Source organism: Cupressus sempervirens, chromosome 10, assembly GCF_028749045.1.
Source record: "Cupressus sempervirens isolate cs-2001-9-10 chromosome 10, ASM2874904v1, whole genome shotgun sequence".
Lineage (NCBI taxonomy): Eukaryota > Viridiplantae > Streptophyta > Pinopsida > Cupressales > Cupressaceae > Cupressus > Cupressus sempervirens.
In genome coordinates this window covers 365,963,040-366,080,642 of record NC_143127.1, presented here as the reverse complement: position 1 = coordinate 366,080,642, position 117,603 = coordinate 365,963,040, and the positions used below count along the sequence as shown (strand labels likewise).

Here is a 117,603-nt window from a genome sequence, read left to right as displayed (position 1 = left end):
TGAAATTAAGATTGGTTTCAAGTAAGAAATCGATAGCTTTAACTTCTTGCATCATAAACATAAGGACAGAGCTAAAAGAGTTTAACAGATGTTTGATAATAAATTTCCTGTCAAAGGATTCAAGGCCCCTAACATTCCATGATATGCAATTCAATGGGAAAAATTGGAGGAGGTAGGACATGAATCATTGATAGAGGTAAGAGCCTTATTTGCACAATCCCCTGTTTTCTTACCAAAGGGCTTGTTTTTAGATCTTGGCAGCCTCCCCTTTCTTTTTGCAGTGAGTCCATTAGATTTTAGATCGTCTTCATATTCAGAGTGAGAATCTATGTCCATAGTGGGCAAGTTTGGGGAAGTATCAAAAGAAGGAAGAGCAGGGATAATTTCAAACGAGAAATCATCGCCAATTTCCTTGAACACTTTTGGAGGGAGTTTCTGTGAGATAGAGCCAGATTTATTATTATCTATACCAAGGGTATTGATATTTAAAGTTTCAACCACAGGATTGATCAAAAGGGGAGTTTGGGGAAGGGGATTCTTGATAGGAGGAATCCTGGGCTGAGGATTACCATTACCTTTATGTTTCTTCTTATTACAAACCACCATAAAACCATCATCAGCATCTACAGCTGTGCTAGGAGGTGGATAGGATTGATGAACGGGAGGGGGAGCATAAGAGGTTGAAACAGAAGCACTTGAAGGCTTAGGAGAGGAATTTTTGAGAGGGACCAAGTCACACGAATGAAGAATAGGGTTAGTCAAAATAGGTGAGCTGGAAGATGGATTAGGGTTAGATTGATAAGGGTTCTTAGTAAAAGCCTTCTTAATAATAGGGCAATCTTTCCTAAGATGACCCTCTTTTCGACAAAGGAAACAAGCATTTAGTCATCCCAAATTTTCAATAGGACAAACGAAAGTTTCATTTAAGACATTAATAGAAATATCCATAGGGATTTCTTTTCCTAGAAGGAGGGAAATGAGAATTCTGACATCCATGTGAGGCACCAACCTGACAATATCATCCATTCAGATGGTTTTGCCTAAAGGATCGAGCAATTGGGTTAGGAAATGCCATAAAAATGGGGGGATATTCTTAACCAGAATCCATCTAGAGGTTGAGAAGGCCAACACTTCTTCATGAATGGCCTCAGGAGTCCATGCTAGAGCACGGAAGGAGGTTGGCCCAACAGTCCAGTACTGTTTTTTAAGAACTTCTTTTTGAGATTCCTGATTAACAAAAAAATGACAAATAGACCTTTCTAAATCTACTGGCAAAAGGATATATGGAACCCCAACTTGATATCCCAATAGTTATGAAACCAATCGTCGAGGAATTTGTGGGGAGACACTTATCTATTTCAACCGTAGAAAAGAAAACAACTGTATTTTTAAACCTATTTTTTTCCTTAACTATTTCTGCTAGCATTTCAGGATTAGGAGCTATAGAAAAGGGATTCGAAGGAGCCAAGAGATTTTTATTGTTGATGGCGGCTTCATGGGTATTGGAGCCTGTAATATCAAACCTTTCCTTCTCATCAATAGCTTCAACCGATCGAGCCACAACTTCCAAAAATGTCTTAACTTTAGAGGTTGAGTTAGAATGAGCAGGAGGGTCGCCATTAATATTGGTATTGTTTGGCTTGCTTTTAGCAGGGGGTGGGTACAACAATTTTTGAATTGCAAGTAGAGGAGGAATTAATTCCTACCATGCCATTCAAATTAAAGAGGGGCAAAGGAAAGATTACACCTAGAACTGAAGTATGCATAGGGACCTCCAGTTGTCTCTTGTCGCCATAAACATGGTCGCTAGAAGATGCCACCTTGGAAGCAACTTCCAGCCCGTGAATGTCAAAAAATAATTCCAATAAGGGTTGATGTGCCATTTATATAGGAATGCCTATAGATCCAAGACAAAGATTTTGGAGTGAGTTTCATGGAAGTTGGAGAGCATCCGCACCATCGAGCACAACGAAATCTGCCCAGCTTTCACACTTTACACTGGAAACTTTTCATTCTTTGGTGATTGAAAAACCAATGGTCAAGGCAGAAGAATTTTCAAAAATCGAAAGCCAAAGATTTGCGGCCTTAAGTTTGGCTGCTAAAAATAATTAGCAGAGTTTGCAGCCCTTCCTCTGGATCTCAAAACATCAGGATTTCTAGACTACAAATCGTCTAACTTCTAAAGCTGCATTTTTGGATGGCCAATATCCACTTTTTCAGTTTCATTGTGTTCGCATTCACATTCTGCCTGCGCTTGTTTGCATTTTCAATGCATTTGAATTATGCCTACCCTAAATCATTATAATTTCTCTCTTTTAATTTGATTTAATCATAACTAAAAATCACAATAGACCCACAAACCAAATACAAAAACTCAAATGAAAAACAAAGAACATAATGAAACTCCAGGGTTAAAATCACAAATTTATGTCACTTGACGAATTTAGACGGGTAAACAACTCAAATACCTATCCTACTTTCTAAGACAATTGGCTTAGGTTAGGATTTGGACTCAAGAGTTATCTCCCCACTTTTATCATTGAGATACTACAATAGGGCACACTCATCCCAGCAATTCAGAGAAGTCAATGCCTAGTACTTGCAATCTACATAAAATTTGAGCGTGTACATATACATATATTCTAAACTAAACAAGCAATGGCAAGGAGTGGTACATCGTGTAGATCCTGACTAGCAGGTGACTATGACTCCCTCCCTCAACCACATCAGAAATGTCAATCATAAAGTAAAGTAGACAAGTACACCATACACATGCAAGTATGGGGTAAGTAACCATAGAACTGCATGTAAATCATTCATCTAATTAATCATCATGAGATAACTAAAATCATCGTATGAACATACATATATCATCATCGAAAGAATAATCATGAACAAATGAAATAACTAAGTAACTCAAGTAGCTCATCAAATATATCAACTGCGTATGAAATAACATTTAAAGAAATCTAGTAACCAAGTACCGCTAATCATAAAAACATAATCATAAAACTGGCCAAAAAGAATTCGACAGTACAACATAAAAAATCAACTAGGGGTAGACATTACACTAAGTCATTCATCTATTTTTGTGTTAGTCAATTATGTTTCTTAGAATGTGTGTGTTCAAAAACACTTCAATTAGGCTCATAGGTGGATGCATTGCATGGCTATGACAAAATGTGTATCGTCACCCACTTGAGTTTTTTGCATTCATAATCAAAACATTGCCATGACCACCATTGAGCTGAAAAACATAATAATGGGTAGTGGTATGATGAATATTTTCAAATCTTAACAAATGTGTTGATCATGCCAACAAAATAAATGGACTATCAAAAGTTCAGTTATAGAGTGTACTTGTGTGGAAGGTTGCTAGGCCTTCCTTGGTAGTCCTAGATGAGAGAAAACTTCTTCCCTTCTTCTACATTTGTAGCTCTGACATAGTGAATTCTATTTTGTTTTGAAACATATTTTCTATGCACGTGAATGAGCCTTGTGTGAACTCAACATCAATCTTTGTATACTTTGTGTTGTAGAACAATGATGCATTCAATAAATATCCTACAACATGAACTTTCCCAAAAACAACACAAGTAGCAACATTGTCTGTAATAAATTGAACCAAATTTTGTGGTTCCACATCTAAGTATCGAGTGATACATCTTGAACAATGCACTTGCATTTTCAAACAAACTACGAGGACAAACAAAACCCTAAAAAGAAAAGACGAAAGAAAAGCAAGAGAAAGGAGTATAGTATTTTGGGGTTTTGGGGGTAGTAGTGTTATGAATATAGGCGTGGTTGGCACTGGATATGTTGGTTATGTGTTGTATTGATGTCTAGTTTTGTCATTGATGACAACGTATGTTAGTAAGTTCATGATCGACAAAGATTATGCACATCACACAAGACTATTGGAACAATGAAGTTAGTATAGAACAAGTTAAGCTATGTGAGCTTATTATTATGCTCACAGATGAGTATAGTTGCTACGTCTATGTCTGCATATGTTTCTGTTGAGCATTGTCTAAGTTATAGTTCATTTGGTGAAGACAAGTAGCGAATCAATGTGCAAGAAATATTGTCAGAGACGTGTTGGGAAATTGGCTATATCTTATCAATGAGGTGGAATTAAGGATAGGAAGTTTGGATCATAGTTGAAGACATGTTCATAGAGCTATATTTGTGTTAGTAAGTCTTAGAGATAATTCTGGAGAGGTCATTGAAGTGAAACATGTGATATGTTTTACTAGCAGTTGATTGTATTGATGTAAAATGTTGATCCTTATTGAAGATTGTGTTAATTGTATTGTAATTTGTGAGAAACTCATTATAATAATTGTATTGATGCTTAGTGTATGCCTTAATGGGGTCATATGTAATAAATTCTACATGATGGGAGCCTTAACAAATCGACCTAATTAGTTATTTGAGAAGGGTATAAAGGAAAAATGTTTTCCTTGGTTAGAAGATATCACATGGACTATATTTCATGGATGTGGTTAGAGCATGCAAGTTTAAAGATTGGATAATCAAAGTAGAGTGGAGATTGGTTTGGTACATGGTGATGAGCTTCAAAGGAACTGTATTGGAAATTGACTTGCAGTATTAGCTAGTTCACTATATTGGACTTGTTATCTTGAAAATTTACTCTTTGTTGTTGTTGAAGTTTTCCTTTAATAGGGATCGTCATACATATTGCATTGTATTTGGATCCTAATAGTGTTACATTATTTCATAAAGAATTTACATATTAGTACACTACCTTGTGGGTACAATCCTCAACAGGGCTTTCCCTAGACAACAAATCATTATGTCACTATACATGGTCTATCTCTTGTTATGTTTCATTGGTTTAGTTATTGAAGTTGGATTTAAGTTTAATTAGGTCACAATTGATTCACCCCCCACAACCCCTCTCACCCTATATCCCCATCCCACTCTCAGTTGTGTTTGGACTTTTTAACACGTGAATTTTAAAACTTTGAAGTTTGACAAAGGGGAAAAACAAAGAAAGCAAAAAAGGATGAACTTATAGACCTTTTGGGGTTTTGAAGATCTGGGAACCTTCAAAACATTGAAAGGTTGAAAAGAATACAAAAGCAAGAAGCTAAGGAAAAATAATAAGAAAATAAAATAAAATAAAAAACACATCAGGACCTAAAGACCAAAAAGATTTAGGGAGGCCACTAGAAAGATACCTAAGTATCAGGAGCACCTAACAAATGCCCATAATCTCACTTAAAGAGTGTCTGATCAAGTGAGATCTCAAAGACTCAAAACCACAAAAAAAAAACCTAAAAGACCCAATAAAAGGGGGTCCCCTTTTCAAGCATGTGCTTGAAATGGGGTGTGTTTTGTGGAACCACAACAAATAGCCCAAACAAAAGGAAGAAATGACCAAGGCATTTTTTTATCAACAAATATCATCCAGACTTTGTCTTGCAATAAGGAAAACACATGCGTCTTTCATAGAAATGGTTTGTCACTGATTCTCAAATTTAAAACCCTTTGTTGTCATGTCCATTGTGTGTGTGCTTGTGTATTTATTCATTTAATACTCAAACGAAGATTACTTGGATAAGCAACATTTGGAGCTAACTTTAGCTTATTGAGACAAATTTCCACAAACTCAGTCTAACCTTGCTCTACTTCCAGTTAGGCGTTCATAGATTCAATAGAGGTTTCTAGAGTTGCCCTCCTCTATCTTTTGACAAGATGTGAGACTCTTTTTGTTAATCGAAGGGTTCTTTTAGAGTGAACATTATTTGCATGGAAGACAACTTGTTTGAGCCATTGTGTTCTAAATATGTCACTACTTAAGTTATCTTTATTTCATCACTTTTCATATGCTTAGGCTATGCTACCTTTGCATTTTCATTTTTTATTTGGAAACCTAGGTAGCGATTAGATTGTGCCACCTAGGCATTTGAGCTCTAATTTTTTTCATCGACCTTGTATTTATGAGTTCTTCTTAATTATTTCTTCAAGCCAAGAAAGCAGATAGAGAAGAGTTTTGAGATTTGGGGTCACCCATAACAACAAGGTCCAATTGACTTCAATTAATACTCACCCAAGCCACCAACACTTGAAGTGTGGAATGTGTTGAGGATGGTTGAATTTGAACTTTGACCTAGCTATAAATGAAAAAAATTATCATTCTCGATTTATGTGTATAGCCTCTTGCAAGTCAAATCCTTTCCAACATTTAGACTAAGAAATACTTCTATCTTCCATCAAAGACTAGTTGAGATGCATTATTTGTCGACCATAGCACTGACAAACACACAAACCTTCTGATACACAAAAACAAAATGAAAAATAACTATTATGATAAATGGGTAAAACTTTCACTATTTGGGATCCAAAATAACATTTGAGGAATTTCCCATAGATGGGCAATGGAACCAACTCTTTATCTAAGGAACTCATCATAAAAGAGTTATCTCCCAATAATTTTGCAATCAGATACATGCAAATCCACAACCATTGAAACCAATATGTCTACCTGGATTTTCTTTTGCCTTATCCCACACAAGGACTAAGTCAAAAGTCCTAAAAGCTTTGACAATAGCTCCCTTGTCAAACCAACACTTGACGATAGCTTGATACTTAGACACATTCTCCAAGGCCATTATTTTTTTCACATCTAGATCAAGAAGATTCATCAACCTAACTCACACCCTATCCTTGTCTTTGACATAACCTTTCATGAATTTCAACACAAGAATTTTTAAGTTCATTGGGAAGGTAGGTTCTTGATTATAAACCAACATTTAAGGAGAGACACCCAAGGCATTTTTAATCCTCGCCCTATCAGTCCACAGTGTATATTTCAATTGGGAATGTCAATCTTTGGGGTTCTAGTCAAGTAGACATTTTGTCGTAGTGATCAAGTTCTTATTAGTAGATTTAACTACGCTATTTCCTTGTGGGTTTGAATTAGAGAACTTAACTATTAACTACTTTTCAAAAGCCCATTGCATAAGTACAACTAAAGAAGAAGTAGTTTCATCGTCATATACCAAAAAAATGGGTATTTTGAACCTCATGATGATACGTTATTCAAGGAACCCGATGACAATCTAAGTAGTGTAACTGCAATAAGCATACCTTTTCCATCTAGTGCAATAATCACTAGTCATAAGGATGTACATATGTCCCACTAATGATGGTGGATTAATAGGTCTTATAAAATCTAACCCCCACTTAGCGAAGGGATGTGCTTCATACACTGGTTGTAAAGACAGTTGGATTTCTTTCTTTTGTAGCACTCATTTAGTATATATGATAAGAATGTGTTCACTCTTGTGTATCTTTGAACAAAGTAGGCCAGTTGCATTGATCTTAGTATCTGATGGGTCATTCCTTCCATAGACCCACATTTGATTCCTTAGTTGTTGTGAAGCTCTTTGAACACATTCTTGGCTTCATCATGACTCAAATACTTGAGATATAATCCTTTATAGTTATGTTTGTAAAGTTTTCCATTTTTTTAACATTTAGGAACCACATTTCATCTTTAATGCATGTCTTTGCGAAATGTTCAAATCCTCATTTGATATATTTTACAAGTAATAGACTATGTCCTTATACTTGATATTCAAAATGACTCCTTTGTTAGTGTACTTCATCGTCTACATTCAACTTCTCAAACCTTGTTCTCAGACCATTTTCATTGGCTAAATTTCTAGATCAAATTCTTGGAGTATGGCCATCCACTACCCCTCCTTTCTGCTAACTCATTTTGCATCAACAAAATTTTTACAACATGATCCAACACGATGACGAGGACTTTACTCCTTAAGATATAATGTCCAAATTTCTTAACAGACTTGAACAAAGAAAATGATTATTTTCCAAATTTAGATAATTGAGCCAACATTCTTCAAAGGGTAGCTTATGAACACTACCAGTCTTTCATCCTTGTCATTCTTCTTCTATGTTAATATTGTTGCAGGAGTAGACTTTTAATGAAAACACATTATCCAAACTGACTAGCAGCGATATAGTAGTAACTATTGTCTTGGCTTCTTTGAAATCTTTTTTCATCGGGGCATTCCACTCAATCTTTACATCTTTCTTCAATTTGTCATTTAGAGGATGAACTATCTCTACAAAGCCACTTATGAGTTTTCAGCCAAAGTTTATCTTCCCAAAGTAAGACTTCCAACTCCTTCCAACTATTGGGTGGTAACAATTTCAAGATAGCCTCAACTCATTTCAAATCAATTAAAATTCTTGTTTTGGATATGATATGACCCAAGATTTTTACCTTAAGAATCCCAAAAGAACACTTCTTCAAATTTAAAGATATATCATATTTTTTGGCATTTGTTCAAGACTTGACATAAGTCATCAATATAATTGGCCTAAATTTTGGCAAACACTGTGAGATCATCCATATAGATCAATATATTTGAATGTTGAATGCTCTGAAACTATGTTAGACAAAACATAAATGCAGAAGCATAACACAATTCAGAGACATAAAACACGTTTTGCTGAAACAGAGACTATGCCATTGAAACATGGGAAGAGAGAAATGTATTCAAGCTATTCATTATATGATACAACAACATAATTGTATGATTACATATGATTCATCTTCATTACAATCTATCTCACTCCTTGCATTGCAAAGATACATTTGATATATATAAAATAGGTTAATAAACATGAGCGCCAAAACTCCATTTCAAATTACAAAAATGGGCGCCTAAAACTTGAAACTTCTTTTCTCTTAACATTCAAAATTCCCGCATGGTTAACATGCACGACAGTTATTGTTGGATTCATAATTACTTCTAACACTCCCCCTTAATTTTGGCTCCGTGAATGCTATTGTATTTTCAAATTTTTTGCTTCTTTGAAACTCTGTCAATCCATATTTCTACCTTATTTTGCTGAGAAAGATTTCCCTCCATTTGAAGGTTATGTTGTAGTATTTTTTTTTACTCTGTAGGGTAAACATGACTTGTTTACCATATCCTTTCTTTACAATTTTCTTTTGTCAATGCAAGGTAGAATGCGACTGGTTCTCCTTTTGTGTCTGTGGGGTAGAACATGACTGGTTCTCCCAAATCTACTTGCTTCCATAGGGTGGAACGTGTCTAGTTCACCCAAAAAACCTCTTTCTTTTGTCTTTACAGGGAGCAAACACGACTGGTTTTCCCTCTGTTAGCATTTTCTTTCTCTCAACCATTCAACAAACATATTTTTTATTCCTTTTTTTGTCATCATTAGCAATAGCATCTTCTTGCAGTCTTTCACTTTCACTCAGCCATTCAACGCTCTTGTCATTGTATTCTTTAAATCTTTTACTCAACATTGCTTCTTTTCCTTCATTTCAATTTTTCTTCTTTCTTTCTCCTTGTTTGTTTCTATCATATCCTACTGCTACACTTTTTCTTCTTCTGTATTTTCTCTCTTTCATTCTTTTTATCCATGCTCTTTTACTCATCATTCTTTTATCCATGTTTTCTTATCTGCAGTCCTACATCTTTTTACACTTCCACTTGCACTTATCAAACAGCCATTCAACGCTCTTGTCATTGTATTCTTTAAATCTTTTACTCAACATTGCTTCTTTTCCTTCATTTCAATTTTTCTTCTTTCTTTCTCCTTGTTTGTTTCTATCATATCCTACTGCTACACTTTTTCTTCTTCTGTATTTTCTCTCTTTCATTCTTTTTATCCATGCTCTTTTACTCATCATTCTTTTCTCCATGTTTTCTTATCTGCAGTCCTACATCTTTTTACACTTCCACTTGCACTTATCAAACAGCCATTCAACGCTCTTGTCATTGTATTCTTTAAATCTTTTACTCAACATTGCTTCTTTTCCTTCATTTCAATTTTTCTTCTTTCTTTCTCCTTGTTTGTTTCTATCATATCCTACTGCTACACTTTTTCTTCTTCTGTATTTTCTCTCTTTCATTCTTTTTATCCATGCTCTTTTACTCATCATTCTTTTCTCCATGTTTTCTTATCTGCAGTCCTACATCTTTTTACACTTCCACTTGCACTTATCAAACACAACCAACACTTTTCTACTTCTCCTTTTTTGGGCAAGCACAATGGTGCCTTCACATTCTTCATTGCTCTTGCTCTCTTTACTTGTCATCATGTTGTTGCATTTCCTTTCTATCCTTCCTTTTTGTTTCTTTTACTCTCACTCGTCATTTTTCTTCATCATCTTTTGCACTACACTTCTCTTTCTTCTTCTTCAGTTTCTTTTTTTCTTTTTAAATCCACATTCTTCTTTCAAACACATGTAGCTTATTAAATCTTTAACCTCACTTTTCACAAAGATTCCTATTGCCTTTTTATTTGCATATTTACAATTTCTTCATTTCTTACTCAACCATTAGCACACAAACTTCTTTATTTGCTTATGATATATCTTCACTTTCTGTTATCTTTTCTCCTTTTAAAACATCTGATCTTCCAATAGTTGTAGCTGGCCTTCATCCATTTTATAATTGCTAATATTTTTCACACATGAAAGTTTATACTTCCTTTTAAAATTTTCTGTAAACCTTTTCCAGCTACACTCATCAATCCATCCACAATCCATTCTTACACACTCTGTCATTGGTTCTTTCTTCCATTCTCTATTCCAACACATCTTTTTAGAATGATTTTTCAGCCCACAAATCTTGCATGGATGCAAGTCCTAACACTTCTCTTTGTTGTGACCTTCTTTATCACAATGAGCACATTTATTATCTTCCTTTGTTTGTGTTGATTTCTTCACACACACACATCATACTGAACATTATTATCACAATTATCATATCCGAGACCTACATTCTTTGGTCTCCAAATGGCATCAATTGGCTCTTTCATTCCTTGTTCATTATTTCCTAATCCTCTTCCTTCATAACCCATCTTTTTCATTATTTTCAAGCCAACACTATTATTATCATAACAAACAAAGTTTTCAAATTCCTTGTCATTTTCTTGCTTGCACTTTTCATCACAAACACTTTCAGCTTTAACATAATCACATTTTCCATTCACGTAATCACACAATTCATTTGTGCCACATGATACATCATACAAAGGTGGATTAGACTTCAAATTTCTACTCTCTTGTTTCAAATTAAACAATTCCATCTCTAGAATAATGTTTTCCCCTTCCAATTTCTTCATCTTTTCTTCTAAAACTTTTTTCTTTTTCTCAACATCATCAAATACTTTTAACTTTTCCTCTAATTTTTCATTCTTCTTTTTGAAATCATCACATAGTTTTAACATTTCTTCTAATTTGTCATTTTTCTCTTTAACTTTGATCAATTCCTTTTCTAAGTCTTGAACTTGACACAAATACTCATAGTTTTGTTTTCCAAATTTTTTGAACCCTTTTATCAAATTTGAATTTAACTCTTTAACCTTCATCAATTCTTCTTCCAAACTATTTTTTTCCTTCTTTACTCTTTTTCCAGCTTTCCCCATTAAAACAAAAGTGATTAAACACACTTTTATCATTTTTCAACAACTTACTATTGTATCCTTTCAAGATTTCTTTATGAACTTCTTCAAAGCTTTTGTCACAAATAAATATTTACCCCTTTCAGCAATTAAAACACAAAACTTCATTCATTTATTTTTTGCAAACTAGTATAATAACACATCTGAAACAAATCAAGTCATGCATTTTCCTCTTCATAGAAGTATAACTTTAAACAACCATTCATTTTCAGCCTTATCTATATTTCCATTTTCTATCTTAACTTCTCAACACAAAATATTAACAAAGCTTCATACAAGCTCAAATCTTACCAGCATTTTTCAGCTTCACACAATCTCAAGTATCTTAGCGTCTTACTTCTTGCAATACCAAACTTTCATCAAACACCATTCCACAAGATTTACTATTGCAACCATGTCTTCTCATTATTTTCAGTCTCAGCTCTCCAGGATCTTCAACAATGAGCTTTGTATCTTTCTCTGATTACTCCAACAATTTCCAATGATTAGCTTTGCTCACTTTCTCTGCAGCAAATCCTCACTGGTACAAATCTTTAACTTGATTCAACATTCAGATCTCTTTTGTCATTGGCTCCAATCTACCATCAGCACTAAACTCTCCATCTCTCCAAGATTCTTAACCATGGGCTTTGACTCTTCTTCTGCTGGTTTCTTCAACACTCTTCAACCATTGATCTTGTAGTCTTCAACTCTCCAAGAGTTTGATCCTTGTGCTCTAAAATCTTTATCTTTCCATGATCTTTAACCTTGGGCTTTGATACCATATTAGAAATGTTGAATGCTCTAAAACTATGTTAGACAAAACATAAATGCGGAAGCATAACACAATTCAGAGACATAAAACACATTCTGCTGAAACATAGACTATGCCGTTGAAATAGGAGAAGAGAGAAATGTATTCAAGTTGTTCATTATATGATACAACAACATAACTGTATGATTACATATGATTCATCTTCATAAAAATCTCTCTCACTCCTTGCATTACAAAGATACATTTGACGTATATAAAATAGGTTAACAAACATGGGTGCCAAAACTCCATTTCAAATTACAAAAACAGGCGCCTAAATCTGGAAACTTCTCTTTGCTTAATGTTCAAAATTCCTGCATGGTTAACACACAAGTTAACACGCACAATAGTTGTTGTTGGAGTCATAATTACTTTTGACACGATATGCATTTTTTCAACAATCCTTACACGACATTCATTTCTCTTTGGAAGGTAGCATCGACATTGATCAACACAAATGGCATGCGCCTACAAGAAAATGTACCCCACTTTGTTGGGAAAGTTGTCTTGAGACGATCTTCTTCCTGAACAATCACTTGATTATACGATGAATAACCATCTACGAAAGACATCATCTTAGACCTGTCAACACTTTGCAACACTTCATCAATTGATAGCAATGGGTAACTATCTTTCTGTGAAGACTTATTTAGGTTACAAGAATCAACACAAAGTCTGATTTCTCCATTTTTGTTTCATATCGACACCAAATTAGTAACCCATGTATGTCGTATAAGGAATATGATCTTGGCATCTAATAAATTTTGTACTTTCTTTTGTATCAATGGTTGAATGACTAGATTTACCAGTGTTTCTCTGACAAAATGGCTTAGCATTCAATTTAAGAGGTATATTATGTCTGATGACTATTGGGTTTGGTGTCTTGAGATCTTCGTAACTCCCAAGATCTAATGTCTTAAAGTAACTGGATCATACAATTCTTTTCTTCATTACTACAGACATTCCCAGTCTTGAGATACCTAGGCTCCTCTCAGTGCCTAAGTTATAAGTTTCACAATTATCTCTTCATCAAGAAAACTATAGTGAAAAACAACATCTTTGGGCTCTGCACCTTCCACTAGTGTCACCAGGCTCCACGACCATCATAATTACAAAGTTTCCACTTGCCCAAAATTCTATCAGATTCTCCAACATTTATAACTCTACATTCTTGCCATGAACGAACTCTTTGTCTTCTTTTCTTACTACTATGGAGACGTGCAGATCACATCAAAATACTTCACCATAGTCACAAAATGAATAACAACTTTATTTGCAAAAAGAGTGCTCACAATAATCGTAGCACGAAACGCACACCATAAAGATTTCTTGAACTTGTATACCTTGAGCAATGCTTAGATAGATACACTCGATATATAACATCATCCAAAATACTTTTAGTGACTTGAACTGTAATAATCACAACATGTCACCCAATAATGACTTATAGAAAGCAAAATTATGCCAAAAGAACACCCGATAAAGATTTTTAGAAAAAATTAAAAAAAAATCTAAAACAAACACAATGATAACAACATCCCGCAAATGCCAAGCGATAATCTTAGATGTCCAATGAATGATCACACACTTCGAAGAAAATAGACTGAGAATGAAAAAATGTCAACAGAATGCACAAAGATACTTCACCCACGCCAAAACAAATGACACACATTCACTTTGTCTTGCATAACCGAAGAGACATGACATTGTAAGTTCAAAAGGATGACAATACAAAAAGACTCTTCCACTCCAGAATGATGACACCTTATAGACTTGGCCCTGACACAACAAGTACTAGCAACTCTTAATTTTCCCATGTCCATGTTAGAATTAGGCCCTTCATTTTTTTGAATTCTAACATACATGAACAAGGATGATGAAAACATGACTATCGTGGTACATGAGTTATTGGGGTTGCTGTTAATTTTCTCATAACTCAGTTATACATCAATTGCACAATAAATTCATAGAAAGAGTCTCTATTTGGATTTATAACAATTAATAGTCTGGGTTAATTAATTGAAATTAAATAAGCGGAAGCAAAAATAATAGAAGCCAATCACATATAGACAACCAACTTATTCTTCTCGAATACAATAAAATCCAATTCAATACAGGTTTGCTACTATAATCTTACATATATAGAGCCAAGTTGCTTTACTTAGCTTGCAAGAGTGTTTCATTTTATTTTTTGGCTTTAAATCATATATAAACTACTTTTTTTTCCCCAGATCCATCTCGTTTTCTATTGGATTTCTTTCAGCGGAAAAATGATCCCTAGTTTTTGCCTCCTTGATGGCTCCTATGTTGCTTTGTTTCTTTTGTTTCTTGCTTGCTCTTTCCTAGACACCGTTTGTTGTCTTGTTGTCCGATGCTTCTTTGGTTGAATGCTCTTAGTCTCTTAAACCCTTGGTGGTCTTTAGTTGGACATTAATAGATTTATCTTATCTTATCTCAAACTCGTAAACTTAGAAATATTCTTTTAAAGAATAAAAAATAAAGTTGTTGCTAAACATCCAACACAAGTTGCTTTAAAGAAACTCTGCTCCAGCTTCCAAGCTAAACAACAAAAAGCTAACCCTCCCTCTTAGCGAGCAAGATGTTCTGCACAAAACCTAACTTATCCTTGAAGAATACAAACTTATTCTTTACCAAAGCCTTGTCAAGAAATATCTTCTATCTGTTTGTCAATAGGAAAGTACTGGAGTTGCGCTATCCAATTCTCCACTCAATCTCTAATGAAGAAAACCTGCAACTGCACCTTCTATCCACCTTCAAGAGTGATAATAGACTACAAGATTGCCACAATAGTTATACAAAAATAACTTCAGTCTCACAATCTCCTCTTTGCTAAGAAAACAACTCTCACTGAATGTGTACATAAAAACTTGTGCTTAAAAAATTGTCTTTAGAAGATTTTAAAAACTCACACAGAAAGTATAGCAATTTTTATCTACAAGACTTATTGCATTTGCTTCCCTCACTGAAATTTTATTTCCCCTTCTTGAATTTCTCTTGGAAATCTCTTTCTCATAGTATGTCTAGGAAATCTCTTCCTCTCAACATATCAAAGAAATCTCTTCCTCTCAATATATTGGGGAAATCTATTCCTCAATGTATCCATGCAACTCATCCTTGCTCCTTGGATATGCACCATGCAAACCCTATGCCAGAGAATGATCACCGTAGCTACCCTACAACCTATCCTTACTTGAACGCTAGTTGTCATGGCTACAAAAGAGATTGGAGACATTTTTTCCTGAAATCTATGTCATAAATCTTGGCTCTATTTTCCTCTACTCGATGAAACCATGCTAATATCTTCCTCTTCTTTGATAACATGTTAATTTCCCCCTCTACTCTAATACCATGTTAATTTCCTCTTCTGCTATGGTACCATGTTAATTTCTTCCTCTGCTATGATACCATGTTAAGTTTCTCATAGCCCAATTATAGATTAATTACAATATAAATTTACAAAAAGAAACTCTATCTTATTTATAACAATTAATACTCTCTGCTCACATGATATTCACCATGAACCAAGTTAGAGGGTGGATCCACCATAGCTGCTCCTAAAGGGTGGAATAAGGTTTTTCACCACAAAATTCTCTCTCACATAGAAGAATGTATTACAAGGAATTTCACCTCGAACTTCTCCCTCTCAATCTGTAGACTTTTTCAATCCAAGGTTGCTTCTGAGATAATGTTTGACTCGCTCTGAAACTGATATCAACCTTATGAGCTCCTCATACAAGGTTGTCTTTGATGAAGTGTTAGACTCCCTCTGAATCTGATATCATCCTTCTAATCTCCTGGCAACATGTCGTGTCATGCTTCCCTAGTTCAACAAGTATCATAATAGCATAAGGCCTTCCAACCTACATACATGAACTTTATCCCATGAATCATAGTCCTTTGATTGCTATAGTTTCTAATCACCGAAGAATCCATCTCGGCATGATCTAATTCATCTAAATCAATACGATCAAGATCATCAAAATTTTGACTAAGGCATATCTTATATATGCTCCCTCTTGATATAGAAGATTCTCAAGAGCCTCACTTCAAGTTTAGATGATCATCAAAAGACTAATGAATCCTAGATCAAAACTTCTTTTGAGCTACTATCATCAGATTGAATCCTACACAATAATTGGTAGCATGCGCAATGTACCAATCTCCTTTTCCTGAAGAACATCCCTACACATCCTTGATGGTGTCTCTTCTCTGACATATCCACTCTAAGGATAGTTCATATGGAAATGAAATATTGTTTATTGTTCGCCACCATAATGTAACATTCCCACTCTTATATCATCAAACAATTTTGCATCACAACAAATAGGAAAACTTCTTCTTTTCAAAGAATCGTCCCTGGGACTTAAGGAAAAGAACAAGATCATAATAAAGAAAATAATTCTTATATTACATGCATGGATATAGATAAGTGACTAACTAAAAAATAAAACATTGTACTCAAGAGAGAGTACTTATCTCACTAATTTGGAGCACATAGTCAACAACGTTTTTTTTTTTAATGTATTTGAAAGAATTTTGTAGCAACTCAACTCAATGTTATGCAAAAGATAGTTGACATTTGAAATCCGCACCACTTGACCCTCTTGGGAATCCCCAAAGAAATGAGTACTCCAATCTTACTAACCCTCTTCAATTGTTGCATGATTCCATAAATCCCTCAACAAATGCTCGCAAATAAGAAGTTGTCACTCTCACCAACTTATTAATCCCAAAAGGAGTACAACCTCCAATGTTCCAAAAGAAATTACGTCATTGTGGGGTAGTCTCCTTATAGAAATGGATGTCAAAAGAATCAAAGTTGCAATGTGAATTCAGATCTTGTCCAACTTTAGAAGAGTCTAATTCAATATGGCTCCATATCTTTCTCATGACAATTATCGAACTAGTTCCTCCCACAACTTTGTATTATCACAATATAGTATCATAATCAAATAGGTGCGCACATACAAATGAGTTCTTTAATCTCTCGATGCATATCTTTGACTCAAACCACATTTTCTCTTTAGAAATTAAATTTTTGTGCCCCATAGTATTTTGATGATGATAGTACTCAATATTGATAGGAATGGCAATCATTGCAAAAATTGTCCTTCTAAATAATATTTAATATCTCATACATCTGTAATGTCTCCAATATTTAATCTCTTATTATTTGGGACTATCTCCAATAACAAGAGACTTCTTCAAAAAAAACCTTGTAAATACAAGTTGTTATGCCAAAATTTTATTTTCTACAATGATGATTTGTTCACATTTTGCAATCTAATGATTAAGATGCATTCTCAGTAGGTCTCATCTTTTCTATAAGAACCTTAGCTTATACCACATTAAGTTCATAACAAGAATACTATTCCTATCCTCAAAATAATATGGTATATTAGATGTCTTTCTAATGCTAAGTGTGATGATTATAGCAATTCATAGTTCCAATTATAGTGATCCCATCCTTTCACTAAATACTTCCTTCATGGTTAGTGTCTAATAATTATTATCCAAATATTGTGCTACGATAATGTATATGTTTTATTTTGGGGCAGGCTAATGTCCGGATAAAATGTACTAAAGACAAAACATAGTCAAACTTTTTTTTCCAAATTCACAAAAACGTAGTGATTTTTTTCAAATTTTTTGTTGATTTCGACTACAAACTATGCAGATCATGAAGATCAAGTGCTGAAATTTTCAGAAAAATCCATAATGTTTCGATATTTTAAAAAGTAGTCAGCTGTACAATTTGTAAGAAGGATAATCACGTCCTTTTATTTTCATGTCATATCTTCCAATTATGTTAGCAGTATGAATAATAATATTGATTGTATGTATTGCATCCATCTCAACGTGATATGTATTAGCGCCAACCCCTAGTCCATGAATATATTGAACTTCATATTTTCCATTGTTGTTAGATTACTAATGAAATCAACTGGTATTGACTTCTCGTTATGTCCTCCATTAGCCATTTTAGATATCCTTAATGCTTACTATATGTCGTGCCCTTTTTTTGGCATTCTTTGTTGAACAAATTTGAATATATTTGTTGTTGTTTTAAAATGTTAACATAAGTCTTTGAACCCAACTCTAACCAAGGCTAATAATATGGTTATTATATTTGCTCCTTTGCTGATGACTTGATATGGTTCGATTCAATGTTTTACATAAATTTGGCAAATATTTATGTACGACAGTTTGTCTTCCTTCATTCACGTAGCAACAATGAAGGTTTTTCTCCTGCAGATCCCTTTCATTGTCTTTGTAAGTCCCTATTTGTGATCAGTTTCTCTTCTACTTATTTCTCATTTGTATGTTACAACAACGACACCCTTCCTTATTATTCTTTTCTTTGGTTGCTTTATCCGCATTGGTTGTTTAATTTCTGCACCTTATCCATACATGGTACCCATGAGAAAAAGATACTTTGTTGTGCAATTACAATAAAGTGACAACTTTTCCCAAGTGCTTTGAAGACGCTACAGTTGTAGATTTGATCACACTTTGAGGGCACCCAAAAGGCTAGTCTTGTTACAGACTAGAAAATCTTTGCCTATCGGATATGGGGCAACTAGTGGAGCTTCTGAGTTTCAAAGGTCTATCAAAATTTGATTGTGCTTGAAATTGGCAAGTGTGGCATAAGGGAGCCACCGCATTTTGTATCATGATGGAGGACCTTACAAAACTTAGTAAGGTTCCCATTTTTTTATTACTCAATACTCATAAAGTTGAAGAAATTAAATTTATTCAATTTGCAGTATGGTTCGAGATCTTTCTGATATTAGTGGTTGTCATCATTGACAATTATTTTATCTGCAACACAACAGTGATATGAAAGGACTTCCAAAGATGGATGCTTGTGTACAATTAGAGGAAGTTCGGCATTGTCTACATAGCAACATATTTGCATCTTAGTAAAAAATATGTTGCTAACAAAAAATAGTGTGTTAATATATATGTTTGATAATTGTAAGTGTTTGTAAATGTCTAACATATATTAATAAAATTAGCTGACATATATGTTAACACACTATTATTTGTTAGCAACATATTTTTTAGTAAGGTGCAAATATGTTGTTGCGTAGACAGTGCAAGTTCCGTTGCCACTCAATTGTAGACCTTTAGAGCCCCAGCCATTACATTTCTTGTAAAACACAAATTTAAACATCGGAAAAAATAGAATTCAAATCCAATTTTATTTATATTCTACTTTTTCTTAAACCCACTCAAAAACCATGTAAAGGTTTTAGATTAGGAATGAAAATAAGAAGCAAAGCAAAATAAATGAAGAGTAAGACAAATGATTGTCCTAGGCAAACCCTCCACTCCAACTTGAGGGAAAATCCACATGATAAAATCTATTTTTTGAATAATAATAAGAATTTGAAATACAATTCCCCCCAACTCACAGTTCAAACTAAAGCAATGATTAGACACTATGTGAGCATTTTCAAGACATATATATGCTTGACTTGACCCTTCATCATCTTGATAATGAAGGGTCAAGCAGTTACAACAAAGAGCGACCTTTCAAGTTTACAAGTTGAAATGAAGAGACACATAAAAAGATAACTCACAATAACATTTTGATCAACACAATACTAAAAGGCACTTTGAAGGCAGGCATTCATTATTTTTGACATTTCCAAGGCATGATGTGTTTAAAATTGGCCAAAGACTAGGCTAGAGACAAATTTTAATGGATGATAAAAATTTAAATCAACTCATACAAAATTAAGTGTCTTACTTTGAACCAAATATAATTATTAGAGAATAACTTGCAAAAATATAATAACTTTCTAAGAGAGAATGTTAATTTGAAAAATGGATAAGGAATACCATGTTTTGAATAAGAAGCAGAGATCCAAACAAAGAATGTAATGTTGCAAACTAGGATGATTATAGACTAACTCATTAGATAATATAACTTGCCAGAAGAAGATGCTCTTTAAATAGAGGACTTCAACAACATCAACAACTAAGCATCGAGGATGCTACTTGTTTGAAGGAGGCATTTAGAACCTTACACTTTTGAATGCATTTATTATGAAGTGATCAACTAATGATGGATATATCCTTTCACTTGAACGTGTAATAGTTCTAGATTTTGTAGTTACAACTATTATTGGCATAATTGAGATTATAAAATCATCATAACCTATTTATATCATATATAAAAGATTTGATTTGGTCCATTAATATCATGTTGCAATTTTTTCCTCAAGACTCCTAAATGTCACCCTCTCAAAATAGCAGTCTAATATCTAGTTAGCTTCTTGTTTTTCAATTGACCATTTGAGTTTAATCTACTACATTCTTAGTAATACATTAATTTAGTGATTTTGTTCTTGCAAACTTGTGGATTTGTGATCTTTTATGGTAGTGACACCTTTAAGATATAATAATTTTTATTACAATCCATCATTATGCCTTGTCTTTGAAATACAGTGAAACATGCACCAGATTATGGTCTCCTACGCATCATCATTATAAAAAAAAATTAGGTAGGGATCGAGTGCAACCATATTAAGAAGCCATGATAACCCATATTGTATATAAGCACTGCCTAAGTGTTTTTCCCAACATTTTCTCAAATGTGATAGCATATTATATTATTGAGTTTTTATATTTTTGAATAGAACACCTACACATAGAGCAATACATATACTTTTGAATAGAACGCCTACATATAGAGCAATTCCGTGTGTATATCATGCTGAAAATAATTGTCCTTTTAAAATGTCTTACAAGAGTTCCATGCACTTGTTTTCCATATTATGTATCAATTGTCACTCGCCTCCCATTTTTATGGTGTCCCTCAAGATAAATTATGGTTAATTACTGATAAAGCACAATAATCTTGACAACTGTATTATAAAGTTAATTCAAATTTAACGTGTAAATTAGCTCCACTTCATAAATTCACGGACAGTACACTTCAGCATAACATTAAGAATTTGCAATATAGACGTGGAGCTAATTGGTTGTAAGAATGTAAATGCTGCATCGATCTTTCTTGCAATTGAAGTCGATTAGCGGCTAATAAGCTTGATAGTTAACGTCAGGATGCATTCTATAATGGCAGCAAAGGCTGGCATAAAGTGAGTATTAAAAAAAACTCCTACCCGTCAGACATAAAATTGACGGTTTTACACATCAAAACAGTATCAAAATTACTCCAAAGTCATATCTTTCATTATTGTTAAGATAGATGTATTTAAGATATCTCCATTAGTATTTACTTCAAACAGTAGAAGAACTATGAAGGGCATAATATTGATCTTTTTGTATTTATGAAAACCAAATTGAACTCTGATGAATTGCAATTGCATATAAAAAGGGAAGCTATGCGTCGCCAGAATTCAGTCCCTATGAATTTGGGAAGCATATTTGTTGACCAGAAATGCACCAATCAAATATTCTTTTATATCATATACCATGGCGTCTAATCTTTTGATGTTATCAGCACTTCTCATTCCACATGTCCTTTGTTGTCTTACTGAAACTTTACTATTACAACCTGTAGTTGCCACATACATTTTGTTTGCATGGTAAGATCTTAATTACGCCTTACATGTGTCAACAGTCTTCCACTCATTTGCTTTAACAAGATTTGCTATCTAAAGGCCCTGGACGGTCAGAGGCATTATTGTTATTTGCCTCATCATGTGTACCTAAAGTTTATGGTACAACAGTAGCAAACTATAAACTTGTAGCATGCATGGCACAATCTTGACCCTGGTTTTGGTACCATTGAACTATATCATTGTAAAGTGGTCTGTAGTATAACATTTGGATCCTCCTCGTCTGAATCAAACTCAACCTGTCAACATATATAAACACAAAGCACATCAACCTTGATTCTTTATTTAGAAATAATCAGTTGAGTACCTAGATATTCACATATCCTCCTCAACAAAACTAGAAGGGCAAGAAATGTCTAATGTAAATCAATATTCATTCTTATTTAGCAATAATCAGTTTCGGATGCCAAAGATTCTGCATATACTCCTAAAAAGACAATGGGCAAGAAAACATGAGATTATAAAATCTCATACCAGTACGTTTTACAAGGATTCAGAATTAATTTACGGACTACGAAAACTTCTACAAATACATTACAATAATATTTGTACAATATGAAACTACCTAACTACTCTACCAACTCTTTTATAACTGCCATAATCTGTGTTACACAGGGATGCGTTTCCTGTCCCCAAAGGACTCGTTTCAATCCCAAAACATTTCAGGAACAATGGGATGAAAAGCGGATGTATCCCGGCCATCCCCAATTTCAAATAAACTGCAGGAAACGTCCCTTGACATTTGGGAATGGCCATCCATCCACAAAACACCTAGGGGGCGCTTGAAACTTTCCCGATCTGTGCCAAAAATGAAAAAGTGTCCCCTATTTTTTGGCATAAAAATGCACAAAAAACACCTAGGGGGCGCTTGAAACTTTCCCGATCTGTGCCAAAAATGAAGAAGTGTCCCCTATTATTTGGCATAAAAATGCACAAAAAGTACTGTTTTTTAAAAATTATTTTTGCCGAAGCGGCAATGTAGGGGGCTCACAAAGATTTGAATTTGTGTCCGCAAAAAATTAAAGAGGTGTAACCAGGATTGGTCAGGCTACCATTGGATGATCCACTTCTGCCAGAGGGAGACAGTAGCTTGAATGATTCTGAGTCTTTGGATATTGATCGCTAAAATGAGGCTTAGTTTCATATGTTGTGCCTGTAGCTTGTTATATTTTGATGCTTGAGACATTTTGATTTGGTTATTTATATATTTTTTCGATTAATTTAAAAACAGGTTTTAAAGGGACCTTGAAACCCTTTACAACTTCTCAACAAAGAAGATATTCAACTAAGCCTAACCAACAAGACCAGCTGCCAAGAGTATTGCAGCAATCTGAAATATATCAATTTTTGACATATATCTCTCTTCCTCTCTCTACCTATAATATCTTAATATATCTTGAAATTTCACACACAAGCACGAGTGGGCACACATATATGATGTCATCCCCTATTTTTGGCTCTTTAGGAAGCATCCTGGAAATGTGTCCCCTGCCCTCCACCGTCTCTGAAACGCCATGGAACATAGGCCATAATTGAATATATTATTATACTCCATTGTATTGCAATGGTAGGACAGCAGAGGTATTAGCACTTATTTGTTCTCCAGCATAGTTGAAAAGTACAAAACTTTAGTCCTTGTGAACCATTTAGGATTGAAGTTACTTGGCAAATGACTCAAATTATTGGCAAGTTCTGTTTTTGGCAAAAAAATCACAAAAGCAGTTGCCAACAACTCATCAAAATCTTGGACGTAGCTGCTTATGTCAGTTCTGAAAAACAAAAAAAACCTGTTTTTTTCAAGGTTCAAGCTGTTCCTTTTTTCAAGCATGTGCCAATCAGGTTCAAATCATATGATCTCAACGGCCTTAATTTTGGTTTAGCAGTGGCTGTTCTGACCCTCAACCAAACCCTATTTTGGAAAAGGACAAACATCCCTCAACCATACAAGGAAGCTGGAAAAAACACCCATAATATATGTCCTTGGCATAAAAATTTAAAATACGATCCTGGTAGCATGAGCAGAATAATTACAACAGAATAATGAGCAACATGGAAGCCTACACTATCACAGTTTTATACATATATTGGTTCTTGAGTCTTAACATAACATTGGCATACTAACACTAATTATATTGCCTCTAAAATGTAATGTTGCAACACCAGTATTGCCTCTTTAACAATTTTAATATGTACATAAAAACTATTTGCATACCATATTGTAAAGTACTGTTAGTTAAATTTTTTAATTAATAATATATTTACCAGTGTTCCACGGGGATGCATCCCCTATGGTTTTAGAGTTGTACCCGTACCGAGGATGAAACGGGAACGGATTTTGGCCGTCCCCTAAGTCGTCCCCTTTTTGGCAAATTCGGAAACGTCTCCAAAGTGGCCAATTTTTTTTGGCAAGAAACTTGGGGATGACCAGCAGTACCGGAGACGATTTTGCCATCCCCTATCCATTCCCAAAACTACTGGTCGTCCCCTTTTTTCCAGCCAATCTGTTAAAGGCAAAATGCCCCCAAAATTTTTATTTTTTTTTCTAATTTTTGCTGTCCGCACAGCCCCTAGTTGTCTTAAAGACATAATAAAAATAAAGACATGATAAAAATATGCAACCCATATTTGGTCCATTAAAATACTAACTCTTCTAATCATTTTTAGATTTAACATACTTGCTAAGAGGAAGGAAAAAAACATAAGAACAATAGCAGCAGTGAGGAAAGCTTGCGTTCAGTATCTACCACTGTAACCCAGGTGCGCGCACTCGGGTTAAAAGCCCTGCGCACCTGGTGCGGGTGCGTCACGCACCCAAGCACCTCCGCCCGCGGCTTTTTCACCGCCGCACCGGTCGAGCACCGGGTGCTTGGGTGCTTCCCGGGTGCGAGGGTGCGCGGGTGCGCCACGGGTGCTCGCGGGGTGCTTCTCGAGTGCGCGCGGGGTGCATCGAGAAGAGGCCCGATTTTTAAAAAAAAAACAATACTTTTTGCTTTTTTTTTTTGTTTTTGTTTTTGGAGTATACCCTAATTTGGTGTGGGTCCCATGTAGTCTATTTGAAAGCTTAATAAGACCAATAGATCTCTTATTCATTTCATCATTTCATTTCACTATTTTGGAGCAGCAAGGAGCTAAGTGAGAAAGAGTGTTTGGAGGAGCTTGTGAGAGATTAGTGGGTGGTTTTGCAAGGGATTGCAAAATCAAGAAGAGCAAGAGAAGCAAGAAAGTTTGATTTGGCAAGTGTCTTCTCAAGTTCGAGCCTTCAAGGTAGGGTTTTTTTAATTTTACTTTGTTTTTTTGGTTTTAAAAATCAATTTATAATTTTTAAATTTAGTATTTAGTATTTAGTTTTACTAAGTTACTTTCAAGTTTCAAGTTTCATTCTTGAATCTTGTTGATAGTTGAATCTTCTTAGTTCTATGATTTTTTATTTTATTATTTATATTAATTTTTAGTTTTTTTCATTGTTCTTAAAATAAAGATATGGCAATATGGCATATGCTGAAACGTATTTAGTAAAATACATTTCAGCATATGCCATATTGCCATATCTTTATTTTAAGAACAATGAAAAAATTTAAAAACTAAAAATTAATATAAATAATAAAATAAAAAATCATAGAACTAAGAAGATTCAACTATCAACAAGATTCAAGAATAAAAAATAAAACTTGAAACTTGAGAGTAACTTACTTAGTAAAACGTTTCAGCATATGCCATATTGCCATATTTTTATTTAATATTTTCTTTTAGTATTTTACTATTTAGTTTCATTTTTTAGTACTTTAAATTTTTAAATAGTAAATGCTAAAATTAAATAGTAAAGTTTTAAGTTTTAAATTATTTTTACTTGGGCTGAAATGTATCATGATTATTTTTATAATTTTACTTTCATTTTGTGAAATGCAGTTTTATAAATGGCTTCTAGATCCAGCCAAAGTGCAGAAGACATGGAAATTAATGAGCCAAGTGCATTTGATTATGAGCCTGAACTTGAGCCTGAAGGAAGTGATCATGGGGCTGATGTAGGTGGTCAATCTGAGCCTGCGGAAGAGCCTCCTTATGTTGCACCAGGGGTGCCTTCTACTGATTGCCCTTCAAAGATTTTGAGGAAGTATGCTAGGGGTCCTTATGACCCAAAGTCCCCTCTTAAACAGTTTGCTACAAAAATTACACGCCCTACACCTTCAGGGGGTGGCACACGCAAATGGAAGTGCAATATATGTGGAGCAGAATGGTTTGGCAGCATTACAAGAGTTAATTCACACCTCCTTTTTTGGAGTGGCTATGGTGTGAACCCATGCATGTTCTTATCAAATCCTGAGAATGTCAGATACAGAATTGAAGTAAATAAACTATGGGGCATTCCTGATAATAGTGTTGTTCCAGTGCCTAGATCTTTGTCTGCTAGGCAACAGGTACAGCATATACAGCAGTTACAGGGGCAGCGAGATACATCTACTCGTATCTTGCATCAGAGAGCAGGGACTATGTCACCTACACCATCATTCTCCTCACCTACACATAGTTCAGCTACGGACAGCAATAGGGGGAAACGAAAAGCAACTTCAAGTGGTACTGATAGTAACCCCATTGCACATTTATTTAACATGCATGCAAGGGACCGGTTAGATGATGCTGTTGGTGATTTCTTCTTTGCCAATGGCATCTCTACACATGTGGCTCGATCTCCCTATTTTGTGAGGATGATTACCATGGCAGTGAATGAGGGAGAGCCATCATATGTGCCACCAGGTGACCACAAGCTGAGGACTACAGTGTTGGATAGAGCCTATGACAAGGTTGGGATCTTGATGGAGCAAATGAAAGCATGTTGGATGGACTCAGGTTGCAGCGTTATCATGGATGGGTGGACGGACATTAGTCATCGTCCACTCATCAACATTATGGTTACATGCACGGAGGGCCCATATTTTTTGAAGGCAGTTGATTGTTCAGGGCATCGTAAAGATGCTGATTTTCAGTTTCATGTGCTTAGGGAAGCCATTGAGGAGGTTGGACCACAAAATGTGGTCCAAGTTGTGACAGATGCAGCACATGTGTGCAAAGCTGCAGGGAGGCTTGTTGAGGCAGCTTATAGGCATATTTGGTGGACTCCATGTTGTGTGCATGCCATGAACAATGCACTCAAAGACATGGGGAAAATAGAGTGGATTAAAAACGTGGTTAATGATGGGAGAGAGGTGCAGATGTTTATCTGCAATCACCATACATCACATGCACTTTTCAGGAGCTTCGCAAAGAAGCAATTCTTGAAACCAGTTGAGACCAGGTATGCATCATATTATATTCTCTTGGAAAGAATGATTGAGTTGCAAGAGCCATTGCAACTCATGGTTATGACACAAGAATGGAATCGATGGCCTGAGTCCAGAACAGAGCAGAGGAAGAGGGTAAAGGAGATAGTGAAGAGTGATCAGTTTTGGAGTGATGCAAAATACATAGTCTCCATCATTACTCCAATGTTTCAGGTGATCAGATATGGAGATGCAGATTCACCTAGCCTTGGAGAGGTTTATGAGTGAATTGATTCCATGCTTGGGCAGATGAGGGCTGTTGTGCGTGAGAGAGACCCCACTCTAGCATTCGATACGGAGCACATTGAGCCTATCATTCACCGCAAGTGGGAGAAGTTGAACACTCCTTTGCACATGGCTGCCTATGCATTGAACCCGAAGTGGTACATACCTAGGCCTGGTAGAGTCACACCACTTCAGGATGATGAGGTGAAGAATGGGTTCTTTCGATGCATTGCCAAAATGTATGATACTGAGACTGCTAGTGAGATCCGTACCGAGTGGTCCGAATTTGCTAGTCTTTCAGGTAATCCTTAAATCTTGATTCAGTGCTCTAAACTCTTTACAATTATAAGTTCTTTTAATAATTAATTGTTACTTATAAGTTATAACTTTATTTAAGTTATTTATAATTTTAATATTATGTTGTAAACTTTAAAACTTGTAACTTGTAGGATACTCGGATATTGCAAAGGTGGATCTCAAAACCATGGCACAAAAGAATCCCATTTTGTGGTGGAAATGTCATGGGTCACAAAAGTTAAAGATCACCTCACTAGCCATTCGACTGCTTTTTCAGGTTTGTAATACTAATAACTAATTCCAGCCCTTTACAATCTTAACTTGAAGAGTTTTACCTTGCTGATTTTAATTTATGATTCATTGATTCAATAATTATTAATCATCGATTTACCATTTATCATTTGTTACAAATTGTATGCACATTTGTTTGTAACTTGTAAATTGTAACTTTCAACTTTGTTATCTCAGGTGTCTAGCTCCTCAGCTGCAGAGAGGAATTGGTCCACCTATAGCTTCATTCACTCTGTTAAGAGGAATAGACTTACCTCTAAGAGAGCGGAGAAGCTGGTTGCTGTACATGGTCACTTGCGGCTCAAAGATCGCAAGACACGCGAGTACAAGGAGAGCCCTGCAGCACGATGGGATGTGGAGCCAGAGGATCCAGCTCAGATTGATGAGGATGCCGATGCAGAAGCCAATGTAGGGCTAGTTGGTGTTCCTTTAGAGGATCAGGATCTTACCCAGGAGGAGTCTAGTAGTTCCAGTGATGAGGACTTTGGCATAGGGGATGATTAGAGAGCACTTGAGAATCATCCATTCTCATTATTGGCATTTTGTCATTTTGTTGATTATACTCACTTTGATATGGCTATGATACATTATTATTATTTCACTCTTTCATGCTATTCAGCTCATTGTCATCATGAGCATCTTTACGATATATGATATTCATAAAATCATATTTGAACAATGAATTTTGAATCTTGCATCTTGAACTAAGTTAATTTGTCAAATGGTCATTAGTAATAGTAATGGTTATGAAATTTCAAGTTTCAAGTTTCAACTTATGGTTTCTGAATCACATTTTAATTTTCTCTATTCATTGTAGTCAACTATATTTGATATGTTAATGTTACATTGTTATATAATATATTGAAGTATCATTTCATAATTAGCATTTTCAATCATATATATTAATAATATTATATATATACTATGCAACCCCCTCCCCCCACTCTCTCTCCTCCCCCCCTCCCTTGAAACCCCCCCTCCGCTCCCCCGCTGCACCCTTGCCGTCCCCAAATTGAGGCTATTTTTTCCTGCACCCAAAACTTGTCCCGCCGCCCCCCCGCACCGCCGCACCCCTGCACTGGGGTAACACTAGTATCTACTAAATATTTTAGTTGCACTTCTCTTTATTTCATTCTGATTTTAGCATGATACTTGGAGCCTTTAGGCATTTTGATTTTTTCTATATATGTATGTGATATTGTTATAATGGAAGTACTTAGTATTTGTCATTTGATAATATTCCATGTATTGATCTTCTAAAATGTCTATGGTGAATGGTTTATCAATGTTATGATATGCATATTTGAATTCTGTCTCTATATATAAAAAAATCCCCTATGTTTTTAATTGCCATCCCCTTAGGTCACATCCTCTAAATTTTGGCTTCGACCCATAACTGTACCGGAAACACATCCCCATCCCCTAAAACGTCCCCATCCCGGAAACTCCGTGGAGCATAGATATTTACTATTATTAAATTACATTATAATTTTATTAATATTGTATAGATTTCATAAATATCTTTCTGCATTAAAAATATTAGGAGATCTGTACATTGCCTCTAATATTTTGGTTTTAGACTGCATAGAAATATATATGTTTTTTATATGGATGCACCCAAAAGAAACCCAAGCCCTTTTTTTGACTAAATTTCCAAGCTGAACTAGTGCACCTGAACTAGGATCCATGATTCCATTACATTTCTTATGACCTTGCAAATTAAGCTGTAAGCATGTTTTTAAAGATTATTTTACAAATTTTCTGAGTCCGAGTTTTTGAATATGTTTTGGTCCTCAGAGTTTTTGCTAAGCCCAAGTTTTTCAACTATGGTTGAATCAGCAGTTAAAAGGACCATACTTCATGTCCACCCTTTTAACTTAACTACCCTCCAATCCTCCTATTATTACCTCTTCTAGCTTTCATTGTCTTTCTCACCCATCCTCTTCCTCCAATTGATTCTTGTGGTGATAACATGCTTGCAAGCAGGAAAAAAACCCACTCTTTGCATTGAAAAACTGTAACCCTCAGCTCTAAACAAACATCCATACAAGTCAGCCAATTAAACATCTTAAGGTGTTGACCTACAAGGAAATTAAGAATCGCCAACCAATGTCAGTCTGAATACAGAGGAAACTGTTAATGCATAAAAACTAAAGGTTAAGATTCTAAGCTTATTCCCTAATTTTCGAGAACATAAACCCATATACTACAATATAAAGTTACACCATCATTGACATGAAAGGTTTGAAAATGGCATTGACATGCACACAAGGTGTATTGGTCAAATATAATGTAATGGCATAATCGCAGAACTCCATGTGCATTTTGCGAGAGAATTCAGTAGTACTCTACTGTAATTGCACCGTTCACAGACAAATGACAACACGAACTATTGCACTCTAAACAGAATTTAACATTGTGTATCAGATTTTGCAGAGAAACCAATGACTACTTTATTTCAGGTTATTGATTGTAGTATGTACGATCCAAATGTTGGCCAGGGAGGATCTTGTTCTGAATCAGACAATTTCCTCTGACTGAAAAGCATATTAATACCTGATGGTTGCTAAGCATAGCACAACCTTCAACAACCAGTAACAATGAACTCCTAACAACCACCGTCAAGCCAACAAGTAATTAATACATAGCTGGATACAAATGTATTAGAGAAACATTACAAAGTTGCTTTCTACCAAATCAGATTTCTGGCAGACAAGCAGAGAACAAAAATAATTAAATCACTGAACCTTAGGGCAGAAGACATCCCAGGAAATGTTGATGCTTAGCTGGACGGAGCTGTTAGTTGCCTTGATTCATTCCCATCTGGTTCTAAGAGTGGGCTATAAAACTGTAAACCCTTGATCCACCTAACTCATGCCATGCTACATAAAGGCGGTTTCCAATTTTTTTGGTTTTTCTGTAAACAATGTGGATTCTATTGGAATATTACATTGATAGTTAGATTAAAGGATAGATAATAATATATAAAATAGAATTGGTGCAGGAGCACCCACATAAAGTATCTAGGTCAAGTTTTATGCACGTGCCGACTCAAGAAATTTATTCCAATTTTGTCATTAGGATAAAATCTTGTCTTGGAATTTGTTTAGATCATTGTGGGGTCATTCTTCCCCATTCTATATCAATCTAGAGTATTCTATAGATTGTTTTACCTATTTTGTAATAATCTAGAATTTTCCGTAAACCGTCTTAGCAAATATAAAGAGTTTTAGGTTTCGGTTTAGGTTGAGGGCAAGTCTTTGGAATATGAAATTATAGGAGAAGAAATCTGTAGGATAGCAAATGTATTTACTATTCATTTGAAGAACTAATTAAGAAGAAATTTCAATATATATTTCTTGCTAGTGCTGGTTCCTTTTTGATATTGCTTCCGTTGAATTTATCTCTGCATCATTTTTGGTATCAGAGCTTGGGGAAAGCTCCTGAGGCAATTAGATTTTATGTCTGGATTGGAGTAAGAAGTTGAAACATCAAACATGGTCACCAATGCTGAACTGGCAAAGAAGATGCAAGAACAGGAGAAAATCAATAAGTGGTTATTAGATGAATTTGAGAAGATGAAGGGCCGGATGGAAAAAAAAGCAAAGGTTTCCTCAAAGCAAGAGGAAGAAGGGGAAGAAGAGGATATCCCTGAGCAGGAGGTGGTTAACTTACCTGCAGACCAGAGATACTTTATAGAAGCCCTTGAAAGAGTTGGTAAGAAGGATGCCAAAGGTGACCTACCCATCTTCTCAGGAAAGATGGATGCTGATGTTGTTGTGGATTGGATAGAAGCCTTGAACAAAAATTTTGAATGTGAAAATATAGCAGAGAAGGGGATAAGGTAAAAATTGCCAAGTCAAAGTTGAAAGGACCAGCCCTCACTTGGTGGAATTTCATTCAAGGAGAAAGGGTCAAAGAAGGTAAGAACATGATAACTTCGTGGGAAAGGATGTGTGCCAAGGTGAGAGAAACATACTTACCTGAGGATTATGAAATCCAACTTCATCGAAGGAGACAAAGTTTAAGACAAAAGGAGCTAGATGTCACTGCCTATACTGAAGAATTCCAAAAACTAAGCCTGAGGGCAAAGCAGAGTGAATGTGAAAGTGTAAAAGTTGCTAGATATCTCAATGGATTGAGGTTGAACATTCAAGAACTTAATTTATTATGTCCAAATACAGTACAAAAATGTTATCAACTAGCATTGAAGGTGGAAGCCAAATTGAAAAGAAGGCAAGAACAAAATAGCAGAGGAAGAGGAAGAAATCAAAGGGGAAGAGGAAATTTCCAATGAAGAGGACAAAACCAGGAAGGTCATAAGGAGATAAAACAAGAAATGAGTCAAAGCGAAGGAAATTTTAGAAGTAACTTCAAAGGCAGAAGAGGCAATTCAAGAGGTGGATTTGGTGGCAGAAGGGTGAGTCCAATTGTTTGTTTCAATTGCAATAAAGAGAGACATTATGCATCTAAGTGTCCAGATAGAGCTAGTTCAAGTTCACAAGGTGAAAGAAGAAACATTTGGTACAAGATGATGAATACCAAGAGAAGGAGATGGCTGACTCAGATAATGTACCTGAAAGAGGAGAAAGTTTAATGATGAGAAGAACACTTTTGAAAGTGCCTACTACCATGGAACCACCACAAAGAAAAACTATCTTTAGGACTGCTTGCAACTTTGGAGGTAAGGTATGTAAAGTCATTATTGATTCAGGATCTCCTCAGAATTTAGTTTCTCTTGAGATGGTTGAGAAGTTAAAACTTAGGAGAATACCTCATCCTTTTCCTTATAAGGTCTCACGGCTAACAAAGGGTCAACAAACTCTTGTAAATGAGCAAGCATGGGTTGATTTTCAGATTGGAAAGTATAAGGACAGAATTTTGTGTGATATAGTTGACATGGATGCATGCCACCTATTATTTGGTAAGCCCTGGCAGTATGATTTGCAGACACAACATGATGGAAAACTCAATATATACACCATCAAGAAGGATGGAAAGGTGATTAGATTGATTCCATTTGCTAATCAATAGGAAGTGGAAGAAAATAAAGAGAGGGAAGCCAAAATTATGATGGTTGATAAAAAGGAATTCTTACGAGACATGAAGGATGAACCTAAGCCTTGTTTTCTTTTGATGCCTAACCCACAACCACAAGAACCCGTTGGAAATGACAAAAAGGAGACTGAAACAAAGAAGAAAGGAGGCTGAAACAAAGAAGGCAATTCCTAATGAAGTGAAAGAACTTTTGGATAAATATGAAGGTTTGATTTTAGAAGGTATGCCAAAATCTTTACCACCTATACGAGACATTAGTCATTGTATTGATTTCATTCCTGGAGCTACTTTACCCAATAAGGCTGCATACAAGATGACACTACAACAAAATGAAGAGACTGCTAGACAAGTAAAGGAGTTACTCGATTCTGGCTTGATTACGAAAGGCTTAAGCCCATGTGCTGTACCTGCTGTTTTGGCACCAAAGAAGGAAGGAACCTGGAGGTTGTACATTGATTCTAGAGCCATTAATAAGATTACAATCAGATATAGGTTTCCAATGCCAAGAATTGAAGATTTGCTTGATTGTTTGGGAGGTGCAAAGTATTTCTCCAAGATTGACTTAGAAAGTGGGTACCATCAAATAAGGATAAGAGCTGGAGATGAGTGGAAGATAGCATTCAAAACCAATGATGGATTGCATGAATGGAAGGTAATGCCATTTGGACTCTCTAATGCTCCTAGTACCTTCATGAGACTTATGAATGAAATACTCAAAGACTTCAATGGCAAGTTCATCACAGTATATTTAGATGACATATTAATTTTCAGCAAGACAAAGGAAAAACACCTAAAGCACATTGACATGGTTTTGAGAAGACTTCATGAGGAGAAATTAGTAATAAATTTGGAAAAGTGTTTGTTTATGCAAGAGGAGCTCACATATCTAGGTTTTGTGATCTCCCAAGGTAGCTTGAAGATGGATAAAGAAAAGGTAAGTGCTATACTATCCTGGCCACCCCAGAGAACAATTGGAGATGTTAGAAGCTTTCATGGTCTTGCTACATTTTATAGGAAATTCATAAGAAATTTCAGTCATATATGTGCTCCTATGTTAGAAACTATTAAAGGAGGAAGGAAGTGTAAGTTTGCATGGAGTCAATCAGCAAATAAAGCTTTTGAATTACTTAAGAAAAAAGTTTGTGAGCAGCCAATTCTTTCTTTACCTGATTTTAACAAAGTTTTCCAAGTAGAATGTGATGTTAGCAAGGTTGTTATAGGAGCAGTTCTTTGTCAAGAAGGAAAACTAGTGGCTTTCTCAAGTGAAAAACTCAATGAAGCCAAGCAGAAATATTCTTCCTATGACCTAGAAATGTATGCATCGGTTCAAGCTCTCAAAAGGTGGAGACACTACTTGTTGCCAAAGGAGTTTGTTGTGTATACTAATAACCAAGCACTTAGTTTTTTGAATAGCCAAGACAAATTAAGTCATAGGCACATGAAATGGATGGAGTATTTACAGGCATATACCTTCACCATCAAGCATAAGAAGGGCATATCAAACAAGGTTGCTGATGCTCTTAGTAGAAGGAATCTGACTGTCTCTCAGATACAGTTAGAAAGTGTGGAAATTGAAGCACTCAAGGACATGTATGTAGCAGATCCAGATTTTGGCGACATCTACAAGGTATGTATGGAGTTTGGTGAAAGGTACCATGCTGATTTTCCTAATTTTTTGATATAAGACAGACTTCTTTTCAAAGGAGGACAACTATGTGTACCCAAGTGCTCTATGAGAACAAACATTATCAAATAGAAGCATAGTGGAACAATGGGTGGACATTTTGGTTTGGATAAAACCTTAGAATTGGTTAGAAGGTACTACTATTGGCCTAAACTTTAGACTGATGTTAGAAACTTTGTGGAAACATGCATGATTTGTCAAAGGGCCAAAGGAAGGACTACAAATGCAAGGCTTTATCAACCTTTGCCAATACCATCTAGACCCTGGGAAAGCATAACGATGGATTTTGTAATGGGGCTGCCACGAACACAAATGGGGCATGATAGTGTATTTGTTGTAGTAGATAGGTTCAGCAAAATGGCTCACTTCTTACCATGTAAATCGACCAATGATGCTTCTCATATAGCAGATCTCTTTTTCAAGGAAGTCATAAGGATTCACAGGCTACCTCTCAACATAGTTTCAGACAGGGATGTGAAGTTTGTAGAACACTGTTGGAGAACTTTATGGAGGAAACTTGGAACCAATTTATCATTCTCATTAGCCTACCACCCTCAAACTGATGGCCAAACAGAGGTAGTTAATAGAACTTTGGGCAATTTGTTAAGAACACTCACAAGGCAACATGCAACAAAATGGGATGTAATCCTTCCCCAAGCTGAATTTGCATATGACTCCATCAATCGAAGTACAGGAAAGTCACCATTTCAAGTGGTATATAGAATTCATCCTAGAGGGATTTTTGAGTTAAGAGATATGAGTTCACAGCAACAAGTTAGTGCCCAAGGAGAAGAATTTGCTACTGCCATAAAAGAAATCCACGATGAAGTCAAAGCACAACTTCAACAAACCTTTGACAAGTCTAAGAAGCATGCAGATCAGAAACGAAGACACTTAGAATTTGAAGTGGGAGATTTAGTATGGGCAAATCTCAAGAAGGAGAGGCTACCAAAAGGTAAATCTACCAAACTTATGTTGACAAAACTAGGTCCTTGTCAAGTATTAAAGAAGTTTGGACCAAATGCTTATGAGATTCAATTGCCACTTGAGATTGGCCTTTCTCCCATCTTCAACATAGCAGAGCTCACACCATTCAAAGCACCCATTGAAGAAATTGATACAGAAGACATTCAACATTTACCATTTAAGCAGACACCACAACTAGAAAGGATACTTGACACCAAAGTCATTAAGCAGAGAAGAGGAAAGGAGTCCAAGCAGTATTTGATAAAACTCAAAGGTTATTCGGATGTAGATGTTGTGTGGATGACCGAACAAGATATCAAGAAGCAAGGTACCACTCTACAAGAGCTCATCTCAAGTGGGCTTGAGATCAAATTTCCTAGGGAGTATGGTGCAGGAGCACCCACATAAAGTATTTAGGTCAAGTTTTATGCACGTGCCAACGTGCCGACTCAAGAAATTTATTCCGATTTTGTCATTAGGATAAGATCTTTTCTTGGAATTTGTTCAGATCATTGTGGGGTCATTCTTCCCCATTCTATACCAATCTAGAGTATTCTATAGATTGTTTTACCTATTTTGTAATAATCTAGAACTTTCCGTAGACCGTCTTAGCAAATATAAATAGAGTTTTAGGTTTAGGTTTAAGTTGAGGACAAGTCTTTGGAATATGAAATTACAAGAGAAGAAATCTGTAGGAGAGCAAATATACTTACTATTCATTTGAAGAACTAATTAAGAATAAATTTCAATATATATTTCTTGCTGGTGCTGGTTCCTTTTTGATATTGCTTCCGTTGAATGTATCTCTGCATCAAGAATGCTAGTAGATAATAGATAAATATAAAATGTTTGTAATTAGTGAAGAGAATAATAGTTAGTTTTGTAAGATTTCAACCCATGAATGCAATTGAATGAAGGAAAGCAAAACAAGAAATCAGGAATAAGCTAAATAAACTATATTCAACTCAAGAGAATGCAAAGCATATAATGAAAAATGGGAATGGTAAAAATGTACAAATGGCCTTGTTTATAAAGCCAAGAGTAGATTGGTAGAATGAACATGATTGATACAATTGTCTAACCCTGGAGGAGTGAGTCCAAATGGGACTCAACAATATCCTCTTGGAGGAAATGAGTTCAAGTAGGACTCTACATTATCCAACAAATTAGTCACCTAAGAGAACTTAAGTAAGAAGTAAACAGAAAGAACAGTTTACTCCAAATCCCCCCTTTAAGTGCAACTTGGGGAGTAGAACAACATAGTCAAGATGCTATATGGGTTCTAGCAGCAAGGCCTAATGAGGTACCGATTTGGAAAGAATCCCCTCAGTAGAAAAGGAAGGAGAAAACCCAGTGAAAAAAGCTTGCCCCCCCACCCCTGAGAAGGTAAACCGAGAAGGGCTAAGCGAACCCCCAAGATGTGTCTTGCACCAAAGATGGACATACTTGATCTTAGTGAAGAGTTCAGTAAAGATATATGCAACTGGCTCCGTTGAAGGACGGTAACACAAGTCAATGACAATCTCTTGAATCAGCTCCTAGAAATAGTGCATGTGGAGCTCGTGCTTGGTCCACTCATGTTGGACATGGAGGGTTTTCTGATTTTTTCCCACAAAAAAATCAGGGTTTGGTTGCATCAAAATTTCCACAATTGTTTGTTTTCATGGGATCTTTCTCTGCTGGAGGCTTTTCTATTTTTTCCACAAAAAAATTGAAAAAGCACATTTGCCGATGTTGTGTGGGTTTTATTAAAAAAATTCTCAAAAACTATATCTCAGTTTTGCCTGATTTTTCTCCTAAAAATCATGGGATCTTTCTCTGCGAGGGTGTTTCTTATGTTTTTCCACAAAAAATTATTAACGATATTTCAGTTTCTAGGACTTTCTATTTTCTCCTTATAAGTCATTTCTAGAGTTTGATCTATTTTTCACCTTAAAATTTATGCATGGTTTGGATCTATTTTATGATGTATCTCTGTTTTCATTATTGAATATACAATTACTGTTAGAAGAAACTTGTTACATGAGTACAACTATGATCCAAACCCTAATCTTCACACAATACTAGTCGTCCATCATCCAATCCATCTAAGCCTTTGATTTCCCCTTTGGAAATCTCACAAATTAGAGATTAGAGGCCTCTCCTCCCATTTGAGCAATCTTCTCATTCTATTGCTATGTTGTTGCATTTGCTCTCAAATTCAATTAATCTTCATCATTTACTTATGCTATGCATTCGACCTCTCATCATCTCAATTTTATTATCAAGTTGTTGCCACGCGTAACCACATTCCATACATCAAAATTTAAAAGGATATTGCTTTGAAATATTCTTAGTACACTTTTTATTTCTTGTTTTCATTCTTCTATTGAACAAGTTGCTTTATTCCTAATCATATCATTTCATGACCTTGGCATCACGAAAGTAAGAAACAAGACAAAACATTCTATATAGATCATTTTGGGCAGCATAGATCTCTTGTATTGGAGAATGTTTCTAATATTTTTTAGATTTTCAAGGACATATTGAAGTTGCTATAGTCCATATTTCAGAGAGATTGTAGCATAATTAAGCATATTATCACAGATTTAGGGTTTCCACCTAAGTCACAGAGTTCGGCGAATTTCAGCCATCAGGTTCGAAATTCCGCGAACTTCAAAACAGCACAAAAAATTCATTAAAGTTCACCTAATGTTCGTACAGATATTTCAAGCAGTCTTTAATAAAACGTCTTCAAGGGTTTTCGCCATTTTTTTACCTACACGTAGAGGCATTAATCCGTGTTTTTTCCGTCCGTGTTTTTATCATCTCTTAGAGCTTTACTCAAAGGTCTATGTCTGTGTTTTTATCGTCTCTGAGATTGCCATTACGCAAAGGTTTCGCGTTAAAGTCATGGATGAAAAGCAGAACACATTAATTGTCATCAGCTTCAAACATGATCAGATAAAGTCGAGATTTAAATAGGATGCGCGAACGATCTTACTCCAAATTATTTATCTGTAATATATTTTTATATATTATTTTGTATGTTAATATTATTTTTATTATTTGTATAATAATAATTGTAATGCCACTCGGGTACATCTTTAATTTATAATGTTATAAAGTCTATATATCTGAAGTCGAATTAAAATATAATTATAAGCGGTAAATATTATTTATTTATATTATAGTTTTATATGCTTAGATAATATTATTATACTGTGATATTTTAGTTTTTAAATTTTTTTATGTTATCAGCATCATTATTATTATTATAATTTATATAGTGTTTTTTGTATTTAGATAATATTACTATTTTATGTGATAAATAGTAGATATAATTTATCAATTTAAAATACAATATTGTTCTGTATAATATTTATATAAATATAAATTTTTATTATTTATAGTTTTTAAAAATTAATTTATATAGGCGAATTTAATGTCGAATTTTTTCGGACTTTTTGAGGTCTCGAATTTTATCCGAATTTCATAGTTGCCGAATTCGAATTCAAACTCGAACCTTGTGACATAGGTTTCCACCATTTTCACTCCTAAGACTACAATTTAGTCAATCTCTTCCTAATTTTTGGTGGTTGAACTAGAAATAGCGATATATCTACAGTTCTAATTTAAAGATATTTAAATTGTAGTCTGAATAAGTCGCTGCAAAATTAGTGTTTCCACCAAATTCACTCTCAAAGCCACAAATAGCCCCTATAAGATATTCAATATTGAGAATAAGCGGGAAAAAATATGAAGAAAGAAAACAAGAACAAGAAGTAGAAGAACAAGAGAAAAAGCAAAAACAAGAGCAAGAGAGAGAAATAACAAGAAAAAGGAGCTCCAATAGAAGAAGAAGAAAAAGCAAATGAAGAGGAAACACAAGAAGAAGAAGATGAACAAAAAAATTAAAGATGAAGATTTTGTGTAGAAGTATAGATAATTAATTAGCAATTTTACGAGAAGACTCGTATCCCTCCTAGGAGACGCATCTCGAATACTTTTTGCGTCTCTAGAGACCTCAAAAAAGATTGGAAACTTCATGACAAAGTCTCTCGGAGTCTGCAAGTCTCCGATTCCAAAAAGTGAAGTCTCCCTGGAGTCTCTTGATAAAAAAATTAATGTAAAATATAATATTAAAATATTGTATGTATTTTAATTTTTGACCCTCATTTTAATATTTTTTAATGCAAAAATTAAAACCAATGACAGTTTAAATGATTTAATCATTTAAATATTTTATTTAATAACTTAGAAAACATTAGAAACGCTTTTTATTTTTTATTTTTTATTCCAAAATCCAACCCGACCAACAGCAATTAGAAATATTTAAAATTTTATCTAGATAATAAAATTGAATCCAACATGAAGAGTGATGATTTTTTGGAGAGCATGATAGCTAAAGACCTTGAGATGGATGATCACAACCTTTTGGAGTAGATGATAGTATTATCCTCATACTAGATACTAGATAGATTTCTATTTTTGTTTACAATACTAAGTTTTTTCATTTTTGTTTGCATATCGACGATTTAGTGTCAAACCTATATGTTTTTGAATTTAAAATTTGAAGATGTAACAATAATATCAGTGATCATTAATCTGATATGTTGACAATTTTACGCGATGTTCAAAAATCAGATAAGACTATGAGATACAGTAATGTGATTATGTGAGTTTTGAACTATTTGACTCTATATTAATGTGGCATTACTATTAGTATGTACTTTAGTCTTTTAGTTTTGCAGTTTTACTATTTTGTATTTAGTATTAGACTCTTTAAATTATTAAAAAATAATGTCGTCTCCAAATACCCTCATCTCTTATTTTTGAAAAATAGCCATACTGGTACCAATACGAGTACTAGAGACCTCCAAGTCTCCCCATCTCCCAGTAACTTTGTGTTTAGGTCAACACATTTGTGGGTGAGGACTAACCTTATGTGTATCAGGTTATGTGTCTCTAGCTTAATTCTTAAAGAAGTTATTTATTTATTATTAAAATCATATATATAGTTAGTTAGGTTATAATTAAGTATCTAGTATTACGATAATAGATAATCGTCTATTATTAGTTAATTAATCTATTGTAAATATCTAGCTAGCTTTAGTTAGCTGTAGCTTTTTTCGCTTTCTCAGCTAGAATAGAATGTTTATATTCTTTACGACTGTTTCCTAAGGAAATATCGTTCCATTCTTTTGTATATAAAGACCTCTCAGGCCCTGTTAATAATAAGCAAGATATTTGCCAATTAGTTTGTAATATGGTATCAGAGCCTATTTCTTAAATTTTTTTGAAAAGCATAATTTCTTCTTCGAGATTATCAGACCCATTTTCGAAATTATTTTTCTGTGATCCTTGCTTTGTCATATCAAAATCCTTTGATTTTCGAGCAAGGGTTTTGTTTGAGGGTTTGTTGAAGATCTCTTGCAAAACTGCGACTTTTTTCCTACCTCTCAACTGAAAACTTGTAACTATTTTTTTTCTAGCTCATTACTGGAAAATAGTCTGCACCTTGCGATTTCGTTGTCACTCGGAAAATTGTGACTTCAAATTCGTGCTTTTCCTGTGCATTCGAGTCTCTCCCAACCGCAATTTAGTACCCTATTTTTGTATTTTTCAAGGGCTTGTTCCGACTACAAATCATGGCACAAATCATGCCTTTTTCTCCAAATCGCACGCATCTGAAGCAGCTCGCGTCCATATTTTTTTTAGGCTCATTTGACAAGAAAATTGCAACCCATTTTACCTGCAAAAGGGCAATTCTTCAACTAGCGATTTCCTTGGCTTGTCATTGGAAAATTGTTGCACCAATCTAACATTTTTTCATAAACTTGTCACAATCTCAGACAACAGATATTGCCTGTGGTATCCACCATTTGTTCTAGTTTAGTTCTACAATTGTTTTGTCTAAATCCACCATTATTTGGAGTTTTTTTTGCAGCTGGCTAGGGCTTTGCTCGAAACCCTAATTTTTCGTACCATATCCAAAATATTTTTACATATTCTTGTTGGGTTTTTCAAGAGCTCAACTAGGTTGTCAGATTTTTTTGGGTGCCTCAATTTTTGAGCTAGCGAATCCAAAAACCGATAACATATTCCTTCTGGGTTTTTTGAGCTCTCTTTTAGGCCACTTTCCAAAATTTTTGGGTCTTCCATTTTTTGCCTCGAAGAACGTGCTTTCACAGATTTTCACATTTTTCATTGAAAAGCGTGCCATGGCATCTCTGACAAACATTTTGTTCTAGCACAACTCCAAATTCAATGGTAGAAATTATGGTACTTGGAAGCAGCAAATAATCGCAATTTTTGAATATCGGAACACCGATTAACTTGTTCTGAGTGTTACGAAGCATTTGACTGCTCTTGGTTCTGATCAAGATACATGGGATCTAAATAATCAAGAAGCAGTGATGCTTCTCAAATTATCCATGGCTTTCTCAGATTCCATTCGACAAGACAGCTGCCAAGATCCGGACACATCTCAAAGTTCTTCATGAGACTTCTGACAAAAGCAGAGCTTTCTTCTTGAAGAACACTCTATTTTCTATTATCATGGATGAGCGTACCTCGCTCCAAGCACACCTAAATAAGATTCAGGAAATCCGTGATCAGTTACTTGCCATCGATCGCAAGATGGAGGAAGAGGATATTGTGGTTATCACTCTTCGGAGTTTACCAAAGTCTTATGAGCATTTTATCTAAACTCTCAACATCGCATCTTCTAGTGTTGATCTGAAGTTCACTAATCTCTACACACTTCTGCTTCAGCAAGATTGGTGGAAACAACAATTCGGCAGCAACTCTGCCTCCACCTCCACAGAGTAAGCCTTTGCTGCAAAATCCTTTCAAAAGGATAAAGGCAAGTGTTAGCAGCCATCTCAGTAGAAGTCTTCTGCTCCAGCATCAAATAGTTCCTGAAAGAAGAACATTCAATGCAACTACTACCACAATTTTGGACAAATGAAGGTTGAATGTCAAAAACAATTAGTTGCACAATCTAAGCAATCAGGTTTGCAGCCCAAAGTGAGCAGTGCAGAGCACACTGAGCAGATAGAGTCTGCCTTCATGGCTAAAAGACCTGCAAATCATGTGAAGTCGTCTGCCTGGTACATTGATTCAGGTGCCTATCGTCATTTCAGTCATCGTAGAGACTGTTTTACTACCAACCTTACATAGATTTTGTTATTTTTGGTGGCGGAGAAGAGTACACTGTTGTCGGCAAATGTAACATTCAGATTCGGTCTACTAGGAGAAATCTCATTTTTCTCAATGTGTACTATGTTCTAGGGATGAAACTAAATCTACTCCCTAGGGATGAAACTAAATCTACTCTCAGTCAGTTAGTTGCTGCGACATTCTCCACACTTGGATGTCACCTTCAGTTCACATCAGTGCACCATCACTAATTGGGTAACTCTGTTTACTATTGCAGTGGGTCTTGAGGATCATGGTCTTTTCAGACTTACTGATTCTGGTGATTCTCGAGACTTAGCTATGGCTGCTCGGCAATCTTCTGTTAGCACACTTTGGCATCAGCAATATGGGCACTTAAATGTGCATTATCTCTCACAGCTTGCTCGAAATGACCTTGTTCTTGGATTGCCAGAGATTCAGACTCAACAACTTGGAGTTTGTGATGCATGTCAGGCTGGGAAGCAACATCGCACACCTTTCACTAGTGGCGATTCATGTTGAGCTTCCCAAGTACTTCAGCTTATTCATGCCGATATTTGCGGCCCTACGGCCACTCCTACTGTTCTTGGGTTCAGGTATTTTTTGTTGTTTGTTGATCATTTTCGTAAAAAAATGTGGGTGTATTTCCTTAAAAAAAATCAGATGCATTTCCTGTATTTTAGAAGTTTAAACCTTTAGTTGAAAAAGAGTCTAGGAAATCTATTATTACTATTAGATCAGACAATGGGGGGGAATTTTGTTCTAATGCTTTCTCTAGCTTCTTGGATACTCATGGCATCGAACGCCAATTAACAACACCCCACACACAACAACTAAACAGTGTAGTTGAATGTTAGAACAAAACAATCACAGAGATGGCTCGATCCATGCTCGAACACAGACATGTTCCGAAGAAGTTTTGGGCAGAAGCAGTTAACACTGTAGTTTATCTATTGAACCGGTCACCCACAACGGCAGTTAAAGGTAAAACTCCAGAAGAGGTTTGATTAGGTCGCAAGCCCAGAATCAATCACCTGAAGGTTTTTGGCTCCCTTGCTTTTGTTTGGATCCCTGATGCGTCACTCACCAAGTTGGATACCAAGAGTCAAAAACTCGTGCTTGTTGGATACAATAGTCTTCACAAAGCCTACCGCCTAATCGATGTTGAGACATCTCATCTCATCTACCTTCATGATGTAGTCTATGATAAGCAGCAAGGACCTTTCATTTTTGTTTCTCCCATTCCTGATCCAACTGACCAGCCTATGAAGGCTCATGATTTGAGAGTTTGGCTTCCACTAGGTCCACCTAGGTCCTCCTAATGGGAGGGCTCCAGTAGCTCCTACAACTCTAGTTATACCAGTGATTCCTAGGTCCACCTAATGGGAGGGCTCCAATAGCTCCTACAGCTCCAGTTATACCAGTGATCCCTGTACAAACACCTCCAGCTTATCCTGCAGGATCACTTTGATTTGTAGATGCTTCGTCTGAGTTTGATCTCGATTCTTCTGATGAGGAACTTGATCACCAAGTATCTCCCAATACTAATGTTGGTCGTTTTCCTCTCTAGCCTAAATGGTGGGCTAAGCCACTTGCTGATCTTTGTGATGATGAGCTCATTGATGGGAGAACTACTCGGAAAAAGAGCAAACCTACAGAGTTTGTTAACTTTGCTCTCATGGCCAACATTCACAATGTGTTTGAACCTCAAACATATTCCATGGCTAAAGGAATTTCAAAGTGAGAACAGGCCATGACATCTGAACACCATAACTTGCTAAAGAAAAACACCTGGGTCCCTTCTGATCTTCCTCTAGGAAAGAAACCTATTGGCTACAAATGGGTTTACAAAATCAAATACAAATCTGATGGTACTTTGGATAAGTACAAAGCTCGTTTAGTTGCGAAGGGCTTTTCTCAACATCAGGGCATTGATTATGAGAAGACCTTTGCTCCTACTACAAAGATGAGCACCATCAAATTAGACCTAGCCATGGCAACACAGTTTAGCTAGAAGGTCCATCAGATGGACGTCAAGAGTGCTTTCCTGAATAGTGATCTCCATGAAGAGGTCTACATGACGTAGCCTCCTAGTTTCAAGGTAACTGGTAAAGACCATCAGGTTCTCAGATTGGTAAAAGCTCTCTATGGCTCAAAGCAGGCCCCTCAGGCATGGTACATAAAAATTGATAAGTACCTCAATGATCAAGGCTTCAAGAGGAGTTCTTCAAACTCAAATCCGTACATTAAAACTACTGACCGTGACATCATCCTTCTAGTTATTTATGTGGATGATTTGATCATCACTGGCAATTTGGCATCTTTGATTCAAGGAATCAAACATAATTTATGCCACTCTTTTGATATGACTGACCTTGGGCTCATGCATTATTGCCTAGGTGTTGAGGTTTGGCAAGAGTCTTCTGGTATGTTCATCTCTCAATCCAAATATGCCAAGGCTCTGTTGGACAAATTTTTTATGCAGGATTGCAAGCTTGCATCTACACCTATGAAGAAAGGTCTCAAGTTATCAGCAAAGTCTGATTCTCCTTCTGTTGATAATACTACATACAGGCAACTAGTAGGCAGCCTCATCTACCTCTCTGCTACTAGGCCTGCTATTAGCTTCGCAATCAACTATATCTCACGCTTTATGATAGCTCCTAAGGCTGATCATTGGATGGCAGCAAAGCGTGTGCTTCATTATGTGAAGGGCACTTCCGATTATTGACTTTGGTACTCTCGAAGTTCTAATCCTAAACTCAGTAGGTTCACAGATTCAGATTGGGTAGGCTCTGTTGATGATAAAAAGTCAACTTCTAGATATGTGTTCAATTTGGGATCCGGTGCAGTCACATGATCTAGTAAGAAGCAATAGGCAGTTTCTATCTCCTCTACAGAGGTCGAATACATAAGGACTGTTAAGGTAGGATGTGAAGTTGTTTGGCTTTGTTGGATGCTTGTGGATATGCAGAGGTCACCAACAGGACCGACTACTTTATTTGTTGATAACCAAAGCGTTATCAAGTTAGCACGAAATCTAGTCTTCCATGAATGAACCAAGCATGTGGATGTTCACTGTCACTACATAAGACAACTGGTTGAAGATAGGACAATAGATCTGCAGTATGTTCCTACCACAGATCAGACTGCAGACATCCTCACCAAGCCTCTTGGTCCTGATAAGTTTGTCAAATTCAAAAGACAGCTTGGTGTTCTAGATAGATTAACCATTAAGGGAGGGTATTACAATAATAGATAATTCTCTATTATTAGTCAATGGTAATCTATCATAAATATCTAGTTAGCTTTAGTTAGCTGTAGCTTTTTTCGCTTTCTCAACTAGAATAGAATGTTTCTATTCTTTACAATCATTTCCTAAGGAAACATCATTCCATTCTTTTGTATATAATGACCTCTCGGTCTCTGTTAATAATAAGCAAGATTTTTACCAATCACTTTGTAATATCCAGGTTGGCTTTGGTGTAATCCAAGGCATGAGTATGGTATATATAGGAGGTATAAGTTTGTTACTATGATCATGTTGAGTGTTGTGTTGTTATTGAAGACTATTGGAGGTATCCCCCTTGAAGTGGGTTACGAGGTTGTCCCCCACAGCGGTACATTATTATCAAAAAACTTGCAGTATTACAAAGTTCCCCCACAGTGGTACATTATTATCAAGAACTTGCAGCATATTTCATATTATTATTTATATTCTTCTATTGTGCACATCATTTCATTACAAGAGGTATCAAAGCATCTTCTATTGTTCAATTTGATTCATTAAAAAAAGACTTTCTTCAAACCTAACTTGCTGGAGGTATTTAGAGTCTTAATCATATATGGTAGATATCTTGATTAGGGCTCTTAACACAATTAACTACAGTTTCAAATCCATACCAAATAATAGTCTACCCCACATCTATTAAGGATCAGCTATATGAAACATAAAGAATAACACAATCAAAATAGCAAAACTGTTCGTACCAGATGAACTCAATTTACAAAGATGCTTGTCTAGTACACATGTATACTATTACCAAAATTCTTGGTATAATTGTTATCATATTGTATTGTATTAACTATTAAGTAAATCACACGACACTATTCCATGGGAAGAAAAGGTAAAACTATGCATCAATACCATTTGGGTTCAGAGACAAGAAACAAAGTCAGCATATAAAGAGCGTGAGAATGCACTTACATTTTCCTCTCTGAACCAGCCTCCTTTACCATCACGGCGCCAGCCTGCTGCTCTGAATTTGAGCTCCCTATCCCTCTGTTCCTGAAAATTCAACTTCTGTTCATGGACTGCAGTACTGACTACATTAGAATTACTCTGCATAAAATAAGTCATTCTGGAATTTACATCTTTGTTGGCCTCAGTGTGACAGACAGCAGAATCAGTTTTCTGATCAAGTCTGTTTACATTTTTGACATTGAATGATCCAAAAAAAGGCTTTTTACCATTAGTCAAAGTACGATCAAATTTTGGATTTGATATGTTGCATGATGCATTCTTTTCATTAGCAAGTACATCTGCAGCTCCCTTTCTTGTTTTTTCTAATAAAGGACATTTGAAAGAGCCAGAGCAATTGTCTAAAGAATTATTGTAAGTAGTCGAAGTTTCAGACAAAGCTATCCTTTTTGTTATCTCTTCCTGCTTGCTGACTTCCTTTTCTTTTAGTTTGGAAGCTGCAGCCTGATGCCTTGCCCCTTGGTTGTGCATCTGCATGGCCGAGAAAAGGAAATCAAATAATGCTTAAGCAAACAGCTCACAAACATTCTTATTTGTTATTAGATGTCAAAAGTAATGAAGTGAAAATAAGTCATCTTTTATTTTGAACATATTGAACATATCATTGTCGAAGATGATCTGGTTTAGACCTTGTTATTTAAGTACTATCTACCAGAAAACACATTTGTTTGAGCAAAAGCAAACTATCCAAAAACATTGTTAGAAAGATAGGTTCCAATCTCAAGCATTATCTAGTCAAAGGGAATGTGTGTTATAAGTTGAATGCCCGTGTGATGTGTAATTATGCTTATTTTAGTACATATGCACATCACTCTAATTTAAGAATAACTCAACAAGCTAAAGACTAACAGTCACAGTAGTCTTAGTGACGGAAGAAAAATTCAGAAAGTAAACGGTTGATTTTGATTTTTTTTCTATTGAGTATAATATATAAACAAAGGTACATCTGCAACTGTTAAGCTTTAAACACGACCATGTTCAGCCTTTAGCTGGGATGCACATAGACTCCTATTACAACTTTTCAGCTTAACAACTATGCAGGAATATATGTGGAGTTTTTACAAAATTGATATACAATCAGAGAGTTCATAGAAAAAGTGAACAGACTTTATAATTAAAACTGCAAAATTAAAGTTACTATTTCTTAGTCTAAGACAGCAGCTCTAGAAACCACTATGGCCCATCCTTGCGGGCCTGTATTACAGACTGTGATCATGGAAGGTGGCATGACAGCAATCGGGATTGTATTGACTATAGGGCCCCTGCAGTCTCTCATCATCTCGTGAGTTCTCCTCAACACTTGATCAAAGGTACGTGGGGGATCAGCATTTTCTTCTGTTATGTAACCAAATGAGATCTCTCTTTTCAGTCTGACTGTTGCTCCCTCCTGTAACAGCTTCTTGAATTTCCTCTCATTCACTTTCATGAACAAAGTGACCTGCACGGATATGTAAGCATATACGAGTCTCCTGAGAGACCCAGCAAGATTCCTAGCAATACCAGAAAATATATTATCATTTCTCTTCTTCCACAAAAGCCATAGGATTTCAACTGAGATAATAGACCAAAACAGATTGCAACAAATCTTCCCTGTAATGATATTAAAAAAAGCTGAAAGTTTGATGTAACTGAAGTGAAAACCAAACAAGTTCCACAATTCCTTGGCAAAGAAACATTCAAAAAAGATATGAAAAATGGATTCGGGTTTCTTGCAGCAGGAACAGATGTTAATGTCACCATCAGGTTTAAAGATAGGGAGTTTGTGCAAAAGGAGGAGCCATAGGAAGCAAAGTTTTTTCAGTTCCAAAGGTCTGTGCCACAGGTTGTCAAGAATAGATTTCCACTCCTCACAGTTAAGAGAAATATTCCAGCAATGGTTAAGGTGGCAAAAGATGTCATTATTGGTAGTGAGGAGATTATAAATGATCTTGGCTTTGTTAAGAGGCAGGGGAGTCCCATCCAACCAACATTATGTCTGTGTTCTGTTCATATTGGCAAGAAGGATTTTGGGGAGGTCCAAAGGTTCACATGCCTTCTTAATAAGAAAATAGGTAGTTTTTTGGGTGAGTGCCAGGTTGAAAGCTTGGCTAAGTGAGTCCCAACTAGCTAGATGTCCATCAATCAGAATATTATCAGAAGAACTGATTCCCAGAAAGTCTCACTTATTAGCAGAGCATCCTTGAGTGAGTGCAAGTGGTTTTTCCCCATTATTGAGGTTCCACTAGATGGATTTTTCACCACAGATTTCCAGATCATTGCTGAGAGTTACATTATTACTAATAAATTGTCTAAGAACATTAGAGCCTTTAACTCTAACAGAAAAATTGCCTGATAAGAGGTCACTGATGTTTAAATTTTTCCAGTATGAGGCTTCCTTTTGCAATATTGTTCCTAATTAGAACTTTCCATGGTTCATTTCCATCTGTGTCCTTTGCAATCCATTTCACCGCTAGTGAAATACCTTGAAGTCTGAGGTCTTCCAAACCCATTCCCCCCAGGGCTTTAGTCATTGTACACCATTTCCAATTTACAACATGATGTTTTTTATTGCCCTTGCCATTGGACCATAAGAAGTCCCTTAACAGTTTCTGAAAATAATTAATCTGACTTTGATTGAAAATCCATGCTAAAGAATAGTAAATGTTGTAAGGAGATAGGATTTTTTGGCAGACTTGCATCCTACCTGCAAGTGATAGGAACCTGTTGTTCCATTTGTTATATCTTTATCCAATTTACTTTTTACCCAATTCCACATCTCTCCAAGATTAGGGCTACTGAAAAGGTACTCCAAGATATTTAACTATATGGTTAGGTCCACCCAAGCCGATCCAAATTGAGCACACCATATAGGAGGATTATCTTGCCAACCCAACATAATGGATTTAGGGAGAAAGACTTTACTACCTGAGGGTTTGCAAAAAATATCCAGTTTAACCATTAGATTCCGCACATTGTTTTCTTCCATTATAAGATAGATAGCAATATCATGTGCGAATTGAATGTTTGAAATTTCTTCACCATTGGGCAGAGAAATGCCAATAACTCTAGGTGAGATGCTATTGTCCTTCAGAAAATATCCAAGAGCATCAGCAACTATTACAAATATCGCTGGTGCCAAGGGGCAACCTTGTCTGATGGATCTAGAGAGCAAGAATGAATTAGATCTACTGCCATTAATTTCAATACATGAATTGGCATCATTAAACATAGTATAGACCATGTTACAATAAAATTCTGGAAATCCCAATTGCCTCATCATCATAAAAATGAAACTCCATTCAATTCTATCGTACACCTTCTCGTAATCCAATAAAATCACACATGCTTGTTGATTGGATTCTTTGGCCCAGTCTAATGCTTCCCAACTGGTAATAAGATTTTCTAGTATATACCTGCCTTTGGCAAATCCTGTTTGGGTTGAGTTAATGATTTTTGGAAGGATATTCTCCAATCTAATTGCTAGAATTTTCGCAAGAATTTTATAGGATACATTAAGGAGAGTGATTGGTGTCCAGTTTCTAATTAAATTCTTATCCCCCTCTTTCGGTATCAATTTTGTTTGGTGGATATTTTGCAACCGACAGTTTTGTTATAATCCAACTGCAAAAAGGGAGACCAGCCACAACATATGAGACAAAGTCTCTCTACCTTTAAGAGAAGGCTCCTCCTTTTCGCTGTTCCTTGGATCAACTCAAGGTAAGCAAGAAGTTGAGAGATTTTGAAAGGGTATTACCAATACTCTTCCTTCTTAACTTTCAACAAAGAATCCACTTACCTGCGAAGCGAGTAATGGGCAAGATGAAATCTCTAACTACACTTCTATCTAGTCGCTAGAAATAGTGATACCGATAGACCAACACCAACTCAAAGGTTGATTGAAAGCATATTGGTTTAGCTCTAAGTCTTGTTTTGATCTATTCTACAAGAATAACCTCTACCATTAGGGTGCAAAGGCTTCCAGAAGTAGGGAATTTTAACTATTTTTGTGAATTGAGACAACAATACAAGAGACAATCAAAGCTTCTAGTCTGTAATGGGCAAGATGAATCTCTAACTACACTTCTATCTAGTAGCTAGAAACAGTGATACCGATAGACCAACACCAACTCAAAGGTTGATTGAAAGCATACTAGTTTTTCTTTAAGTCCTGTTTTAATCTATTCTATAAGTATAAACCTCTACCATTGGGGTGCAAAGACTTCCAAAAGTCGGGAATTTTAACTATTTTTGTGAATTGAGATGGCAATACAAGAGACAGTCAAAGCCTCTAGTCTATGTATTACCACAACCACTCATAGTCAAAGCTTCGGTTTTGATTGCTTCTTAACTCACTATGATCTATGATATACTTGAGAATGCAATCCCGAATGATCACAGGATCGGGAGTTCCTGTATTTCGTGCCACTGCATTCACTTTGGTAATCATGGTGTTGCGTCTTTTAATAGCCTCTGACTCTCTTTGATGAATTGCCTGATGTCATTTGAAAACTTGATGTGACCAAGCTTTTTCTCATTCGAGTTGTCATGAACTTTCCTTTGTAGATTGGCACATTTTGGAGTCTCTGATACTTTGAAAACCTTCTCAATGGTATCTGGATGTAATCTCGAAACAACTTTCTATCAGCACCTTTAACTCTCTTTTTTTTGAAACAACATGCGTGGCGCATTCCCACACAAACTCGAGTTCTCGGACAGCCATTGGGAAAATGGAGATCAAATGAATTACTACTTCTAAGAATCAAACCATATCTTCTCGACCGGATGTCTTTGTTCTTTGAAGAAGTTCTGACATATCTTGAAGAGTGTGCCACAACATGAAGATGAAAGCATCTTTTAATGGGATTAGATCAATGAAAACTTTGGGATTTGAGTTACAATGATGAATCCATGAGGGATGAGTGTTCGAAGTATGGATTAGATACTTATGGAACACATATGATGGATGGAAATGAACCGGAAGCATATGTATTTTGATGGAAACTGCCCGGAATGCAAGTTGGTATGCATATGGATGCTTGCAAATGGTGACTTTGGTGTTTGAAAGTGTGACCTTTTACCAAAATTGGGTTCTCTACATGTAATTACATGCAAAGTGATTTACATGTAATTATTACTTGATGTAAACATGTAATTCGGTTCGGAAGATGGAATTACATGTAAGTGGGTATGGAGGATAGGTTTGTATGTAGATGCATATGAAGGATGAGATTACATGTAAATGTAGATGGAGGATGGAATTACACATAAATGCTCTTGGAATCTAATTGCATATATTGGGGAATGGACGTAATATGCTTTGACATGTGTTGGTGAAATATGGAAAGATGTGATGCATTTGCATAGGAAGGTGGAAAGTGAAAAGGTGTGATATGCTCTTGTATTCTTGGGAAAGAATCCTTAACCTTTCCGAAAAATGGAAATCAAAACAACAAGCAAAAATATGCACAAAACAAAAACATACTTTTGGTTTTTGACTCAAACATGACAAAATATCAAGTTGCTCTCAATTTGGGAAAATTCCAAGTATTTGAAAATAGAAGCTTCCATCTTATTTAAAGGAAATTTGCAAAATACATAGCATATCTTTGAACAAGTGTACAATGATAAGCCAAAATATACAACAAAATAGTAAAGACTTAAAAACTTCAACTTACTTGGAGATCAAAGAGCCAAATGTGGAAGATTGATAGGTTTGAAAGAATGTTTCTCCTCCAATTTCGAATTTCAAACAACTCCCTTGACCTTTTCAAAACTTGCAAATGTAAAACGATATGCTCAAACACTTGGTCTTTTTTGCATGTAATGGGCAAAATACACATCACAAATCCTCCAAAATGCAAAACGTTTTTACATGGAATGTGTTCATGAGGCATTTTAAATAAAGAACATGCCTTCTTTTTGCTCATACATGGGTCATTTTTGCAGAAATAGAGTAAAAACTTGATTCTCCAATGTTAAAATAAGATTTGAAAAGCAAAAATGTGCCCTTGCTGTTGTATTATTTGAACTGGAAATACAGACATTTGATTGTTTTCAACAAAAACGTGGCCATGAAATGCATTTACATGGGCCGTTTTTGACTTAAGAATGCAAAAATGTGAATCCCAAATGCATATTCATCCCATTAAAATGCAAAAACGTGGCCCTTCTAATGCAAAAATGTGGATAAAAGTCCAATTTTATGGGCATTTTTTGCAAAAAGCATGGCCAAAAAATGGAGGTATTTGAGACGTTTTTGACTTAGGAATGCAAAAACATGTTCCTCAAATGCATTTGCATGTGTTGGAATGCAAAATCGGGGTCTATGGAAGCATTTACATGTTTAAAATGTATTCATATGATGGCTGGAAGTGCAAATCACACTCTCCATGGGCAAATGCATGTAAATGGAGTTGGAGATGTAAATTGCACTCTCCCAACCTTATTACATGTTCTAAATGCTAGATCGCACTCTATTGGAGGATTTGCATATTTTAAAATGCATGTCTTTTGGACTTCTATGCAAATCGCACTCTCCATGTGCTTTCACATGTTTTAAAAACTTGGTTTTAATTGTTGAGAGAACAAATCGCACTCTCTAGGCCCTTTTGCATGTTTTAAAATATGCAATATGTAATATGCATTGAGCAATTTTGGCCTTGGGAAGCAAAATCACATTCTCCCAATGTATTTACATGTGACACTTAACATGTAAAAGACCAAGTCCACAAAAATCGCATTCTTGGAGGCCTATTACATGTTTTAAAAACATGTTTTAAGTGTTTAAAAGTGTCTATCTAGTGCAAATTGCACTCTTGGAGGCCCTTTACATGTAAACATGTAAATGGGTTGAAAGTTACATTTGCACAACTGAAGTGATCAATTAAGCACATGTATAATTGATGTTTGAGGAAATATCACTTAATTGGGTCAAAAAATGACATTTACACTATATAATTAATACATGATGTGTAAATATTATATCAAAAAGCAATATTTAACTTAGATGTTTTCTAAAATATTTAAAGTAACTCAAAAATAAATCAAACTATATAGTTAATAAAGTCACTTAAGTGAAAATTTTAAAAAGCAACTCAACATGAAAATATAACATAAAGTGCTATATAGTCACTTAAGTGATAAAGTAACTTAAAAAACATAACATAAGGTGAATTTCTGTTAGATTTTTCAAAAAGTGAATGTCAACATTAAAATATAACATGATATTTTAAATTATGCAATTGCATATGGAGAGTCCACCTTTTGGGCACTTAAATGGTCAAATCGAAGGGAAAACTGAAAGAAAGGGATCGAACAAAACCAAAAGACCAAAAGAAAACAAACACACACTCAAAAACATGAAAAGGGACATTGAAGGCTTCAAAAATCAAGCATAGGCTTAATAAAATGATAAACAAAAAGGACTTGACAAAAGCCTTTGATAAAAGGGTTCATTATACAAATTGGGGTCGATTAATTGATTAATGTTAGCCAATTAAATAATGAACTATTAAATAATGAACTATCTCAGAGAAATGTGAAACTAAGTTGAAAAACTTTCATATTGTTACTGTTGTGGTTTCACAACGCACGCCCCATTTCCTATAGAAATGGGGACCCCCTAGTAATTTTTTTGGTCTCCTATACCCCTAGTCTGGGGCCTGGGTCATTTTGGGACTCCTCCTGGAGTCTGCATCCATCCTTTGTTTCTAACTAAGATGTTCGAAGTGTCGAAAACTGAGAAAATTTGGAGAAAAGGAGTTTATTTAGTGCAAATGAGCGCACATGCGCACCTATCCTAGGTGCACAAGTGCACTAAATGCACATGTGCGCAACATTTTTCTTTGAATATGCGCACCTCCAAAGGGTGTGCACTAGCCCGGGCCTATAAAAGTCCAGGACCCCATCCCCCTTCCTCACTTCTCTCTGCGCATTCCACTTTCCTGCCCCCTTGCACCCTTCAAGGTGCGCTTCAAACTGCACAACACACAACACAAACATGTTAGATATCAAAAGGTGCACATATGTGCAACTTTATTCGCAAAAACCTAAAAACAAGCTGAAGGAAACTGAAAACACTTAAGTGTTGAAAGGTTTGCACATGCACACCTATTCAAGGTGTGCATGTGCGCACTTTTTCCTTTTGAAAACTTAAACCAATGCATCGTTAAAGTGCCTTACACTAAGTATATAAGGGTGCGCACCCCATTAAGGTGTGCATGTGTGCACCCTTAACAAAGCAATGAAAGGGAACTTAAGTCCCCCCTCAAAATGCACTGCCACAGTGCATGTGCACAGTTGCGCACATGCGTATGTGCGCACCTCACCACGGTGCGCACGTGCGCAATTGCGCTAAAGTAGTCCAGTTCAAACTATTTAGCATACTTAGCACACCTGTAAGGGTGTGCTAGGTGCGCTAAATTGCATATCAAGGCCTTAAGGGGGGATTTTAAGCTTTTTTTCACTGTTTGGTGTTTTGGGTTAGGTTTTCTGACAATTAGGGTTTGTTTTGAGTTAGATTTTTTTGACTTGTCAAACTAATATCTTTCTTTTGTGCAGATAAAATGGCATCCTCATCATCCTCGCTCGCGGAAAAGATTGCTCCAAAGCCTGTAGTTCAAATTCCAAGGTACACCAAAGAAATCTCGTTTCCAAGATGGACACTCCGAGATTAGAGACACTGAACTTGGTCATATCGATTGGAAAGTATTCCTCATAATCTGCAACAAGCCTAAAGAGAGGTCTGTGATGGTGTCAGCACTTATCAGATCAGGGTTAGCGAATGCGACATCACATCCCACATCTATGCAGTTTTCTAAACTTATCATGGCATTGGCAAAGAACTATGTACTTGAAGAGAAGGTTGTCAAGAGCATTACAAGGGAGATAATCTTGGACCTCAAACCTAGGAATATTGAGAAAGTATTCCATCTCCGGAGAGCCAATCAGTATGTAAAGATGACCTATGATTGGGCAGAAAGATGGTATCAAGAGAATGAAAAGGAAACCACAGAGATCATACAATCATCATTTTTTATTTATAGAACACCAATGGGACGCAGAGCTGGAAAGGTAGACATGACTCGAGGATATATAAAGGATGACATTGAATACGCTATTATGCTTTTGAGCAAAGTCGTGGGCTTACCAGCAGCTGGATATCTTAATATTTGGATAGTCCATTTCATTGACACAATCAAAATGGCCAAAATGCCAATAGACTGGGATACTTTCCTCAGCGATAACTTGCATGAGCAACTCATAGCAGTAAAAGCTGATCCAAGATTCTATATGACATCATATATGGTGTATTTACTAGTGACTAGAATGACTGACTACCTAGGACTCAAGAAGGGGAGCATACAAGATGCCAATGCCTGGCCCTATGCAGTATCTCCTCAGCTGGTGAAAAAGAAGCTCTCAGATCAGAGCAAGGAATATCAAATAGTGAATGATGGATAGAAGGTGAATATGCTAAAAGGATGTCAGCATAGGCAGTAGCAAGGATCACAAAGATCGGTGCCTACTACTTCCAGTAAAAAACATTCACTTACCTAAGGGTAGCTAGTACTATGGTAAATCCAAAGAAACTCCCAAGATATCCATCAGATAGGTTTATCTTATTGGAGATTGCCAAGCAACTCACATCTACATACGATAGAGTGAGAAAGCATCATAGGAAGACATGGGTATGGCCTATTATTATAGGTGCATTTGAGGTCAAGCAGAAACAAGATATTATGACCTTTGATTCAGAATGGGATCAATATCCCTTGAAAGAGTACAACTCCCCTCGCCCATACTTTGATAATATTGGGATGGTCCAGCATCTAGTAGGGAACAATAATAAATATTTATTACACTGAAAATACGATACAAGAATGCCAATGACAATCCAACAAACCAAGCATGATCTCATCCTTTGATTATGTATATGTACAAGCTTTGAGAAATTAACAAGGCAGCTCAAAGTTTAAAGGTCAAAGTAGTTGACTGAACGGACCTATAGGCACAATGCTTCCACTACATGGATGCATTAGCATGTTCCCATTTATTGTTCTAGCCATCAAATTTACAATTGGCAGTGCTACAGTATCGTCTATGATTTTTAAAGTCAATTGCATTTCTAACAAAAATTTAAAAATGCAATTGACTCGGAAAACTTGAGACTGTACGGTATGCTGCAGACAAGATTGAAAGTTAAAATAATGCAGTTGTTTGTGAGGTAGATTTGCAAGGCCTGGTTTCTTCAAAGTTTGAAGATTAAATGAAGAGGCAATTTGATAAGAACCATGGTTGTGTGAGTTTATATTTATTTACTTATGGCTCTGCGATACCAATATAGTATTGCAGTTTTTCTTCGGCTTACACCCACTCTTTCTTTTTATAATTACCGACATATCACTTTATTTCGCAGATTTGCTTCAAAATATGATTCCATTCACCCAATTCTTCTACATGATTAGCTGCATGTCAACTTTCAATTGGAAAACCTGTGCATATAAGGCTGGGTTCCCATGGGCACCCACTTCCTTACAAATAGAGGAGGCGTCGCTGACAATTTTTAAGAATATCTAAGAGGAAGTGGTCCCATGAATTTTATTTATGAATTAGTTTTAAAAAATCAACTCCTAAATTCAAGGAAGCTTGTGGTGTTGTAAATTTTAAACATAAAAATTTAATTTCTTCATAAATTTGTGTGGAATTATATCATTTTGGTGGGAAAATGAATAGTAGGTTTTGACAAGTAGTAGATTTCTTCCTCAAGCTGGTGGGGCTATTTTCAGCCCCACCCCATTTTTACCCCTTCAAATTAAGGGGGCTAAAAAGTCGGAGCTCCTAATTTATAGGAGTAGATTCCAAATAAACCTGTAGCCTCCCTTTAAAAATATTCATGGGGCCACCTGCTCCACAAAAATAGAGCCCCAGCCCCTCCCATGGGACCCCTGCCTAATAGTCCAGTCTTGGAGGCCAGTATCACTCCCCCACAGCATGCCCTTAACAGCATTGTCTGTTATCATAAATAGAATGCCAAATTGAAAATGCTTAATTAAAAAGGAGAAAACAAATTTCCAAGACGCCCGGCACCCCATGCACCTAACTCTACTTAGTTTTCAATAAAGCTCGCAACATATATAACCCAACACAACTAGCAATGCTCAAACTACAGAATTGAACATACCCTACCCCTTTGGGATCCATTCCAGCATCATCATCCTAAGATTTAAGAAGTCTTCAACCGGCCCTAAAATAGAAGTAAAACCACCACTTGACATGATATTTGTGGGTCAATTGTGATGAATTGCATTGCGTATATAAACAGATTGAGAGGAGAAAAACACATAATATTCACTAAGAGACGTGAAGAGGGGAAACAGAGAGATGTTTACCGTGAGCATGGAGACAGTGTCGAGAACTGGGCGATTTGAGCAGACAAGGCAGACGTACTTGCCATTGGGTATCTTGCGAGAATGAGATTTGTCAAGATGATCAGAAATAAGATCATCAATTCTACGCTTCCTGCGATAAGCATCAGGTGCCCAGCTGTCACCGCCGTATACACTCATATCTTGGTATACAAAAAAACCGCAAACAAGCCTCTACGTTTTCCCTTCACTTCCAGTTCTTAGCTTTATAGCAGTTGTTTTTCCAAGAGAAGATTATACCTGTTGGCACGAATCCTATGGGTAATCAAAAACAGGATTTGGGGAAGTAATTCTTACCTGTTCAAATTTGATAATTTTCGAACTCAAATTTGATAATTTTCGAACTCTGGGAGAGAGAAATCAGTTTGATAAAGCTTCATCCAAAAGAAGTGCCAGGTTGACCTCTTGATCCATTGCTTAGGCTGGGGTCCCATGGGTACTTGCTTAAAAATAGAACGGTGCCGCTGAGCTTTTTAAAAAACATTTAAAAAGGAGCGGTCTCATGGCATTATATATAAATCTGTTTTAAAAAATTAGATCTTAAATTGAAGGAAATATTAAAAATATAAATTATTGTTTTTAAAATTTTTTGATAGGATGATTTCAATTTAGAGGGAAAATGAAGGGTAGGTTCTTGCAAGTGGCAGAATTCTTCCCTAAACGGTAGGGGCTATTTCCAACGCCCCCCACACCCCACCCTTTGCATCCGCTCAACTAAAAAGTAGGGGCTCCTAGTTACTAGGAAAAGATTCCAAATTAAGCTTTGCCCTCCTAAATTAAGCATGAATACTATTGCTTCTGTAACCAATTAGAATTAAGAATTTTTATATTTATAAAGTTTGTTATAAAGTTTATGACATTTTACTTATTTTTAAAATTGATAAAAGGTATTTTTCTAAGTTTTTATTGGTCATCAGTAAAAAAGTTAAGGGGGGAAAATATTTTTTCGCAAAAATTAAGAAAAATGCGATGTGGCCCTTCTTCGAAGTTAATTTGTATTAAATATATTGTACTTTTTCTTTTCGATGGAATACTATAGAGAGCACTTTTAATAGTGGTGGTGAAGTTTTAGATATTTTTCGTACCATTGGGGTGCCCAATTTCTTGTTCACAATGTCAAACGAAAACTTTTGATTATAGGTATAGTTTACATTTTTAATATCCAAAATATTTGACATTTGCTATCGTGTCCTATATTGGCCATGTATAGTTGTGCCAATTTATTTTTGCTCTGAAATTATAATTAAAAATATTTCAAATTTTATATTAATATCTTTCTTATGTCCTATCTATGTCGCTTTCAAAAAATTATGCCCTCTAAAAATTATATTCAAACAATTTTGTATTTCACATTAAAAAGTAAAATATTAATTTATTTATTTTAAATTATATATTCATTAGATTTTTTAATTTTTTTCCAACATCAAAAGTAAAATATTGTTTTATTTAGTTTTACTTTATATATTCATTACAAAGAGTTATCCTTGAATTGAACTTTTTGGGATACAATATTAAAAATAGTATCATATCATTTTCAATAAATTATAGTTAAAAATTATTTATATATATTTTATACATAATTATTTTAATAAATATATTTTTAGATTTAGTTTTTATTTAATTAACATTTATACTATTAAAATATCACAAAATTAGTTATTTCAATAAATTAAAAAAATTACTATATTTAATTGCATAAATAAAAGTTCTAAAATTCAAATGTTTCTTAGGGATATTTATGTAGATGGGTGGTTTTACTTTTCTACATTGTAAATTAATTACAAAATACAAACTGTTTATAATTTAACTTAAGATTTTCTAAGACTTTTAAATCTATAATTTTTTACTCAAATTAGCAATCTTCATACCTATACACCAAGATGAATTATAGAAATTGAGTAAAGTGTTGTATAATAAGAAAACACATAAATATAAATGTAATTCTAAATTTTTAAATCTATTTTCCTCTATTTTATCTCAATTCTAACTTATATTTGTGATCCCTTTCCTCAACATCTTGTGGGTTTTGGTTGCACACAAATATAACTATAACCAAAAAAATCTTGTTCATCCACCTACAAAAATCATAGGAGATCACTATTTCCATCTTTGTGTGCATTATTCAAAGATTTTTTATTTTCAAATTCTTGAAAATAAGTAAATTTAATTCTATTCTAATTTTAGATAGTTTCATCTCATTACAAGTGGTTTGTGAAGCATTATTATTATTATTCCTTCTCACCCCTTCTTTCATTCCATTTTCATTATTATTATTATTTATTATCGGCAGAAACGACGCTTTACATTAGTTGTTTTGGTGGTATCTAATTTTCACACAGATTTCAAGGTCTAGAAATAAGTTTCTCTTAAAAGTATTAAATTGTTCAAACCTATTCTTTTTTAGTTCTCATTGTAGGCATAGAATTATAGGCATCAACATAAATTAAGTACATATTAATAATTAAGTTTTTAGCGAATCAAGTTCAAGATATTTTTATATTTCAATTTTTTAACATTTTAATCAAAGTATAGTTGCAATTTGTTTAACAAGATTTATTTACAAACTTAGTTTTCTACAATATGATTGGATTAAAAAAATTAGCGATATGGACGCTTTTTCTGAATTACACATAATGTTAAAATGAAGTATTTATCTTTATTGCATCTCTTTCGTCTTTCAATTAAAATTAATAATTTAAAATATTTTACCTTCTAACTATGAAAGTTAATGCTTACATTTTAATTTATTTTATATTCTTTCTATGTAAACATTTAATAATGTGTTCATTCACAAATCTCATTTTTAATTTTTTATAGATGTATAACTTTTGATATATAAAATTATATTATATAGATAAAATTAAATAGCAATTTATGATAATAAAAATTAAAAATTAAAATTTAATCATAAAATGTTATTTTGTTAAGAAAATGTTTTGATTTAGGCAAAAGCTTACAACACAACGGCAACTTGTGCACCTCTAATGTGAGAGGTCTTGGGTTCGAATCTACCCTCGCTTAACATATAATAATAATTAATTATAACAAATAATAATTAATCTAGGCTTCGGCCATTTACCAATCCAACAAAAAATTGTTTTGATTTATTTGTTTATTTTTTCATTTATTAAGTTTCTTTTAAATATAGTAAGATAAACATATAATAAAACATATTTTAACATCTAAGTGTTAAAATTGACATGTGATAAATAGTTTAAGAATTATGGAACAATATATATATTAATGAAATCATAAAAATGTGTCGTCCTTAACATTCCATTTTTGTTGTTTAACTCAAAAATATAAGAGATAATTCATTTAATGAATACTTGCTTAGCTCAATAATTACAATTTACTGCTTTACATAGTGAACACAAAATAATTCGATATACCCTAGTAGATGAGAGCTGACATGCTTACAAAGGCATATACATCTTTTCATATATGTTTTTCTTTTCACAAGTATTGTTTGCATTACACCCTAACTAATAGTTTTCTCACTACTACTAATATAATCTAATCAATTGTATCGTGCCTTCTCTTTGCTTGACTCATGCATGCATTTTATTTGTAGGTATGTAAGACAAAGTGCACAATGCTTACTAAGTTAAAGTTATGACCCTGTAAATTGCAATTGGATTATAAGGAGATAGAGAAAGGCATCTATATAAAGAAAGTTCACTATGTTACATTTTTCTCTTTTTTAAAGGCCATATTTGTTGAAAACTCATGAGGGAAAGAATTGTTTTAGTGATGAAGATCTTGAGGTTGTATAAACTTGAATAATATTTAAGATATGCTTATATTTTTGTTGATATTTTGAAAATCTTTCAATATATGTTCACTATATAATAAAGTTGTGTAAGAAATTTATATAGGAGATCCTATGTAAATAATCTTCTCTTATATCTCACTTCAATATGGAATGTTTCTTTACACCAACCATACAAGTGTAAGAATTTGCCTTAGGGAAAAATCACCCAAGATCAAAAAACTCAAGCACAAGCACAACAGTAGACCAACGTATGATCAAAATAACAATATGGTATTCAATTGATGCACATACACACTAGGAGTGCCTGAATATAAAGGCCTCTAGAATGCTTCTAGAATGTCTAAGAGTCAGCACACTGATAAGTCTTACAACCAGACACATGTCCACCAGGAGTGGATTATCCTCCATTAAGCACAGGAGTAAGTGTGATGATGAGAGGATAAGCTTACAAAGGTGTAGTACGCAAAATTATGTTGTAGACACCATGTGCTAAATTAAGAGTGTGAATAACTATGTTGTTTACATGACAACTCAATTAATTATGCAAACTCCAGTGTTGTAGACACCATGTGCTAAATTGGAGTTGCTTGCTCCAGTGTTGTCAACATGATAACTCATAAGAGTACGCAAACTCGTAAGTGTCTCACCTAAAAAATAATAAAATAATACATTGACCTAAGTAAACTTAAGTAAAGTGTAATAAGTAAATACTTATTTACACCAACACCCCCCCTTAAGTGCAACTTAGGGGAATGCACTTAAGCTTACAAAAGCTAGGATGAAAATGCATGATGGGTCTCAGCTACTAGGCCATGTTAGGTACCCATGTACATGATGCAATGCAATCTCTCATAAAGTGGAGAAAGAGGCTAAACCTCATGAGAAAAACCCTCCCCAAAAAAGAGAGATGAAAAAACAAGATGCATGGATGGATGGAGTAATCAAGACCCCCCCATTACGACATACATCAAGTATATACAAAAGAGAAGTATGAGAAGGACAAAACCCCATAAGAGGAAAAAGTTCCCCCCATAAAAGAGAACAAGAAGGAGACAAAGTAGTTCCTCTCCCCAGATGTAGAATCTCGATTTGTGATAGCTGCTCCAATGTAGAAGTTGACCCATGACTGCTGAATAATGTTCCTTCCTTTGGGGAGAAACGATGGCAAAGGTACAGGTGAGACGCTTCCCCTATGTGTAGAAAGAATCCCAATGACGAATGGTGTCTTGGAAACATACTCAACTATCCCTGTGTCGATGTTGATGGTCGCTCCTTCCAATATTGCTGAAAAGAACAAGTGCAGATCTAGCAAGGATAGATGTAGAACATGTCCCAAAGAACCAATTGTCTCGTCAAATGATAAAGAGACCTCTTGCAACTATTGTACATAAGGATCCACAATCATATCAACCTGTAAAGATCGATCATGTAGAGAATGGACAAGAGGGTCAAAATGATCCCTTGATACAACTGAAGAAGATTCTACTTCATCAAAGAGAAGATGTAGATCATCAAAGATGTCTCCCAAATATGTTATCTGTGACTCCACAAACAAACCTAAAATATATGACAAGAAGTCATCCACTAATGTTGGAGCTCGAAGACTAGGTGTACCCTATTATGTGGGACCTATCACTGTGGCAATGGATGAAATATTTGCCTCAACAAAAAGAAGACGAATAGCATCGATGATGTTTCCCATATCTTCAATGTGAGACTCCACAAACAAATCTGAAATATCTATTAAGAAGCCATCCATTGATGTTGGAGTAGGAGGACATAGTGTTTCCTACTGCACTAAATTAGAAGCATCTTTGGCTAGAACCGGATCAGTAGTAACAACAAGAGCATCATGAGGCGTGATCTCATCTGGAGAGGATGCAACTACAATTGGAGGTAAAAGATATTTTAGGAATGGAGGAATGTGTGGATCTCCATACATCTCCCAAAGATAGATCCAAATATCATAAAAATTAGTTGACGTCATGTCATCAAGTGAATCCATAACCTCCATATCCATATATAGAAAGAGTGCATGACAAATGATTGAAACAATGTCACCATTGTATGAAAGTCCTTTGACATATGGCAATGCATTATGCTCACTGAGATAAGTGAGAACCAATTCACTCCATTTCTAATAGTTTTATGTTGTCAATGTAATTAAATCTTCCTCATCCATGATGTAATAATCAATGTACCCCCCAAAATGCAAAAAAAACAATCAACCCCCCCTATTGTATGATTTGGTGCTTTACATATAGTGCATGTACAATAGGCCACTTGTCAATAATGTACAAAGTGGACTTTTGATTTTGTTGTTTACAACTACCTCTTAAGGTTCAAATTTGTCACTAAGCACCATAGCTCAGATGTACAACAATTTTGACAAGTAATCAAAGCAATACAATGGAGAAAAGGCCCTAAGTCAAAGTGATATTTATGTCCACACAACCCTATAATCTGATTGCAGATCTGGAAAGTAGACAAAAAATTAAGCACTTTCAAAAAAATGTAACCTAAAATGGAGTCCAAATTAGCCCGTACAAAGCATTTTAAGTTGCAAAATGTAGGATTGGATAGGCATAGTCACCAAAAAATGCAATTTTTGACAAATCCTTGCACCAAAACCAGAAAAGAACAACACCAGTGAAAAATTTAGGAAATTCTACCCAAAATCAAAAAACATTGCACCTAATTTGGAATTTGGATGACTGAGTTATGGCCTCCCAAAGTCGGACTGTCAAATCAAAATTGAATTTGGAGAGGGGTCTAGGCAGAAAAACATGAGGTTAAATTTGGCAGTCAAATGGTTGTCATAGCAATTCAATATTGCTTGGAAATGATGGTTAGATAGCCATCAAATTTAGCATAATAAAATGTTGATGTCAGCAAAAAAGGTTGCCTTGATGACGTGGCAGGTATGGTTGTTGATGTGGCAGGTACAACCATACAAAATTGTATGGAAAAATTATAGAGGCACAGTATAGTTTCTGATGTGTCGTGATGGTGCGTGTCCTATGTGTCAAGGTGACTCAACAATGAGCTAGCACAGACTATAGTACGATAGGGTGCACGTTGGTTTTCATGTGTCTGACACTAATTGGGCACCTCTAACTGTGATGTTGACAGGATTGCCGCTAAGGTGGATCTGCAGAGGATGTGGACAAGCTATAATCGCCACACAGAGAGGTTTGTAGTCGAGCATGTGTCGCTCTACTGGATGTCAGAGTTGCTGCCAGAGTTTTGCTAGAGAAGTGATGCCCGGGAGTAGTGTTATCATTGGGTAGGTTGCAACGTCCGCTAGGAGCCTTTGTTAGGCCAGAGAATGTAGTCGCGAAATCTGTTGCTGTCAACGAGAGTCAGAGATTGTGTTCTAATCACCAAGAAATTGTGAGATATATCCCACATGCAGTGGATATGCAGACTATGGGTGGTTTAAAAAGAAGAGCTTGCAACTTATGAAACAAAGGCTACCATGAGTTGGGGCTGGCTGGGATGAGGTAGGCATTGGTTTATGGCTTAGCCGCTAGAGGATAAGAATGGAATTTTTTGCCAAATAATATGCCAATGTTGATGGAATATTCTTATAATTACAAGGAATATTCCCTATGGGGGCAGGTGTTTCACCACCCAATTCCTACAAAAAAAAATTCTCTGCAGGCCGAGTAAACCAATATTTTTTTGAAAAATTGCTCTAAATTTGCAGAGAAAAAATAAAATACCAATCTGAAACAAATTAAATTGCAAATCTAATAGGTCATACTGGATTTGCAAATCAAGCCTTTGGGTGCCGATTTGCAAAAAAAATTTTGCCTCAAATTCAACTATGGCCTAGGGTAGGTGAATTTATAGTCGATTTTCACCAAATTAACGTTCCAGATGCAATGGCAAGGTCCGCTTTGGCTCTAGACTCTCCCAATGACTACTCTGGATCTGGGTCAAGGTGTCCTCAAAGAGGTGAAGCAAGAAAATGGTCTCAAACATTTATGTGAAGAGAAATTCCCTTAGCTCTCATACCATGTAAGAATTTTCCTTATGGAAAAATCACCCAAGATCAATGAACTCAAGCACAAGCACAATAGTAGACCAACATATGATCAGAATAACAATATGATATTCAATTGATGCACATACACACCAGGAGTGTTTGAATATAAAGGCCTCTAGAATGCTTCTAGAATATCTAGGAGTCAGCACACTGATAAGTCTTACAACCAGGCACATGTCCACTAGGAGTGGATTATCCTCCATTAAGCATAGGAGTAAGTGCGATGATGAAAGGATAAGCCTACAAAGGTGTAGCACACAAAATTATGTTGTAGACACCATGTGCTAAATTAAGAGTGCAAAAAACTATGTTGTCTACATGACAACTTAGTTAATTATGCAAACTCCAGTGTTGTAGACACCATGTGCTGAATTAGAGTTGCTCACTCCACTGTTGTCAACATGACAACTCATAAGAGTACACAAACTCCTAAGTGTCTCACCTAAGAAATAATAAAATAATGCATTGACCTAAGTAAACTTAAGTAAATTGTAATAAGTAAATACTTATTTATACCAACAACAAGTTGACCTTGAGAAATAATTTTAAAATAAAAACATTACATCATTTGAATAAATATAGTTTAAAGTTTAGTTTGTGGGAATATTTAAAAGCTATATCAAATATTGAATAAAAAATATTAAAGGTTTTAATTATAATGTTTTCTTGATTTGGTCACAAGATAAAAGCACAAATCATCCCTTTTATTTCTTGTTAAGTTAAAATATCTTTAACAATACTTTTAGCAGGAACTTCGTTGCTTTGCAACCTTGTTATATTTGATGAGTTTCTAAGATTTTTTTCAAAAGGTGGACCTTACCTTATACCTAAAAACATATGTGGATATTTGGAGATGCATGTGGTATTTATTTACACATAATATCACATATATTAATTTATTAAATCTTTGCTATGATATTAAGGCAATGTCTATTTAAGCAAAGAATGTTTCTAGAGTTTGAGGCAAAATGTTTCTAGAGTTTGAGGCAAAATCTTTAGTTCTCCTAGATAAAGAAGTTAGTTGGATAATGAAGAGTAATAGAAAATGTGTGATGAAAATGCCAACTAAATCTAATTAGCCTACATTCCAACTCTAACATTGTGTGAAAAAAAATGAACCAAATCTTGTTGGTGTGTTTAATTGTTGCAACTAGTAAGGTATTCTCCTAGGTACTTGTATGTGGTGAAATATGGTTATCAATTGTAGATTCCCACTTCACCACTACACATTCAAAAAAAGAAGACAAGGGATCTCAAAATGTAAACCCTATTTAGGTCAAACTGAATCAACACAATCCAAATAGATGTTGAGGTGCTAATGTAAGATCCACGCCTGAGAGAAATTGTTAAGTCTATGATTTCTTTGTCTAAGGGGAACTATTTTCCATTTAATGCACGTAGATGTACAAGGAAAGTAAAGAAAACACTTATGTAACAAGATGATCTAGGAGCATCCTAGGGTAGTTGGCAATCCTATAGGGTGAAGTGGTTTTGGCCTTGGAGTTAGAGAATTCGCTTGTAGAAGGAGTGGTGCTTGGTCATTATTGGGTATAGTGTTAGATGAGGTGCTCAGTGATTGAAGGGGCTCGATCACTGAAGGTTTGCTTGACATATACACTATATTTATCAGCACCTACTATGTTACTTGGCAATGCTTGTAGGAGCTCGACAATGCTTATGGTTTTTTACTACGCTCGACAGTGTGGCTGGCGCGATGGAGTTCTCATGGATTTATTCGAATGAATTGGTGCATTTATTACATGGGGATTGAGATCATGACATGGATTGATTTTTGGAGTTTTTGTGGACCTATTTTGGTCTTGGTTAATTGTTCTTGATGTATTTAAAGTGTGTTAAGCCTTTTACGGCATTTGGTATTTAATATATGTTGGAGGTCGACTTGTGGCTCAACATGTATTTAATATAAGGGTTTATTTAATTTGTAGCTTATTAGGCTGACTTATGGCTTAGTTGGATATAAGTAGGGGGTCTTGTGGATTCTTTAGTCATAATCATCTAGATTGGAGAAGGGGATGTGGTAGAGGAGCAAACGTTAAAGAGCTCATAACTGAGGCTTGGGAAAGAAGGAGATTGCTTGGTGGGCTTGCAAGAACAAGTTTAGATCTTCCTTGGAGGTTTCTACTAGAGTGTGGATCTGGACTAGCGAGGGTTTGGATTGGATCTTGAAGGATCTTACAAAACTATTACTTGCTTTGTATTTGGTCGTAACCAAGAAGGCCTTGCAGCCCGACACATTGCATGTAATCAATTATTTTATGAATAAAGAGTTGTGATTTGGTATCAGATCTTGTATCTTGTATTGTGTTTTCTATTGTGTATTTATTTGTTAGGGCTAGGACATCTCCTTTGGGGATTCTTCTTCCTTGCGTTGCATCAGATGGTATCAGAGTGAAGTTTTTCCTGAGTGTGTAAACAAATTGGTGAAGTTGAGGTAATTTACACCAAGATCTAGGGTGAAGTTTATCTGATCGAAGGTTGGATCTAGTTGATTTGTTGCGGAGGGTTTGCAAAAATCTTAGAAGATGCCTTCGACATAATTGGATCCTAGGAAAATTGAAGATCTCTGTGATGTTGTGGAAGCAAGGATCGCATAGAAGATTAAAGTAATAATTCAAATATGAGATGGCGTTGATGAAGAGTGATATGATGGCTAAGATTATAAGTGTTATAGGTGGTGCACCTCAGCATGTGGATACTAAAGATGGTTATGATGAAGTTGTTGAATGCTTTAAGGTTGTTGGATCGAATGGTGAGGACATAACTGATCATGTGGAGAGACCTATGGCGATAGGGTTGGTCAGTTTGCTAGACCTGGATCTCAGTTAAAGTTGAAGCATAAGATAAAGGTTTCTAATTTCTTGAGCACTTTGAATCTTGAAGACCTGAGTGATTGGATTGGTGAATTGGAAGACTACTTTGAGTTAGAGGATATTGATGATCCACTCATAGTGAGGTTGACACTAACTAAGTTGAAGGGGCATGATACTCTTTGGTGGAAGGAATTAAAGAGAGATAGAGAAGAGGAAGGAGAAATGAAGATCAGTAGATGGAGATTGATGGTGACTAAACTGAAGGCTAAGTTCATTCCTATGGATTACGAACTTGATTTGTTTAAGAAGTTACAAAATATTAAATAGGAGGATATGACAATGAAATATTACACAGAGGAGTTTTACAAGTTGACTATTCAGTTTGGGCATAGAGAATTGTCTAAAGAGAAAGTGGCTTGATACATTAATGGTTTGAGATTCAATATTCAGGATGAGGTTGGTATGTTGAATATTGATTCAATTGAGGAAGCTTATCAGTATGCTTTGAGAGGAGAAGATAAGTTGAAGAGGAGAAATCAAGGTAGTTCCCAAGGGAAGGAAAAGCATGACTACTTGACAAAGGCTAAATTGAGTGCAAAAGATGAATCAAAACCTATTGATTAGAAGAGAAGGATAGGTAGAGGTGAGTTTAAGGGTACTTGTTTTAAATGTCATGAAGTACATAGAGCTTATGAATGTCCTAAGGCTAGTGACATAAGAGTCACTGTTGTGAATGAGGCTAAAAACCATATCAGTGAACCTGAGAAAGGAGAGGATTTATTGGCTTAGCGAGTACTGGTTGGTCAGAGTACATTGGAATCTTGTTAGAGGAATAATTTTTTCAGGACTCATTGTAAGTCTGTTGGTAAAGTTTGCAATGTGATTGTGGATAGTGGTAGTACTGGCAACCTTGTTGCTGAGGAGATGGTTCAGAAACTAGGTTTGAGAAGAATGAGACATCCTTGTCATGTAGGATTGGCTCATTGCAAGATGAACATGCTTTGAAAGTGAGGGAGAAATGTCTTGTTTATTTCCAGATTGGGCAGTATAAAGATCAAGTGTTGTGTGATATTGTGGACATGAGTATTTGTCACATATTACTTGGTATACCTTGGTAGTATGATTGTAGGACTATGCATGATTGTGTCAAGAATATGATTACTATTGAGAATGGTGGCAGGAAGCATTCCTTGATGCCTTTTTAGAATGAAGAACTTGGTAGGATGAACCTAAGTATTAGCAGCTGAGTTGAGCTTAAGGTTTCTGAAAGGGTTAGAGATTAGTTGATGCAGGAGCATCTTGCATGGGAAAATTATTGAAAAAAAATATAAATTGAAAAAAAAAATTGGAAAAAAAAAAAAAATTGGAGAAGAGAGAAAAGTGATGAAAATTAGAGGTGAAATAATAAAAAATAAAAAAGGGGAAAAGAAAGGAAAAGGGGATTTTTATTTTCGAGGTGCATAGGTGGCATAAATAGAAAAATAAGAAAAATAGTTGTCATTACATTAATCGAGGTGTGTAGGTGGCATCTTAGAAGCTTGTGGAAAGTTTCTTAAATCTTGCATTTAATATTTGTTGTGATCCATAAAGGAAATGTAATTTTCTAATTGGGCCACATGGTGTTGCTTAGTTGTAATTCTAGAAGGTTATGGAAGTTGTAGAAGGTTGTGGAGGAATTCTAGAAGGTTGTGAATAATTCATGCATGGGGTGGCAAGTGCCTATTTAAGCAAGGCATATGAGCAATTCTAATTAAGCTCAAGGGGAAGCTTGAGGAGTAGAAGCTCAAGGAGAAGCTTGAGGAGTAGAAGCTCAAGGAGAAGCTCAAGGAGAAGCTTGAGGAGTAGAAGCTCAAGGAGAAGCTCGAGGAGTAGAAGCTTTGGAAGGAAAGCTTGGAAAGGTGAAAGTTGTGGAAGGTGAAGCTTGGAAAACTTGGAAGGCTTCAAGGTGTGAAAGAGAAGGAGGAAGTGAAGAGTGAGTTTTCTTGAGTCTGTGGACAGAGCGCCAAATGTGAGGTAGTTTACAGCAGGATTGTGATGGAGTTGTGAGTGTGTAGACAGAGCGTCGAACGTGAGGTAGTTTACACTTGGATCTTGGATAAGGTTGGAGAAGAGCTAGTGGCTGTGGTTTAGAAACAAGGAGGTTGCTTGGTGGCTTGCGAGCACAAGTTGAGATCTTAGAGGTTTCTACCAGAGTGTGGATCTGAGCTAGCTTGGGTTTTGGATTGGATATTGAGAGATCTTGTTGCATTCTTTGTCATGAGTTGGTAAGGGTGGTGTGGCCCTTTGTCAGTGGTATCAGAGTGTACCTTCGTCAGTGGTATCAGAGCGTATCTACATTAGTGGTATAAGAGTAGGAGTTCCTGAGTATACAAGCAGATCGTCGAAGTGTGAGGCAGTTTGTACCAGGACCTTGGTTGGGTGGAGTTTATCAGAGTAGGAGTTCCTGAGTGTACAAGCAGATCGTCAAAGAGTGAGACAGTTTGTACCAGGACCTTGGTTGGGTAAAGTTTATCAGAGTAGGATTTCCTGAGTGTACAAGCAGATCGTCGAAGTGTGAGGCAGTTTGTACTAGGACCTTGGTTGGGTGAAGTTTATTAGAGTAGGAGTTCTTGAGAGTACAAGAAGATCACCGAAGAGTGAGGCAATTTGTACCAAGACCTTGGTTGGGTGAAGTTTATTAGAGTGGGAGTTCTTGAGTGTGTAAACAGATCGCCGAAGCTGAGGCAGTTTGCACTAGGACCTTGGGAGGACATGCAGATCGATAGATTGATGTAGAGATGGAAGACTGAACTTGTTGAGGCATGATTGTGGAGAGCTGGTGGATTGCAAATCCATTGTCCTAGACTTGTGATGTGGTTCCTGATTGTTCGTGCGAGGTGGCAGGTTGCGATCTGACTTGCAAACAATTTGGTTATCACAAGGAGCGTGGGAAGGATTTGTTGCAGAGGGTTTACGAAGATCTTAGGAAATGGATCCAAGAGGATTGGACCCTAGGATGATTGCGAAAATCCATGATATAGTGGAGAGGAATTTTTCTAAGATGTTTGCTCGGTTGGACGCTAGATTGGCTAATCAAGCTAAGAAGGTCAAGGTGGAAGAGGATGGTTTTGTTGATCAGATTGTGGAGTCTGATGCAAAACCTGCAGAGCAACTAGAGGTTGTTGCTAAAGATATTCCTAATGTTGTTGATGTTGGGATAGATGTTGGTTTTCATGGTCAGTTGGTTGAGTCTGACATGGAGATTGTGGAGCACTCGATCGTGAATGATCCGATTGTTGGAGGTGAGTTATGTATTGCAGAGCATCTTGTTGTGAGCAATGAGGTTGCTGGTGTTGAGAGTTTGGCATGTGTTGATGGAGATCTACATGTGGTTGTTGATGTGGGGTTTGTTGCTATGGGTGTGAACTCACTATTTTCTGATGTGGATGAGAGTTTTCTATTCAAGCATTATGTTCAATTTGTTCCTGGGAATGAGCATGTTGATTGGATGGTTGAGATGCTAGTGTGGAGGATTTGCATGGTGGTTTTGTTGTCCCTATTGAGGTGGAAACCTATGGTGAAGATGAAGATGGTTGTAGACCTTTCTTTTTGGCGTCAAAGTGTGGGACGCACTTTTCTATCTACCGGGGGAGTCTGATGCAGGAGCATCTTGCATGGGAAAATTATTGAAAAAAAAAAAATTGAAAAAAAAAATGGAAAAAAAAAAAAAAAAATTGGAGAAGAGAGAAAAGTGACGAAAATTAGAGGAGAAATAATAAAAAATAAAAAAGGGAAAAAGGGGAAAAGAAAGGAAAAGGGGGATTTTTATTTTCGAGGTGCATAGGTGGCATAAATAGAAAAATAAGAAAAATAGTTGTCATTACATTAATCGAGGTGTGTAGGTGGCATCTTAGAAGCTTGTGGAAAGTTTCTTAAATCTTGCATTTAATATTTGTTGTGATCCATAAAGGAAATGTAATTTTCTAATTGGGCCACATGGTTTTGCTTAGTTGTAATTCTAGAAGGTTATGGAAGTTGTAGAAGGTTGTGGAGGAATTCTAGAAGGTTGTGGATAATTCATGCATGGGGTGGTAAGTGCCTATTTAAGCAAGGCATATGAGAAATTCTAATCAAGCTCAAGGGAAAGCTTGAGGAGTAGAAGCTCAAGGAGAAGCTCGAGGAGAAGCTTGAGGAGTAGAAGCTCGAGGAGAAGCTCGAGGAGTAGAAGCTTTGGAAGGAAAGCTTTGAAAGGTGAAAGTTGTGGAAGGTGAAGCTTGGAAAACTTGGAAGGCTTCAAGGTGTGAAAGAGAAGGAGGAAGTGAAGAGTGAGTTTTCTTGAGTCTGTGGACAGAGCGTCGAATGTGAGGCAATTTACAGCAGGATTGTGATAGAGTTGTGAGTGTGTAGACAAAGCGCCAAATGTGAGGCAATTTACACTTGGATCTTGGATAAGGTTGGAGAAGAGCTAGTGGTTGTGGTTTAGAAACAAGGAGGTTGCTTGGTGGCTTGCAAGCACAAGTTGAGATCTCAGAGGTTTCTACCAGAGTGTGGATCTGGGCTAGCTTGGGTTTTGGATTGGATCTTGAGAGATCTTGTTGCATTCTTTGTCATGAGTTGGTAAGGGTGGTGTGGCCCTTTATCAGTGGTATCAGAGCATATCTACATTATTAGTATGGACACCAAACATATGGAACACGAAGGGTGGATGTGAAGAAGCAAAAGTGGAACAAGGGAATTAATGTGCAAGTTGAAGACTTGGAAAATATGTATGTGAAGAACAAGTTTGGGATTTATGTGTTGAATCCCATAAGATGTTATTCCAACTATTGAGAACATATTTTTGTACCTGGGGTGTCTAATGCAGGAGCATCCTAAGGTTTGGTAATCCTACAGGGTGAAGTGGTTTTGGCATTAGAGTTCGAGAATTCACTTGTAGGAGTGGTGCTCGGTCATTATTGAGTATAGTTTTGGCTAAGGTGCTCAATCACTAAAGGGGCTTGGTCACTGAAGGCTTGCTTGGCATTTGTACTATGTTTCTTCGCACCCACTATGTTACTCGACAATACTTGTAGGAGCTCGGGGATGCTTGTAGTTTTTGCTGACGCTTGACAATGTGGCTTGTGGGATGGAGTTATCATGGATTTGTTCGAATGACTTGGTGCATTTATTGCATGAGGATTGAGATCATGACATGAATCGGTCATTGGAGTTTGCATGGACCTATTTTGGTCTTGATTAATTGTACTTGATGTATTTAAAGTATGGTAATTCTTTTAAGGTATTTGGTATTTAATTTCTATTGAAGATAAACTTGTGGCTCAACATGTATTTAATGTAAGGGTTTATTTATTTTTTAGCTTACTAGGCTAACTTGTGGCTTAGTTGGGTATAATTATGGGGTCTTGTGGAGTCTTTAGTCATAATCATCCAATTTGGACAAGGGGATGTGGCAGAGGAGTGAACGTTGAAGAGCTAGTAGCTAAGGCTTGGGAAACAAGGATATTTCTTGGTGGGCTTGTGAGAAAAAGTTTAGATCTTCCTTGGAGGTTTCTACCAGAGTGTGGATCTAGACTAGCTAGGTTTTGGATTAGATCTTGAAGGATCTTGCAGAACTATTACTTGTTTTGTATTTGGCCATAACCAGGAAGACTTTACGGCCCAGTACATTGCATGTAATCAGTTATTTTATAAATAAAGAGTTGTGATTTGGTATCAGATCTTGTATCTTGTATTGTGTTTTCTATTATGTGGTTATTTGTTGGGGGCTAGGACATCTCCTTTGAGGATTCCTGTGCCTTGACTACATAACAAGAAGATAGAAAATCTAGTGTACCAAAATAAGTGTTACAAAAGAGAGAGAAAGAGGTAGAACTCTCCTTGAGGGTTGGTAGAGGATGCAACTTCATATCTATAAAAACCCTATTAGAATGAACCAAAACTAGAAACATATTGAGATCTAGAAACCTTAGAGTTGCAACTTCTAATTGTGAAAATCTCAAGATTCCAATAGGTCAACTTGGGGTAGCCTATATCGATATAGGTCAACTCGAGGTGACCTATACCTAAGAGAGCTAAAAAAAGAGGACTCGAGACTATGATTGAAGTTGTATCTTCAGGTCTAGACTTTTGGATCTAAAATTTTGCAAAGATGCACCTATACACGAGAGAGGGAGATTTTTTTTTGGAAAGGGGATTACCTTGGTCAAGCCTCTATATAGGAATTAACCTTGAAATGAAATAAATAAAGTATTTAAACAAGATATATGTAACTATACCTTGTTTGTCAAACCCTTGTGGATGAATCTAGGTCTCTTACACCACAAAGATGTCCACTTTCTTGTATGCATGTTGTGTAAGTAAGCAAAGTCCACACCTCACAACTTCTTCTTTTTTGGGTGGGGGGGGGAGTGAATCAGTTATAGAAAACACAATTAATTACAAACTCACAAAATTGATAACTAACTAATAAGATAGAAACATACAATAAAAAGAAAGCTAGTACCATAACACAATGATTTTTGTTCTTGAGGAAAACTCTTGATTGGAGGAAAAAAAACCTAATGGAGATGATATCCGCTACATATTGTACTAATATATAAATTCCATATCAAAGGATTTGACCATGTTAGGAGTCAATTGCAATGTTATTAGCACAATTGTCCCTGCTAGAGGACATATCTATGTTAAAGGACCTTGAACCCATACTAATATATGAATTCCCTATTAAAGGATCTGACCTAGCTAGGAGTAAATTATAATGCATATAGTGCAATTATCCTATTAGAGGACAGATCTGTGTTAAACGACCTTGAACCCTTATTAGAAGGTTCATAACTCTATTACGAGTTGATGAGAATGAAAAGGCTCACTTCTCGAGCACACTTTCCAGAGGATGAAAGATAGATCTTTCTGGAGAAATAATCCAATAAGGTTGAACTAATTGAACAACAACACACTTGCCAATATAGTTCCTTTGAATTCCAATGGGGATGATAGATTCTACTCATACCTCTTCTGAAAGCATCTAACATTCTTTCAACTTTGCTCTAATAAACCATCATCAAGGCTCGCTTGTACAATTGTCTAATATCATTTCATGCCTTACAAATGAAGTATTTATATCAATTACAAATAAGTAATTAGGTCAATATGTTAGGACTTTCCCAGTGTACAATTAATTACATAGTACCACACTAAGGCATGCACACCTTATTAAATAATTATGCAACTATTCCATAAAAGTTATACACATGATAAGATCTATAATTAACTCTGGCCAATAAAGATATACACACTACATCATCCAATTGATTGCCAGTAAGACATATTGCATGTTACACATTGATGGCTATTTTAGCATGAACCAAATGATCCAAAAATCTAAACATACGTGAACAATAGTGTCTTCTACCATCTTATATGATAGCAAACATTAATTCTAACTCACCATCAAGTTACAACTAAAGTACTATGACTACCTCTAACATAATTTCCCGCTCTTTGGTTTGCAACTAGTGTTCACTAAAATATTTGTAACTCATCCAAAACATCACATAAGATACTAAGACCATATACATAATGTCTACACCCAACCTACAACACATAAGCATGCTCACATATTTAGGACTGCCAATCATTGTTTGTACTATACTAATCAATAACATGCAACATATAAAATGTGAGTCTGTCTACAACTACATGACATATGTTGACATTAATGACAAAACTTGTCATCAATACAACATGTTTTCCATCTCAACAACCTCAAGAATCTCCCCAAGTACCAACAATTTCCCACATTCTCAATAACCTCCCTCTTTGACATAATGAAAATATATGGTGAAAAACCATCAATCCAAAAAGTATCTTAAGCAAAAAGAAAATTAAAATCCTTAGAGTATACAACTTTCCAGCTTCCCATATGCATACCTTCCCAAATGCAAGTTCTTCACATGAAACTCTCCCCCTTTGACATTAATGAAAAAAGGTATCATGTTTTCAATTATTTCAAAAATAGGTTTTAAAGGGACCTGAAACCTTTACAATTGAATTACATTTAGATATCCAATATAATCACAGACCAAAGTGGAACAAAATCATGACATACATAATAGGAAAAGCAAAAAATTGCACTTCTAGCAGACCCAGTATTACCATAACAAAATAAACAAAAAATTGCATCACTAGAAGTTCCAACAAACACCTCAATCAATCTCGACCATCAAACATGACAAAAAAAAATAGAGTACAGGACATTAAATGAGTTTTTTCAAGATCTCCACAGATTGCATCTCGAGATCCTCCATCCTCTAAAAGGCTAGTTTGTTTCATTGATATCAATTTTGTCCATGATCTCCTATTCCTTAGTGTCAAATTTCTTCTTTAGATTGCCTCTGATTCTTTTCTTGGGACAAAGGGTGTCACATCAATGTCATGTATCTAAAATAATAATCTCCCCCACTAAGAAGATCTCTCCCCTTATCAAATTGATTTATTTCCTTAAGAAAGATATGCAATACCTCTAATGATAATAGTTTCTTGGATTAGACCAATTTACAACCAAAAAGGAAAATCAAGTACCAATAAATACTATTAACAAAAAACTAATTGAAAAGAGCTCTCAAACTTATCTCTTCTTAATGTGACCACTCCCCCTTAGGAGTAGTACCAACAATCATGTTTAGGTATATGAATGTGCTCTGATATTGATGCAGAAGCATCCCAAGGAAGTCAAAAATCATGCATGTAGGCGCTTTGTGCTCAAGTTTGTGGAGTTATTATTCACGCAGTTGAGGATTTGTTCAAGACATATTGGGGAACCTTTCCTTAAGTGCGTGTGATAGTTGGAGTTATCATCTAGGAGTTAGAGCCATTTTAGTGGTTGATGGTAGTGTATTCCTATTTTATTAGCAAGCTTTGGAGATTGTATTCGTGAGCTTCGATCCGAGGGAGTTGGTGTGTGCACTCTTGGATTTGGATAGTTGGTTGGCACATGGACCTATGTCTAAGTGTGTGTATTGTTATGTGGTCTTATGAATTAGTTATGCATTGTAAACTTGGGGCCTATCCTAAGTATTTAATTTATGCTATATATTTAATGTCTATTGCAAGTTGAATTGTGGTTTGACGGATATAATTAATGTGGGTGCATTTAATTAATGTAATTTGACTAGGCCAACCTATGGCTTGGTTTAATATAAGTAGAGGGTCTTTTGGAGTCTAGATTCATTGTCATTCAGCATGGAGAAGATGAGTAGCTAAGAGGAGTGAAGTTTGAGTAGAGCTAGAAGCTAAGTATGGGCTTGTGAAACAAGAAGGTTGCTTGGTTGCTTGCGAGATTGAGTTTAGACTCGTCTTGGAGTTCTCTACCAAGTTGCGGATTTGGGCTAGCTAGTGGTTTGGATCTTGTGAGATCTTGTTGAACTTTTATTGTAATTGTTCATGTATTTGGCTATAACCTGGAAGGCCTTACAACCAAGCCTGTTGGATGAAACTCTTATTATGAGAATTGGCATTGGGTGGAATTAAATCTCTATGTTATTGTGTATATTCCACTGTGTGGTTTTGCTAGGGGTTAGGACATCTCCTTTGGGGATTCTCTTGCCTTGTACTATGTCAAATATGTATTGGACTAGTGCATTCTTGCATTAATTATTCTTTGCAAGTTTGGTATCACCACAAGCATACCTCTAAGATACTTGAAGGTTTCCTTAGGCAAGGCTTAGTGAAAATGTCTACAAATTGCTCCTTATGCTTAGATATTTGAATCTTACTTCCTTCTTCGTAACTTTCTCTCTCAAAAAATAATATTTTATAGAAACATGCTTAGCCTTTGAATATAAAATAGGATTCTTTGAGATGTTTATTATACTTACATTATCAGAATGCATAATAATAGGTTTACTAAAGGATATACCAATATCCTCTAACACATGTTTCATTATCTAGGTACAATAATTTGTAGCAGCAACATACTCCGCTTCAATTTAGGTAGAGCTTGAGCCATGTAGAATCAAAGGTGCATTTCTACATCATGTGCTTTACCAATGAAATACAACAACTTTGGATGGAAACCCACTATTACAATTAATGAGGAAAAAATCAAAGCATAGAAGTAATACTTTGCAAACCTTTTCTCAAAATGCAATACTTTTATTTATCAAATTATGGTTTTGCTCCGCACAAGTCATCAAACTAGCTAGAAATGAATTGTGTTTTTTGAATTCAAAACATGTATGCATGTGTGTAATACAATAAAAGCATAAACAAGAAATAAGGTTATTCATTGCCTAAATGACTGGCTAATTTTTGGTTGGATCTTATGGTGGTGCTCCCTCTATCATGTGTCCTCATTTCCTTGAGTCCTGAAAAGTATACGGTTTACTGGTTTTTGATGAAAATCACATTAATATTTGGTGGGGAGCACATGGCATGATGGAATTTATGCAAAAAGACATAAGACCATGACGAAGGATAAAAAAAGTTTCCCTTGGGATTTGGCTTCAACAAAATTAGACATCGTGCTTTCCAAGGAGTGGGGCAAAAATAAAGGGATGAGAATTAAGCCCTTATGATAGAAATGATTCAAGAAAGGTGATGCAGTACAAGGCAAGAGAATCCCCAGAGGAGATGTCATAACCCCTATCAAATAACCAAACAACGAAAACACAACACAAGATGAGGAAAGACTTTTGAGAGATTTAAATAGACTGAATACTAGACCTATCTTTGAACTTTCTACTTAAAGTGAAAGACTTGATACTAATGTTGGATTGGATCTTTGAGGTTGAGAAGTATTTTGATTATGAAAGTATCCTCGATGATAGAAAAGCGAGGATAGCAAATACAAAGTTGGAAGGAAATGAGTCTCTTTGGTGGAAACACCTACAAACTAATAGAAAAAGAAGAGGAAAAGAAAAGATCAAGACTTGGGTAAAGATGGTTGAAAAGGAAATCCCTTCCTACTTATTATCAAGTTAGTTTGTTGAGAAGAATGCAAAACTTGAGATAGAAAGATATGACCGTGAAATACTACATTGAAGAATTCTACAAGTTGGATATTAGATCTAGACATATTGATGATGAAGTTGAGAAAGTTGCTAGATACTTGAATGTCTTAATGACTTCTATACAAGATGAGATTATCTTTGTAAAGATGAAAAGTGTTGAGGAATCATATTTGTATACTCTAATATTTGAAGAAATTTTGGCAAAGAAACACAAGAGTAAACAAAGAGTAGTAGGTGATTCATATGTCCTAGTACATGCTTAAAAGTCTGCCTCACACCCCTATGACCCTATACCCATGATTCGGAACAAAGTTACTTACTTAATCCCAAGTCCCACTGACCATTATCTTCAAAACATATCTAATGACAAGAGAAAAATAGAATGAAAAGAAGAAAGTGGAAGAAGAGGAAGAGGTAACTACACTAGAGTTAACTATACTAGTTACTCTAGGAGTAATAGAAATGGAAAGAGAGAAGATAGATATTGGTTTAAAGGAACTTGCTTTAAATGTGGTCAAGGAGAACATGAAGATTTTGAATGTAACTTTTTAAGCAAGAAAATGGTAAGTACTAGCATAAATTATTTGATTCAAGAAGAATCTGTGTATGTACCTAATGAACTTGAGAAAGGAGAAAACCTAATAATGAGAATAACCTCGTGGAATGAGAAGTTGGAAAATGAACCTATTTCGAGGCAAATTTTTTTATAAGATTGAAGATAAATGTTGCAAAATGATCATTGACATTGGAAGTTCTAAGAATTTGGCATCTAAGGAACTGGTGACTAGATTGAATGTGTAGAGGTTGGTGCACCCTAACCCTTATCACATTGCTTGGATCAAGGATGAACATAAATTACTAGTAAGTGAATAGTGTCCTATGAAATTTAAAATTGGGAATTACTTTGATGAAGTTTTGTGTGATATCATGCCTATGGATTGTTGTCATATACTTTTGGTAAGACCTTAGTAGTAGGATAGAAAATCTTTGCATGATGGTAGATTGAATCAATATACTATTTGGGCTAGCAAAAAGAAACAAGTATTATTTCCTTTGGTTGACAAATCTAAAGAAAATCAGTGTACTTCTATGAGATTTTTTTTGTTTGAAGAAAAAATAAGTTTGTGAAAGATATTAAGAAACAAAATGTTTGCTTTGGTTTGATCCCTAGAAAGACAGAAAAATAACATCAACTTGAGCAAGCATCAGAGCTTAGATCTTTATTGGATAAAGTTCGAAATATAATTTATGATAATGGTCCTAATGGATTACCCCCTGTGAGAAGTATAAGCCATTATATGGAGCTAATACCTGGAGCTAGTTTTTTCTAATAAAGCACTACATAGACTTATACCTACAAAAAATGTAGAGTTGACTAGACAAGTGCAAGAATTGCACTAGAAATGATTGACTAGAAATAATTTGATTCCTTGTGCAGTATATGTTGTATTGGCACTTAAGAAAAATGGAGAATGCAACATGTGTACGAATTCTAGAGATATAAACGAGATAATAGTGAATTATAGGTTTCCTTTGCTAGGATGGATGACGTTATGGACAAATTAAGTGAAGAAAAATATCTTACAAAAAATGATTTGAAAAATGGATATCATTAGATTAGAATTAGAGAAGGTGATGAATAGAAGATTTATTTTAAGACTAATAAAGGTTTGTATGAGTGCTTGGTTATGGCTTTTGGTTTAACTCATGCATCTAGTACTAATACGAGGCTGATGAATGAAGTTATAGAAAAATTATTTGGTAAGTTCATGATCATATACCTCGATGACATACTGATCTACAACAAGACTAAGGTGTTGATAAGTGGTGACTGATTAGGGAAGTATTGTATACTTTTTCATAAATTCTTTGGGGTTCAAGGCACTGTCTCAAATTTTTTTTTGGTTGACTTGTAAAGGATCTTTGAGTTGAATCGTCAACCATTTCCCAAGGTTGAATTGTCAAGGGTTTTTTAGGTTAGCTTGTCAAAATTATCTAGCCCTAATTTTTTAAGAGGCAAAAGATTGTATAAAATCGCTTGGGGTTAGGGATTTTCATTATGAGTGATGTAATAGTAGCTTCTTGTAGTGATATTGAGTTGTAAGGGATTACAGATTATAATTAGGTTTTAGTCACTGGATAATAAGAATATTGGACTTGTTTGGTGGACATAGCCCAAGGAGTGGGTGAATCACGTTAAATTTTTGTGCCTTGAATCCTCTTCTGTGTTCTTTTTTATTATTTTTTTATTGGTTATATTTGCATGTAATTGTTATTTCAGTCTCTTTAAATCATAACATAAGGAGGAATAACTTGATCATATAAGACAAATTTTACAAAGGTTAAAGGAAGAGAAGTTTTTAATAAATATGAAGAAATATTTTGTCATGAAGGAGGAGCTTGTGTATCTTGGCTTTGTGATTTCTAGTGATGGTTTGAAGTGTAATGCCCTGCCAAGGGATCCAAAAGAAATAACCTAAAGTTTGACTAAGTTTGATAGCTTTTTTTTTTTTTAAAAAGAAAGTATAACATACACATCAAACACAAAGTAGCGGAAGCAATAACATACATAACAGGTTGCATTCCTTAAAGATCCCATGACATTGAATCACATGTAAAAATCTAATCTAAAACCAAGTCCATCATTTAATACATCAATATGAAGGAATAATGAAAAGTCCAATGTTTGTAAAATATACAATTGTTCCGAATGCCTCTTGGCAAATTAATTCGGAATGCTCATTCATCCACTGTACATGTCACAGGGTATGAAAGGCTTAAAAGAATATACATAAACAAGATAAATATACATCATCCTCTTCGGATCCATGATACACATGCAATAAATAAATGAAATATTCATCATACATAATAAATCCATACATCAAGAGATATACATACATCATAAAATGATACTACATCCAACATATAATATAACCATCTATCATAATGATCCATGAACAGAATGAAGGTATATACCAACAGTAATACTCCAGCCACGGTGTCTCGGACAGATTTCAATGGTAAGAGTAAAAAGCACTACCACTCGACCACGTGGAACCTAAATGGTCCACTCCCACCGCGCTGAGGAGATAGTCTTAAGTCCCAAACAAGGCATCAAAACACGAAACACAAGTACTCTCTCAGTCTGGGAAATCCTAAAAGTATACTAAATCAAAGGTTCCAACATAGATAAACATCTAGACCCAGAGGCACCACATAGAAACGTAGGAAACCTGCTATGCAAGTGGGAAAGTGTCATCGCAAAAGTCATGTCGAAAGTTACCCGAGTAATCCCTTAGGAATCTCAGGTCCCCTGTGATCCTGCGGCCACTAGTATCCTCTCATACTGACGAGGCATACTACAGAATGCAACGTCACAACCAAGCATTCTCTCTACCCCATCCTAGTCTTTACTAGCACTCAAGGCATGGGAGAGAACATATAGTTATCTTATTAGATTCCTTTAAGTCAATATTTAGGTGAGATGTTTTCACTTATTAAAACAACTTACAATGAGTTACCCTAGCAGCCACTTAGGGCCCCGACCCCCATCGCAAGCCACTTCTCGACACTACACATAGATAACCTACCCTAGGCTCATGAAATCACAAATCAAAAATCACAAATATCACCTCAGCCCTATACAAGCAACTGAAAAACATCAAATGATAATCATAATGATCACAACAGTTCTCTATCAACAACTGAAGGCTTCAATAATAAGTCACAAAATCCAATGGTTCTCCAACGAGAAACCAACAAGTATCCCAATAATAGATCACAATACTGATCGAAGACTCCAAAATGGTCAAGTCAACACATGTCACAACGTGACATCACCAAGAACACTTCACTTAAAAACACCTCAGCTTCACACAAGGAAATTGGAAAGCAATAAAAACCAGTAAAGACATTCATAATAGAGCATAGCATCACATTACCAAAGTCAGGTATAAAGATCGAGAACAAATAATCATAACATCACAATCGCATAACGCCCAAGCCTCCGGTAATGTCCTAAACTGGTCAACACTAAGACAATCCCAAAACCCCAAATCATAGAAGCATAAAGAAAACAAAACAGTATAATCCAGTTCATAGTTTGGGTTTGTTTCCATAATACACACTAAGGTTTAAGTTGAAATTTTCAGTTTGAGTTTCAATGAACATTTTTAATGTAAAGGTTTCTCACTATTACCCTTATAATTTAACCCAATTATTTAATCTTCATTTAATAATAACTCTTTTACTATTTTTAGATATTACTCTAACCATATTTAATTAAATAAATTAATATTTTATTTAAATATAAAAAAAAATATTTATTATTATAAAATTATTAACAATTTTTAATAAATTAAAAATTTATTAAAGCAACTTTTATTATTTATATCTATTAACAAATTTATATTATTAAACATTGTTAAAATAAAATAAAATACAGTTATGTATGACATAACTGACGCCCCTTAAATAAAAGAGCCATGCAGCCCCGTCACAGGGTACCACAGGCTTTAAAAGCCGTGTGGTCCCCTGTTGACGCAGGTTGCCGCCGACGATTTCACATCGCTGGGGGGAAAAAAGGTAAGACCCCCCCCCCCCCCGCGTTTTATTTAATAAATATTTTATTTTTATTTATATCTATATATATATATATATATTTTAAAAAGAAACTTTTAAATTTAATTAAAATCATTTCTCAATTCTTTCCTATTCAAAATTTAATAAGATATGTTTATTATTATTATATAAATATTTTATAAATAATTTATTTATAATTTTTTTTTTTTTTTTTTTTTTTTTATAACATTCACAAATATACTCTGATAGAAAAAATAATATTAACCATTCAAATTTTAATCTACAATTTTCATTTATAAGTTTAGAATTTAACCCTTCCCCGATTAAATTCAGATTTCATTAATCTATCAAATAAGAATTCCTGATCACTCTTCTAATTTTTACGTATGCCGAATATATTGACAAGCATTTAATAATTTACAATATTGAAATATTTAAGCTTTCATCACAGAGAATTTGGATATACAATCCACAGGCACGAAGAAGACAGGAAAGGATAATTGCGTATTTAATCGATGATCAAAACACAAGACCCTACCTGATCCTGATGCTATTATGCAATCCCCAAGAACTATAAGAGAATTTGCTCCTATTCAATAACCTTCTTCCGAGAATCTTTATTTGAAATTAGCCTTCTGAAATTCGCTTCCAAAAGTTGTCTCCCCAAAAATTCCCGTCCAAATTCGTGCCCCCCCAAAAATGAACCCCAAAGTTGTGATAAGAAGTTTTCTCCTCAAATCGGGGCACTAATTGTGCGTTCACCCGAGAAGACTCTTTGCTCAACTGAGTTAACTCAAAATTAACTTTTATTAACTTTTATTTTATTTTGCATTCATCTTTTTATGCACATTAAGTTGAATTATTAATTAACTTTATTTAATATTCCACTTGACTTCTATTTTAAATTAATTTATTACTTTAATCTCATGTGCACTTTATGAAATTAAAATAACATTATTATTTTCACTTATTTTATCTTTTTAATTAATTTCTCATATTTAAACTCATGCTTAGATCATGCGATCTAGAAACCTTTAATAATTTAATATCTTTTCCACTTTTAATTTATTTAAGAAACTTTAATTGATAAAATATTTATTAATTCAATTAATAATAATATTTAGCATTTATTTAAAAATGAACTCTAAATATATTATTATTAAATTAAATAAATATTATCACATTCTAAAATTATACTTAAAACTTTTATCTCCTAATTCAGTTCTTTTTATTTAATTAATTAAATATAATTAAATACTAAAATATCATAATAATTTTCTATTAAATTAAATCATTAATTAATCTTTTTTTTAATTAGAATTAATTAATAGAAAACACATCAAGGACTCATAAGGTAACATACGAAAACCCATCATAGAAAAACACATACTAAATCAAACAAAAAGGGTTATAATCACGAAATTACATCATTTGATGCATTCGGAGGATACTTAACTCAGATACTTGTCCTAATTATCAATTAGGACAATTGGCTAAAGGGTTTAGGATTTGGACTTAAGAGTTTATCTCCCCTCTCTTACCATTGAGATAATGCGATAGGGTACGCTCATCCTGGCAATTCAAAGAAGTCGATACCCGGTACCTGCAACCTGTATAAAATCCACGCATGTGCAAACGCAATATTCTAAGCTAAACAGACAATGGCAAGAAGTGGTGCATCGTGTAGATCCTGACTAGCAGGTGACTACGACTCCCTTCCTTAACCACATCAGAAACACCATACATAAAGAAAACAAACACGCACACCATACACATGCAGTATGGGGTAAGTATCCATAAGAAAGCACATGTGATAATAAACCATCTAACTAATCATCATTGATAACTGAAAACATTGAATAATCATCATACATGCATGAAATATAGAGTACCGAGTAATCTCATCATATAATAAACTAAGTGTAAGACAACATCTAATAATCTCAAGATAATGCTACTAATTATCAAACATAAAACTTGGCCTAAAAGAGTTTGGCAATGATATTAGGAATGTAACTAGAAAAATGTAGACTAGGGGCAGGCACTACATGAAGATGGATCTTGAGAGGTAAAAGCTATTCTTTATTGGTCTAAACCTGAGAATGTTGGGGAAGTTAGATAATTTCATGGATTGGAATTTTTTTTATAGAAAGTTTATCATAAATTTCAGTTCCAATTGTAATGCTATGACTTAAACTATGATGGGAGATAGAAAGGATGTCAAGTGGACACATGGCACAAATAGAAGCTTTGAAACATTGAAGGTAAAGGTTACAAAATTGCCTATGCTTTCTTTTCCTAATTTTAACAAAGTTTTTCAAGTTGATTATGATGCTAATGGTAATGTCATTGACACTGTTTTGAGTCAAGAAGGTAATCCTATAGCTTTCTACAATGAGAAATTGAATGATGTTAACAGGAAATATTCATCCTATGATCAAGAACTTGATGCAATTATTTAAGCTTTGAAGAAATATAGACATTGTTTGATTCCTAGAGAATTTGTGCTATACATTGATCATAAGCTTTATAGTATTTGGGAAGTGAGAATAACTTGAATTAGAGAGGCATGAAATGGGTTGAGTATATTCATAATTTTTCTTTTGTGTTGAAACATACAATCTAATAAGATGATAGATGGTTTGAGTAGAAGAAGAAGTTTGTTGTCTGATATGAGAATTGAAGTGCTTGGCTTTGAGGATTTAAAGAACTTGTATGAAATTGACCTTGATTTTGCAAAACCTTAGAAAGCTTGTAAGAACCTTGTGACTGATGAACAAGATAAGTGGGTTGATTATTTAATTTAGGAAGACATGTTATTAAAGGGAGTTCAATTATGCATACCTAGAGGATCTATGAGAGTAAACATTATTAAAGAAAAATATAGTGGAGGACTTGCAGAACATTTTGGAATTGATAAGACAATAAAGATGCTTTTAGAAAGATACTTTTGGACACACACACACACACAAAAGGATATTCACAAGATAGTACGAAGTTGCAGAACATGTCAAGTTTCTAAAGGAAGTAGTCAAAATGTTGGTTTGTACACACCCTTACATATTCCTTGAAAACCTCAAAAAATATCAATCTAGACTTTGTTTTGGGATTGCCTAAAACTCGAAGAGCCAATGATTTTATCTTAGTGATTGACATATTTTCTAAAATGGAATATTTCATACCTCACAAGAAGACATCAAATGTAGTGCCCATAGTAGACTTATTTTTCAAAGAGATTATGAGACTTCATGGATTGCCTAAGACTATTATTTCAGAAAGAGATACAAATTTTATTGGTTATTTTTGGAGGACACTTTGGAGAAAGTTGAATATTGATCTTAAGTTTAGGTCTACATTTCCGAAGTTGTGAACAGAAGTTTGGGTAACCTTTTGAGATGTTTGACTTGTGACAGACCTATTAATTGGGATTTGATTTTAGCACAAGATGAGTTTTCATATAACAATTATGTGACTAGAAGTACTAAGAAGACTCCTTTTGAAATTGTGAATGAAATGAATCCTAGAGGAAGTGCATAATTAAGGAAATTGGGTGCTAAGATAAAAGAATAGTGTTGAAGCTAAGAATTTTGTGAATATTATGAATATTTTGCAAGAAGTTAAAAGTAATCTACATGAAGGTAATCAGGGGTATAAGGGCAAAGATGATAAGAGAAGATATGAGAAATCTTAAGTTGGAGATGAGTTAATGGTATACTTGAAGAAAAATAGATTTACAATTGGCACCTACAATAAGATGAAAAAGAAAAAGTTTGGTCCTTTCTAAATCTTGAAGGAACATGACATTGGTAATGCTTTTGAAGTAGAATTGTCTAAAGACGCGAATATTTCACCTATGCTTAATATTTAATAAATCTTTGAATACCATGAATCGAATGAGAAGGCAACTGATAAACCTGATTATCCCAAGAAGAAGATTTAAGGGATTGAAAGTATTTTGGATACCTAAATTAGTAAGAGCACCAAAGGAAAACACTACAAGGAATATTTGGTTTAGTCGAAGAGTAAGACTATTGAAGATAGTTCTTAGATCATAGAGGTTAAGTTGGATCTTTATGATACTTCTCAAAGAATCAGGGGTTCTTTATGTGGACATTAGGTCTTTTGTTACCCAAGGTGTCTAATGTAGGAGCATATTGGTTACTTTGGCAATCTTTCATCCCCAAAAAGATTTCCTTTCTTTTTCTCATGTTCATTGAGAATGGTTATTTTTGTTCATGGTTTCTCTTTTTGCGTGGTCATATATTTAATGTGTACCTATTATGGATCCTTGGTCTAAGAGTAGAGAACTTAATTTCTTCATTTGTGGAAGTCATTCCTTCTCTTGATTTCCTTACAATTTAGGTAGCATGTAGGTTTGGCTTTGACATAGTTTCATATGCCATCTTAACATTTTGCGCACTTGGGATTCTCTTCTTGGATCATGTGTAGACCTATCCTTGTCACCGCGGAAGTTAACTTTCTTGTTTGAAGGGCCTTTGATTTCCCTTTGGAGAAAGACCTATAATTTGTAATAATTTTCCTAACTAGCTGACTTGTGGTCTCATTGGATATAAAAATGGAGATCTAGGATTTGAAAAAGTAGAATGAAGTTAGATAGAAGGGAAATACAAAGATTTGGCTCTATAAGCCTAAGTTCTTAAGCTCACAAAATTTTAATTAGACTAATATGGTTGAAGCCAAGTAGGCCTTATGCCTAGCATGTTGAATGAAGATTATCTGATCATTGTTACATTGGTTCTTGTATCAATTGTGCGTTTTCTCTATTTGGTGGCTTATGTGTGGAATACTAAGCAAGGGTAGTTGGGAGGTGCTCTTTTACCCTCTAGCCTTGAATCAAGTGTGTACACAAATGTATCATAAAAAATGTCCATATCAAGTACAACATGCTAAATAAATAATCAAATGGCATAATAATGATCTCAACTCAGGGAAGATCCATCACCAATGCATATGTGCCATTAGTACCATGCATTACCATAGTTAATGGATCTATTTGCATCACATGAATCATACTATCCATATATATAACTAATTGAGTCGGAGGTGCTTGCAGTATAGGTGAAATAATTGTAATCAAGGTATGTATCATTGTGACAAATTGATCAAGCCTACTATTAATCTCTGAGACCTTACTCTCTAAGGTTTGCATTTCTTCTCTCATCTGAGGGATTTGATGCCATCTCGAGGTACTTGAGGTTGAAGCATTTGAACCTAGGGAATTTGTGGCTATGTAATCATTGTATTTATGGTTGAGAAATATGTACTTGTGGTTCTCCAATAGGAACCTTTTGAGGAGCATGTACCTATATCTATAGACCAAACAATCTTTGTCTCCTAACCCCCTACATAGGTAGCACAATTGTCCCTTCAACTCTCTTCCTACTCACTTGATGTAGGAGCATCTTGGGTCAATGAGAAATCTTGCATCACCCAAAAATATTTCTTATTTTCTGTACCTTTTTTTGTTCGCAATGTAGTCATTGCTACCTTGAGTTTGTGCTATGCACAATTAGCTTGTTGTTGAGGACCTATTTTAGTCCTTACCCTAAGAGCTCAAGTGTTGATTTGTCATATTTCTTGAGTTTTGTGTTGTTCTTTTATTTCTTATTGTTTGCATCCTACAAGGCATGCTATTTCTTTTGGCATAATTTCTTATGATGATGCGACGTCTTGCACAGTTGAGAGACAATCCTAACTTGTGTTTGGACCTATTCTTAAGAGCACGTGAATAATTGATGCTTATTACTTGGGTTATGGTTTACATCTCCAAGATTGGACTGGCTGACTTGTGGCTTAGCTAGCTATATAATCACTTGGATTTGATGTAGGAAAGTAAGTATAATAGTAGTATGAATATGGTCTGAGAAGTAAAAGACAAATAAAGACTTTTGGAATCTGATGTTACAATCCTTTGTATAAGGTTACAACCCAAAAGGCCTTACAGTTGAGCATGTTTGATATTGTTTATTAGTAATTTATGAACTCTTTGGTCTCTTTGATGCAATTCTATGTTTGGCTTCCGTGTGTACTCTAGGAAGGATGTTAGTAGGTTTAAGTTGAGTTTATTCCACTTAATCCTTCTGCCATTCCCTACATCAGGTGGTATCAGATCTTGAGTTATTTTTTTGTGGATTAGATTGTGGAGAACCTTAATTGGATTGGTTTTGGGGTGGAAGATTTGAAATCTTACCTATAACTTATAGAAGGTTATGATCTTGCAGGAACTATTGTCAAAATGGTTTGAGGTAGAGGAAATGTGGATAATGCTATAATGGACATGTTGAGGCAGATTGTAATGAGACTTGAAGCTATTGACAACCTAGAGAAGAGGTGTACATCTTGAGGATGTTAGTGATGATGAGGAAGCAATACCCAATCCTAACCCTAAACCTAAGGTGGAACAAGATGAGGAAAGGCTTCTAAGAGTTTTTTCTAGGGAAAACTCTAAATCTATTGTTGAAGTTTCTTGCTATGATGGATGACCTAAGACTAATGCAATTTTGGATTGGATCTATGAGATGAATAAGTGCTTTGAGTATGAAAGAACTCCTAATAACAAGAAGGTGAAGATAGCAATCACAAAGTTGAAGGGTCATGCTTCACTTTAGTGGGATCACTTGTAGATTGAAAGACAAAAAAGAGGAAATGAAAAGATCAGGACTTGGGAAAAGATAATTGGCAAAATGAAGAAGAAGTTCCTTCCTGTAGATTACCAAGTTAACACATTGCGAAGAATGAATAATCTAAGAAAAAAGGACATGAATGTGAAGGAATATATTAAGGAATTCTACAAATTAGATATAAGATCTAGACATGCGGATGATGAAGTTGAAAGGTAGCTAGATATCTGAATGGTTTGAGGACATCGATTCAAGATGAGATAATTATGTTAAGATGGATATTGTAGAAGAAGCATATTAGTATGCCTTGAAAGATGAAGAAAGGTTAGCAAAGACACACGATCATCAAAGACAAAGAGGTAGAGGTGGAAATCTTCAAAGAAGTAGTTGTAGAACCTATAGAGAAGGTAGCATATCTGACAATGCAATGCAAGATAAAGAAAAGACATAAAGGAAAGAACTTGCTAGAAAAAGAAGTAATTACACTAGAGGTAGCTATATTGGCTAGTCTAGGAATAATAATGATGGTAAGAGAGAAGAGAGATATGAGTTTAAGGGCACTTGTTTCAAGTGTGAAGAAGGAGGACATAAAGCTTTTGAATGCAGTAATTCTCATAAGAAGATTGGAGGAAGTAGTAGAAATACTTCGGCTTGTCAAGAAGTCATTAAAACATCTAATGAACCTAAGCATGACTAGAACCTGTTGATAATAAGAGTTTTGTGGAGTGAGGAAATTGAAGAAGAATTTGTTCTAAGAAGTAAATTTTCCAAGATCAAGTGTTAGAGAGTTGGAAAATGTTGCAATGTAATCATTAATAGTGGAAATTCTAATAATTTGGCATCTGAGAAGTTAGTTGACAAGTTATAGTTGCAAATATTGAGACATCCTAAATCTTACCATGTTACTTAGATCCAGAAGGAGCATAAATTACTTGTAAGTGAACAATACCTTGTTAAGTTCAAAATTGGAAATTATCATGATGAAGTCTTGTGTGATATTATGTCTATGGATTGTTGTCATATTCCGTTGGGTAGACCTTGGTAGGATGATAGACAAGCTTTGCATGATAGTAGATTAAATCAATATACTATTTGGGTTGATGGGAAGAAGAAAATTTTGTTATCTTTGGTAGAAAATTTTGATGAGAATCATTGTACCATAGTTAGAGTATGTCTAGTTGAAGGAAATTAGTTTGCTAAAGATGTGAAAGAAAAAAATGCTTGTTTTTCTTTGATTCCTAGTAAGATTGAGAAACAAAATGAACTGTAACATGTACCTAAGATCAAATCTTTGTTGTCAAAGTTTTAAGACATTATTTCTAATAATGTACTTGATGGTTTCCTCCTATTAGAAGTATTAGTCACTGTATGGATCTGATACCTAGAGCTAGTTTTCTTATAAAGCACCACATAGATTGACACCTATTGAAAATGTTGACTTGAACAAAAAAGTGCAAGAACTACTTGAAAAGGATTTGATTAGAGAAATTTTGAGTCCTTGTGCTATGCATGTTGTATTAGCACTGAAGAAGAATGAAGAATGGAGAATGTGCACTAATTCGAGAGCTATTAATAAGATCACAATAAAGTATAGGTTTCCCTTGCCTCAAATGGATGACATAATGGATTGTTTGAGTGGAGAAAAGTATTTTGCAAAGATTGATTTGAAAAGTGGCTATCATCAAATCAAAATTAGAGAAGGGGATGAATGGAAAACTTCTTTTAAGACAAATTAAGGTTTATATGATTGGTTGGTTATGCCTTTTTTTTTAACTAACACACTTAGTACTTTCATGTGGCTGATGAATGGAGTTTTCAAGAAATTCTTGGGTAAATTTGTGGTTGTATATATTGATAACATTTTGATATTTAGTAAGACTAAACAAGAACACTTTGAGCATATCAGACAAGTATTGTAAAGATTGAAGGAGGAGAAGTTGTTGATTAACTTGAAGAAATATTCTTTCATGAAAGAGGAGATTGTGTATCTTGGTTTTGTCATTTTAGCTAATGATTTGAAGATGGATCCTAAAAAGGTAAAAGTTATTCTTGAATCGCCCACACCTGAGAATGTTGGAGAAGTTAGACCATTTCATGGAGTGGCAAGTTTCTGTAAGAAGTTTATAAGGAATTTAGTTTAGTATGTAATGATATGACAACAACTATGAGGGGTGACAAAAAGGATTTCAAGTGGACACATGGAGAACATAAAAGTTTTGAAACACTGAAACCAAAAGTAGCAGAATTGCCTATACTTTCTTTTCTTGATTTCAATAAAGTTTTTCAAGTTGATTGTGATTCTAAGAGGTGTCATTGGAGTTTCTTTGAGTCAAGAAGGAAGACATTTAGCTTTCTATAGTGAGAAGTTGAATGATGCTAATAAAAGATATTTAGTTTATAATCAAAAATTCTGTAAGAATTTTCCTAAGGGAAAAATTCACCCAGGAACTAAGAACTCAAACACAAGCACAACTATAGACCAGAAAGAGAGAGTATGATTAGAATGACGATATATTCATTCAATATGCAATGTGAAAGTACACTAGGAGTGCCTGTATATAAAGGCCTTTGAGATACATCTAGAATGCCTCATAATCAGCTACATGATATGTCATACAACCAGGCACATGTCCACCAGATATGAGTTATCCTCCATTAAGCATGAAAGTAAGTGCAGTGATGAGAGGATAAGCCTACAAGGGTGTGACACGCAAATTAGTTTTGTAGACACCATGTGCTAAATAGAGTTGCATACTCCTGTGTTGTAAACATGACAACTCAAAAAGGTGTGCAAACTCCTAAGTGTCTCACAAAATAAAATAATAAAATAATGCATTAACCTAAGTAAACTTAAGTAAGTGTAAATAGTAAATACGTATTTACACCAACCCCCCCCCCCCCACCCACCTTAAGTGCAACTTAGGGGAATGCCCTTAAGCTTACAAAAACTAGGATGAAATGCAAGATGGGTCCTGACTTCTAGGCCATGTTAGGTACCCATGTACATAATGAAATGCAATCTCTCATAAAGCGAAGAAAGAGGGAAAACCTCATGGGAAAAACCCTCCCCCAAAAAAGAGAGATAAATAGGGATGCATGGATGGATGGAGTAATCAAGACCCCCCAATTACGACATACATCTAGTATATACAAAAGTGAAGAAGGAGAGAGACAAAACCTCATAAGAGGAAAAAGCACCCCCCATAAGAAAGAAGAGGAAGAGAGACAAGGTAGTCCCCCCCCCCTAAATGAAGAACGCCTGTCAGTGAAAGCTGCTCCGATGAAGAAGCTAGTCCAAGAATGCTAGATGACGTTCCTCCCCTTAGGAAAAAACAAAGGCAAAGGTACAATCTGGAAGATGTATGATGGCCCTGAAACCTACTCAAGTATCCCTATGCTGATGTTGATGCTCACCCCTTCCAATTGTGCTGAAAAGAATGAATGAAGATCTAGCAAGGATGTCGGTTGAACCTGTTCCAATGAACCATTTGTCTCCTCAACTGACAAAGAGACCTCCTCTAATTGTTGTACATAAGGATCCACAATCACGCCAACCTATGAAGATTGATCATGTAGAGAATGGATGTGAGGGTCAGAGTGAGCCCTCACAACAACTGTAGAAGGATCACCTTCATCAAAGAGAAGATGTAAGTCCTCAAGACTATCTCCCAAGTCAGCTAAAGTTGGAGCTAGAAAACTAGATGTACCATGATATGCTAGACCTTTCACTGTGGCAATGTAAGCATGTGGACTATACTGATGATCTAACATCTCGCTGCAACTGTCAATAGAAGCCCACGTGTTTGAATCTATTGAAGCACTATTGGTAGTGTCACTATCAGTTTCTATAGTGTATGATGTGCGGAGAGGATTAGAGGATAAGCTGGGTGAACTTTCCTCAAAGTGAACATCCTTCTCCCAAAAAATCTTGCGTGTCTCTGGATCCATAAGTCTATAAGCCTTTACATTGTCTTCATATTCGATGAAAGTACAAGGCCTAGGTACCAGTGCCTGCAACCCTTGGAAGATAGGTTTGCCCATATTGGACAACCAAAGACTCTCAAGTGACTCACAATTGGTTTTCTGTTGCACCATGCCTCAAAAGGAGTCTTCCTGTCTAAGGCATTATGAGGAGACCTATTAAGTATGTGGGTAGCACTGCTAATGGCTTCAACTTCTGATGTTGGATCAAGAGACTTGGCTTTGATCATGCAATTTTCCATGGTTTTGAGAGTCCTAATCCTCATTGCTGCAACATCTGTCTTGTGTAGACTAAATGTTGGTGGATTCTGAAGATCAATCCCCTCAAGTCTGCAAAAGTCTCTAAGTCTTCTGTCTACATATCTATTCTCATTGTCCACCCTTAGTACCTTGATGGCTTTTTGTGATTTGTGTTCAACACGAGTCTTAAAGTCTTGAAGCTTATGAACCACTTCACTCTTATGATGAAGGAAGTAGACCCAAGTGAATCTTGAAAAGTCGTCAACAAATGTAAGGATGTAGCAGCCTTGGCTAACTGAAGTCACTGCAAAGGGTCCTACTAAAACCATGTGAACTAACTGAAGAATAACTAGAGCTCTAGAAGACTTCCCTTTATCATACTTCTCCTTGAGATTCATATCCATTGAACATGACAAACACTCTCCCTTAGAAAAGTTGATATTAGGTAGACCTTTGACCATGTGTTTTGAGAAAATTTTTTGAAGAGAGTGAAAGTCAAGATGACCAAACTGCTCATGCCATAGGTTGATTTGTGAAGTAGAGTGAGTCAACAAGGCTTGAGAAGGAGACTTAGGTACAAAGTGGGAGAAGGAATAAAGCCTCTTGTCATCATTGACTTTCCCCACTATAACCAATGAATCATCTCTAAGACTTTGCACCATCACTAAATCTGGAAGGAACTCAACTTTATGACCATCTCCAAGGTGAGTGATTTGGTAAACTGATAGGAGATTGGAGCTAAGGTTTGGAACGTAGAGAACATCTTTGAATTCCCCATTTTCCATTTCCACATGTCCTTTCCCTTGAACTTCCATTTTAGTATCATCTCCCACGAAGATGTGTGGTACCTTTGACTGCTTCAATGAAGAAAAGTCTCCCTTTGAAGAACCCATATGGTAAGAGGCACCTGAGTCAAGTATCCATTCCGAAGAAGAACTTGTGTTTGTCATAACTGCTTGCCCTTTACCCTTTGAAGAGTTTGGCGTAGAATCCTTGGAAGTACTTGGCACTTGAATCTTGTTCTTCTTGAGTAGATTTTCTAACTCATTGATTCGTTTTGTCTTGCAATGATGCTCGTCATGATTTGGCTTTTTGCAGTATGCACAAAAAAGTTTGTCCTTCTTTTCACTACTTCCCTTCTTGTTGGAAGAAGAACCACCTTGTTGTGAGGAGGATTGTTGTGTCTCAGACTGTGTTTTCTGGTTCCACTGCTTGTTGTTGTTGTTGCTTTTCCCTCCTTGACATGATTGGTGCTCATTACTAGCCACCAAGGCTTTGGTCTTTGATGACTTCAGAAGTCCTAAATCCATCAAGTGAGATTGTTCAACAATCAACATCTCTGCAAATGCATCAAATGAAGCTTTCTGGTAAGCAGATCCCATGGTCAATCTGTGAGTATTAAAACTCGAAACAAACAAAGCATACTCAAAAGGTAGCCTCTTCAGGATGTGATGAATCAACTTTTCATCCTTCAAGGGATTTCCACAATCTTTAAGAAGTGCCCTATACTCATTGGCTTTGTTGATGTAATCCTGAATTGTGTCAAAATTCTTTGGATCCAAGAGAAGTAGATCATCCTCAATCTGAAATCCCTTTTCTTCATCCACCTTACCATACATTGATTTAAGTTTATCCCAAGCTGCTTTGGATTCTATACAATTGGAAATATGAAAGAAGAGATTTGTATGAACACAACTCCTGATAGCTCTTATAGCCTATTGGTCTTTTCTTTTCCATTCAATGAGTTCTTTAGCATCAGTAGGTTTGGTAATTGTACCATCAACATAAAGACCATATCCTTTTTCCATTAATCTACTCCAAGCAATATCTTTCCATGTAGAATAGTTGTGTGAAGTTAGAGGAGGACATTTAAAACCCATGATGCAGAAAATGAAAAGAGCACAAAAGAGAGACACAAGAACACAATACACACCCCCCCTTTTCACTCAATCAAAAGAACCCGCCAAAAAAGATGTTTTTGACACTTTATAAGTAGTGCATGTACAATGGGCCACTTGTCAAAATGAACAAAGTGGACTTTCTAATTTTGCTTTTTACAATTTTCTTTTGAGGCCCAAATCTGTCACTAAGCACTATAGCTCAGATATACAACAATTTTGAAAAGTAATCAAAGCTTTATAATGTAGAAAAAGCCCTAATTTTGAAAGTGAGAATTTTGTCCACACAACCCTAGAATCTGACTTCAGATCTGGAAAGTAGACCAAAAAAATGCACTTTCAAAAAAAAATGGAACTTTAAAAAGTGAACAGATGTCCTTGTACGGAGCATTTGAAGTTGCAAAAAGTAGGATTATGCAATATAGTCACCAAAAAATGTAATTTTTGCAAAAACCTTGCACCAAAACTAGAAAAAAACACCACCACTGGAAAATTCAAGAAATTCTACCCAATTTCAAAAAAATTGCACCTGAATCAAAGTTTGAATGTCCAAGTTATGGGATCACAAAGTCAGGTTGCCAAATTGAAAAGCAATCTAGAGAGGGGTCTGGCAAGAAATCTGTGTGATTAAATTTGACAATCAAACGACTGTCATAGCAGTTGAAAAAGACTAGGTATGACTGTTAGATGACTATCAAATTTAACCTAGTGATTGGCTGACATCAGTGAAAAAAGAGCCCCTGCTGACGTGTTAGGCTGACTGTACCGCCCATATTGTATGGACTGACAAGTGTTGTACGACAGTGGGCTAACATGTCAAATACAATAGGGAGAGCTGGCATCTTACATGGCTAAACAGGTGGCAAGTACAAAGGTCCACATAGGCACTAACTCGATCGAGCATTGATTTGTCAAAATATGCATGTGGCTGTTAGGGTCTAGTGGAGGACATGTGGCACCTATTTGTGCAAAGACATGGATGACAACTGTTAGGGGTGGGAGAATAAAAATCCACCACGTGGCTGCAGTTGTGTCCGTAGGGCTGGACGCATGTTCGGTCAAAAATGTGCACAGTGGTCGTCAAAATTTTGTGTGTGCCCAGAGTATGCTACAAGATCTGCCGAAAGTTTGAATGCAACTGTCGCCGATCACTGTCACAGGCCACAGAGTTAAAAAAATGCTGGTATATTCTTTGATGCACCACTGGGAGAAGATCCTGTGCTAGAACTTGTTTATCATCACTGGAGTTCTCAAAACTGAGGTCAGAAAGGTGGGGTTTATCCCACATGCATTGTGGGATGAACCACACTATTATATAAAAAGAACAGTGAGCAGTGATAAAACAAAAGCCACCGGTGTATGGTGTGGCCGAGCTTGGTTGCCAGTGGGGAGGAATTTTCCAAAATTTAACTCGTCGTTAACACTGTGTGGTGTCCGAGAATTCTAAGTGCCTGCTGCGATTAAAAATATTCAATGGTACGACTACTGCGATGTAATAAACATAGTTATATGCTCATAAAAATAAAAAGAATTTCTCTTGTGAACAAATAATAAATTCCTCCAAATGGTAGAGTCGAGGTGTCACTGCCTAGTTCTACTTAAAAAAATTCTCTGTTGGGTGCACAAAAACAATTTTCGAACAATACTGACGAAAAAAATGCAGAGATGAAAAAATACAAACCCAAAATAATCAATTAGATCTGCAAAAAAGACCATACTCGAATTGCAAATCGTGGCCTTTGGTTTTGATTTGCAAAAAAAATTTGCCTCACGGTCGATTTTGGGCCAAGGTAGCTAAGTTTATAGTTGATGTTCACTGAATCAGCTTTTCAGATGCAATGGTGAGGTCAGATTTGGCTCTAGATGCTCCCAATTTCTATAGTACTCCAAATTTGGGTTGAGGTGCTGAAGCAACAGTGGTCTCAAACAGCTATGTGATGAGAAAATCTCCAAGCTCTGATACCATGTAAGAATTTTCTTAAGGGAAAAATTCACCCAGGAACTAAGAACTCAAATAGAAGCACAACTATAGACCAGAAAGAGAGAGTATGATCAGAATGATAATATATTCATTCAATATGCAATGTGAAAGAATACTAGGAGTGCCTATATATAAAGGCCTCTGAGATACATCTAGAATGCCTTGTAATTAGCTACATGATATGTTATACAACCAGGCATATGTCCACCAGATATGGGTTATCCTCCATTAAGCATGGAAGTAAGTGCAGTGATGATAGGATAAGCGTACAAGGGTGTGACATGCAAATCAATGTTGTAGACACCATGTGCTAAAATAGAGTTGCGTACTCCTGTGTTGTCAACATGACAACTCAAAAAGGTGCACAAAATCCTAAGTGTCTCACAAAATAAAATAATAAAATAATGCATTAACCTAAGTAAACTTAAGTAAGTGTAAATAGTAAATACGTATTTACACCAACCAATTCTATGCTATTGTTCAAGCTTTGAAGAAGTGGAGACATTATTTAATGCCTAAATATTTTGTGTTGTTCACTAACCATAAAGCTTTGTAGTATTTGGGAAGTATAAAAAAGTTGAATTAGAGACATATGAAGTGGGTTGAGTACTTGTAAAATTTATCCTTTGTGTTGAAACATAAGAGTGGATAGTCAAATAAGGTTGTTGATGCTTTGAGCAGAAGAATAAACTTGCTAATAGAAATGAGAGTTAAGGTACTTGGTTTTGATAATTTGAAGCATTTGTATGAAATTGATCTTGATATTGTAGAAGCATGGAAGGCTTGTAAGAATCAATTGACGAGTGAGCATAATAAGTGGGCTGATGATTTCATTCAGGAAGACATGTTGTTTAAAGGAACTCAATTGTGCATATCAAGAGGATCTACGAGAGATAATATCATGAAGGAGAACCATAGTGGAGGACTTGCTGAAAATCTTGGGATTGATAAAACAATAAAGTGTATTTTTGATAGGTATTTTTGGCCTCAAATTTACAAGGATGTACAAAGGATGGTTAGAAGTTGCAAAAATTGTCAAACAATAAAGGGAGTTAGTTAGAAATTGGGATTGTATTCACCATTTCCTGTACCTAATAATCCATGGGAAGATACCAGTACAGATTTTGTTCTTGGTTTTCCTAGAGCTCAAAGAGGTAATAATTCTATTTTGGAAACAATGGGCAATTGTTTTTAAGATGACTTATTTCATACCTTGAAAGAAGACATTTGATGCAGTACATGTGGCTGAATTATTCTTCAAGGAGATAGTGAGATTGTATGGGTTACCTAGAACTATTGCTTCAGTTAGAGATACTAAGTTCACTAGTCATTTTTGGAGAACACTTTGGAAGAAAATATATACATAGTTGAAGTTCAGTTCTACATTTCATCTATAGATAGATGGATAGACTAAGGCAATGAATATAAGTTTGGGTAACTTATTGAGATGTTTGGTTGGGAACAAGCTGGGTAGTTGGGATTTGATATTAGCACAAGTAGAGTTCACATATAACAATTCTATGAATAGAAGCATCAAGAAGACAACTTTTGATATTGTTAATGGATTGAATCCCAAAGGAATCACTAAGTCAAGGGATTTGACTACTATGGTAAAGAGAAGTGTTGAAGTAGAGGAATTTGCAGATTTCATGAAGAATTTGCATGATGAAGTGAGAAAGAATCCAGAGGATAATAGCCTTGAATATAAATAAAGAGAAAACAAAGGGAGGAGACACAATATTTTAAGGTTGGTAATAAAGTGATGGTTCATTTGAAGAAGAATAGATTTCTAGTTGGTACTTACAACAAGCTAAAGAGAAAATTTTTTTGTCCTTGTAAAATTTTGAGGAAGTTTGACAGTGGAAATGCTTTTGAAGTTGAATTACCTAGAGACATGGATATTTCATCTATATTCAATATTGTAGACATCTTTCAGTACTTTAAAGCATATGAGGAATTAAAAGATAATTGAGATTATCCTAAGAAGAAGGATGATATCATTGAGAAGGTTTTGGATAGCAAAATAAGCAGGAGCACCAAAGGAAAAAACTGCATGGAATACCTTGTTCAGTGGAAAAATAAACCAGATGAAGAAAGTTCATGGATAACACAAGTTGAGTTGGATCTTTATTATTCATATTAGAGCATTAGGAATGCCTGATGTGGACATCAATTCTTTACTTACCCCAGGTGTCTGATGCCAGAGCATCTTGGGTCAATGAGAAATCTTGCATCACTCAAAAACATTTCTTGTTTTCTATACCTATTTTTTGTTTACGGAGTAGCCATTGCTACCTTGAATTTTATGCTATGCATAGTTAGCATGTTGATGAGGATCTATTTTTATTCCTTACCCTAAGAGAACAAGTGTTGATGTGTCATATTTCTTGAGTTTTGTGTCATTCTTTCCGGTCCCTATTTCCTACTTTTTGCATGATGTGAGGTGTGTTATTTCTTTTGGCGTAGTTTCCTATGATGACATGGCACCTTGTGCAGTTGGGAGTCAAATCCTAATTTGTGTTTGGACCTATTATTAAGAGTGCATGAAAAAGTGATGCCCATTGCTTGGGTTATGGTTTATATGTGGCTTAGTTGGCTATATATGTGCATGGATTTGATGTATGAAAGTAAGTATAATAGTAGTATGAATATAGTATGATAAGTAGAAGATATATCTAAAGGCTACACATTTGGAATATGATATTGTACTTCTTTGTATAAGACCACAACCTAGAAGGCCTCACAACTTGTAAGGCCTCATAGTCGGGCATGTTTGATGTTGTTTATCAGTAATCTATGAACTATTTGGTCTCTTTGCTGCAATTATGTGTTTGGCTTCCATGTGTACTCTAGGCAAGGTGTTAGTAGGTTTAAGTTGAGTTTATTCCACTTAATCCTTCTATTATCCCTTACGTCATCACCACCCCAGCACCCCTTATTTATACCCTCTCTCCTTGCATTTGTACTCCACCACGGGTCATGCTTGCTCCCCTAGTCCTAGAAATAGTAACTCCAATAGCTATAGTATCACTAAAACTCATTACTGAGGATGGACCTATCATTAATCCTTCACATCTTTGTAGCACACCAAGGATAACATCTTGGGCCAAAGGTATTGTTGGTGCAAGAGTTTCTTCTTTGCTAAGAGGGACCTATTTTCCACCTTCTCCAATAGCCCTACAACCTCTCCCTATTCTCTCCTCCTCCATCACCTGCCTCAACCCTTACTGCATTTTCCTCTTGCATCAGCTTTGACATTGTTGTCATCATCATCATGAGTAGAGAGTTCATCAATATCTAGGATCAACTTTGATGGATCTATGTATCTAGGGAAATGATGCTCTAAGAACCATTCACTATACCATGCATTCATCCCAACATCTATCACATATGCTCTAATATCCCATCAGTGTGGATGCATCAACATCTCCAAGAAGGAATCTCTGACAATGCCAAACTCAACTTGAGGTCTTGAGACCACTATGCCTGTACACATGCTTAATGTGCCTGACCCTATAGGATAACTTTTTGTCTCCCAAACTATCTCAAGGCTCTCATGAAATAGAATCTCTCAATCACTGAAGGAGTCTGACCAAGCAACCATCAAGGCATAAACATGTGCATTATCTCCTCATCCTTGTTCTCCTACTCCTCATAATCTTTGTAAGGATGCTAGCATAACTCATCAAAGTCATCTAACATATGTCTTCATAACTCTATCTTTCCCAGCCAAGACTGTATAATCACTCCCTCATAAAAAAATATATAGAGAAAGTTAGGTGGATGATGCCTAACCCTAATCAACCTCATAATGGGAAGGTGCTCCCATATCTAAATCTATAATAACATGACACTTTTTTACAACATTACAATGTGTCTATACATAACATGATGAAGATCTTAATAAATTATGCCAACACACAAGAACCCCATGAAAGTATTTGAGGTTGTGTGATCATATTCTCAAGAATGTGATCCTGACAAAAAACAACTGTGTTCTCTCATGTCTTGTAATAATAATCTACTGATCAAACCATCTGGTATAAAAAGGAGTGGATCATAAGATAACATATCTCTCCACTAAATGCTATCATCTCTAATGGATGGATCTTTGAAGACATGTTTGCATGTTGCACCATCATATGCCTGATCATAATATATGAGCTCTCCAATTTTCAATATCCTCAAAATGCGATACACTTCCTTAGGCATGATTGAGATCTCGCCCAATGATAAATGGAAAGTATTATGGTTTGAGTGCCAATACTCGACTACAACAATGAGTAAACCCATGTTCAGATAGAACTAGGGCATATCTAATAAGAATCCCAAGCCACATCATTCAATCACTTGTCAATCATGAGGTGATAATCAATCGACGAGCTTGAAACGACATGGATACAATCTGCAAGCATAAAATGTGTGACCTCAAATCTATTTTTTAATTGAGACACAATCAATCAATTGATATCATCTAAGAATTTATCACACAATCAATATAAGTGTTCTATCCTAATAAGTTACTCGCTCAACATTAGCACATCAATTTTTTTTAACTCTAAATCTCAAGGATAGAAAATCATCATTTTATCTATCTTATCAACCTATCAAATTGATCATATAAACAACACAAACATGATTAATACTAGCATCAACAACTTGGTTTCTAAATGCAATAAAAAATTGACTTAAGGTTTTTGACTTAAGTAGATTCATAATCGACTCACATCAACACAATTAGATACAAAATTAATATATTGATTACATAAGAAAATTGCACAATAAAAATCATGACAAAAAGTGTAAAAAAGGACTTAAATGCTATTGTAGACACAACTAGGTGCTATTTTCTTCTTAAGCTCTATTTGGTTAGTAAGCTCTATTCTAAACCTCATATGTGCTATTTCAACTTGCATACAAACTGAAATACTTCCAAATTTCAACTTGCATACACACTACAACACTTCCAAATGTAATTTTAATATAACATATACACTAAAAATATCATGTAACTTTAGCAAAAAAAAGGGAAGGAATCTTCAAAACATTATTTTCTACTTGGTTAGGTTCTACAAAGAAGTTTGGCACTATTACAACTTGACTAGGTGCTACATGATCATCTAAGCACTATTTCTACTTGGCTAGGTGCGGCAAAAAAATTCGATGCTATTACAAATTGACTAGGTGCTACAAAGGCTCTAGGAATTATTTCTTATTGGCTAAGTGCTATTTGACAACTAGGCCATCACTAATAAGCATTATTTTGTATTGTGGGTCTGTTGATTCTCATTGTAAAGGCGATAGTAGGCAATTCTAAGCACTATAACTCGTAGCCTAGTCACTTAAATTTTTTTTTTTTTTGTAAAAATGAAATTGAATCATGCCTAAAAATTGGAAAATTTGACTATAAATTGTAAAGTTGAAGGATGAAGAAGGATTTGACGATTGATTAGAGGTTTGTACTCAATTGGTCATTAAAATATGTGTCCTTGTTCAAATCAATGCTCACGAATCAAAACCAACATTTCAAAATAGCAATAGAGAGGCAAAGCTCAAGAGGTGAAACTAAGAAAGTAAAATGTGAAAATGACATAGGAAAAAACTTTTAAGGCCTTTTAAACCAACTTTTCCTTCAAAAGGGACACTTTGCATCACATTATTTTATCCCTATTCGCCTATGAATTGATCAATTTTTAAAATTGGGGCATCTTCTCTAATGATTTTTTTTGTCATTTTAATTTTTTTTTTTTTTTTGTGAAAAAGCATATATTGAAAATTAAATTGAAAATGCAAAAAAATTTGACTATCGTCATAAATAATTTCAATTTGATTTCTATGGGGCACACCATCATTATAACAATGAAAATAATGAAATTGAGTGAATTGGAGACTTTTAAAAAGTAGGGACATCGAATATTAAGGTTTCAAAATTATCACTTAGACATTTTAATCAATCAAATCAATCAAACAAGCGTCGTATCATAATTTTGTAATTGAACCATATCAAAGAATCAAACAACATACATTATTTTAATCATTGTGTTTCACACAACAATTCAAATATGGGCATTTGTAGACACCCTAAATTTGTGAAGCATAAATCAAAGTGATCAAACGAAATTAAATTAATCATTGTGAGCAAAAATTAAATTAATTGATATTTGAAGCTAAAGTGGATAATAAATCAAAATGATCAAATAATTATGCAATTGATTTCAATTAATTGTGTAGTTCAAATCAAGCATTTAATCCCAATTCCAATCCTTTGAAGGGGTACACTTTCCAAAATAAATCACTTAAGTCATTTATTAATTTCTTAATCTCTCTCACTTATCACATGGAAGAAATTAAATCAATCAATGAGAATTAAGAAAAGGGCTGACATGGATCACTAGGACTTTACTATCTCAACTTTTCAATTAGCCTTTTAAATCTCAACCACTCATTTTGTCATGTTGTAAAAAAATTTGAAACATGTCTTATCTTTTGATCTTACTATTTCAAACAATTTAAATGACTCTTACTCAACCTTCATTAACTCAACTCTACTCCAAGCTCTTGAGAAAATCTATAAATGCTAAGCCATTTTAGAGTAATTCACTCACTCTCTTGCATTGCATCCACACTATAGTCACATAGCATTCATAACTTTCTTAGAAGTAATCTAGCTTAATTTGTGCATTTAGCATAACTTCATTGATCAGTTTAGCCTTAAATCATGCATTAGCCTTTGCGTTTCTCATTCTAGGACTATAAATAGGATTGCTTAGAATCTGGTAGTAATTGTAACTTCCTAGTTAGAGAGAGATAAAATGGTAATAACCTTGCAATTTGATAGTTTAAGTTTGTCTTTTCATCTATTTTCATCAATTTGTTGTCTTTATTCTAATGTTCCATGAATGTACATTTAAGTATGTACGAGAATGATTGAGGATTAGTATGGTCCCATTTGGGAGACAATCGATAGGAGATGATAAAACCAACTTTACAAGCCCATCCATGCAGTAGCTTATTTCTTCAATTTGGCAATGCATTCCTACAATAACTTCAAGGTGGATGAAGAGGTTCTTAGTAACCTATATATTGGTACAAAAAATGTCTAGTGATGGTTCATCTACATTATACAAGATGGACACATATAATAATGCAACATTGATGATTTTCGCAAGAAAGATGTGCACAAACACTTGACAACATTAGAACTAGGTAGACCATGGAAATATATGTTAAGATTCTTAAGTTTATGGATTCTGCATTTTGACTTTATAATCTAGCCTTGATGTTGGAAATGAGACTATTTTTTTTTCTTTTCCTTGTTTTAGATGGATAGTGACAAATGTTTGAAACTACAATCTAAAACCTTTAAAAGTTTTCCATTTGTATATTGAGTTAGTCATGAAGTGCTTTTAGATGTGAGCTCAATTGGTCCATTTTCGAGAACATCCACTCGAAGAGACATAATAGATTGTCTGTGGAGAGGTTGAATGATCTTTCCTTTATTCATTGCAACCTTTGTTGTAGGACTAGACAAATTTTGGGCATTGACTCCTCTTTAATCACTCTAGCTGAGGTTGATCTAGAGCCTGAGTGAATCACCAAGTCTACCTATCATGTCTTCACTAATGTGGATCATGAGTGGGTTGATGAGGCAAACAAAGAGGCTGATGCTATGGTGATAACCGAGGATGATAGAGCACAATCAAACACATCTCATATTGATCAGAGTGGCACCTAACTGGAGTTGACTATAGTTGTTTAGTCATCCAGGGTCTACCTTAAACACCATTGTAGAGCCAAAGCCAAGGACCTATTTTTGTCTAGTACATGTGTTTGGGGACATTTTAAGTCATGGATTTCATGAATTTTGTATAAATTTGACAATATTTATAATTTTATATATCTATGTTTTCTATTTCATTCGACTAAAATTTATATGTGCACTTATGTGATAGATATATTTTTACGTAAGTGATCAAATTAACTTCTATTTGACGGTGTTATAGTGTCTTTAAGCTTTATCAGTAATTAGTGCATCAAATAAGTTTTAAATTGCTAAAAATGTCTAAATTTCAAGATTTTTTATTTTGTAGAGTCACAAGTCAAGTCGGCTTTTCCTAGTTCGAGTTTGAGAAACTTGGTTGTAACCATTTCTTAGTTTTCTATTGTCCACTATGTATACTTGTCAGATTTGTAGGTTATTCAAGTTGTGTATATGCGATGTATCCATGAGCTAGTCAAATTATGTGCATATAAATGTGCCTACTACCACAATATGTATATATGATTCATGTGTAATTAAATAGCATTATATATGTGTGTGTGAATTAATCACATAATGAATATGGAAATTGGTCGCATTGCATTTATATGATGCATACATGAGTTATTCATTATGTGTACCTATGACATATATGAGTGAGTCACATTGTGTTTATCTAACATGTGATTTAGCTAGCTACATAATGTATATATAATACATGGACAAGTTAATTACATTTTGTATGTATGTGTGTGGATTAGTCATGATGTGTATATATAATGCATTTATGAGCTCACCGTTGTGTGTATTTGTGACATCTATATGAGATAGTCACACTATGTACATTTCATGTATGCATGACTTAGTCACATTGTATTCCTATAAGACATGTGAATTAGTAAAGTGGTATGTATACGTGATGTCATCTAGCCACATTGTCCATGTGTTGTGTGCTTGAGCTAATCACTACATGAACACGTATTTGTAAGAGGTCCCTATGTTGTTTTATGCGTGTTCATACTATTGTATATGAATTGAATTGGAAGCATAAGCTCAGCTAATGTTATGATGAAAAAGTGGGGTCAGAGATATCTAACAAAAGAGATGATGAAGTCTCTCTATTATTAGTACATGAACTACACTACCTTTAATTTTCGGAAAGGAATATGCGAGCTAGGCCATTTAGAATGAACCCTTGAGGACCATAGCTTGAGGTCTATGGATAACCTTGATATTTGAGTGCTTACCATATTTAGTATTAGTATGCAAAATTGTGGCACAAAGAATACTTGATATATTAAAAATATTGCAATAGGAAAAATAAACAATAATATAAAAAGACAACATGACTTTATTTATTTATTTGTGATTAATTATTATTATTTATTAAGCTTGTTAGCTTGTGTAGAGTCAAACCCAAGACCTCTTATATAAGAGGCTCACAATTTACCATTGTGTTGTAGGCTCTTGCCTAACAACATGACTTTATTGATCAATAAAACAACAATTTTAATTATGGAAGATTAGCACCCATGATCTGAATTGCCTGTGAAGAAATAAAAACTTCCACAGTAAGCTTCAAAGTTCATCAAAGATACCCCGATGGCATAAACCATAAGAATATACTAAATCACTCATAACTATCAAAAAACACGAAATTATTAAGCTTGATTCCTTGTGAACTACAAAATCATATTAAGTGAATCAAGACCACCTACCTAACATAGAGTTCTAGGGGGTGGTTTTTAATTATGGGAAAAATAGGTTTTAAAGGGACCCGAAATCCTTTACAGATTTCTAGAGGGTGGTATTGTCTTGAAGGACTAGTTGATTTAGAAACAAATACCACTACAAATGGTAATAGGACTTCTTGCAACATGCTTAGCACTCTTCCATGTCAAAGATCCAAACCCATAGATTGAATTAAAACCCGGCTTGGGTTGGAACACCACCTCAAATGATTTCTTCTCCCCTGTCTTAGTGAAGTTAAGGCTGTCTGGTTTCACTGCCACTGACACTTCAGGGGGAGATTGCAGCTCTACTTTGAAAGTCCCTGGTCCTTCTGAAACATATGTCACAGTTCTCTTCACGATCCGAGGTCCAGCAAGTGATAATACAGTGATGGAAGGGTAATTGATGTTGTCTAATGTATCATTTGCTGGGCAAGAGAATGCTGTGCCTGTTAAATTTTTCAACATCTCTGATTTCCAGCCTAAAATGCACAAGACTGTAAAGTAGTCATCCATTGATAGATCATAGATTAGGCCAGGATCTCCAGCTCTATCTGGGTTAATGTGGCCTGCACCAAAGGCGAAAGGACCCGGAGTCCACAATGAATTCTGAGCTCCTTTGGTATTGTCCATTATGGTAGCTGTGATTCTCAAAAGAATACAACCCATGCAATATCAGATTTCCACAATCCATATCAATGGAATCTTTCTTCTGGGTATGATTGTGTAATAGTTCTTTATCATCAACATTTCGGATCACACTACATGATCCATCATCAGGATGCAAGACAGCCAAAGAGAACAAAATCACAATCATACCCAGAAGAAAAATTTCATTCAATACAACCCATGGTTTATAAAGAATACAAACAGAACATTCACACTAGGACAAAACTTGATGAGCAGTTTCCATGAAAATTAATTGAGGAATTGCCGAATGGCATGAATTTTGATTAATATGAAGGGACTGAAATGAACAATAAGTTTTAGTATATGGTGTATGGTATTTACCTGAAGTCATGATGGCTGAACTTATGGCTGCAGGGCTCCACTGAGGATATGCTGCCCTTAATAATGCTGCAACACCAGCTACATGAGGGCATGCCATAGATGTGCCTGATATTATATTGAAGTCAGTTTTCCTTTGATCAAAAGCAAGGCCAGTTGGAGATGCCTCTCCTGACCATGCTGCAAGGATGTTTAACCCTGGGGCTACAATATCAGGCTGCATCCAGCATACAAATCAAAAGTTTACGCTTATCATATTGATGATAATGGAAATGAATTGAAGAATGCTCAAAAATCATGTTACTTATACAAGAATAATGTTGGAAATTGGAAAATATCGAAGTTTAGGGTTGGGTTATGACCTTGAGTATGCCTGACATAATAATAGTTGGACCTAGAGAGCTGAAGCTTGTCACTACTGGTGCTGGCTTTGAATCGAACATGGTTATTACTGAAGAAATATAGGCAACAGGGGATCTGCATGAGCATATAAGAATGTTTAGGACCTTAAGTTATTGAAAACCTAATGGTGAAGTGTTATAAAAGTGAAACAAACTCCTTGAAACCTACTTCGTAGAATTGATGTAATCAAGAACTTCCAATCCATCAGCTTGACTCAATTCTGTTGCAGGAATAACATGAGCATCTGCAAGAAAGCTGTCATCTTCTCCAAGATTATTGTAGAGAATCATGCCAACCCCACCTGCCCTGTGAACTTCTTCACCTTTCTCAACTCTCGGACTGCCACCTTTTCGGCAGGCAACAATCTTACCTTTAACTTTTTGAGGATCTAGAGCTCCAAGGTCACATGCCAGCCTGCAACATTATACACATTTCTACCATTCAACTCATTATCAATGAAGACTAGAAGTTTGGCAGTTTCAACCGATGCAAATACTGAACTGATGATTAAAGAACTTGAATAATCATAATAAGAAGTAATTTTGTAGCATACCCAGAAGTTTCACTGACATTTGCATCTCTAACATCTGCTGAAGATACTAGAGGGTACATTTGTCCCTTTTTTAGGGTTAACTGAGATAAGCTTTGTCCCTGGCAAAAACATGAAATCATTCATAAATTCAATCCAATGGCTCAAGACTAAATATCAGTGCTCTCTACAGATCATCTCTCTTCTTCTGCAACAAAATGCCCTTCAATTTATAACCATCTTAAAAGATAGATTTAAATATGATACCCTAAAGGAATTTAAAAAGCTCATGAAAATGATATGTTTATAAAATAGTTTTTCAGTGATCACCTTATAATGCTTCTGGTTTCCCAAGAAAGCAACTGAGGTGAATTGTCTATCAGTAGTACTTGCTCCGACGGTTAAAATCCAAGGAGCAACATTCGACACACTGCCTGGACTTGGGCCACTGTTTCCTGCAGAACAAACCACAACCCTTCCCTTTTGGACAGCACGGAGTGCTCCAATGGAAACCGCATCAGAAAGGCGTAGTAATGCACCCTGAACACCTCCAAGAGAAATAGAGAATATGTCTACTCCATCATATATCCCTTGATCAAATGCTGCAAGAATATCTGCATCATAGCATCCGACTTCTGTGCTGCTACTGTTCGACTTCCAACAAACCTTGTAGGCCGCAACTCTGGCAGCAGGAGCCCCTCCCTTTGCAACTCCCTGGGCATATCCAAAAACATTTGCTTTTTCCACAAAATTCCCACCAGCTGTGGACAAGGTATGAGATCCATGCCCATTCATGTCTCGAGCCGAAAGTTCTTCCCCTCCTTCAAGAGGCCCAGTTTCAGCCTCAAATCCCTTGTGAAAGTACCTTGCTCCAATCAACTTCCTGGTGGAGAACAAATAATCTTAAGACACAGGTTTTTGATTCTACAAATCCACCAGAGATATCAAATTTCCACAATCTAATCATAATTGTTATCATAGATTTCTGAATTTGATTATATTTATTTTTAGTATCAACATTTCGGATCACACTCCGTGATCCATCATCAGAATGAATAGAAAGATATTAAGAAGGAACATTCATCAACAAATCCATTAAAAAGGGACATTCTTCCTCTAATACTTGGAAATCTCTTTTAGGGATTAGTTATATCGAGGGTATATACAAGCGCAATAACCCAACGATTATTTGAAAGCTCAGATCCTTATTCACTCTATCTAATTACTAAAGATCCCTAGTTCTTCTTAACAATTAGAACATCCCGCACACACTTATCTGTCGAAAACTTTGAATATAAATATAAAGCATCTTCTACACTGATTACTCTAAATTGACATTTGGATTGCTCAAAAATGTTTTGAAAACTTAGAATACCGGATTGGATTTTGTGATGGGTATAAGAGAGTACCTATTGCAAGTGAATCCGGTGTTATTTTGGCAGATTCCCCTCCACCGTGAAGGAATGGGGCCATAACCCTTGTCGCTGAAGCTTGCAGATTCAGGCCACACACCTGACACGAGGCAAAGCAAGATTAGCTATATTGCATTATATATGACATAATCCCCTGTATATATAGTCTAACGATAGGGCTTCTGATGAGCTTCTACCTGAATCCAAGTTAGCAATAATGACATCTTGTCCGAATTTTGTTTTGTTCCAGAGTGATTGCGGAAGGATTTGTTGATTGGCATTTTCTAAGCCCAAGAAAGCCCACGAATAAGTAGTCTGCAACTTTCGCAGACTGTTAGGAACCACGGATATTACTCCTGGGAGCTCTGAAGCAGAACTATTGTGTTAGGGATCTTAAACATATGGTTTGCCAATACATAATGAGAAGAAAAAATCATAGTTTTAAGAATTTACTTGAAATGGCAAGAGCATGATCTTCCTGGAGTTTAGCAGCAAACCCATTAATAGTTTTAGAGTATGAATAGAAGATTGACTCCTTGGCTGCATCCTTGCTGAAAAAATTAGACAAAACAGTCGGAAAAATGGAGAATTTATGAGAAAAAAATGAATAACAGCCATCCATAGAAACAGAGGAATAGAACAAATATCATTTTTCCTTGATAAGGCTAAAGTAGGGATTTGGGAAGGTTTTTAAATGTTTCACATTCTCAATTAAGTTACAATAAAGAGGGATCGAACTCAACAATGGATGGTTGGAAGGATAAAAAAATGAAAGAAACGATTGATTAGTTTGAATGGTAGATTTCTGTTTTTCGATTTGATTGCAATCTATCATCAAGATGACAGAATGCTGATCCAAAAAAAATATACAATCAAATTCAGGAACAAAAATCTACATATCAATAGACCTGTATAATATGAACAAGAAAACAAAAGTATTTCAAAGATTTATCAAGAAAAAATATGTTTATGATTGTATTTTATAAATATTGTTGTTTAAGTTTATAATCAGTGAATAAAAAATTGAGATTGTAGAATTGAATCAAATAATATAAATTCTGAGGATTATCTAAATGATGGGTAAAATAATCTTTAAAAAATATGTAACATCTGATTTATGTAAATGAATCTGAAAAATGAACTGTCAGTATTACATAAGCATAGAATTGTTTTTTTATAAAGGATTCAAATTACAGTGCATAATTTGATCTATTATATAATCAAGAAGAAGAATATCAGAAATTCACATATTCCCCTTGATCCATGTAGAATCTAATGGACTCTTGTAAAGCAATGGGTCCAGAAGATTATTTTTACTTTTATACAAAATATATCTGACTAATAGGGCTCTGAAGTTTATATCTATTACCTTCCCAAAACAGATGACAGGACTTCATAATGAGACTCTGCAGCCAGATGAGCCCTCACGCTTCCTTTATATTGTTCTCCCATGTAAATCACATAAGACTGCCATCAACCAAATCAAAATTGCATCATGCCATTCTTTCTTATAAATTTTTATATAATTCAGAACGGTCATTCTTAAACATCAGACATAGACATCAAGAGAAAAACAAAGCTTAAAAAATAAGTAGACTTTGATTATTTAATATTTTTAGCCTAAAAATCAAGCCTTAATGTGTGATGTTTAAGTCATCTAATCCAAAACAGCTATAATGATTCAACTTTAATCACTAAATATGCTGTCTTCTCCTGACCCTCCCAATTTCATCTAAACATCATTGTAAAGAAAATATATATGAAATCTATATCATATATATCCTTCTTAGTTCTAACTGAATAACTGAATACATCATCATTTATAAAATGTCATAACAAATAATATTAGCTCTGCATTGGAAGTTATGAAAGAAAAGGAAAAGGTAAATGAAATTTCTACACTGTTCTATGTTTCTAACATACTTCCCTTCAAATGCAGACATTTAATATCAGCAGAACTTCATGCTCGGAAATCTAATCCCCTTCTCAGTCAAGTCTAAACAAAAAGAATTTTAATACATAAAGGCAATTGATAAATCTAAAAATCTAACTATTTTATTCTTGGCAATATCAGATTTCCACAATGCATATCAATGAATTCTTTCTTCTGGGTATGATTGTGTAATAGTTTTTTACCATCAATGTTTTGGATCATTTTATACGAATGGATTCATGTAGTGTGATCCAAAATGTTAAAAACTATTACACAATCATTCATGTAGTATGATCCAAAACGTTGATGATTGAAAACTATTACACTAGACTCAGACGAAAAAAATCATTATTTTATTCTTCTCTTACTCTCTTCTTTCTGATAATATATCATATAATTTGATCCAATGCATTGAAAAAATAAATTCATGCAATTATTAGCGAAGACTATGAACAATAATATTATAGACTGCAGAAATTATAAGTCTTCAAGCTTCACAGATGTTCAATCATGGAGTTGGTCCTTTCACTGCTGAACTTATTCAGAGACAAGTTCAATGCAACAGCAAAACATTTGAAGATCTTAAAAGACAAATATTCAATCATGAAACTGACATTTCATTGATGAGCTTCTCCAAAGAAAAGACCAGCTCTATGGCTGCCACCAGAAATCAAAACATAAAAAGTTAGATTTGAAAGATGTGCTATATTCAGTCATAGAATTTGCCTTTTCATTAATGAGTTTTTCCAACAATAAAGATCAACTTCATAATTGTTAATGATATTTGATTTTCATAATTGTTAATGATATTTGGTTTTCATAATTTATACTCATTCATATTAATCAACATTTGAAATCACACTCCATGATTTATAACTATCAATACAAAATCTATGGCGTAATAGTACTCATAATTGCTATGAAACAAACAAAAAAAAAGGAAAAGAAGATTTATAAACATATGTAAAAATCAAATACATTGTACGGCCTGAACAACACCATTTAAAACCCCAATTCAAATACATTGTACAGCTTTAACAACACCATTTATAACCCCAATTCAAATACATTGGACAGCTTTAACAACACCATTCGAAAACGCAATTCAAATTCCTACTTGCCTTTGTTTTACTCGAGGCTTCAGTCAGTGAGAAAGCCACTGCAACAAGTACAAACAAGATCATTACTTGCCTCTCCATGGCTTCCAAACTTACAAAGTTCTTCGTGTTTCAGTGTATTTATAGAGAAAAAAATTGTTGGGCAAACATGGATCTGGAGAATTGTTTATTGGAAATTGTTTTAGCAAAACAGTTTTTGTTAAAATTAACCAAAACACTTCATGTGGGGCCGAGAATCTTCATTTTTGAGCCAATAGTTTTGCTCTTGTTCAAAATATAGATTTACCATGATCGGCCTGATTTGGAAATTCTTTTCTACTGGTTTACATTAGCTCTCTTCACATCTTGAGTAAGGTTAAACTTAGCAAGGCAAAATAATTTATTTCTGTTTGGATTTTTTCTGGTTTTGTCTGTATTTTTTCGGTCTGGTCTGTTTTGTTAAAGTCGAAATTAACTATTCAATGTAGGGTTTAAGAGAATAATTAAAAGTAGATGATTATCAACTTTCAAATGTCATGCTAATATGTGTAAAGTATAAATCAGAATAATATGTGTAAAGTATAAATCAGAATTGTATGGTTAGGTGAATATTGACTTTTAAACTATTTTTATTATATAATATATGAGCTGTTTGCCAAATGTAAGAGAATTTTCAGGTTATGTACAATTCTATAGCATTGTCTTTCTAAAGAAATTCTATTATACAATTTTTTTTAAGAAAATAAATTTAAGACACATTCATTACATGGAGGATGTGAATTATATAGGAGTTCAAATTGTGAATAAATTTGAATATATTGTATTTGTGCATTCTATTTATGTTAAGAGTATATTTTATCAATCAATTGTTGTCACATTAGTGTTGGGGAGTTATGGATATTCGTCTTGGATGTTGCTTGGTAGATGTTGTTAAGTTTGTCACCTTTTTCGTTGAATGAAAGTTTTGGTGTGGGCTTATTCCACAATAAAGACCCCCCACCCCTACCTCCCCACCTTTGTTGGAAATTAGTTCTACAAGGACTTTCAACCCCCATTTCATCAAGATTTTGTTAGCTTTAAATTTGCTCTAATATTTTGGGTTTTCTTGAGAAGTATAATCAAACGGAGGTGTTGCATTCTATTGAAGTTGGTTCTTTCAGGTTTTCTGTCCAACTCCTCTTTATATGCTTCCATTATTTTCTTGAGTGAAGTTTATCCATAATAGAGCAAACCTTGTATTTGTTTAGGCTCCTTGGTGATGTTGTTGGCAAAACTTGCACTCATATTGCTCATATGGGGAAATCCCTCATGAGACATTTCTCAAGCTTCCATTCAAATATTAATGGTGTTCAAAGTGGGGTTCTAAAAGAGTGGCACGTGCCTTAGGTAAATCAATGTGGTTGTGACGACAAGGAGTTATTCTTATTCTTGTTCCAAATTTTTGAGGAAAGCATGAAATTTCGTAGAGGTGACCCTAGTTCCTTGATAGGTATGACATTTCATTAGAAAAAATGGTTTATTAGTTTTGATGATACCAAGGAAAACTTTAACAAGGTCTATATTTGGGTTAGACTCCTAAGATTTCCTTTAGAGTACCGAGATGAAGAGGTTGTTCATGGTATTGCAATACTTTTGGTCAAGCTTTATCTATTGATAATGTTGCAAAATGTAACAAAAATTTGGTTTTGATTAAATTATGTGTACATGTTAATATTGCTAATCCAATACCAATATTGCGAAACTATTTTCTAAATTTGATGTTTCAAGAGCAAAATATCCATTATAGGTCTTTCTTTATTTGCTTGCATTGTCATAAACTTGGTGACTTGTCTAATTCTTACAAGGGCTTCAAAGAGAAACATCACATATGTATAAAAGATATCATAGATCCTCTTCATACCGAGAAAGGAATATTAGAATGTTTTTGAAGAGTGATATATTACAAGTAATGAAAGAAAGGTTTTTGATATTGTTGTTATGGGCACTGATGGGGACATGTGGGGGTCTACTCTTAAAGACCAAAGAAAGTGTGATACTATGATTTTATTGGTTAAACTTGAGGAATCTTCTTTGAAAAAGGGAGGATGTCCTATTCATATCGGGCCTTGATTCTACTTGATCTTTTTTGGATAAGTTTGATTAAAACCTCCATGACCATTGTCATGGTTATATCTTGTTGCAACATTTTTGTTGG

At 35.2% G+C, this 117,603-nt stretch overlaps 2 protein-coding genes across 3 annotated transcripts; both read right to left on the bottom strand.

The window, feature by feature from the left end:
- Positions 1-21,586: 21,586 nt before the first annotated feature.
- Positions 21,587-58,854, bottom strand: LOC149534181 (uncharacterized). Its single transcript, XM_089805162.1, has 3 exons — positions 58,534-58,854; positions 47,111-47,635; positions 21,587-22,145 (listed from the first exon to the last, which is right to left on the bottom strand). The coding sequence occupies exons 1-3, from the start codon at positions 58,708-58,710 to the stop codon at positions 22,086-22,088; spliced, it is 762 nt and encodes a 253-aa protein (XP_089661288.1). The 5' UTR covers positions 58,711-58,854; the 3' UTR covers positions 21,587-22,085.
- A 50,028-nt stretch (positions 58,855-108,882) lies between these two features.
- LOC149534180 (subtilisin-like protease SBT5.3) lies at positions 108,883-115,854 on the bottom strand. 2 transcript variants are annotated; one of them, XM_089805303.1, is made up of 12 exons: positions 115,717-115,854; positions 115,434-115,471; positions 113,749-113,846; positions 112,833-112,930; positions 112,577-112,744; positions 112,377-112,479; positions 111,298-111,850; positions 110,992-111,089; positions 110,607-110,852; positions 110,399-110,513; positions 110,040-110,253; positions 108,883-109,669 (listed from the first exon to the last, which is right to left on the bottom strand). In XM_089805303.1, the coding sequence occupies exons 3-12, from the start codon at positions 113,829-113,831 to the stop codon at positions 109,131-109,133; spliced, it is 2,217 nt and encodes a 738-aa protein (XP_089661429.1). In that variant the 5' UTR covers positions 113,832-113,846; positions 115,434-115,471; positions 115,717-115,854; the 3' UTR covers positions 108,883-109,130. The 2 variants fall into 2 exon arrangements, with proteins under 2 accessions (XP_089661429.1, XP_089661428.1); XM_089805302.1 differs by lacking the exon at positions 115,717-115,854 and having other exon boundaries at positions 115,434-115,637.
- Between the last annotated feature and the right edge of the window lie 1,749 nt (positions 115,855-117,603).

What these genes read in the sequence shown, in the direction of transcription:
- LOC149534181 (XM_089805162.1), bottom strand. Translation starts at nt 58,710, where the DNA reads ATGAGTGTATACGGCGGTGACAGCTGGGCACCTGATGCTTATCGCAGG. An exon ending in ACACTGTCTCCATGCTCACG is followed by an intron (nt 47,636 to 58,533) that starts GTAAACATCTCT and finishes TCGGCCATGCAG; the next exon opens with ATGCACAACCAAGGGGCAAG. An exon ending in GCTGGTTCAGAGAGGAAAAT is followed by an intron (nt 22,146 to 47,110) that starts GTAAGTGCATTC and finishes ATATGTTGACAG; the next exon opens with GTTGAGTTTGATTCAGACGA.
- LOC149534180 (XM_089805302.1), bottom strand. Translation starts at nt 115,511, where the DNA reads ATGGAGAGGCAAGTAATGATCTTGTTTGTACTTGTTGCAGTGGCTTTC. An exon ending in AAGCCTCGAGTAAAACAAAG is followed by an intron (nt 113,847 to 115,433) that starts GCAAGTAGGAAT and finishes GGTTGATGGCAG; the next exon opens with TCTTATGTGATTTACATGGG. An exon ending in CTGTCATCTGTTTTGGGAAG is followed by an intron (nt 112,931 to 113,748) that starts GTAATAGATATA and finishes TAATTTTTTCAG; the next exon opens with CAAGGATGCAGCCAAGGAGT.